At 40.5% G+C, this 144,179-nt stretch overlaps 6 protein-coding genes and 1 pseudogene across 15 annotated transcripts in view; 3 read left to right on the top strand and 4 right to left on the bottom strand.

Moving 5' to 3' along the window:
• The window catches only part of LOC116335876 (alpha-N-acetylgalactosaminide alpha-2,6-sialyltransferase 1-like), a 10,401-nt gene extending 5,868 nt beyond the window's left edge, over positions 1–4,533 (bottom strand). Inside the window, exons 1-4 of the mRNA XM_039616782.1 lie at positions 4,520–4,533; positions 4,370–4,472; positions 3,911–4,073; positions 2,237–2,399 (exon numbers count right to left, since the gene is read on the bottom strand). Coding sequence (XP_039472716.1) covers positions 2,237–2,399; positions 3,911–4,073; positions 4,370–4,472; positions 4,520–4,533 — 443 coding nt within the window. The remainder of the gene's footprint in view (positions 1–2,236; positions 2,400–3,910; positions 4,074–4,369; positions 4,473–4,519) is intronic.
• A 26,907-nt stretch (positions 4,534–31,440) lies between these two features.
• Positions 31,441–59,099, bottom strand: LOC116335878 (alpha-N-acetylgalactosaminide alpha-2,6-sialyltransferase 1-like). 5 transcript variants are annotated; one of them, XM_039616294.1, is made up of 13 exons: positions 56,071–59,099; positions 54,821–55,040; positions 54,588–54,699; positions 53,697–53,752; positions 48,678–49,425; positions 48,317–48,536; positions 47,636–47,798; positions 39,276–39,438; positions 37,580–37,718; positions 37,387–37,490; positions 36,864–36,947; positions 35,611–35,710; positions 31,441–32,430 (listed from the first exon to the last, which is right to left on the bottom strand). In XM_039616294.1, exons 5-13 carry the CDS (start codon positions 48,770–48,772, stop codon positions 32,227–32,229), a joined length of 1,272 nt encoding a protein of 423 aa, XP_039472228.1. In that variant the 5' UTR covers positions 48,773–49,425; positions 53,697–53,752; positions 54,588–54,699; positions 54,821–55,040; positions 56,071–59,099; the 3' UTR covers positions 31,441–32,226. The 5 variants fall into 5 exon arrangements, with proteins under 5 accessions (XP_039472228.1, XP_039472227.1, XP_039472226.1 ...); XM_039616293.1 differs by having other exon boundaries at positions 54,588–54,696; XM_039616292.1 differs by lacking the exon at positions 53,697–53,752.
• Positions 42,854–45,675, bottom strand: LOC120441415. Its single transcript, XM_039616297.1, has 3 exons — positions 45,325–45,675; positions 45,192–45,250; positions 42,854–44,880 (listed from the first exon to the last, which is right to left on the bottom strand). Exon 3 carries the CDS (start codon positions 44,200–44,202, stop codon positions 43,177–43,179), a length of 1,026 nt encoding a protein of 341 aa, XP_039472231.1. The 5' UTR covers positions 44,203–44,880; positions 45,192–45,250; positions 45,325–45,675; the 3' UTR covers positions 42,854–43,176.
• Positions 59,100–59,229: 130 nt separating the features above from the next.
• Positions 59,230–62,430, bottom strand: srsf2a (serine and arginine rich splicing factor 2a). 3 transcript variants are annotated; one of them, XM_039616298.1, is made up of 3 exons: positions 61,887–62,430; positions 61,203–61,563; positions 59,230–60,839 (listed from the first exon to the last, which is right to left on the bottom strand). In XM_039616298.1, the coding sequence occupies exons 1-2, from the start codon at positions 62,237–62,239 to the stop codon at positions 61,227–61,229; spliced, it is 690 nt and encodes a 229-aa protein (XP_039472232.1). In that variant the 5' UTR covers positions 62,240–62,430; the 3' UTR covers positions 59,230–60,839; positions 61,203–61,226. The 3 variants fall into 3 exon arrangements, with proteins under 3 accessions (XP_039472232.1, XP_031615526.1, XP_031615525.1); XM_031759666.2 differs by having other exon boundaries at positions 59,230–60,265; positions 61,887–62,429; XM_031759665.2 differs by having other exon boundaries at positions 59,230–61,563; positions 61,887–62,429.
• Positions 62,431–62,566: 136 nt separating this feature from the next.
• Positions 62,567–86,733, top strand: rnf157 (ring finger protein 157). 4 transcript variants are annotated; one of them, XM_031759664.2, is made up of 20 exons: positions 62,567–63,488; positions 65,958–66,076; positions 71,531–71,619; positions 72,079–72,228; positions 73,582–73,699; positions 73,812–73,878; positions 73,968–74,011; positions 74,168–74,215; positions 74,382–74,453; positions 74,589–74,748; positions 75,360–75,472; positions 75,562–75,794; positions 76,190–76,289; positions 76,431–76,539; positions 78,270–78,484; positions 78,588–78,650; positions 78,756–78,804; positions 81,597–81,707; positions 83,126–83,160; positions 84,791–84,918. In XM_031759664.2, exons 1-19 carry the CDS (start codon positions 63,401–63,403, stop codon positions 83,158–83,160), a joined length of 1,983 nt encoding a protein of 660 aa, XP_031615524.1. In that variant the 5' UTR covers positions 62,567–63,400; the 3' UTR covers positions 84,791–84,918. The 4 variants fall into 4 exon arrangements, with proteins under 4 accessions (XP_031615524.1, XP_031615522.1, XP_031615523.1 ...); XM_031759662.2 differs by lacking the exon at positions 83,126–83,160 and having other exon boundaries at positions 62,570–63,488; positions 78,369–78,484; positions 84,791–86,733; XM_031759661.2 differs by lacking the exon at positions 83,126–83,160 and having other exon boundaries at positions 62,572–63,488; positions 84,791–86,733.
• A 17,472-nt stretch (positions 86,734–104,205) lies between these two features.
• LOC116335880 (5-hydroxytryptamine receptor 3A-like) lies at positions 104,206–110,375 on the top strand. Its single transcript, XM_039616850.1, has 10 exons — positions 104,206–104,314; positions 104,941–105,101; positions 105,190–105,234; positions 105,610–105,719; positions 106,702–106,871; positions 106,971–107,131; positions 107,539–107,749; positions 107,866–108,012; positions 108,338–108,423; positions 109,852–110,375. Exons 1-10 carry the CDS (start codon positions 104,275–104,277, stop codon positions 110,068–110,070), a joined length of 1,350 nt encoding a protein of 449 aa, XP_039472784.1. The 5' UTR covers positions 104,206–104,274; the 3' UTR covers positions 110,071–110,375.
• A 4,291-nt stretch (positions 110,376–114,666) lies between these two features.
• LOC116335881 lies at positions 114,667–124,412 on the top strand (annotated as a pseudogene).
• Positions 124,413–144,179: the final 19,767 nt, after the last annotated feature.

Below are 144,179 nucleotides of genomic sequence, written 5' to 3'. Positions count from 1 at the left end.
TGTTCCCAGGACTGCGCTCTTCTGGACAGAGATCTCCGATGTTGTTCCCGGGATCTGCTGGAGCCACTCGCCTAGCTTGGGAGTCACCGCACCTAGTGCTCCGATTACCACGGGGACCACCGTTGCCTTCACCCTCCACATCTTCTCGAGCTCTTCTCTGAGCCCTTGGTATTTCTCCAGCTTCTCGTGTTCCTTCTTCCTGATATTGCTGTCATTCGGAACCGCTACATCAATCACTACGGCCGTCTTCTTCTGTTTGTCTACCACCACTATGTCCGGTTGGTTAGCCACCACCATTTTGTCCGTCTGTATCTGGAAGTCCCACAGGATCTTAGCTCGGTCATTCTCCACCACCTTTGGGGGCATCTCCCATTTTGACCTTGGGACTTCCAGGTTATACTCGGCACAGATGTTCCTGTACACTATGCCGGCCACTTGGTTATGGCGTTCCATGTATGCCTTGCCTGCTAGCATCTTGCACCCTGCTGTTATGTGCTGGATTGTCTCTGGGGCATCTTTACACAGCCTGCACCTGGGGTCTTTCCTGGTGTGATAGACCCCAGCCTCTATGGATCTTGTAGTCAGAGCTTGTTCTTGTGCTGCCATGATTAGTGCCTCTGTGCTGTCTTTCAGTCCAGCTTTGTCCAGCCACTGGTAGGATTTCTGGATATCAGCCACCTCCTCTATCTGCCGGTGGTACATACCGTGCAGGGGCCTGTCCTTCCATGATGGTTCCTCGTCTCCCTCCTCTTTCTTGGGTCCAGTGGCTGGACAAAGCTGGACTGAAAGACAGCACAGAGGCACTAATCATGGCAGCACAGCATTCTGTGCTATAACAAGGAGATTATAATTGGTCTTTGTGGCGGGGGCGTGGTCTTTGGCCTGAGGGGTGACGCAGTGAGCTCACAGGTGCGGCACGGAGGAGGGGAGGAACAGGTGCACAGAACTGTTTTGATGAGAGAGACCTTTCTTATGTCTTGCAGTGAAAAGAAGCGGATGACAACGAGAGTGACAGAGTGGCTGCGTCTAGGGCAGGAGCCAGAAACCTCAGGGAAAAATCACATCTTTAAATACAGCACTATTGAACTGGCAAATGCAGAAGGGTCTGTGTGTGGGTCGTGTGTCACAGTCTTACATTATACATGCTTCCCTTGGGGAGTATTATGAGAATACATAGTATACATTTTCACTGCTATGCAGATGATACCAAATTTTATCTATCCATGAAGCCAGATAACAGACACAGGTTAGTTAAGCTACAGGAATATCTTAAACATATAAAGATCTGGATGACCTCTAATTTTCTGCTTCTAAATTCAGATCAAACTGAGGTCATTGTACTCGGCCATAAAAATCTTAGAAATATGGTATCTAACCAGATGCTTACTCTGGATGGGATTACCTTGGCTTCCAGTAACACTGTGAGGAATTGAGGACTTGTATTATTAAAATGGCATCCAGAAACTCTTAAAGGAGCATGACCAGCCAAAAGTTTGTGCCCTGAAACTCAAGCACTTGGGTTATGCAGCAAGTCCACCCATGAATAACTAAAAAAACAGGTTTGTTGAGTTGCCTAGACAGAATCTGGACTGCTTTGACATGACCTTAAACAACCTTTAAGGGTGAAAACTCTCCAGTGTGATTGAATTAAAACAATTCTGCAAAGGAGAGTGGGGCAAAATTCCTGTTGCCACAAACATGTGATTGCAATTCTTGCTGTCAAGAGTTACTTGAGGGGGCAGTTACTTTTTCACATTGAGTCAGGTTTAGATATTGTATATTTTTCCAGTGTGAATTTCAAATAATAAATCCTAAAAGTATTTGTCAGATCACTATAGATCTGTTAAAACTGGATGAGCTCAACCCTGCCACCAATTATTCCAGCATACACACGCCTTGACATCTCGACAGATGTTGTGTTTTTAGGTTTAATTAGTTATAACCACACAGGAAACAAAGTCCCTGGAGAGTGTATGTTATGCTGATCCAAAGTAGAAAAACACACTCTGTGTGATACTTTCAACAACTTTATTTAACTTGATCCTAAAGGTGTATTATTTATTTATGTGGTATTTTTAAATGTTAGATATCCCTAGAGATTACATCAAACCTAAGTGATTGCTGTGCTCTGCATCAAATGGCAATGAGATAAGAATATTTGATATTTAAAATACCCTTCAGTTCAGAGAACATTAACAACCATTAACAACAGGTAAGTTTTGTAGCTCTTACGTACCGAAAAACGTAATCATGAGCATCGATCTCTGCACCCACTTTTGAGCCATTCAGAATTCCTGCAGTACCCACCACAGCACAGTGAACACAGCCATCACCACCTGGTTTTAGGAGGAGCAGTGGCTCTTTTGGCTTTGGAATCAGCTTCACTGAAGCCATCACATCTGCAAATGAATAGAAACACATGAGTACATATACTTGAGCTGGTGAATCTGGATTTATTTACAGTTAGGAGTCTAACTGAGCCGATGAAACTGATAAATCCTGAACAACTGTTAGTTTGAGAAGACAAATGGGACTGTTCACCATTTGGCAGTGTTTTTACAATGTTGTCCAGTCTTTTCTGGTTTCGTTGAGTCTGTGTGAATTATAGCCTCAGGTTCCTGAGGCTATAATGCACTTTTGCATACTTTGATTGTAACAAGGTATCCAGATTATTTGAGCTACTTTTCTCTCCTATCAGCTCAAAGCAGTCTGACCCTTTTCCTCTGACCTCTGACATCAACAAGGCATTTTCAGCCAGAGAACTGCCACTTCCTGGATATTTTGTCTTTTTTGGATGATTCTTTTTAAGCTTGTTTCTACCTTCTACAATTTATTTATTTATTGTCGTAAATTGTCTTAAAATTTTGATTTTAAGATTACACACACACACACACACACACACACACACACACACCTAAATGTCGAAATGTCCCCGGAGCCCAGGTACTGTGTCAGGTCAACTGTCCATCCATACCACATAGACGCACACACACACACACACACACACACACACACACACACACATGAAGTTATTCCATTTCAATTTTCACATAAGAACATAATCTTTGACTTATTGATGACAAAAAATATCTTTTCATTTATGGAAAAACTTGATTATTTTCACCATGTGCATATGTCTAAATGCATTGAGTTGCTGCCTGTGATTGGATGACTACATGTTTGCATTAAACAGCAGTCTAATAAGTGTCCCTAATGAAGTGACCAGTGAGTGTATCTTAATTTAGTGTTGTATGAATAATTTCATGTCTCTCAATACAAGTTCAAACTTTACTTTCCTTAACTTAGCGGTTCCCAAACTTTTTGTATCCCTTATCCCCTGTAAAGGGGGATAAGGGATACATACGTTGGCACCGCCGTAGTGCAGGTGAAGTCAAAGGCAAGCTATGCTTCATCATGTTTTCTAGTCTTTGGCTTGGAAGGAAGTTGGTTTGGAAGCATATTTGGCATTGCTTCATCCTCTGCTTTGTATTTGTTTGGAGCTCCATCAAAAACCTGTCCATTATGCTAGCGTTGTCCAAGAATTCTTTTTCTTTTTTTATTCATACCGCACCCCTCTGCAATGGCTCTGCACCCCCCACTTTGGGAACCACTGCTTTAACTCATTATTTAATTAATCCTTGGTGAGCATTGACCTGTTTCAACAGGACCTTTGTCACTGTGATGTTTGGATTAGTGTATTTTTACTATAGAAAACTGTGTATGATGCAAAAAACACTTCTTAAAGGTGCCATAATATTTTTCACCACTAAGGTCTTTCATTGTTGTGTGTCTTTGGCTTTTTATCATGATACTGGGAGTCAGGAATTGGAAGGAAAAAAAATTACTTCTTTCTGATCAGCCTCACGCATATACTGATATTTAATCTGGCATCAGTTTCACAAACACATACCATCATACTTGAACTCCATAAACCCAAAAGGATTGTTAAAATGTGAAAGGCGATTCCACTCGCTCATGTTAATGTTGTCCTTGTGCAGAAACAAACGTATGTTGGGAAGAAAAGCCGTCTTGAAGTTCTCATCCTGAGAGTTTCGCAGTGATTGGGCACATGTCTGATAATCACAGAAATATTAAATCATGAAATCGGTTAAAATGATTTTGTGAAAGCTTTATACACCCGAGGAAACAACAAACTCAACAGTTACAGAAATTTGAGAAATGATTAAGAAATATGTATTTTAATTAAAGTAGTTAAGAAAGCCAGTTAAACAGAAAATACAGGACAGTTACAGCAGAGGCAACAGACTGACTGCATGGCTGAGCACACTTCAGTGTTACCAGCCCACGCCCATCAAGTTAATTACTACATTTGTACTGTTTCTGTCATATTGTGTCTTAGCATGCTTACTGTTGGTCTAGGTGGGGCATCCTGGTTATAGACATCATCAAAATCCCACTGAGGAAGCTTTGTGAAATTTCCTCTGTAGAGGAGAGGCATTGGAGTCTTGGTCCTTAGGGACCATGGTCCTTAGGGACCATAAAAGCGCTATATAAATACAGCCCATTTACCATTTTATTACACAACCAACTTCAGAAACAAATGTAACTCAGGGTTTATATCACTTATATTTGCAATATATTTCAAAACTAAAATAAAAAGCATTTCTTTAATTTCTTTTAGGATTCATTCATATATTAACCTGCTCAGTGTGAGAATTGATCCACTCTAGTTTGGTTTTCCCTTCATGTGGATGACAGGTGGTCAGAACAACAAAAACAAAGCAGTAAAACACAATAAATCAGAAAATTGGGAGAGCACTGTCCAGCCACGTTGAATACTGCAAAAAAGTTCATTTGGTGTAATGGAGAAGTTTTTTAGTAGTTTTTAAGAATAAAAAGTCGTAGTGAGCATCTATGACACAACAGGGGTCTCAGAGTCGGAGCTGCTCCTCTATGTCTCCCTCTGACGCCTCCCCAAAAGTCTCCTTGTTCTCTTTCTGTAGCTGGAAGATTGCAGCCAGTTGCTCATGTTGCACCCTGGGAAGAAAAGAACAAAAGAAATACTGAGAGGTGAAAGACACAAACAATCCTGGACCCGTTGGATTACTTTCAAAGACTTTATTTACACAATTTAGTTGAATAATATACTCAAATAATCAAAACACACAACACTCAAAACAGGAATGGTTTTACAGGTGGAGGCCACTGACGATTGACTCTATGAGAGCTGGACAGGGCTGTAGAAAGTTATTAACCCATCAGTAGGACCGGTATGTGCTCCGTTTCGTAAGCAGGAAACGTATAAGCACTCTCAGAGCCCTACAAAATGAATGCCAGCAAGCCACTGGTGTGACTGTCTTTGACCAAACAATCAGAAACATGCTTCATAAGGGTGGCTAAAGGGGCCAACATCCTCTAGTGGTCCCAATCCCCACTACCTGGCACTGTGGAGTCCAACTGGCATTTGCTATAGAATACCCGAATCCACCACTGCTGCCCTTTGCTTTTCACAAATGAAAGGAGGTTCACATTGTGACAGACGTCAAAGGGTCTGGAGAAGCTTAAGAGAACAACATACTGCCTGTAACATCATTCACCATGAGTGGTTTGGGGATGGGTCAGTGATGGTCTGGGGAGGCATATCCATGGAGGGAGGCATGGACCTTTGTAGGAATGGTACCCTGACTGCCATTAGGTATTGCCATTATGTATCCTTGGACACATTTGGCAATAGTATGCAGGTAGTTCATAGAAATGAATTAGCCCCTTTTCCATTATTACCTACTCGGTTCGACTCGCCAGGGTTTTTAATTACATCATAGCACCTGGTACCAGGTACTAAAAAAGTACCTGCTTGGCCGGAGTTCCAAGTGATCTGAGAAGGTACCAAGATGTGAAGTCATCAGACTGCATGCCACCGATCAGCTAGTCAGTGGCGTCACTCGATGAGTCATGAGAGCAAAAATCAAAACCGGCATTTCTGAACGGGAACAAGGGAAATGGCTACTAAAAAATGACACCGTGTTCCCCAAGTCTGATGAAAAGCCACAGACCAAGCAGCATGTATATCTTTGCCTCAACGTCCACCTTTGTTGTAGCGTTTGTGCCGCTAATGTGCATGGGGGTCATCATAGCGAACACCATGCACATTATGTGGTACTCGACTGTAATGGAAAACCAATCAATTTGAGTCGAGTCGTGGCAGGTTGTATTAGCTGTGCTGCGATGATCTAAATAGATACTAATGAAAAAAAGGGCTATTGATACCACTCACTGCCCCTCTGCTTTGCTGACCTAAATCCAATAGAACACCTCTTTGTGTTTCTATCCATTTGACTCGCCAGGTTGTACCTCCTACAGTTCAGGAGCTCGGTGATGCCCAGATCTGGCAGGCGATACACCAGGAAACCATCTGTTGTCTCATAACGAGCATAAAAACATATGGACTACTGAGTATCACTTTGAAACTGATTTCGACATTGTCTAAAGCTTGTCTTAAAAAGTCCACTTTACTTAGACAATGGGGTAACTGCTCTGTTAAGCAACATGTTTTTACACTCTATAAGATTGTTTTCCCTCTTCTTCCAGTGTGTATCCCAGTCTAATTTAGACTTCATGGTTCATTTGAAAGGACAGATTTAAGAATAGTTTTGACCTTCTTATGCAGCACTGGATAAGTAAGCATATAAACATGTTTTATTAGTGAGGCTTGAGCATACTGTAGGCATTAGAGGTGTTGCCCTTGATTGGTTTAAATCATACCTCTCCAACAGGTCCTTCTCGGTCAACCTGGGCACCTGCTCCTCCTCCGCTGCACCTGTCTGCTGTGGCGTGCCTCTAAGATCTCTGCTGGGCCCTATTCTGTTATCACTGTATATGCTCCCTCTAGGTGCAATCTTTGAGAAATACAATATCGCTTTTCACTGTTATGCTGACGATATACAGATCTACTTTGAACTAGCTGAGGATCTTGTTCTGTCTCTGCACTGCTTTCAAGGGTGCATGTGTGAGGTCAAAGAATGGCTCGTAGGAAACTCTCTTATCTTAAATGATAAGAAAACTGAAATTGTGGTATTTGATAGTAATATTCCTCGTGGACAACTTGGTGATGCCTTTGGTTCCCTTGCCAGCTCCCTCTCTGACACTGTTAGCAATTTGGGCGTGTTGCTGGATAGCTCTTTTAAATTTGATAAACAAGTGTCCGCTGTAGTTAGATCTAGTTTCTACCAACTGCATCTCATTTCTAAGGCTAGGCATTATGTTCCACATAAGGGCCTGGAAAAGCTTGTTCATGCCTTTGTGATCTCTAGGCTGGACTACTGCAACTCCCTTTATTTAGGTCTTCATTCTGCCCTTCTTCATAGACTGCAAACTGTTCAAAATGTGGTGGCACGCCTCCTGACCGGAACTGGGAGGTTTGCCTCTATTACCCCTGTTTTAGCTGACCTGCACTGGCTACCCATTAAATACGCATCCAATTTAAAATACTGCTGTTAACTTTTAAAATGATCAACAACACAGCCCCGAGCTACCTTATCGAACTCCTTAGATCGTACATTCCCGCTAGAGCACTAAGGTCATCTACTCAGTTACTCCTGGTGCAGGCAAGATCTCGGCTGAAGTCTAGAGGTGACCGTGCGTTTGCCTTGGCTGCACCAGATTTACGGAATAACCTTCTTGTTGCTATCCGCGCGTCTAATTCTATCCAATCATTTAAATCACGGTTAAAAACCTATTTATTTAACCTTGCCTTTCCTGCTCATTAATCCCTGTATCTGATCCCTAGACTTACTCTATTTTACCTTTTATATACATTTTTTATGGTTTTGTGCTTTTTTACTTGATTCGCATTTTATGCTATTCCTGTGTATTAGTGACACTGACCTGTTAGCATACTTGGTACTTTGTTATGGTTCTATAATACTTATAATATTTACGACTACGACTACGACTACTACTACTACTACAACTAAGAGAAAGGAGGGAACAGCAGGGCAAATTGTGAACTTTTAATAGGTAAAAGTTATAAACACAAAGACACTGAATGTTACATCTTGTAGAAAATAGTTTCAATGAAAACTATATTACCAGCATCAATCTGACTTTGTATCAGTTCAGACAGCCTAATATTTAATTACTTATAACTGATTCCTGAATACTTTATGAGATTACTGGGGTTGCTTGTTTTGCCTGCACAGGTCCTTGTGTTACACTGACTCCATAATGTAGCAGAGTAGAAAAAACTCATGAAATGCTTTATCACTGAGCTATATCCCAAATTGAAAGTCAGAAGTGAGATTTAGCATGTGAGGAAACCTTAAGAGCAGTTTTAGTGGCTCAGCCTGGGAGAAAGACTTCCAACTCACAACAGTTTCTATTGTGAGCTCTGGTAGATTTATAGGCTTTGTGTACAGAGACTCAATGTCTCGTAACAGTGAGCCAGACACCCCACACTTCCCCAGCACCCCCCACAGGTTCTTCTGTGGGATGTGGTCAAAGTTCAGGAAACACAGGGTCTAATGAAAAACCTCCCTGTTGAAGTTCTGTTCGAGGTGGGAGTTGAAGATCTATAAGTTTAGGTCCGTCAGGTCTGAAAAATAATCAGATCGTTTACGTTTTTTGTGTTTTGCTCTTAAGCACTGACTGTAACATCAAGAGAGGCATTCAAACTGAATCAGTCATGAAGCTCTCATTTGACAGCTGAATGACGGATTTATATTATCATAATAAAGATATACCTGGATTACATCCCACTAACTTGACACTATATAACCTCACACTGATTGTGTGTATAATTAGACCGCATGTATTCAAGTAACTTAAGTAGGTGAGCAAAAACATTTAAGTGCTTTACATTAATATTTTTTTTCAAGGCTGTAATTAAACAATGACTTGGGTTGAACATCAGACAATGTATTGTTGCATCTGTCTTTCCATATTGTTGATGTGTTTTTTCATTAAGCGGTATACTTAATTAAAAATATACTTTTTACACTTAGTAAAGCTAAAAACAATTGAACAATTTAGTTATTTTAATTTTTAATGCATCTATTGGGTATTGTACTGAACTCATTTATGTTCTTTATGTGGCTGCAGTTAATATTTCATGTCTTCTTAAACATGTTAAGAAGACATGACTAACAAACCTTGTGGGGCTTGTGACTGAAAAACTCCCAATACTGTATAATTCCGGGTGTACTTTATAATTACTCATAAATGGAGTACTTTTAGTTCTTTAAAAAGATTTACATTTCCTCCAGCTAAAAGAAATCAGTTTGTCAAGGTGTGTGTGTGTATTTATGCCAAGCAGCCATGTTTAAGGTTTTTTTTTTTTTTCATGTTTAGGATGCGCCATGTTTTCTTTCTAGTTTTCCCAGTTTAGTTTATTCTTTAGCTTTGCCTCTGCCTTTTGTTTTGTAATATTTTACCAGCCTTAATAAACGGCTCATTTTCTGTTAAGTTTGAGTTTTGTTTGAGAGTGTCTGTGCTTGGGTTCAGCTCCTCTCTCCACACACTCAGCTTCACAGCCTGACTGTGACAGAAACCCCATAAACTCAAAAAAGAATTATGCCTAGTTAATTTCCTGCTATTAAAGTTGATATCACTGAAAATAGGCACATATGAAAACCAAATAAGATTTTGAAATCCATAATGTATTTCAACTGATTGACTGAAAGTCCCAACCATCACTTTAGTGATTCTCAACAGAGCCGAGCAGAAGCTCAGAAGATTCACTCTCCCAGAATGGAGTTAACTTTAAGAGCAAACTTGTTCAGGAAAGACAAACAATTATTAGATGATGGAAGAGTGTGAACTGCTGCCTGTTTCTATGTTGGCCCTGGGATGCACCAGTAACCTGTCCAGGTATGGAACCAGCTTTTCTGCAACCTTATTACATTATTACCAACATAGGTCCATTTTAAACCACAAATAGTCGGTATAGTATGCTCATAGGAGTCTGACCTGTTCCTCACGTATCGGAGGAAGTCCTGGTGGAGAACGTAGAATCGGCTCTCATTGTACTGCCCTGAATAGTAGGTCCCTGGCCTGGTGAGGTGAAAACACAAGAGAGAGGAGGGATAATTGATATTATTAATTTTAGTTTTTTTAATACAAGGCAATACAATTGTCCATTAAAGCCTAAAAGAAAAAGTAGATAGCAACTCAAGTTGTTTTAGCTGTTCCCAGAGTGCATTTGTAGAGTACTAACAACGAGGCACCTGTGAACACCTCACTTGTGGGTGCACTCAGCAGTGACATCTGGAAACAACAAGGAAGGCCCTGGATTTTTACCAGTTAGACAAAACACAGCTGGTAAATTGTCTCTAGTTCTTCTCCACTCACACCTCTTAGCTGAGAAGGCTGCTCTTAAAAGATTGTCTAATGACACTATAAACTAATTATAAAAATTAGTTATTTTTTTCTCCTGCTTTGACAAATCTCATTACATAACTACTTATTTTGATGCAGTTGATAATCACCATTTCTTGTGGTGTGAGCCACTAGAGCCCTCATGTCCTTTGAAAAGACCCTCGAGCCATCGGAAATCTCTCATTGCCTCAGGAATGAGCACATATTTTATTCCCTGCCAAGAGAAAATTATGGAGTTTGTGGACAGTATAAACAATATCACACCATTGTCTTGTAAATTTTACTACCTCATCATGAGGGGCAGATTTGTATCCATACGTCCCAAAAAATAAGGTGATGCGGTGATGGAGTGCTCTGTGTGAACATACACTGATGTTCTATTTCCTACATCTTCCTCAAAACCTTTGTTTGGCAGGATGAACGGTGCCGTTACCAAACACAATTCAGAAAGTTGACCTTTGCTTCAGTTTACATTGATTTAATTGTAATGTTCAAAATCAGTCACTAGTTAAAGCAACAGCATTCAAGTTGAAGGCAGAGTGATATACCTTTCATCTTATTATGCTTTTCCTTAGTGTCTGTCATATAGCAGCCTTTGTGCAAGGACTTGCTAAATGCATTCCTATAAGGTCCAAGAGATTTCTTTTATGGAAGTTTATTTACATCACTGAAAAACATGTGAATTTAACAACTAAAAAAACAAAATTTGTATAACTCAAAAGTATAAGTAACTATACGTCAAAAATATTGGTTGTTATGTCAAGATTTAAACTTAATAGCTACAAATTTCAACGTATGAGTAGGGATGCAAACTAATAAATATTTAGTGATTCAGATTCTATAATTGATATCACTTATTGATTTTATCCCTTATCAATTCTTTTATCGATTGTCATTGGGTTCTCATTGGCTCCTCTTTGAGATCGGCCACCATCACTAAGCATAAGAATATTGCTGTTGTTTGTGCATGTTAGAGATATTTCCCATTTTTGTTGCATTTTGGTGTCATTATTCAAAAAAGTTAGAATTGCATATATTACACAGAAAAAAAGCACTTTTATGTTTTTTTAAATTATGTTTATTATGTCTTTTTTAAAGTTTTTTTTGTATGTTCTGTCCGGCATTGCAATCAGAATTATTGTCTGTAGGCCTAGAAAAATCCCCAACACTTAATTGTTAATTGTTGTTAATTGTTTATTATTATTTATTTTATTTTATTATTTATTTATTATTATTCTTTTTTTTTTTTTTTCATTTTGAGTTATTACAATCAGAATGGACAGGACCGGGGGACAGGAAAGAGGAAGAAAGAGAGGTTGGGAAGGACAGAGGAGAAGAGGGATAGACAGAGAAAAGACACTGAAAATCTGCTTATCTAACCTTAATTTCATGTTAGTAAATCAAAATTTACCTACTTAACTGAAAATTTTAAGATAATAATACATTTGGCATAGATGCCATGTTTTTTTTCTTTTTCTCAGTTATGGAAACAAGCTTCCATCATTGTTAAACTGTTGGCTCAGTTTTTTTGAGTTGTGCTTCTAGACTTGTTATTTGTTGCTTTGAAAGAAAAAGATAATTTATGCTTTAGCACCTGAATATGTTGCTTTCTAGTGTGCTGGAGTTTGAAATTTATAGTCCTTGATTTTGTTTATGCTTGCTCCCCTTTGTGTCCAGTTTGTCTCTGTCTCATGGTTAGTCAGTTTATGAAAGTCCTTCTTTATTACTGTTTTTGCTTTTATTTTTCTCCACTGTTTTACAAGCATTAAAGAAGCTGTGGTTTTAAGTTTATGTCTGTCTGTCAAGTCCTGCATTCTGGGTTCACTTCCTGTCTGCCACAAGCCCTGCTTTTGGTGACAGATGTTACTAGGAGCTCATATCTCCAGAGTGTAAAAACAAACGCTTTAGCGAGCTGCTGTTCAAACCTGTTCAAATGCCAGGGGTGATTTTTTTTTACAGGTCTAACCCTGTTTCTTGGTCTTCAACAGACTCCTTTTCAAAGAGAGGAAACTTGTGACAGAAACTCATTTTTTGATGTCATTACAATATCATTAGCTAAAGTCTCTTCTTCAGTGTGTTTAGTCATTTTGAAATCAGCACCATATATAAAATGAATATTTAGGAAGATAACTAAACATTAGCATGAATATGAGAGCATAAGAAGTTGAAACAGTAAGCGAAGAAAACAGTTGTAACATCTCTTTCTGAGATCAATCTGTGAGCTCCTGTAATAGTAAATCATTGATATGTTGGTAAAAACCAACACGGTCATATACTCGTGCCATGTTGAAAAAAAAAAAAATGGACAACAAGCTAAAAATCACACTGAGACCACTGATCATAAGAATGAGGAGAGACCCGAGGCGGCCGCCGGTCCGAGTGTCAGGTGAACCGAACTTCAGGTAAGAAGTTATGAACTGCAGTCTATTTTATTCATAAGGTTAGTTAGTAGAGTTGCCAACTGTCCCGTAAAAAACGGAATCGTCCCATATTTAGGGAAACTATTACGTGTTTCGCATTGAGCTGAAAAGGAACGGAATTTGTCCCGGACTTCAGCTAGAATGGAAAAAGACACAAAGCTGGAGTTATTCTGTGTCTATACGCTGCACAGCTGCTTCTTCTTCTCTTATTCTCTCCCCTCCCTCTCCTGTTGCTCCTTCAATCATGAAACTGATCAACGATCAGCTGATCGACTTTTCTGATGCAAGTCCCGTCTCTCTTGTTTGTTTATCGCCCACTTTGCGCCAGAAAGAGGAAACCAGCGGAAGTCGCGCTAAACAACAGCAGCACGTTTAAGCTTGATCAGCTGTTGTTAGAATTTATTTAAAATTAATTTCTAGTATCAGCTGATGTTTGCTGGAGCCAAAGCTGTAAAAGCTGCTGGTCATGATATCGGTTTGGATATCCTGGTGAGAGGGAAACATGAAGATAAAATCAGGAGATGTCCTTACTGAATCATCAGAGCTTAACAGGTGATGGAGAAACAGGTTTACATGAATGAGTTGAAGGGAAGTTATAAACTGTTTGTGAGAGGCAAATAACACCAGGATCCTTTTTTAAGTAAATGACAACTGGTAACTGTGCAGGGACGGGTCTAGCAAAGTTTTGCCAGGGGGGCAGGTAGGGCATCAACAGGGAAAGGGGGGCACAAAGAATACTTTTCTTTCTTATTCTCATTTAAAATGTCTCACTTTTAATAAATAATTTCCTGAATCTTACAACCAAAGTTGTAAAATGCATAGAATTCATACATATACCGACAAGACAGTATACATCACTGTCACAACAGTGTTTGTTTTCGTTCAAAGGCTTTATTGCTTTTCCTATAATACCTGGTGGGCCAGTCTCTAGTCAAAATGTCCGGGCACATTTTATGTTCCAGTCCAGCCCTGCCTAAAAATATTTCCTTATTTGGTGTTTTCATTATGTGTTCCAAATCTTCCTTCAGATGCTGTTCAGATGAATTGAGATTAGGCAGTAGCATTTGATTAGTATCACAATATAATAAGCATCAAGTCATTCAGTGACTACTCACTCTCTATGGATAGACACTTTGGCATCTGGAGTGGACCATTCCTATCAGGATGTAATTTCTCTTCTCTTCTGTTGACTTCAAGCAACGAGTCAGAAGTCAGAACAACCAGGATGTGTGAACCTCTACCTTGTGCAAATCATCTTTGTCAGACATTCATCCAATGACTTGTATAATCTGCAAACTTAACAGTCATGCTCATGTTACGGAAAAACTGATAATTGTGTGTACAGAGCATACAGAAGAGGGTGTTAACTCTACGATGGAGGATGTTTGCTTGCCCAGACTGATAGCTTGAGGGCGGTTGGTGAGTAACGTGTGTCAGTCAGTGCATGAAGTTTGTCCATCAGTTTATTTGAAAGGATGACGTTACGTGGAGCTCAAGTTCACACAGAGCATCTGGACCTGTTGTGTTTGTCTATGGGAGTAAGGGCTGTATCAAGAACCACTAAGTTAATCTGTATGCTATCAGAATCAGAATCTTTTACCAAAATTATATAATTTCTCATTCAGTACAAAGAAAACAATCTAACAATTCATAAAAATACAATAAAAAAACACACATTTCTAAAAAATAAATAAAATCATTTATTATTGCAACAGCCCCCAAAAAAGGTTTTTATAAAACAGTTCAGATAAAATATAAAAGAACCCACCCACCATTTTAATCTCACTCTAGATCTTGTACTGACATATGGCATAAAAACTTAACATTTAGCAGTATTCCCTGAACACTCTCTTTTGTCTAATCATTTCCTAATAACATTTAAATTTACAGTAATGGATTACACAGGTGGGGCTAATGCATCTGTCACAGTAGATGTCTCTCTGAAAGTGCTGTAACTAAGTTTAAGGATATAATTCCTCCACTGTTATCTCCCTCAATTCATTGTGCCCCCACAGAGCAGAGCAGCCAGCTGAATTCTACTCTCACAGATGATTATCTTATTAATAGTGTTACATCTTTACATCTTTAAGACTCTGGATACTGAGGCTCCTCTGAAAAAAGCCTAGATTTCAGAAGTGCTCATAGGCTGGAGAGGAAATGGCATCTCACTAAATTAGAACATCTTCATTTAACCTGGAAAAATAGTTTACTGCTTTAAAAAATAAATAAATAAAAGAAAGCGCCCCGTGAAGCAAGAACCGTACTATTAATCTCTGATTGAAGAAAATATTATAGAATACACACTCCGTATATTATTTTCAACAACTTTAACTTTAACTTGATATATATTAGGTATATAATATATTTCTGCGGGATTTTTGAATCTAGAGATTACATCAAATCTAAGTGATTGCTGTGCTCTGCATCAAACTGCAATGACATAGAATTATTTGACCCTTTCAATTCCCTTCAGTTTAAAGAACATTAACAACAGGTTTGTTTTGTACCTCTTACGTACCGAAAAACATAATCATGAGCATCGATCTCTGCACCCACTTTTGAGCCGTTCAGAATTCCTGCAGTACCCACCACAGCACAGTGAACACAGCCATCACCACCTGGTTTTGGGAGGAGCAGTGGCTCTTTTGGCTTTGGAATCAGCTTCACTGAAGCCATCACATCTGCAAACGAAAAGAAACACATGAGTGCAGACACTTACATGTGTATTTGTGAGCTAGTGAATCTCCATTTATTTAAAATTAGGAATCTAACTGAGCTGAGGAAACTGATAAATCCTGAACAACTGTAAGTTTTAGCAAAGAAAGTCCAAGGAGCTTGGAAAGAAGGCAACTGGGACTGTCCACCATTAGACAATGTTTTTCTAATGTTGTCCAGTTTTGTTGAGTCTGTGTGATTTATAGCCTCAGTGTCTGTTTTTTAGCTGACAGGAGAGTGTCATGAAATCAATATCCTTAGTATCCTTATTTTCCTATTATATTGTTTTATGTACTTTAATAATGAAGGCTTGTAGAGCAAGGCCACCTTTGACTCACAAGTGCTCAGCCACACTGAAAAACAGGAAGTTTTAGTGCACAGGTCTATTGATAGATAAGACACAGAAAAGAGGAACTTTCCATATAAGCAATGTTTGAAACTGTGTGACGTGTAAAGTACCAAAATAACACCTATATGAGACACAGCTTATGATTCTAATGTTAGAGCTCTTGCAACTGGCGTTTGAGCTGTGCAGGGGTCTCTCTCTTCCGGAAGATGATTGAATAAAAAGAAATATAACTGTTTTAACACACTATGAGTCGGTTTTCTCTGTTCTGTCATGGGGGAAAAAGGATTGGGGTTTAATAAGAGGCACAGTATGGTGTCCTGGTGCTTAAAGTTTAAAAGTATAATTCATTTGAAGATGCACTTCCACATACTTTGATTATAACAAGGTATGCAGATTATCTGAGCTACCTTTTTCTTCCTATCAGCTCAAAGCAGTCTGATGGCATTTTCAACCACAGAACAGCCACTTTTTTGGACCATTCTTTTTAAACTATGTAAGCTTGTTTTCACCACGGTATTTTTTATTTTTTATTTTACTATTTATTTATTTTTTTCATCTGTAACACAAAATGTTGGGTAATTGTCTTAAAATTTTGATTTAGAGGGTTGAAATTAGTGATGGAGTCGGGGTAAGGCTTATGTTGTTCTGAGACTTACGAAATCACACACACACAAAAACACAAATTTGAATCTATTCAGTTTCAATTTTCACATAAAAACTTGATTGTTTATATCATGTGCACAAGTATAAATGCATTGAGTTGCTACCTGTGACTGAATGACTAGATATTTGCATTAAAGAGCAGTTGAAGAGGTGTACCTAATGAAGTGACCAGTGAGTGTATCTTAATTTAGTGCTGTATGAATAATTTCATGTCTCTCAGTATAAGTTAAAACTTCACTTTTTTTAAACTCATCATTTAATTAATCCTTGGTGAGCTTTGACATGCTTCAACAGGACCTTTGTCTCTGGTGCTTGAATGAGTGCATTTTTAAAACGGAAAACTGTAGATGACGCAAAAAAAAAAAAAAAAAAAAACACCGGTGACATAATATTTTTTTTTAACACTTGGGGTATCTGTCTTTTGTGGGTTTGTATCTTTGTCTTTTTATTATAATATCAGGAGTCAGAAACTGGAAGAAGAAATGAAATAACGAAAAAAAATCTATTACTTATCTGATCAGCCTCACACATATACTGATATTTAATCTGGATTCAGTTTCACAAACAATTACCATCATATTTGAACTGCATGAACCCAAAAGGATTGTTAAAATGTGAAAGGCGATTCCACTCGCTCATGTTAATGTTGTCCTTGTGCAGAAACAAACGTATGTTGGGAAGAAAAGCCTTCTTGAAGTTCTCATCCTGAGAGTTTCGCAGTGATTGGGCACATGTCTGATAATCACAGAAATATTAAATCATGAAATCGGTTAAAATGATTTTGTGAAAGCTTTATACCCCGAGGAAACAACAAACTCAACTGTTACAGAAATTTGAGGAATGATTAAGAAATATGTATTTTAATTAAAGTAGTGAAACCATTAAGAAAGCCGGTGAAAGTGAAAATACAGGACAGTTACAGCAGAGGCAACAGACTGACTGCATGGCTGAGCACACTTCAGTGTTACCAGCCCACAGCCATCAGCTTAATTGCTACATTTGTACTGTCTCTGTCATATTGTGTCTTAGCATGCTTACTGTTGGTCTAGGTGGGGCATCCTGGTTATAGACATCATCAAAATCCCACTGAGGAAGCTTTGTGAAATTTCCTCTGTAGAGGAGAGGTATTGGAGTCTCAACCACGGCTCCATGTGTAGAGTATTTTGGCTCTGTCACTGGGTTTGTTTGTGTTAAATCAAGTTTTGCCTGGCTGGCTGTGGTAGACACAGAAGGTGGCACAGCTGGTTTTTCTTTCTGTCCCCAGAGGTTAATATCAAACGGAAAGTTTTCCAGAGATAATTGTCCAACTCCAACTGCAACAATGGCAATGGGACAAAAGGGAGCAAAAAGAAAAGTTCATAATTAGCAAATCAATACATAGATTCTTTTTTAAATGTCTGCTGTTATCAATAATAAAAATTAACTTTTTGGTAAATATTCCTGTGATAGAATCAAAACCACAAAACTAACTGTCATTACAAGGAGCAATAAAAATATCCTGGAGGATTGGGATGCCATCGCTGTTGAGTGAAGGCTTGTTGTTCAATTTAACACACATGTATGTATGCATTTCCTTCTAAATTTGACACGTTCTCACTGATGTGAGTGGGCTGGGCTACACCACAGTTTGCAGACAGATAAAGCCACACAGGTATTAGCAGCAATGTGTTTTATTACACAACCAACTTCAGAAACAAACATAACTCAGGGTTTATATCACTTATATCTGCAATATATTTAAAAACCAAAATAAACAGCATTTCTTTAATTTCTTTTACTCGTGTGACTGTCTTTGACCAAACAGTCAGAAACATGCTTCATAAGGGTGGCTTATGGGGCCAACGTCCTCTAGTGGGCCCAGTCCCCACTACCTGGCACCGTGGAGTACAACAGGAATTTGCCATAGAATACCCGAATCCACCACTGCTGCCCTTTGCTTTTCACAAATGAAAGGAGGTTCACGCTGTGACAGATGTGATAGGATCTGGAGAAGCTTAAGAGAACAACATACTGCCTGTAACATCATTCACCACGAGTGGTTTGGGGATGGGTCAGTGATGGTCTGGGGAGACATATCCATGGAGGGAGGCATGGACCTTTGTAGACTATATAACGGTACCCTGACTGGAATGAACTCCTTGGACACATTATCAGATCCCTACACTGATGCAGTGGGTCTGGGGTTCCTGCTCGACCACAACAATGCTAGGCCTCATGTGGCAATGGTATGCAGGTAGTTCATGGAAATGAATTAGCCCCTTTTTCATTATTACCCACTCAGTCCGACTTGCCACAATTTTAAGGGTTTTCATTACATCATAGCACCTGGCACAAGCTACTAAAATAGTACCTGCTCGGCCGGGGTTGCAAGTGATCTGACCAGGTACCAAAATGTGAAGTCATCAGACTGCATGCCACCGATTGGCTGGTCAGTGGTGTCACTTCATGAGCCATGAGAGTGAAAATCAAAACCAGCATTTTTGAAACCCGGGAACAAAGGAAATGGCTACTAAAAAATGACGTATGTGCAGAATACACAAATAGTCAGTGCAGGCTAGCAATAGTTGTCAAATGAATGTAAATTCTCCATTTTATCCACTAGGCCAGAACATGGCACTTTCTTCCTGTTTTCTTTTGTTGTTGCTCCCACCCTAGACATATGTAGGCAGAATGAACATCCTCACATGGTTTGCAGTCATGAATTTTGGCTCTGCAGAAATAGGCATCAACATTTTTACTGGAAATCTTATACTGCTACTACAACTAAGAGAAAGGAGGGAACAGCAGGAATAATTGTGAACTTCTAATAGGTAAAAGTTATAAAAACAAAGACATTGGAATGTCAATCTCGTAGAAAATTGTTTCAATAAAAACTACATTACCAGCATCAATGTGACTTTGTATCAGTTCAGACTGTCTAATATTTAATGACTTATAATAGATTCCTGAATAGTTTATGAGATGACTGGGGTTGCTTGTCTGCACAGGTCCTTGTGTTACATTACACTGACTCCACCGTGTGGCAGAGTAGAGGAAATTCCTGAAAGGATCAAACACTGGAGATACAGTCGACACCTGTTGTGACACCTGAGGATCACACGTCTAATGTGGAATACAGGGGCGGAAGGAGGAATGAGAGTGTGATCAGGTAAGCAGTGCTCCATGTTTACATCAGTTACTTAATGGCCACTGAAGCTTAAAGAGCTGATTAGTCAGAAAACACTGCTGAGGTCAAGACTGTGAATGCAATTGAAACTTAAACACAACTTTGAAGTAGTTTTCATGCAATGGCCAGAAAGTGACTCTTCTGGGACCAGCAGGTGAGAATGACTCATGAGAGTCATACTTTACCCAGTTTGATCCTTTTTCAGGATTATAGACATTTAAAGTTTGTGGTGAAGTGTATCCTGCAATGATAAGAGGGCATGCAGTTAGAAAAAAAATATCATTTTTCACCCAGCAGTACCAGAAATTTTTTTTTTTAAGTTTCATGTCATTCATCCATTAGCTAAAGCTTGACAGAGACTTTGGCCATTTATCAATGCCCCAAACGCTGTGATGCGTACTCGCGTTCTCGGTGAGCACGTGCTCGCCGAGAACGCGCGGGAGCATACGTACCCCGCCGAGAACGCGAGCACGGACTCGTGGGCCGTTTCTCAATTCTCAAGCACGCGAGCACGGACTCGTGATTTGTACAGTCGGAACACCAGCGTGCGTGATGATGTCACAGGTCTGGAGTTTTACTGCCGTCCCTCTTAATTTAACTGTGAGTAACATGTTATGAAGCTTAACTGTAATCACAGCCAAACCGGTTTACTCAGGAACAAATAAAACACTGAAATAAACCAAACATTAACATTTAGAAGTGATCTAAGTGACTTATATATCATTTTTAACCTCAGTAGTGAAACGTCTTTTAATAAAAATAGTGTACATGTACATACGTGTACATACCTTAATAAAAAACAAGCAGGTGAGATGTTAGAACGCTTTTATTTCTATTCTAGTGGACACTCAATACTATAGACAGCTGCTGGGGTTTCTTTAACCTGAGTAGTGAGAAGACCCATGCGGGGGTGACGATGTGCCGGGAGTCCGCTGTTGAGTTTTGGACGAAATGCATTCTGGGATATATAGCTGTCCCAAGTCTACACCGATGCATGCTCGATAAAGCGGGCGGATCGAGAACACATCCGGGACTTTTTCGCGTTCTCGGCTTGATGCGTACTTCGAATTGGAACAGTACTTGGTCTCCGACTGATGACGTATCACGAGTACACGAGATCGCAAGTACGTGTAACCGGTGGGATTCTGCGTTGTGTCTGATAAAAACGGTAAAAGAAAGAAAGAAAGACCTCCAAATAAATAGCTTGCCCACTCCAGCTCCTCTCCCACAGGGAATTGTAGAAAAGGGCTGGCATTTATTATTACATTAAACATAAAATATGCATTTACACGTAACATATTTGATAAAACAAAACAACAACATGAAATCCGACATACCTGATAAAAACGGTAAAAGAAAGAAAGAAAGAAAGACCTCCAAATAAATAGCTTGCCCACTCCAGCTCCTATGACCAAACACAAACAGTGGGGAAGAGGGTTAGCTTAACCCACCACAACTTCCAAGCTAGCAAGAATTATCTATTCATGCTAGTGTTCACGTTCCCTAGAACACACATATGGCACACACATACTACACATTTGTAACATCTAACAAAAAACAGGCTTAATAATGATAATAATTGAACTAAAATCACAATCAGAAACATCCAGGTGGCTAAATATGCATTATATGAGTGTTTTACAGTGTTGGGAAAGAAATTACACCAACCTCTCCCACAGGGGAATTGTAGAAAAGGGGAGAGGCAAAAGGGGTACACTGTATTTATATGGTTGCACCAAAGAAGAAGAAGAAAAGAATGAGGAGGGGCTCTAACCGATAATGAACATAACTACAGGCTTGGAGGTCCTAAAAGTCAGGTATAAAGGGAAGAGTTTGGGGGTTTAGAACACATTTTGTGTAATTATAACAATGTGATTTATGACCCTGTTACATTCACCCCCCAAGAATTACACAAAATCCTAAAGAGTACACCAAAAAAAAAAAAAAAAAAAAAAAAAAAATGTATAAACCCACAATAACAGATACAGTGGCCTCAAACAAATTCACATCACATATACAATGAATTAGATCAGCAACATAGCTTCCTGACAAAGAGGATAAGAGACCTGAGACCCGCTCGGCGCCTAGCAAGATCCCAGGACACACTATAGACAAAATGAGGTGCCATTTACACCACACAAAACAGGCCATAATATCTATGGGCATCACCATCAGACTGCACAGACTGAAAAAAAAAATACAGTCAATTCTGTGCTTGTATTATACTTTTCCAAAAACAATAGCAATGGACAACATACAGCAATAAACAAATTCACACATCGATAACTGCTGCTTGAACAGGTTCAACACCAAGGAGTGTTTCGAGTTGAGCCATTGATTCAATCAAGCGACAAACTGGTTTAATGATTCTACCAAAACGTGTAGTCAGTCCCTGATCCACGTCCACATTTTGGGGCTCAAGAGAATGAAAACTGTGGGACGGGAAAGCAGCAGGGGAGTCTGGGGAGGCTCCATCACCAGCCAGCCCACCAAGATCAGGAACATCCATTATGGGAGGGGTCTCAAGAACGCCATCTTCGACTGGGTCAGCGGCGGATTGCTGATGGATCCATGATAGTGTGCGGTCATCACGCTCGCCAATGCTGGAGACAGAAGCCACAGTACGTGTAGCAGGGGGTACAGCTCCTGTGTCCCCAAAAGATGTCACAGACCCATCCAGGTCAGACTCAGGGGGGCCACTGACAACGCTCACAGCAGGATGTGCAGCATCGTCATTCGATGTTGTGTCCAAGGGCAAAAAGTTAACTTGAAGGAGCAGGTTGCGATGCACCACACGCTCGTGTCCTTCTCTGTCTCTGATACAACAGATGTGAAGAGCAGGATCCAAGTCGACTACCGTGTACACAACAGGTTCCCATTTGTCAGAGAGCTTCCTTTTCCCTCTGACTCCCTTGTTTGCCAACAACACCTGGTCTCCCAGTGAAAGAGGCAGACCCTTCACCTTTCTGTTGTACTGGTCAGACTGGTGTCTCTGCTCCATCGTGCTGTGTTCCTGGGCCTGGAGCATGGCAGAGCGCAGGTCATTCATCAGTGACTTGACATAGGTATCATAGTCACAAATGGTGTCATCATGAAGGACATCCCGAAACATTAGGTCAACTGGCAACCTTGGGACCCTCCCAAACATCAGGTAGAATGGCGCAAAGCCGGTGGTCTCGTGTGCCGTACAGTTATACACAAACGTCATGGACTGTATCATCTGCGGCCATTTCTGCTTAGATCTTGGGGGGAGGGACCGTAACATGTTTCCAAGGGTGCGATTAAATCTCTCTGTGGTACCATTACCCATGGGGTGGTAAGGTGAAGTGTGGGATTTGGCAACGCCACCCAAAACCAGAAGCTCCGCAAGCAGTTCACTCTCAAAACTAGCTCCCTGGTCAGAGTGAATGCGCTGAGGGAAGCCATACACGCAGAAGAATCCATCCCAGAGCTTTTTAGCAACTCTCTTAGCTGTCTGATCCTGGCATTGGAATGCATGTGCTAATTTTGTGAAGTGGTCAGTAATCACAAGAACATCCACAGACTTGTTGTTGCTGTCCTCAGCTGACCAGAAGTCAATGCACACAAGTTCCAGTGGAGCACAGGTCTTAATGCTTTCCAATGGGGCCCTAGCTGCTGGCTCTGGGGTCTTACTGAGAACACACCTGCGGCAACTTCTCACATGATTGCGCACATCCTTCTCCATATCATACCAGAAGAAACGCTGACGAGCCAAGGAGAGTGTGCGAGGTTGACCTTGATGACCAGCATTGTCGTGTATGCCAGACAGCACCATTTGCTTTAGAGAGTCAGGTACCACAAACTGGAATCTCTTGTGTTTTGTCAGTGGGTCCCTCACAACTCTGTAGAGGACACCATTGAGGAATGTGAGCTTGTCCCATTGTTTCAGGAGCCGCAATGTATGATGGTTCTCATGATAGCGCTCACGTGCCTGGAGGGTCTGCGCCACGCTCAACATAGCGGGCTACTCTGGAGATCACAGGATCTCCTGTTTGGTGAGACAGGAGATCAGCGTGGGACAGCACATGAGAGACATCACAGTCAGGTGGACTAATGGAGGTCAGGTGACCAGCGAGGGATGTTGCATGCTGGCGAGAAGCAGACTCCCACTCACAGAGGGAAGACATGAGAGAAGACACGTCATCAGTTGACAGAGACACATCAAGCACAGCAGAGGGTGGAGCACTGTGTATCGACTGAGGTTGACAGGTCAAACGGAAGGCATCTTGGACACTGGCATCTCTCACATCACTGACTTGCTCTAGCAGCTCAAAGTAGGGGCTCCGACAGGAGGCGCTGGGCCAAAAGGCCTCACAAACAGTTCCCTGCTCAGGGTGTCTGCCACGATGTTCAGCTTTCCGGGAACATATTTGATCTCAAAGCAGTATGGTGCAAGCTTAGAGACCCAACGCTGTTCACAGGCATCCAGCTTTGGCTTAGTCAGAATGTACGTGAGAGGGTTGTTATCAGTCCAGACAGTGAACTGGTGACCCTTGAGCCAGTGGCTGAACTTATCGCACACAGCCCACTTCAGAGCCAAAACTCAAGCCGGTGTGCTGGGTATTTGGCCTGACTGCGGCTGAGAGACTTACTAGCAAAGGCTATAGGTCTTGCTCTCTCCTCACCAGCTGGCACCTGGGATAAGACAACACCCAGCCCATCCATGGAAGCATCAGTTGAAAGGATGAATGGCCTCTCAAAATCAGGATGTGCCAGCACCGCACAGCTGAGGAGTGCACCTTTGAGTTCCTCAAATGCCTTCTCGCAAGCAGGAGTCCAGTCTTGAGGGTGAGCTTACGAAAGGTTCCAGGTTTCCGACTCCCATGGCAGCCTTTAGTCCTCTTCTGACCGGCAGTTAGAGCAAAGAGTGGCTTTGCAACACGAGAGCACCCTGGAATGAAATGCTGGTAAAACATCACCATGCCAAGGAAGGATCTCACTTTCCTCTGAGAAGGAGTGCAACCGTCACCATCCATGAGGTCAGTCTTCTGAAAACTGGTGATAACCCTCACTTTATCCTGATCAACCGAGACACCACCAGCATCCACTACATGACCCAAAAACCTCACAGAGCGTCTGAGAAAGTGACATTTTTCTGCGCCAGCTTGAGGTTGCTGGTCCTCAGGCGAGAGAAAACAATCTCAATACGTTTTAGGGCCTCCTCTTCTGAAGGTGCAAAGATCAGCAGGTCATCAAGATAACACAGGAGGCTGGAAAAGTTCAAGTCACCAAAGATACTGAGCATCATCCGCATAAAAGATGCTGGGCTGTTGCATAGACCCTGGGGAAGTCTGTTGTACTCATACAGGCCAAGAGGTGTAGTGAAAGCCGTGTACCGTCTGTCAGACTCATGGAGGGGAACGTTGTAGAACCCGGATGTGAGGTTCATGGTGCTGAAGAAAGCATTTCCACCAAGGGCAGCAAGGCAGTCAGCCTGATGGGGCAGTGGGTGAGCATCCTTAACGGTTTTGGCATTGAGCCAGCGGAAGTCAGTGCATATCCTCAAGTCACCTGACTTTTTCCAAACCATCACCAGTGGTGAGGCGTATTCGCTGGTGGACTTACTGATGATGCCTTTCATCTCCATTTCTGACAGCACCTCACGCAACTTATGATAGTGAGCCGGGGGCACTCTGCGATAGGGAAGCCTGAAAGGGTGGTCATCAGTGAGGTGGATACGATGGACAAAGTCTTTCACCTCACCACAGTCCAGTTTGTCTCTAGAGAACACATCTTGGTAAGTCAACACAAGCTCCACCAATTTCCTCTTCCACCCATCTGACACTTCACAGCCCTCAATGTCAATATCAGCCAACCCAGCGTCTTTGAGTAGCTGCACAGAGTCAGGCACAGGGTCTGATGAGGGGGGAAGACTGGTATGCTGGTCAGTCAGAGTCTCGCAGAGACCTTGAGTGATGGGCAGGTCTTCTACAGCAATACAAGGAAAGACATCAGCAATCTTAGCATTGCGACGAAGTGTCACAGGGCTCTGTGTTGGGTTAAGGACTTTCATAGGGACCCAACGATCTCCCCACATGGGTGTTATAATGCGCCCCACCATTATGTTCTTTGGAGTGGAACGGGCTGACGTGGGTTCCACAATGACAGTACTCCCTGGAGACACAAGGGCAGAAGGTGGCAGCTTTCCCCAAACTACATATTCTTTTTGTGGCAAGAGAGTGACACTCTTCCGCAACCTGACTGTACCAACTTTATCTGGCATCACAGGAGCAGACCACCGTGAGATACAGCTCAGCAACTGCAGGAAGTCTTCACAATCAGTGCCAGTGTAATTGGAGTTAATAAGCTCCCAGTACTTTGTATCAGCCTTCATCTTCTGAATGATGGGCCGGATCACATTGCTCCCCACAATGAGTTCATCTTTTTGCCCAGGGACCACAAATGTTGGCACAAGAAACCTGGTCCCATATACTTCAATGTCCAAATCATAGATGCATTTGGGTTGTGTGATAAGGCCACCACAACCAACCAGCACCACATTTTCAGGGACATGCTGTGGATTCAGAGCAACACCAGCAGCTCTTAGCTTGCAATCGGCCTCTTCACTCAGTGTGCATGACATACTCCCCGAATCAAGCATGCCTGTTAGGGAGCACCGGCCACTGATTGACACTGGGGTGTAAAACAGCTCACTAGCCCTGTCAACTCTTTGTGAACCCATAATAACAGTCTTCTCATCAGAGAGGCTATTACAGCAGTTAACATATACGGTTTTTGGATCGGTTGCATTCGTGAGGGTTTCATCAACACCGCCCATGCTACCCCTCTCGTCACATGGGCTGGCTAGTTTAAAGCAGCACTGGTGGGAGGAGGGACTGACATGTTTGGTTTCTGGCGCAACTGTGGGCATTCACGCCTCATGTGTCCAGGGTCAAAGCAGCTGTGGCATAGTTTGTACAGCCTACAATGCACATGGGTCGTGTGTTCATGTGAGCCACAAACTCTGCACGAAGCACGATGAGCACTGCGGTGCCCATGGGAATGACCCGCGGGTTGTGGGCACCTAGGACCAGTGGCTAGTGATGCAGTGCACATGGACAGAACCTTGTCAAACAGCGCTACAATCTGTTGAACACCTGGCTCAGTTGGAGGAGGGCTGGAAACTGGCAAAGATGGGGGCGTGACATGAGAAGTCAAGGGAGGACAAGCAGAGGGCTGCTGCACACTTACCATGTCCGCAGGAAAGAGAGGCTGACATGTGGCTGCAGAGGGAACAGAGGGCATAGGATAAGATGGCTCATGTGTTACTGGGACTGCTTGAGTACCGCTGGAGTGGGGCTGGCTGTTAACAGTAACAGGGCTCTGATGTGGGATGGACAGACATGCCGTATTATGAGACAAAACACTAGACTGTCTCATTTTCCTCACATAGTTGTCCAGACGGCTCTGAACCTCAGCCGCAGTCCACTCCTCAGGAGCCTTCAGTTGAAAAGACAAGGCAAGATTGTGATCAGGACAGTGATTAATGAACATCGAAACAACCTCACCACTGGGGTCCTCTACCAGTTTGCCACGCCTGCGGAGACACTCATCAGCAGCGTCAATAGACTTGTTCAACCGGATCCAGTAATCCATGGCATTCTCACCTGGTCGTGGCACAGTACTATAGAAATCTTTCATGGGCAGGCTGGAATATGTCAAGTCGCTGAAGTTAGACCTCAGTATGTCAAACACAGAAGTAATAAGATCATTCCCATTCAACTCAGGGCGGCAACGAAGTGACACCTTGACCACATCTCTGGCTTTGCCAGTCAGTCTAGACATTAATATGGCGAACATTTCTTCATCTGTGTCACAGCTGATTCTGTGCAGATAACATCTCATCATGTCCTCCCATTCACTGATGGGGAAATGATCTGTGTTGTCACCCTTGAAGTATGGTGGAGCTTTGGTTTCTGACTGAACAACAACCTTCAGCTGGGACTGGTCATTGCAGCTCGAGGGCACATTCTGGGGAGACTGTGACTGGGTGGGGGCTGGCTGGTGCATAGAGTTAAGAGAGGATGTGATATTTTCCCCAATTTGCTTTGCTAAGTCAGTAATCAAGCTGCTCAACATGTCACTAGTGACAGCCTGGGTGTGTGTTTGGTGTTCGAGAGCAGCTGGTGTGGAGCTAGCTGCTGGCATTAATGGTGAGTGCATCACTGACTGGTCTACAGTGTGGGCACCAATACCGGGGGCAACTGGCCTACCCCTCCCATAACACTTTGGAGCAATCTGATGACCCCTCCCCAAACCAAAGGTCACATTACTCCCTGCAGAGAACAGATCAGGCATAGCACTATCCGCAGTTTCCTCACCTAACATGTTGATCCAAGTGAGATATCACTGTTTAACAGCAAAAAAAAAACCAAGAGCCTAACCCCCACACACAATTACGCAAAACTTCACAAAACAATGAAATGTGGGGGGGAAAAAATCAAAGAATCAAAACACCATAGAAAATAAAATAAAATCAATTAAAACAGGCTGTAAAAGCAAATATCAATAGAAAAAAAAAACTACAATCTGTACCTGTATAATTTGAGGCAACAATATGAAACAGTGACAGAAATGATCACCTACGTATTTGCCCTTTAAGTTCACAGTGACAGAGATGCCTGCAAGCCAAATTGCAGGGCATCGATCACAAATGCACGATATAAAAACCTGTGAGTCAAAGCGTAGGGCACAGAACCCTGGCACACAGCGCACAGCTGCAGAGAGGAGGCGGGAAAACAGCGGCAGCAGAAGGAGGAGGAGATCGCGGACTGGCGATGTGACGGGTCAGCGGCACCAAGTGTAACCGGTGGGATTCTGCGTTGTGTCTGATAAAAACGGTAAAAGAAAGAAAGAAAGAAAGACCTCCAAATAAATAGCTTGCCCACTCCAGCTCCTCTCCCACAGGGGAATTGTAGAAAAGGGCTGGCATTTATTATTACATTAAACATAAAATATGCATTTACACGTAACATATTTGATAAAACAAAAACAACAACATGAAATCCGACATACCTGATAAAAACGGTAAAAGAAAGAAAGAAAGAAAGAAAGACCTCCAAATAAATAGCTTGCCCACTCCAGCTCCTATGACCAAACACAAACAGTGGGGAAGAGGGTTAGCTTAACCCACCACAACTTCCAAGCTAGCAAGAATTATCTATTCATGCTAGTGTTCACGTTCCCTAGAACACACATATGGCACACACATACTACACATTTGTAACATCTAACAAAAAACAGGCTTAATAATGATAATAATTGAACTAAAATCACAATCAGAAACATCCAGGTGGCTAAATATGCATTATATGAGTGTTTTACAGTGTTGGGAAAGAAATTACACCAACCTCTCCCACAGAAGAATTGTAGAAAAGGGGAGAGGCAAAAGGGGTACACTCAGTGTTGCCAACTTAGCGACTTTGTCGCTATATTTAGCGAGTTTTCAGACCCCCTAGCGACTTTTTTTCTTAAAAAAGTCGCTAAAAAAAAAGACGTGAAAGCGCGTATGGCTTTTACTCTCAACAAGCAGCGGGTGCTGTAACACAGTCAGTTCTTCTTTTACTCTTTTACTCTTATGCTGTTTTGTGGATCACAAGGTTTAAAACTACTTAGAAACACACACACACAAAGTAACTCCACCAGAGTGCCTATTTCGGATCACTTTTGCCGGTCCAAGCCGGGTAAAGGAGCAGGGTTGAATTGTGACATTAAAAAACCAATAATTGCTAAAAGAAATTTAATTTGTAGTTCTAAATAAATTCTAAATGCATTTAGGACGTTTTTTACTCACTTTATGTCTCTTCCACGATGTTATTTCTCTCTCCAACAACATAGGTTACAATTATATTAGCATGACCAATTATGCAAATTAGGCGATGACGTCATTTAGCGACTTCTAGCGACTTCTAGAACAGCCAATAGCGATTTTCCTTACTGAGAAGTTGGCAACACTGGGTACACTGTATTTATATGGTTGCACCAAAGAAGAAGAAGAAAAGAATGAGGAGGGGCTCTAACCGATAATGAACATAACTACAGGCTTGGAGGTCCTAAAAGTCAGGTATAAAGGGAAGAGTTTGGGGGTTTAGAACACATTTTGTGTAATTATAACAATGTGATTTATGACCCTGTTACATACGCACAAGTACGCATATTGATAAACGCCCTAAATCTTGCCCTGATCAGTCTGTCCTGAGCAGCTGTGCAGTAACAGAGTGTCAGTCTAAAGACGCACAACCACACATGAGGCAGCGCAGGTAAGGTTAGAGGGAGGAGGATTATCAAAAGGCTAAACATACAAGTGGAAATGAGTAGTTACAAAATGTTAAACTAAGGAGTGATGACATCCAGTTCTGAGAAAAGTACAGATATTCTTTACTTGGGTAGAATTACAGAGAGTCGTGTTAAAACTTGTCAAAGTAAAACTTGAAATCTTGAATCAACCTTTTTACTCAATTAAAAGGGAAAAAGTAAAGGCTCTGAAATGTACTGAAAATAAAAAAATAGCTCCTGAAGGTCAGCAACGATATACTTTTATGCAAAGGTAATGAAACCTTTTGCTAATGATATAATTTATTAGTAGTCCATGAGAATACAAATGTTATTGAAAACTAAATTTTAATTCTAATGAATGTGCTCAACTTGAATCTGTTAAGTAGGAGACAAGGAATAAAAAACAGTATTTAAAAAAACTATTTTCTGTTGAATCAGAATCAGAATACTTTATTAATCCCAGAGGAAATTATGTAAGAAAAGAGTGAGCTCCCAGATTGAAACCAGGAACCCTTTCATCTGCAGTCAAATGCTTTATCACTGAGCTATATCCCAAGTTGAAAGTCAGATGTGAGGTTTAGCATGTGAGGAAACCCTAAGAGCAGTTTTAGTGGCTGAGCCTGGGAGAAAGACTTCCAACTCACAACAGTTTCTATTGTGAGCTCTGGTAGACTTATAGGCTTTGTGTACAGAGACTCAATGTCTCGTAACAGTGAGCCAGACACCCCACACTTCCCCAGCACCCCCCACAGGTTCTTCTGTGGGATGTGGTCAAAGTTCAGGAAACACAGGGTCTAATGAAAAACCTCCCTGTTGAAGTTCTGTTCGAGGTGGGAGTTGAAGATCTATAAGTTTAGGTCCGTGAGGTCTGAAAAATAATCAGATCGTTTACGTTTTTTGTGTTTTGCTCTTAAGCACTGACTGTAACATCAAGAGAGGCATTCAAACTGAATCAGTCATGAAGCTCTCATTTGACAGCTGAATGATGGATTTATATTATCATAATAAAGATATACCTGGATTACATCCCACTAACTTGACACTATATAACCTCACAATGATTGTGTGTATAATCAAACCTCATGTATTCAAGTAACTTAAGTAGGTGAGCAAAAACATTTAAGTGCTTTACATTAATATGTTTTTCTAAGGTTGTAATTAAACAATGATCTGGGTTGAACATCAAACAATGTATTGTTGCATCTGTCTTTCCATATTGTTGATATGTTTTTTCATTAAGAGGCATATTTAATTAAAAATAAACACATTACATTGAGTTAATAAAGCAAAAAACATTTGAACAATTTTGTTATTTTAATTTTAAATGCAACTATTAGCTATTGTACCAAAGTCATTTATGTTCTTTATGTGGCTGCAGTTAATATTTCATGTCTTCTTAAACATGTTAAGACATGACTAACAAACCTTGTGGGGCTTCTGACTGAAAAACTCCTAATACTGTAAAATTCCAGGTATACTTTATAAGAGCAGGGCCCAAAAGCAGGACTCGGAAAACAGGACTTAAAACTGAAAAACAGCTTTATTGTTGAAAGCTCATAAAAATAAGAAAATATGAGCCAAGTGCAAATTATCTAAATGAGAAGTATCATACAGCAAACCCACAAAGTGGAACACACAGGTTAAAGGTGAACACAATAAAGAAGAAAGGACAATGCATACAGACCAGGTAATTAGGGAGATGAGAAACACCAGGGAACACAGCTGAATAGAATTTGAGTAACTAGACAAGAAGAAGCAAAACCGAACATAACACACATAAAACTAGAGACTAACAAAACAAAACAGGAGGTGACTAACACTGAGACTAAAATAGATTAACTTGACAGAATTGGGACACAGACAAGACAATGACAGACACGACAGATGTGGGGGCAAAAATGAGGACACAGAAAGGTTAAAAAAAACACAGAGACAAGACACACAAGTAAGCAGTCACAGGGCAAGAGGCGTAGCAGACCTTGGATAGCTCACCAGTTTATTGCAGAGAGAGACACGAAACCATTGACACTCACATTCACACCTATGGCCAATATACCATCACCAATTAACCTAACCCCACTAAGTGCATGTCTTAATGGACAATCAATGGAAGCTAAATTACCCGGAGAGAACCCACACAGACACAGAGAGAACATGCAAACTCCACAAAGAAAGCCTCCAGTTATGTGGTGGATGTGAACAAAGGACCTTCTTGCTGTGCTTGCTGACATGGCTCTTGAATATCATCAGTGGTGTAGGTTTTATCCTTGCGGGTGGACTCAGTGTTACTTTGGCTTTTCAGTCCCTGATTCTGGCTCCGTTCTTTGATACAGCTTTATTATTTTTCTGTTGTGAAGGTCTTTCCATGTATTCTTCTCCAAAATGTAGTCATGGTTGGAATAGAAAATTACTTTAGTTTTAATGTATTTCTGAACATAGTAGTTGGAGTATTTCATGTACTCATCAGTCATGAATCCATATGCATCCACCTGAGGATACAGAAAGAGAAAAAAAATCCTTACTTCCAAGATATAGTTTGCAGAATACCTTAATACAGTTCCCATCAAGAAAAACAACAGCAAAAATAGCAATAATAATAGGTCATAATAATAATAAATAAAATAATAAATAAAATAATTATTAATTAAAAGTGCCTGACAGCACAATTCCAGGAGACTGATGGTTGCTTCTTCTCTATAAAAAGGGCATAGCAGCACATTTTAATTTACAAATTGCTTGTGAATGACCCAGAGAGACTTCAGAAACACTGTTCAGGTGTTTGTGTTGTGTTGTGTGTTGTAACAGTTTTTCAAAAAAAGGCTACTAGGAGGGCTGCTTTTGGAAGGAGTTGGTTTGGAGACAGGTGAGGAGTGTTGAGCTCCAAGAGCTGGTTCTGATCAGCCTTCCCTCGCTAGCGAGTAAAAGACCGGTTGAAGATGTTCTGTCTTGTTTTTGTCCTTCACGAGAATAAGTTTCTAAACTAGCAGGGCCTCTGGAAGCACAGACTCAACAAAAAAAAAAAAAAAAAAAACAGAGCACATTATTTTTTAAACACCTCATACCAACAAGCAGGACATCAGCTTTGAGGACTGATGTGTTAAGCTTGATTTTTCAGCCACAGTGCCTGGGCACAATCATTTAGTTGAGCACAAAAAAATGCTATAAAAAAATTCCTGCACTTTTTAAGTTTATAACCGGTATTTTCTGTGCAACAAATGTACAAGAGAATGGCTGAAAAATCAATGGCCCAGTCAACGTAAAGAAATGCTTGCAAACTTTAATGAACTGAAGCAACACTGCAAAGATGAGCGGGACAAAATTCCTGAACAACAATGTGAGAAACTTTGGTTATTGCTGCTAAAGACGATTCTACACGATGATTCGGTACCTGTTACGGTCGCTGACCTCTGGTGGCTCTCCCTCGGGGAGAGAGAGTTTTTTTTTCCTTTTCTTGTGTTGCAGGTGTGCCTCATGAGCCACAGCTGAGGGGTGTTTCAGCTCGTCAGCCACGGCATATAGTCTGCCATCCTAAACTGCCACCCCCCTGCCATTTTCCCCCATTTTGCCAGAGCTGTGAGCCATAGTGTTTTGGGCAGCAGGCCTTTGTGCGTGCGTGCGTGCGTGCGTGTGTATGAGAGAACTTAAAACTCTGTGAACTTTGTTTTTCTTTCTTTTATTGTGAGAATAGGTGTGCCCTGTGTTAATTAGTTCATCGTTGTGGAAGCAGGTAGGGGTTCTCTGCCATTTTTGTTTTAACTGTTTTCTCCTGTTTTGGTTAGACAGGGAGCTCAGTCATTAGTGGTGTGCAATACTGCATATTTTGGTATCGATCCGATACCAAGTAAATTCGGGCCAGTATCGCCGATACCAATACCGATACGATACTTTTCAATAAATAAGGTGGATGCCTCATTGAATTGCTAAATCGCAATTAATTTTCATGACCTTAAGTGTGTTTTGTGATGTTTCCTTTGGTATTATTAATTAGTTAAAATCCAGGACATAATTAGGAGAAATAATTTATTTATAATTAAATAAAAAATGTTTTATTATTGTGGCGGCTCTGGTCTGCGATGCCGCTGCAGGCGAGGTGGACTCACCTTCACTGCATCTACAATGATGATTCGCCGGCTTAAAACCTGTGCGCTGCTTGTGCTGTTGTTGGTTTTGGTGTTGATGTGTACAGCTGGCAGCAGGAGGGCTGCAGCCGTTGAATGTAGGCTACTGTTACAGCAACCGTGTGGACAGCGCGCGGCTCGGGGTGAGCCGGAGGCTGGCGCGCCAAGCTGGACACGGAGGTCGAGGTGCGTGGTGGTCCTGCCACGCCTGAAGGCGGCATGCTGTCCAGGGTGCCGGCCGTCTGCCCAGCTGCCTGTGAGCCCCAGCTCACTTCCACGCCCGCTGCGCTGCCGCTGCTTGCTATATGAGTGGCCATCAGGCTAGTTCCGGGGCTTCCGCTGGAGGCGCGGCCAACCGCGCCGATGGTCCGGGCCGATTCCCTCGCCTGCTCGCGGGATGAGGTGAAGCGGGCGAGGGGGGTATGTGGCAAGGTGTGTTCTGCGATGCCGCTGCAGGTTTGGTGGTGGTGGTGATGTGTACGGCTGCCAGCGGGAGAGCTGAAGCCGTTGAATGTACTGTTACAGCAACCGTGTAATTATTGTAAGAATAAATGATGCTGCGGAGCATGAAAATGCCATCGGGTCTGCCGTGGTGGCGATCTTTTTTCTTTTTTTAATCTTAAGTGCACGCAAACCAGTAAACAAATTAAAACAAATACTGTTGATAAACTATAATAAAAAAAAATCACAATTAAAATCCTCAACAACAGAAACACAAAATATATATAATTAATATATAAACAACTTAACAACCCCCAAAGTGTCTAAGTCACGTGACGTGTCAGTGCAACACCGAAACATAAAAGTGGGGGAGAGGGAGCAAAGTGCTCTCCGCTGACACAGGAGCGGTGAGTCCAGCGACCTGGTTGTTTCATTTTTGCCGAAAGCACAGCATAGCAAACAAGCAGAACTCAAAGTAAAGAATCGATCTCATCAGGCTAGTATTGATCCGATACCGATGCCGACTTGGGATCGATACTATCGATATTTGGATCGATCCGCCCACCACTATCAGTCATTGTATTTTGTTTTGGTTAGAGAATTCTTGGTTTGATTTTTAGCTAAAGGGGGTGTTTTGCTTGTTGTTTTGGCCTTGGAGACCCCGACGAGGAGAGCTTCCCTGTGTTTTTTTTTTTTTTTTTTACTGTAGTAGTTTTGGGGCAATAAATCGTGTTTAATGACTTTAATTTTCCAGTAGTTCATGTTTTCTTTTTCTCTTTGTGTTACCCCCCCACCCCGGTCAACACTTGGTTTTTAAGTGGGGGCGTAACAGTACCGTCACGGGTGATAAATGATTACTTGGTCTAATATGTCATGTGGTGGTGTTGTCCATCTGGGTTTATATTTACGTAATTTCAAGACTGCTTTTTTTTTCAAGATTCGTTTGGTTTGTGGTTTGACTGTGACATATAGATAGATCTACTTTGCAGAAAACGTGTTAAATAGCTTTTTTTCATTAAACTGCTTTGAGGCTTTCAGTCTCTGTATTGTGTATATAGGTGTGGAAACCAATACCTCTCACACTGAAATGTAAAGGTAATATTAACTTACTGTGTCACAAGTATGCAAAGCCAGGAAGAGAGCGAATGCTCCATTGGTTGGCCTGACTATTGCCCAGAATCTTTTATTCAGATTAGGTGACTTTAGGAACCTGTGGATTAAAAAAAGCGCTTAAATGGAACATTAACAGAAAACAAAACAAAACAGATTAAAAAGAATATATATATATATATATATATATATATATATATATATATATATATATATATATATATATAAAACCTGAACATTGACTATTTAGCTAGAACAGCTTCATAAAAGGCTGTAAATTATCCAAATATCTAGGGGGCCACAAAAATATTGGGGTGGTACAAAAAACAGAACTTCCAGTTTTAGTATGCGGTCGTCAAATATAGGTTACTTGAAAATCGTGGCAAAAATCAGAGAGACGTGTCACAGTCTGGGGTGGCAGACTGTGTGGATTTTGATTTGTGCGGACCCAAATGTTGACAACGAGAAGCGAGACTGAACTTAACAGAAGGCGTGCCTTTATTGTGGCTTGTGACAAACAAATCAAACGAGGAAAGTAACAAGACGAAAGCTAACATGAAACCATATACATGATATCAATACATGAGACCTCGAAAAGTAGGAAAAATACTGGAAGGGTTAAGAGACGATTTGACATTGAAAGAAGGAAAAATATGGAACAATTAAGAAAGATGAGAAATGGAGGGGAGAGAGAGACAAGATGGGCTGGGGAAAACGTATACGAAAGCACATGACAGAGAAGAGATGATATAAAACACAAGTAGGGAAACGTAAACAGAAAAGGGAGACGAGACACATCGACAAGAAAAAATGGAAACAGAAATAAAACTAAACATGTAAGCAAAACCAGGGCTAAACTAAATACTAAATAATAGAAACCTAAAGCATTACAACACAAAGAACAACCATAAACTCAAAATGCTGGGTCAAAAGACCCAGAAACATTTAAAAAAAAAAACATAAAAAAAATTATGCCTAGTTAATTTCCTGCTCAACAGAGCCGAGCAGAAGCTCAGAAGATTCACTCTCCCAGAATGGAGTTAACTTTAAGAGCAAACTTGTTCAGGAAAGACAAACAATTATTAGATGACGGAAGAGTGTGAACTGTTGCCTGTTTCTATGTTGGCCCTGGGATGCACCAGTAACCTGTCCAGGTATGGAACCAGCTTTTCTGCAAACTTATTAAATTATTACCAACATAGGTCCATTTTAAACCACAAATAGTCGGTATAGTATGCTCATAGGAGTCTGACCTGTTCCTCACATATCGGAGGAAGTCCTGGTGGAGAACGTAGAATCGGCTCTCATTGTACTGCCCTGAATAGTAGGTCCCTGGCCTGGTGAGGTGAAAACACAAGAGAGAGGAGGGATAATTGATATTATTAATTTTAGTTTTTTTAATACAAGGCAATACAATTGTCCATTAAAGCCTAAAAGAAAAAGTAGATAGCAACTCAAGTTGTTTTAGCTGTTCCCAGAGTGCATTTGTAGAGTACATCTGCTAACAATGAGGCACCTGTGAACACCTCACTTGTGGGTGTAATCAGCAGTGACATGTAGGAGCCACAAGGAAGGCCCTGGATTTTTACCAGTTAGACAAAACACAGCTGGTAAATTGTCTCTAGTTCTTCTCCACTCACACCTCTTAGCTGAGAAGGCTGCTCTTAAAAGATTGTCTTATGACACTATAAACTAATTATAAAAATTGAGATCTGTCAGAGCAGGAGAAAAAATAACTATTACATAACTACTTAATTTGATGCAGTTGATAATCACCATTTCTTGTGGTGTGGGCCACTAAAGCCCTCGTGTCCTTTGAAAAGACCCTCGAGCCATCGGAAATCTCTCATTGCCTCAGGAATCAGCACATATTTTATTCCCTGCCAAGAGAAAAATTATGGCGTGAAATAATCTTTAGTTTGTGGACAGTATAAGCAATATCACAGTGTAGTCTTGTAAGTTTTACTACCTCATCATGAGGGGCAGATTTGTATCCATACTTCCCAAAAAAATAAGGTGATGCAGTGATGGAGTGCTCTGTATGAACATACACTGATGTTCTATTTCCTACATCTTCCTCATAACCTTTGGTAACGGCACCGTTCATCCTGCCAAACAGACACAATTCTGGAAGTTGATCTTTGGTTCAGTTTACGTTGGTTTAATTGAATGGCAATGGTGAGCATAAAGTAGTGATTCCATTGTTAAGCTGGTTCAGGAACACCACACTGTGTCCGAGGGATGGACCGTCAATCGTCCAAAGATATTTCCTTATTTGGTTTTTTCATTATGTGTTCTAAATCTCCATTAATTCATCTTCTCTTCTTTTCTCTTGAGTACAAAGTTAAATTTATAATTTTAACACATGAAATTCAAATTTGCAAGTCGGAACAACCTGGTTTGTGTTGAGGACTATGTTATTATTTGCAAATGTTAAGCATATACCTCTTCCTTGTACGAATCATCTTTATCAGTCATGCATCCAATGACTTGTATGATCTGCAAACTTAACAGTCATGCTCATGTTATGGAAAAATTGTGTACAGAGCATACAAAAGTGGATGTTGACTCTACGATGGAGGATGTTTGCTTGCCCAGCCTGACAGCTTGAGAGCGGTCGGTGAGTAATGTATGTCAGTCAGTGCATGAAGTTTGTCCACCAATTTATTTGAAATGATGGCGTTACGTGGAGCTGAAGTTCATATGTATATATATATATATATATATATATATATATATATTGCAGAAATTAGTGAAAAGTGTTCATTTATTATTGCAACAGCCCTGGGGTATTAATTGTTCTTCAGAGCAGAAAATTAAAAAAAAAAAAACTGTTTTATTTATTGTTGTACTGTATTTCACCTGGTCCTTACTCAGAGTTTCTGATTTTCTCAGACATTTATCTGCTTTAGTGCTCGGCTGAGATCAAATATAAAAGAACCCACCCACCACTGTAATCATACTCTATATCTTGTTCTGACAAACTGAACATTTAGCAGTATTCACTGAAAATCTCTTTCATCTGATCAATTCCTAATAACGTTTAAATTTGCAATAATACATTAGACAGCTGGGGCTAATGCATCTGTCACAGTAGATGTCTCTCTGAAAGTGCTGTAACTAAGTTTAAGGATATAATTCCTCCACTGTTATCTTCCTCAATTCATTGTGCCACCACAGAGCAGAGCAGCCAGCTGAATTCTACTCTCACAGATGATTATCTTATTAATAGTGTTACATCTTTACTGCGTAAGACTCTGGATACTGAGGCTCCTCTGAAAAAAGCCTCAAATCAGAAGTACTCATAGGCTGGAGAGGAAATGGCATCTCACTAAATTAGAACATCTTCATTTAACCTGGAAAAATAGTTTGCTGCTTTTTGAAAAAAAAAAAAAAAGCCCTCCATCAAGCTAGAACCTTATTATTCATCACTGGTTGAAGAAAATATTATAGAATACACATATTATAGAAATACACACTTGATATATACTAGGTATATATTTCTGCAGCATTTTTGAATGTTGTGTGTCCCTAGAGATTACATCAAATCTAAGTGATTGCTGTGCTCTGCATCAAACTGCAATGACATAGAAACATTTGACCATTACAGTTACCTTCAGTTTAAAGAACATTAACAACAGGTTTGTTTTGTACCTGTTACGTACCGAAAAACGTAATCATGAGCATCGATCTCTGCACCCACTTTTGAGCCGTTCAGAATTCCTGCCGTACCCACCACAGCACAGTGAACACAGCCATCACCACCTGGTTTTGGGAGGAGCAGTGGCTCTTTTGGCTTTGGAATCAGCTTCACTGAAGCCATCACTTCTGCAAATGAAAAGAAACACATGAGTACAGACATATATTTAACACTATGCATAAGTGGTGGCGCTCTCTTCTGTAATAAGTGTAACGGTTTTATATTAGTCGCATATGTATTCCCCCGTACTTCGACACAATAACTCAGATAGGGTAAAAATAATGAAAAATATAATATTCGCATTGCCTTGTAATCTAATATATATAGCATTACCCAGGATATAAATACTTTTGGCCATCTTTTTTTTTAACATGTTCAATATGAGATTTCCATGTTAACTTGTCATCCACTATTACACCCAGAAAACGTAATTCTGTAACTCTTTCAATCAATACTCCATCTATAGATGATACTACCTCTTCCTCCTTTACACGATTTCCAAATATCATAAACTTTGTTTTTGCCAAATTCAGCGATAACTTATTTACATCAAACCATTTTTTTAGTTTTTTCATGTCAATAACCATAATTTTAGCCAATTCTTTCAAGTTTTCTCTGGAACAATAAAAATTAGTGTCGCCTGCAAACAAAACAAAAGTTAACATTTTTGACACATTACAAATGTAGTTTAGATATAAATTAAAACGTTTTGTTCCTAAAACAGAACCTTGAGGGACCCCACATTCTATTTTCATTCTTTCAGATGAGTTACCTAAATACTGCACATATTGAAAGCTATTATCTAAGTAACTTCTTAACCAGTTCAATACAATTCCTCTCACACCAGAAGTACTTAACTTGGAAATCAAGATGGAGTGTTGCAGAGTGTCAAAAGCTTTTTTTAAATTCAATGAATACCCCTATAGTATATTTATTATTATGTGTTGCTGATGAAATGTCTTCAATAGTATTCATTAATGCTATGGCTGTTGATCTGTTTTATCAAAATCCATACTGACTTTCACTTAAAAATTGATGTTTTTCAATGAAACTATCAAATCTTTGCGCAAAGAGTTTTTCAAGCACTTTAGAAAACTGTGACAGCAATGACACTGATCTATAATTTCTGTCTCCTGATTTATAAAGTGGTATAACTTTTGCCACTTTCATTCAGTCAGGAAATACACCCGTATAAAACGAAAGACTAAAAATATAACAGAGAGGTTTGATTACAGAATCCAAAGTCTTTTTTTACTATGACCATGTCTAACCCATCACAATCAGTGGATGTCTTATTTTTAGACTTTGCTACAATAACTATAATTTCTTTTTCAATGCTATCCCCTAAAAATAACTTTACCACTATTCTATCTCCTTTCCATTCTGAATCATCCTGTTTTCTAATTAAGTTTGTCTGGTTAGGTCTGATATTTACAAAAAAAGAATTAAATTCATTTACCACTTCATTCATATCACTAAATTTAAGGATACTTATTTATTACCCAATACTTAAAAAATATTCCAAGTAACCTTAATATTTTACTGAATTTTATTTTATTTTTTCTGTTTTTCATTTATTTTTGCATGTGTGTTGTTGCCACCTGTGTTTAATTGAGTAATTTCTGTAACTGTGAGACACTTGCTGCTGCCTATCTTGGCCAGGTCTCCCTTGAAAAAGAGGTTTTTAATCTCAATGGGATCTTCCTGGTTAAATAAAGGTTAAATTAAAAAAATAAAAAAATATATTATTTTTATTTTCTTAAAATAATTTATTATAATATTCTTTCTTAACCTTTCTCATAATTGATACTAACTTATTTTTATAAACTTTATATTTCATTTCAGCAGAATTTGTTCTAAGTTTTATATAATCTTTGTACAGTTTATTTTTCTTTTTACATGCATTTTCTAGCCCCTTTGTTATCCATGGTTTACCAATAATTTTCTTTTTCTTTTGCTTATATAATACCAGTGGACAGTGTTTTTCATACAAAACCAAATAAGTATTTAAGAACGCCTCCTATGCAGCATTGACCTCATTTACACAGACCTCATTCAATCTTCTCTTAAAAGATCATGCCTGAACTTATTTATTGCATCATCATTTCTAATCCTTATATATCTGTCCCACACACTTCCTCCTTTTGTTGTTTTATAATCTAAAGTGAAAAAAACAGGTAAATGATCACTTATGTCATTTATGACAAGACCACTTGTAATGTTGTTCTCCAAGCTGTTAATGAAAATATGATCAATTAAAGTAGCTGAAGTTTCGGTTATTATACTAGGATTTCAGTAATCCTCTTCCAAATAATATCTCAAAAAAATCTGATGATGCCTTATAATTGGACACTTTAAAAGAAATCAATATTATAATCCTTGCAAATACAAAATGTTTTATTTCCCTTTACCTTACTCAATAAATCTTCTACTACATCTGCAAATGTTTCTATCAGTGTCCCAGGCCTCCTATACATACAAATAACAATTATATTACTCCTTCTTTCCATTTATATTTCTGCTGTCACACACTCCATTAAACCACCAATAGTCACAGACATATATTCAATTTGTTTACATTTCAAATCACTATCAACAAAAAGTGCCACACCTCCTGCCTTCTTATTAGATCTGTTTATATGATATAATTCACACCCATCAATGTTGAAAGTCACAACCCCTTTTCTCGTCTATTCATGTTTCCGATAGTGCTATTACTTTAAACTTGCCTTTCAGGGTATTCAACAAATCATTGATCAAAACAAAACTTTTATAGAGGCTTCTACAATTGATATGAATTAATGAAAATGTGTTGCCTATTTCAACATTATCCCTAAATTGCTCCTCAGTAATAACCACGTCCTCCAGTCACACATGCTGTTCTAAGTCGTCCACTTTCCTTTCTAGAGCTGGATTGTCTTATCTTTTTCCTTAATCAAGCTTTTTAATTCTTTGATTTGGTCCATCAAAGTCGTTAACATTCCTTGTTACTACCTTCTCGACGTCCGTCCACTACGAGTTGAGCGACAGTTTAATCTCCTCCATATCTTCTTCAATTTTCCTCATCTTTGCCATTTTCTCCTTTTTGTTTGTCTTTTGTTCAAAGCAAAATCCATTTCATATCTTTATAACAAGGTATGCAGATTATTTACATATAAAACGGATTAAAATTAATTAATTAATTAATTTAAAAAATAATTATAAACAGTCACTGCTCCCCGAACCTCGAGTACATGTCAGTAAGATGCCGGCCTTTTTTTCTACCAGAACAGAGCTAACAGTAGTGATCATCACGGCTGTGTACATTCCACCCGATGCCAACGGAAACACGGCGCTCTCCATCCTGCTGAACACCATTAACGAACAGCAGCGGGCCCATCCGGACGGTGTTCACATAATTGGAGGTGACTTTAATAAGGCCAACATAAAGACTGTACTCCCAAAGTTCTATCAGCATGTCAAATGTCCCATCAGAGGAGAAAACACTCTAGACCATGTTTACTCCAACATCAAGCATGCATATAGCGTCATACCCCTCCCCCACCTCGGTCAGTCCAACCACCTCTCCCTCCTGCTCTCCCGAGCCTACACCCCCCTCAGATGCAGTGCCAGGCCCACCACAAAGACGGTTACAACCTGGCCTGAAAATGCTCTCTCCAAACTACAGAACTGCTTCACACAGACAGACTGGGACATATTTGAACACCCAGGACCTAGAAACTTTCACAGGATCAGTACTGGACTACATCAAGTTCTGTACTGCAAATGTGACTGTGGACAAAAGCATTCGGGTTTTCCCAAACCAAAAACCCTGGATGACCAGCGAGGTCCGCTCACTCCTCAAAGCCCGCGATGCTGCCTTCAGGTCAGGTGGCAGAGCTCTGTACAGGGCTGCTCGAGCTGACCACCTGCAGACGTTGCAAATAGGCCAAAGGCTTTTCTCCACTGTCCTGGAAGGTGTCCATGAACTTGGCATATAACTCTTCCCCATCTTGCACAGTGCCATAGGCTGAGTCAAGTTGTTTCATATAGACTTCTGGTGGTGTGTCAAGGCTGAGATGTTTTACTATATTACAGGCAGGAGGCAGTAGACTGTCGCGAATCAGTCTGGTGCGCTGCAGATCAGATATAGATGGATCTTTCAGGGCTAATTCAACACCTGACCGCCATGTATCATAATCTGTCTCTTGAATTGGCCTGGGCACTTTACCAGAAAACGCTCTCAGTCGATGGAATGCATGCAGCAAGCTGTCCCCGCCCCGAACAACGTGTTCCACAACATAACGTTGCACTTCAGGAGGGTTGAGATCAGCCGCTGGAATGGAGGCAGCATGCCTCTCTCCGCCTTGTGCTTCAGCACCACTGGTAGCAGAAGGGGACTTAGATGGAAGAGAGGCTGGTAGTGAAGGAGGAAAGACTGAATCGGGAGGTTTTGAATCTTCTGGTTCTGGTTTCGCAACCACTGGAGTCTCTGGGTTGAGCTCTGCAAGGGACCGGCGTATCTGGGTCATCCCCTCACTGAGGACTTCTGCATAATCCCTCCCAGATAATTTGGCTATTCTTTTTAAGTCTGCCAAGTAAGTATTTGTCTTGGAACCACTAACTTTTGATGCATAAATTTCAGATAGGCTTTCAATATGGAGTTTGTCACCTGAATCTGAAATAGATGTGTGCGGTAACAACTGAGACAAACGCGTTAAAGATAAACCTGAAGCGTACTCAGCGACAAGCATGTTATTAAATTCAGATTCTGGTGAATCTATAGTAACCTTGCGGCCTATGTCACCATACTGTTCAAGGAAATGTATAACTTCATCAACCGAGTGCTCAGTTACTCCGTCAATTAAAACCGCGTTTGGGATCTTAATGGCAAGCGTCTCAAAAACTTCCATTATGGGGAAAATGAATTGGTGAGTTTGAATATATATTAATTACTAACCAAATCAGCTCCTGGCTGGCTCGCCAAGAAATGTAACACTGATGAAGCGCTAATGAATTAATACAGGCTAGGTACTGAGTGAAATATTAGGTTAATCAGAAGATTTAGGAATGCTACTGGAGCTGATGGGCAGTAATTAATAAATACACACAACACAAAATGCTTTTGCAGGTACTATGTATTAAACCAAAACCCAAAGAAAAATAACAAAAACAGAAAAGGAAAACTTAAATAATCACTCCTGCTGCAGCTATTCAATTAATCAAAACCCAGTGGGGGTGCACAAAGACAACTAAGCAAATTCTTCTGGCTTATGGCTTATACCAAGCAATATAGATTCTCAAAAAACAGTTCCCCATAAATAACACATGTTAACATCAAAACCACTGATCCACACTGAAGTCCATGAGTTTTATCTGAATGTCCATGAGAAATGTCCAAGCGCTATTGTCCATAAACGGGGGGAATGGTGTGTATGATTGTGGAAATCAGTGTATTTGGAAAATGGGGACAGAGCGTCGTCTTTGATAGCTTCCTACCCAACCAGTGGAAGCTCCAATGCAGAATGAGTCCTGCTCCTAGCCGTTCATTGGCTCGCCATCCTTTTCATACCCAAAAAGGTTCACCTGGCCTGCATTAAATAAACAAGGCCAATAAGAAATCACAAGAATACAAAAAAAGTGTCAGCCAGTTAAGCTAAATACATTAAGTTATTCTTGTTCTTGTGTACACAATTTATAAATAAACAAACAGTATATTTAACCAGCAAGGATTTAAGTAAAACATTTCAACTGCTATATACATATTACATAGCTTCACAACATTTGTTATTCAACAACTATCGGTCAAATCAAGAATCAAAATCAAATTGTTTGGACCGGCAGCAGCCAATTAGCGTCAGCTGGTAGCAATACAAACAGTCAATTAAAAGTTCAAACTCACCAATTCCGTTCTGTTCAGTGCACAACAACACTATGGCTCTGGCTCACAGTAATCAGCGTCTAAGTTGCATAAGGTAGTTGCGGTTAAAAAAAATGCATTAAAACGGGAAAAGCAAATGTTTGCCAATACAAACCTGCAACAGCTCTGTCACCTGGCTTGCCTCCACGCATCTGACGGGAGGAAGCCGGGACAGGCTTACTATGACCTACATGCCATCCGATTGGCTGAGCAAAGTCATGTGGTTGGAGTCATGTATTGGTGATGTGTTCAATGGCAGGAAATAAGTGCAGGAAATTGCTAAATGCTAGTAAAACAGATTTTACTCTGGGTTACAAGGGGGATTACACAAAAGGAACATTGAGTCCCACCTGTCCAGCAACAACACACGGGAGATGTGGCAGGGAATGCAAGACATCATCAACCACAGAGGCAGCACTGTGAAAACAGAAAACCTGAGTGTGCAGCTGTCAGAGGAAATAAACAGCTTCTTCGCCCGCTTTGAAACACCACAACAGCAGCACTCATCTGCCTCAGCCCTGCTCCCATCCTCATCCTCACCCTCACCTGGTTCCTGCACCGCTCCACTCACTGTAACGGAGCACGATGTCAGACGTGTGCTCCTAGCAGTGGACCCCAGGAAGGCGGCCGGTCCAGACGGAGTACCTGGCAAGGTACTAAGAGCATGTGCACACCAGCTCACCCTCATCTTCACCAGACTCTTCAACCTCTCACTGGATCAGGCAGCCATCCCATCCTGTCTAAAATCAGCCACAACCATCCCAGGGCCGAAGAAGTCTCCCATCACCAGCCTGAATGATTACCGCCCTGTGGCCCTCACGCTGGTAATCATGAAATGCTTTGAGAGACTAGGCCTTCAGCACATCAAGGATTACCTTCCCCCAGAATTCGACCCCCACCAGTTTGCATACCGCGCAAACAGATCCACAGAAGACGCCATCGCCACAGCCCTCCACGCTGTGCTGAGTCACCTAGAGCAGCGGCAGAGCTACATCCGAAAGCTCTTCGTGGACTACAGCTCAGCCTTTAATACAATCATCCCAGACATCCTCATCACCAAACTGGTCACTCTTGGCCTCCCTCCTCTCACATGTGCCTGGATAAAGGACTTTCTCACAAACCAGCCCCAGACTGTAAAACTCGGCCCTCATCTCTCCTCCACTCGCACACTAAGCACCGGCTCCCCACAGGGCTGTGTGCTGAGCCCCCTTCTGTATTCTCTCTACACCCACGCCTGCAGTTCGACCCACAACAACAATCTCATCATCATCAAGTTTGCTGATGATACCACGGTAGTCAGACTCATGTCAAAGGGAGAAGAGGCAGACTACAGAGAGGAAGTCCTGAAGCTGGCAGCCTGGTGTTCAGAAAACAACCTGACACTGAACACTAAGAAAACCAAAGAGCTCATTGTTGACTTCAGGAGACACAGCACTGACTTCGCCCCCCTTTACATCAATGGGAAGTGTGTGGAGAGGGTCCACACCTTCTGGTTCCTTGGTGTCCTCATCTCTGCTGACATCTCCTGGACAGACAACATCTCAGCGGTCGTCAAGAAGGCCCAACAGCGGCTGCACTTCCTGAGAGTCCTCAGGAAGTACAAGCTGAACTCCAACCTACTACTGACCTTCTACCGCTCGTCCATTAAGAGCCTGCTAACCTACTGCATCACGGTATGGTACGGCAGCTGCACTACTGTGTAATTGTCTTAAAATTTTGATTTAAAAGGTTGAAATTAGTGATAGAGTCGGGGTAAGTCTTAAGGCTGGTCTGAGACTTCCCAAATCACACACACACAAACATACAAATTTGAATCTATTCAGTTTCAATTTTCACATAACAACACAATTTTTGACTTATTGATGGCAAAAATTTCTTTTCATTTACAAAAAAACTTGATTGTTTCTATCATGTGCACAAGTCTAAATGCACTGAGTTACTACTGCGACTGAATGACTATTTTGCATTAAAGAGCAGTTGAAGAGGTCTACCTAATTAAGTGACTAGTGAGTGTATCTTAATTTAGTGTTGTATGAATAATTTCATGTCTCTTAATACAAGTTCAAACTTTACTTTCTTTAACTCATCATTTAATTAATCCTTGGTGAGCTTTGACCTGATTCACCAGGAACTTTTTACTACGGAAAACTGTAGATGACACAAAAACACTGCTTAAAGGTGCTTATAATATATATATATATATATATATATATATATATATATATATATATATATATATATATATATATTTAACACCAACAGCATCTGTCTTTTGTTGTTTTGTATCTTTGGCTTTTTGTTATAATATCAGGAGTCAGAAACTGGAAGAAGAAATGAAATAACGAAAAAAATCTATTACTTTGTTGCTGATCAGCCTCACACTCAATACTGATATTTAATCTGGATTCAGTTTCACAAACACCTACCATCATATTTGTAGTCCATAAACCCAAAAGGATTGTTAAAATGTGAAAGGCGATTCCACTCGCTCATGTTAATGTTGTCCTTGTGCAGAAACAAACGTATGTTGGGAAGAAAAGCCTTCTTGAAGTTCTCATCCTGAGAGTTTCGCAGTGATTGGGCACATGTCTGATAATCACAGAAATATTAAATCATGAAATCGGTTAAAATGATTTTGTGAAAGCTTTATACACCGAGGAAACAACAAACTCAACAGTTACAGAAATTTGAAGAATAATTTAATTAAAGGAATGAAACCATTAAGAAAGCCAATGAAAGTGAAAATACAGGACAGTTACAGCAGAGGCAACAGACTGACCACATATGGAAAAGAAATAGTAAAAACTTAAATGATTTACTCATGAAAGTGGCCACTTTCTCATTACTTTCATATATTGTTTTAGTAAGTATCCAAAACATACAAGTTTCATTATATAATTTTTCAAGGGATCTTATATCTGTTTTCACTCTTGTATGCTTTTCATACAAGTTTCACACAAGACAGATATAAACTTTGTAGGATTTATATATATCTTTTCCATATGGGACTGCATGGCTGAGCACACTTCAGTGTTACCAGCCCACACCCATCAAGTTAATTGGTACATTTGTACTGTTTCTGTCATATTGTGTCTTAGCATGCTTACTGTTGGTCTAGGTGGGGCATCCTGGTTATAGACATCATCAAAATCCCACTGAGGAAGCTTTGTGAAATTTCCTCTGTAGAGGAGAGGCATTGGAGTCTCAGCCACAGCTGTGGTAGACACAGAAGGTGGCACAGCTGTTTTTTCTTCCTGTCCCCAGAGGTTAATATCAAAGAAAACGTTTTCCCATCTGAGTTCATGCTTTCCAGAGAAAACTGTCCAACTGACACAACGGTAATGGGACAAAAGGGAGCAAAAAGAAAAGTTCAGAATTAGCAAATCGATACATAGATTTTTTTTTAAATGTCTGCTGTTATCAATCCAAAAATATTATTATATTTTATATTATTATCAAAAAAATTACCTTTTTAATAAAGATTCCTGGGATAGAATGAAAACCACCAAACTAACTGTTATTACAAGGAGCAATAAAAATATCCTGGAGATTTGGGATGCCATTGCTGTCGAGTGAAGGCTTGCTGTTCAATTAAACACATGTATGTTTGCACTTCCTTCTAAATTTGACACGTTCTCACTGATGTGAATGGGCTGGGCTACACCACAGTTTGCAGACAGATAAGCAAACAAATGTATTCAGACACACAAAGCCACACACACAGGTATTAACAGCAATGTGTTTTATTACACAACCAACTTCAGAAACAAACATAACTCAGGGTTTATATCACTTATATCTGAAATATATTTTAAAAGTAAAATAAACAGAATTCCTTTAATTTTTTTTAAGATTCATTCATATATTAACCTGCTCAGTGTGAGAATTGATCCAGTCTAGTTTGGTTTTCCCTTCATGTGGATGACAGGTGGTCAGAACAACAAAAACAAAGCAGTAAAACACAATAAATCAGAAAATTGGGAGAGCACTGTCCAGCCACGTTGAATACTGCAAAAAAGTTCCTTTGGTGTAATGGAGAAGTTTTTTAGTAGTTTTTAAGAATAAACGGTCATAGTGAGCATCTATGACACAACAGGGGTCTCAGATGGAGTAGAGTTGGAGCTGCTCCTCTATGTCTCCCTCTGACACCTCCCCAAAAGTCTCCTTGTTTTCTTTAAGTAGCTGGAAGATTGCAGCCAGTTGCTCATGTTGCACCCTGGGGAAAAAAGAACAAAAGAAATACTGAGAGGTGAAAAACATAAACAATCCTGGACATGTTGGATTACTTTCAAAGACTTTATTTACACTGTTTAGTTCAATAATATACTCAAATAACCAAAACACACAACACTCAAAACAGGAATGGTTTTTACAGGTGGAGGCCACTGACGATTGACTCTTTGAAAGCTGGACAGGGCTGTAGAAAGTTATTAACCCATCAGCAGGACCTGTATCTGCTCCGTTGTGGATGCAGGAACAGTATAAGCACTCTCAGAGCCCAAAATGCCACCGTTAGGTATTGGGATGAACTTCTTGGACACATTGTAGGATCCTACACATATACAGTAGGTCTGGGGTTCCAGCTGGTCCACAACAATGTTAGGCCTCATGTGGCAATAGTATTCAAGATTCAATAAGTTTATTGCCATGTGTACTGCAAAACACAAATGGTCATGCAGAGCAATAAAACTCATACATTCATACATTGCAGGTTCCCTTCACACATCTAAAAGAAAGTCATAAATAAGTAAAACAGTGCTTTGTAGCACTTGTAGCTTATGGGATGAGTGTAATAAGAATTTAAAGTACAAGTAGTTGGAACACAATCACAGTGACAATATATACAGAGTATGCAATATTAAGGTGTATATGTAAAGATATGTACAAAAACTGCAAATTTACAGGTTAATATAAATGTAAAAAATGGCAAATTTAGATTTATGGATAATTAAAGTTTGACAGTAAGTCAGTGATTCAGTAGCCTGATGGCCTGTGGATAGAAACTGTTGTTTAGTCTGGTTGTCCTTGCTTTCACACTCCTGTAGCATCTGCCAGATGGCAGGAGTGTGAACAGTGTGTGCTCTGGTTGGGTGCGGTCCTTGACGTTGTGTGCCCTTTTCCTGAAATGAGTGTTGTAAATGTCCTGTAGTGGTGGGTGAGGTACTCCACAGATGAGTTGTGCTGTTTTAATGACACGCTGGAGAGCCTTTCTGTCCTGAGTGGTGCTGTTCCCGTACCACACTATGATGGAGTTTGTCAGGATACTCTCCACTGTGCACCTGTAAAAGTTGCTGAGAAGTTTGGAGTTTAATTCTAATTTTCTCAGCTTCCTTAATAAGAAGAGTTGTTGCTGAGGTGATCTGCCGTGTGTTATGGGTCCAGGTGATATCCTCACTGATGTGGGTGAGTAAGAATTTGAAGGTCTTCACCCTCTCCAGCGGAGTCTTGTTGATGTGTAGTGCAGCGTGCTGGTCTCTCCTCAGCCTCGGGTCAAAAATCATCTCCTAAGTCTTCTCAGCATTTAAGGAGAGATCATTTTCCAGGCACCAGGACACCAGCTAGGCCACCTCTTCCCTGTAAGCAGTCTCCTCTTCACCAGTGATCAGCCCGACGATGGTTGTGTCATCAGCAAACTTAATGATGGAGGTGTTGCTCTTGGAGAGGATGCAGTCATAGGTGAAGAGGGTGTACAGGAGTGGACTGCCTGGACGGCCGGCTGCTTTTCAGGGGTTAGTCCTCCTCAGAACCTTGTATAACTCAGTCGATGTCACAGTGAGTGAAGAGATCTGTGCTGCCTCCGCTGGTAAAATCCCTCTGTGATATAGTTGATGTTGAGGGTGTCAAAGCGAGCGTAGAACTCAGAGCGCGTTGCAAACACATCTGCCACAAGGGGCGCCATGTAGTATGGAGGGAATTCATGGAAACGAAGCAATTAGCCCCTGGTTTTCAGGAATTTTCATTACATCATAGCACATGGCACTAGGTACTAAAAGAGTACTTGCTCGGCCGGGGTTGCAAGCGATCTGAGCAAGTAGTAAAATGTGAAGTCATCAGATTGCATGCTGCCGATTGACTGGTCAGTGGTGTCACTTGATGAGTCATGAGAGCGAAAATCAGAATTGGCATTTTTGAAACCCGGGAATAAGGCACCATATTTTTCAGACTATAAGGCGCACTTAAAATCCTTTTTATTTTCTCAAAAATTGACAGTGCGCCTTATAATCCGGTGCACCTTATGTATGAATTCTGGTTGCGTTTACTCACTGAACCAATTTTATGTGGTACACGGCGCTCAAAATGGATCGGAGCATTGCGGCTACCATAGTTAGGAGCCACATGGAGTAATACATACTGTTCAGCATAATATTATCGTATTTTGTGTGTATAAGGACCCCAAAATGGCACCTTTGAAGAGACATGCTTACGAAGCGGATTTCAAACTGAAGGCTATCAGTCACACAGTAGAACATGGGAATAGAGCAGCTGCAAGAGAATTCAACATTAATGAATCAATGGTACGTGAGTGGTAGAAGTAAGAAAAATGAGATGAGTAATATTTGACTTATCTGACTCTTTTGTTTCACTTAATGCACCTTATAATCCGGTGTGCCTTATGGTCCCCCCCCCAAAAAAGGGTAAATACTAAAAAAACAACGCTGTGTTCCCAGAGTCTGACAAAAAGCTACAGACCAAGCAGCAGATATATCATTGCCTCAACATCCACCTTTGTCATAGTGACCGCCATGCACATTATGTGGTACTCAATTGTAATGGAAAACCAATTGATCCGAGTCGAGTCGTGGCAAGTTGTGGTGAGCTGATCCCCAAAAATAGGAGCTACTGATATTGATACCACTGACTGCCCCTCTGCTTTGCTGACCTAAATCCAATGGAGAATGCTTGACTTCAAAGTATAAGTTACATCTACAATCAACATGTTTTAAAAAGTGCTTTTTCTTTCATTTCAGGTGTTGCATTTTTTTGAGTGTAAGTAGTCGGCAAGTGTTTGCAGACAAGTCGGCATCTTTCACACAAACTATGAGTGCCCAAAGCAATCTGCTTGCTGAACCATAAACATTTTCTATGAGCAATTTCATAAACCAAGAGCAAGCTACCTCCAGTCACCACTTCACAATCGGTCAGGGCACTTTTCCTGTAGCGACCATTTGTTGCCAGACAGTTGTTGATCGGTCTGTGGGATTGGGTCCTTAAATATTTACCAGATGGAAGGACTAAAAAGTCATTAAAAAAACCAAATTATCAATAGTGTGCAGGGTTGTTTAATCTTATTTATGATTCTGCAGAAAGTTTGTAGCAATTCTAATATAGTGAAGAGTGCAAGAGCTTTTTAGGGTGTTCTCAACTGCAGTTTTAGTCAGTTTAATTTTTTGATTAGTTTTAGCAATCTGACTAGAGTGAAGAATAAAACAACTGCACCAAGACCCTCTGGAAATAGGGGTCTCTGTTCAGCTCCAAACAACCTTCAGAGCAGTTTGTTTATGGTGAAAACATGATCCAACCTCAATCCAATCCAGTTACCATATAATTTGCAAATCTGAGATTTTTTGCCTTCGCCTAGTCATCCCATATGCTTTGCATTCTGGGATACAGCAGTGGTACCATGTGCAGAATGCACAAATAGTCAGTGCAGGCTAGCAGTAGTTGTCAAATGAATGTAAATTCTCCATTTTCACTAGGCCAGAACATGGCCCCTTCCTGTTTTCTTTTCTTGTTGCTCCCACCCTAGACATATGTACGCAGAATGAACATCCTCACATGGTTTGCAGTCATGAATTTTGGCTCTGCAGAAATTTGCTTAGAGTGAAAAGAAACCACAACAAAAACCTACAAGGCTACAAACTCATCAACTGATTTGGACCAGCATATGTGAGCTATAGGCATCAACATTTTTACTGCACATCTTATACTGCTACTACAACTAAGAGAAAGGAGGGAACAGCAGGAATAATTGTGAACTTCTAAGAGGCAAAAGTTATAAAAACAAAGACATTGAATGTCATATCTTTTAGAAAATTGTTTCAATAAAAACTACATTACCAGCATCAATGTGACTTTGTATCAGTTCAGACTGTCTAATATTTAATGACTTATAATAGATTCCTGAATAGTTTATGAGATGACTGGGGTTGCTTGTCTGCACAGGTCCTTGTGTTACATTACACTGACTCCACCGTGTGGCAGAGTAGAGGAAATTCCTGAAAGGATCAAACACTGGAGATACAATCAACACCTGTTGTGACACCTGAGGATCACACATCTAATGTGGAATACAGGGGCGGCAGGAGAAGTAAGAGTGTGATCAGGTAAGCAACGCTCCACAGTTACATCAGTCGCTTAATGGCCACTGAAGCTTAAAGAGCTGATTAGTCAGAAAACACTGCTGAGGTCAAGTTTGAAGTAGTTTTCATGCAATGGCCAGAAAGTGACTCTTCTGGGACAAGCAGGTGACAATGAGTCATACTTTACCCAGTTTGCTCCTTTTTCAGGATTACAGACAGTTAAAGTTTGTGGTGAAGTGTATCCTGCAATGATAAGAGCAGGGCATGCAGAAAAAAAAAAACTATTATTTTTCACCCAGCAGTGCTAAAAAAAAAACAACAAAAAAAAACTTGTTTTTTTTTAAGTTGCGTGCCATTCATCCATCAGCTAATGCCTGGCAAAGACTCAATCTCGCCTTACTCAGTCTAGCCTAAAGCTGTGCAGTGATACAGGAGCTAAAGATGGAAGGCTCAGAGTGTCAGTCTAAAGACGCACAACCACACGTGAGGCTGCGTAGATAAGGTTAGAGGGAGGAGGGCGCTGAAAAAGCAAAATAGATGAAAAACACATTTAGTTAAGATTGTCTTTAGAGTTACAAAATGTTAAACTAAGGAGTGATGACATCCAATTCTGAGATTTTAATTTGCAATGTTATGAATAGATGTTTTTTATAAGTTTATTGATGCTTTAAGGATAAAGTGCAAGCCACTAAATGTGAACTATGCACCTTTTTAATCCCTTAAACGCTCTAACAGCCTGAATTATGTTTAAAAGACATAGATTCCACATACGGGCAAAACACAAAAAAATGGATTTGGCTTTGGATTGTGATTCCTGACAACACCTTCAAGCATGCTGGGGTGGTCAGCTTCAAACCAGTGCTAGCTATGCCATGTTAAAGACTGCAGTTAAATCAATTTAGTCTAAGTTCTGCAGGGAACCTTCAATAAAAATGATTTCTGGTCACCAGGTTGTGTACAGGTAAGTGTCATGATGGACAGTTTTGGAGAATAATAATGCTTGTTGCTGATTAATAAATTGCCTTTTTCTATAGGCTGTGCCTTGAAACTGGTTTTCATATTTGTAGTTTTCACTGACCTCTGCTCCTCCTCCAGCTCCTCTTTGGTCATCATCTTTTCCAAGTGGTGGGATCGTGCCTTTCCTGGGACGTACTTCAAGGAATTATTTGCATTTGATTCCACCTTTTCTGCTGAAACAGACCAAATTTTGATAAAAACAAACAAACAAACAAACAAACAAAGACCAAAAACAAAAAACAAAAAAAGGAAATCTAAAACATTTTATCTTCCCAAGTGAGTAAACGTGCATACCATTCATCCCCGCTCTCTCTGATGCTCCTTCAGTTTGGGGGTAAGAAAAAGCACACTTTAGGAGCTCCGTATCAGAAAGCCCAATGAGCGACCTTCGGCCTGTCCCTGATGAAGCATCGGATGATGACGCTACCTCTAAGATTGTATTCCGAGATCCAGGCCTGGACCCATCAGCCGGGGTTTCCAGTTCTTCGGATTGAGGGTGGGAGTGTGCTTCCTCCTGTTAGATAATTATGGGGTAAATGAGGAGCATTATACCATTACTTTTCAATGTTTTCCTCACAGACAGTGATGTCACTGATGAATTTACACACTCAGTAAGCATATCCTGGATTTCGCGCCACAACAACAGTCGCCTCAAGGCACTTTATACTATAAGGTAAAGACATAAGGAAAACATTTGTTCAACCTGAAGACTTTCTACCCTGTCGTTCTTGTAGAACTCAAAATATCTTGCTGCTCTTCTAAAAATCCTAAAAACAGCCCAGGAAAGTCATAACCTGAGCGGTGGGAGGGGCTGTATCATGGATCGCTTTCTATTAGGCGTTTCAAAATAAGAGCAAAGCATGCACAACAGATAATTAAAGGACTTTAGGGTGATAGACTTTTTTTTGTTGTTTTTTGCTGTTAACATTCCCAGCACCTATTATTTTATGCACACCTGTTACCTACACACCTATTATTTTTGTTATTAAGTTAAAAAACAACTACCACTAGGTACAGTTTATACTTCTCATTTTCTTGACTGATCAAATCATATCTCATTTATAAATTATTGCCAAAAACTATCAGGAATGATACACCTATGACAAGAATTAGAAAAACTTTCAGTATTCACATTTGAGATTCAACTTTGGCTCAAAGTAAGCATTTTATCAAAATTTATACTGAATACAATCCAATCAGCTGACATACGCAGCTGTCTACAAAGAAGGTGAAACATCTTTGTGAGGAAAAGCTACAACCTTAAAATTCTGATTTCATGTTAGTGTATCAGTACTGATATTGTATTCATATGTAACGTTGTAAACACTAATACATCGGACTTGGTGCATTTTTTACACAATCTTTAAGTTTAAGGTCATTTTAAATCGACAATCATAGAAATAAGGATCTAAAGGTTTTTCTGAGCGTCTATACTTGGATTTGAGTCTCTCAATGGGAGGGATAGTTGTGAAACAGATTATGGGAGATCTACGCAGACCTCTGTTTACACTAAATGACAGGCGGATTACAGACAGGCTACTTACAGAAAGCACAGATTTCACTACATCCCAGTGATCGTGTGAGCTCCCGCTGATTTCACACCAGTCGTCCGCCTCCTCCTTCTTCTTCTTCTTCTTATCGGGTACATGGCCATTCTGCTTCGGCCCGGATTGATCTAATCCTCCGGCCACACCATCTCTGTGTCCGAAATAACTCCGCGCATTTGCAAAGTCTGCTGCAGGCGAAGAGCCGTTAAAAAGCGACGTTGCGACCACAATGGCGAGAAGCGTAGAAATAATAGCAAATAATACAAAGGTTATATCCATTGTAGGCGTGCTTTGGCCCCGTGTCGTGACTCTTAAATGCTGCTGCTCCGCTTTCCGTTCACCTTAGCCCACTGTATGCGCTCATTCGGCCATCCCGCTGCTTGCAGTAATCCCCACCAAACATCAACGTTAACGAGCAGCGTTTACGGGATATGGTACAATCTCCTCTCCGAGCTGGACGTCACATCCTCTGGTTCCGCCCCTCGCCCCATGTGAGCCGAATATCCCTGCGGTTATATCCCCAGGCTGTCGTGCTTGTCAGGTGGGCATGCACGGCCCTCTGCAACGTGCTGGGTCTCGGCTCGCCGCCCGTCTGTGCCGTTAATCGCATCAGCGGCGGTCCTAGCGCACAAAGCGAGAGACTAAAATGGTTTGTGACAGAGCCCGTGTCCCTAAGGTGCAGGCTGATGAAGTCAAGCCGGGTTTACCGACAGTTTATACATTAGGTGTTCTCACCTGAGTGTGCACCTTCCAAGTAGTCTGCATCACGGATTAAAGTGGAAGGTGAACCAAGAGCGAACTACATGAGATGGATGGATAGACTGTAGAGGTGGCCAGAGTATCCTGTACTTAAGTAGAAGTACAAGTACTAGTGTTAAAAAAATACTCCGGTAAACGCTGAAGTACTGATTTAGCTTCTTTTCTCAAGTAAAAGTTAGAAAAAAAGAAAAGGTCTGAAATGTACTCAAAGTACATTTTTTACCAGGTGTTTTTATGCAAAGCTAACTGAACTGTGCCATATTAATGTAATAATACAATAATATTAGTAAATGGGAGTACAAACTTTATTTTAGTCTAAATTTTAATTCTAATAAATGTTCTGAATTTGAAAATATATACATCTCTTTTTCCTGTTGCCTGGCTGATTTCCATTCTCTGCACTGACAGTGTATTGTTTATAGAGGTGAGAAGTAATGAAGTATTTGTACTTCGTTACTGTACTCAAGTAGCAGGTATCTGTACTTTACTTGAATAGTTTTGAGCTTGATATGACCAGAATCAACTTTTCTTCCATGATTTCGTTTATTGTGTGACTGAACTTAGCATAACTGTAAGCTTCATTTCCACTGGTCACTCAAATCTACGTTACACTGCACAGCGGCTAAAGTTCAACTAAACTTTCACTATTTAGAAAACACATTTACTCTTTCTCTTTCCTCATGTCCCTTTTTCTTTTTCTATTGCTCTGTCAGGGGTCGGCTTGGGAAAGCAAATGTGTTTGGGACAACGAAGCATTCAGACCATGATTCTACATGCTAAAACTACTGGACAGGACAGTTTTTTTTAAAGGGCAAAAAAACCCAACAACAACAAAAAAAACCCAAAACAAACAAGTATACATCACCAACACTTTTTTATGTCAATAACCCTATGTTATCAGAACAGAGTCCTCTCTTCTTTGTTAATGTTTCTGGTGAAGTGTGTTTGAATCTGCACCATAGACCCCAAAAAGGGTCCAAACCCACCAATAAAATGAGATCATAAACTCATTAAGACAGTGTTTCTAAGGTTATAGACAAAGGGAGCCAAATACATTCTATATAAATAATTATATACAACCTCCTTTTGATACTGTTCAAGTTGCCCCCCCCCCCCGGCCATTACTGGGAATGCAAATTTAAGCCATTTGAGCACTTTTACTTTTCAGACCTGGAAGAAAAAACCATCTATCATCAATCCCTCCTATGACAAACAAGCTACAGTGTGCATCTGCAACTCTTAAGTTTGGCTTTTTTAAAATAAATGATATACAGACTAAGGATCAACTTACAAACATAGCTGTTGCTAATTTAAATGATGGTAAATAATAGTTTTATACTACCCTGAGCCCCAGTGTACAGTCTCCCGTTTGATAAACTTTTTTGCTAGAAATGACAAATTCTCCACCAAAACTGTAGTTGCAAATTAAAATCTTGACATTAAATTTACCAGTTTCTCCACTTTAACTTTTCATGCCCATCTTGGCTTACATGAAGCATTATAATCGGTACGGTTTTACAATTATAAGCGCCCCATTAACAACTACTGGGATCAATTATGGAGCCTACGTTTTACACACACAAATCCACCTCAGAGTGCATAATTAAACACATTAACATTGATATAAACAGATATTTAATGTTTTCTGTTTTGATATAAATTCAAAATTATGTACATCAAAGGAAGTTTAAATCATTTATTTGCTACAAGACCACCAACTCCTGCTTCTCTGGGAGTGCTTATAGTGGCTTAGTTATTTGTCAGCTGCTTATAGGCAAATCCACAGAACATGTTTTTGGGCCCAATTGTTTATCTGTAACATGCAGCCAGCTTTGAAGGTCATCGACTGCTGTATTTATCCTCTGAGGAAGTGTCAGTATGCAGCCCCAGCCTTCCCAACAATTCATTTTAGCATATTTCCACAGGTTCAGCAATGCTTTCAAGACAGTGAAAGCATTGCTATTGTAGATAGATATTAGCTAACAATTAAAAAGTACTACACAGTGATGATTGTCATACACAAAAAAAAAAAAAACAGATTGTTATGAAGTATCTTAAATCAAAACTGTTTGTTGATATAAATACTTTGAGTTGTCAGATTGATAGATCAGTGTCTTTGATTTGTGACAGATTATATGATGGATGCAACACTTCCATCTAGCTGAGGCTGGGGGTGTCGCACCTCCCGAGGAACTTTTGCATGTGAGGCAGATGTGTTAACCACTGACAATCTTTACTGATAATGACTGCTGTTCCCAATAAATGGCAGAGTCAGTGGAAGCACAAAAAAGAAAGAAGTAACACACTGTAGCTTTTAACTGGAGTTCTATATTGCTCAGCAGCAATACTGTCAGCACCAGACTCTAAACAAGCACAAAGTGTGAGAAATGAATGTCATTTTATTTTAAACAAAAATGTTTATTAGCATTCACCTTAAGCACTTACAAGACATTTGAGAGGTTCACAGAGGAATGCAATACATATCATAAAGCAGGCAGAACTGCCCTTGAAACCCTTCAACTAGGAGTCCCACTGGAACCACTTTCAAAGCGAGCAAGGCCAGTTATCAACAGTTGATAAACCATAGAGAGGAGCAAGGGGGGAAAGGAGGAGGGAGAATAAAAAGAAAAGAAAGAAGAGGATCTGTACAGCACATGGAGGGAAGGTGAAGTCACAAGACAGGAGAGGATGGATGATCTGCCACACCTGTGAGCTTACAAACCGGCAAACAGCAGCGGAGGGTCGAGCCCCGGAACAGCGCCGGGCACTCAGCACCGCAACACGCCACACCATGTCACCACCGCACTGCACCGCATCTTAACAGCTAACCAGCATTATTCAACTGCTACACAACTGCGCCTAGTGCACAAAAGATACACAAGAAAGAGGGTTAGAGTCATAGGAAAGCAACTTTAACCAGACAGAAAAAAAAAATTGACAGAAAAGAAAAATGTATGCTGCTGGATTAGCAGGTCACAAATTAAGTGGGTTACTTGTCACTGAGCAACAAGCAATTTTCCAAATAAGAGTGGTAAAACATAGCTGTAAATACACTGAATAACACCCCCCCTTAAACAACTTCAAACTTTCCATAGCCAACTGGGAAGGGTGTGTAAACAAGGGTTTTCACTGGAGGAAAATCTTTAGTTCAGAATAATTAAGTGTAAAAATCAAAGTGAAAAAAGAAAATTTAAATGACGGAAGAAGAAAAAAAACCTCACAAATACCTTTGAATAAGCTCAGCTTTACAAACAATGATGAATCATGCTAAATTTACAGAATTTGTTTAGGTAGATCAAGTCAAATTAGACATTTAAAACATGTTAGACCAAGTTCCAATAACCTTTCAGTCTGCATTCAGTGGCAATAGTTGAGTCCACTTCAATCTGAGACTCTTCCTGATGTCCTCAGCATAGCATCAATCATTTGAGATCTGGAAGGAAAGACAGAACAGAGTCAGCAAGAGCCAAACCCAGAGGTTACATCAACTCCTGCAGCTGACCTGGATTATAACATGTAGTTTTGTACTGATCTTTCTCCTGACACATCAAACTGGCTGTTTAGACATTAATTTCTCTTAATAAGCCTAACATTTCTATTTATTGACACATTAGTTAACAAACAAAATAAAAACAAAAAAACAACACCTTTCTTGGCCCTCACTCTCCCCAAAACTAGCTCTAACAAGTCTCTTACACTCGGGCATATTTGGAAAAACAAACCTCGGGGTCCGTTCCCTTTGTGAGAGGCGGAGGACACCACAGTGCATCTGCCTGTGGTCCCCGTGAACGTACCTCACCACACCACCTCATACACCAACTGACAGCCCGAACCACCGCCATGACGACCTGCTCCATAGCAACCATCGTTGCCTTGTTGACCTGCTCCTTAGTACCTGCCATCGCTCTCAGCAACAGGCAGGTCACATGGGCGGGTCACACACTAACTGCTCTCACACTGCAACACCCCCATCTCCTCCTCCTCCCTTTGCAAACAGGACTCCGCAGCTTGGAGGAAAGAATTCCACATTTAGGTGAACGTTTTGAGTGAAGTACCCCCCCACGTCCCAACCACCCACTCCCTCCCATACATACTCATCAAATATCCCAATCTCCCATTGCCTGTGCATGCTTTAGATTGGCTGAACATGCAAGCAAAGTAAAGCACACACAGAACTAGGACTGTTGGCTACAACAGTCCAACTCTTATTTAAATAACACAAATATCGGGGATTCTGCAGACTTTTGTATGTAAATGGCCATAATGTCAAAGACTGCAGAACACAAACCCAACTGGTGGCTGATTACCACCCTAGTTAATATAATTGAAACTAGTAACATGAGCCACCCTTTCCCCTTCCCCTTTTATACCGTCATGTTGCATCCGCATTTGGGTTAAGACTCTGCTCCGGCGTCCCCTGGGGATTTAGGTCTACTCTTGGATTTGGACCTGGACCTGGACCTGGACTTCGACTTCGACTTCGACTTGGACCCTCTGTTGGAAGCTGGGGTTCGACTCCTTGACTTGGACCTGGAACGGGACCGAGATCTGGAGGGCGACTTTGACTTGCTCCGCCGGGGGGTTCTGGATTTGGACTTAGACTTGGACCTGGATCTGGAGTAGGAACGGGACCTGGAGCGGCTGTAATGGTGGCGGCTCCTGGATCTCGAGCGGCTTCTGCTCCTGGACCGGCTGCGGCTACGTCTTCGACGGCGAGGACTGGCTGAACGGCTACAGATAAAGAGAGAAACACAATTTAGTCAGCAACTGTCCCAACAGCTTCTTTAAATAGGAAAATGTACAAGTAAATTGTTTTCTGTTTTCATTCACAACTAAACAATATATTTAAGTTTTCAACAACTATTTATATCAAATAATGCATTTGTAAACTACCTTGAACTTTAGCCACCATGTCAGTGACGATTACCAGGTAATATGTAACTGGTAAACATAAACAGTGGAAGAATGTTAACTATTTTCGTTTAGATCGCCATGTGCTTTGCAAACAGCTTTGTGTAAACAGCCCCTTGCGCTAACCTAAAGACCTAAATTACCTCCTGCTTCTGCGTCCGTATCCGTATCTCCTTGGCGGAGGGCCTCTCCGGCTGTACATGGAGTCTGGCGGCCTTCCGTATCGAGCCATCTGAACCCGAAGCTCCCGCCCGTCGAGCAGCGCGCCGTCCATGGCGTCCATTGCGTCTTCGGCGTCGCGCTTGTCGAGGAACCGCACGAAAGCGAAGCCTCGGCTCTCCTTGGTGTACCTGTCCCGCGGGATATACACATCTCCCACACGGCCGTACTTCTCAAAAACTCGGCGCAGAGTCTCCGGCGAAGTTCGGTAAGTCAGGTTGTCCACCTTTAGGGAGGTCATCCCCTCAACGTCTGGCGGCGGCCTTCCGTAGCTCATTTTCTTCTTTTCCAGACAACTAAGCAGGCCAGTTAGGACAAAAACCTTTAGACCCTAGCGTGCTATTAATCCGCTACAGTGCGTGTTAAAGCTGTAACCGATGAGCTGAATTCAAAATCTCGATGTTTTTCTGATAGTATCGCTCTACTTGTTTCTTTCACCGCGCTGTTTTTCACGTGAAATGGCGGCAACGACGCTTCCTTTTCACCTTTCTTTGCGCCCGTGTTGGCTTCCTCTGATTGGCTGTCCCTAGAGTCCGCGTCTTTCACTTTAACGCTACACTGCCCCCTGTGGACAGGAGGTTACTTGTAACGGCGACTGCAGACCGTTATTTCTGCCTTTGTTCCACGAGTGTGGTTAAAACGCTCCTGTTCGCCGTTTGTGAAAAGTTAACGACCGTTTTTCTTATTAGCATGTAGACTTCACAAACTGTTGCTTTTACCACAGCTTGATTTATGTGAGCTCTCTGAGCTTTTTGTCGTACATTATTCAGCTTTCACTCGTTTTCCCGCACAAGTCTAACAAGTAACACTGTTTTCGGCTCGGCGTGTATCCCACAGCGCCGTCCTCTCTGCACTGCAGTCAGCGCTGCTTGCACATTTGGCGTAGGAAGGTCACGTTATAAAGCGGCTCGTCACTAGCGGCTGCTGGAGAGGAGAGAGAGGGGGACTGCGCAAAAAACCACGGTCCGGATTTGTGCTTGGCTGACGTCATGGGGAGCCACAGAGCTCTCTGACAGGATCCAGCACCGACGAGCACCCGGTAGGGGGGAATACACGATCAACATCCAGGAGGGCCGGGAGACGAGCACATCGCCGTTTTGTGCCACAAACGAGCCCGTAAAGTGAAGCCAGGAGCGGGGATCTCGCTTCGGTAACGACCGCGGCGCACCACGAAAGCGCTTCCCCGCAGTTAAAGGGACTACCACAGCTGTTTTCTGCCTCAAAACACAAGCTTGCACTGTTGGCCAGGGAGGGATAAGCAGCCAGAGAACAACTACTAATCCCCGGAACGGTCACATTCACGGCGGGGCTCGGACCCGACAGAAATGGACAGGGCAGCACGAACTGGATTAAATGATAGGGAGTAAAGAGACGCAGCGTACAAAGCGGACCTGAAGTGTTATGCCCGTTAAGCCGTGCGGTCTTTATTTGACTGGAAATGGGAGCTCTAACAAGCAGACAAAACATAGGCGTGGAAGAAGTGGACATCCCGTCCAATTCGGTGTACCGCTATCCACCGAAATCTGGTAAGTCACCAAACAACAGATCGGACTGGGTTGGGTGAGTGTTATCTAAAACTCGCTGCAGATGATTTATTCTGGAGGGAAAGCATCACCTTCGTATCCCGTGAGCTTACAGGCCTGCAGGGGCATTTCAGCCTTTAACCTGGAGCGGCTACCTGTGGAGACCGGTGTTTTTCACGAGCCACCTTTCCACCCACTTAAAAGTGCGCTTTCCTTTTACTCCATATTTGTGCGCTGGATGATTTATTCTAATTTATTCTTCATCTTGCAGCATTGTAGTGACATCCACAGAGGGACAGCAACACGCACCAGCACCCCTATGTTTCTATAACTAACTGTCCTTTGCATGTATTTATGCAAATTCACCTTAAAAATTTTCATGAATTGGAGAAACTGGCAGGCAGAACTGGGTTTGGCTTCTCCTTTGGTGCATCTGGTTGGCATTAGGACTAAATCAGGCTGTGGAAATGAATAAATCATGATGGATGGCATTTAAAAGACTAGTATGTATGTCATCAGAGAGAAGTTTCATCAATGGGCTGACTGTTTATTATAAAATGTCACAATAAGAAAAAAAAAACTAAGTAAGATATATTCACTTTGAGATATAAAACTCACAAATTAGAATATATTTTAAAGTTTAAAGCTTGAATTTTAGCTGCAATGATCTATGCAGTTTAAAACTGTTAATTTACTAACTATAAATCTCAGTTTATTTGTGAATATCCACCCAGTAGTGCCTGTCAGTTATGTTTGCATTATTTTATGTTCATGTGGTTTCAACAGTAAAATACAGTTCAAAATGTCTAAAATCTAAATAAGTCTAGTTTACAGTTTTCAATCAAATGAATGACTCATACAAAAAAATAATTTGTAATCATAATAAAAGCTGAAGCTGGAAACTTTTACTAAAAGAATAATCAAAATAGTTGCAACATAATTATCAATCAATAATAATTTAATTCTTTCAGCTCTGTGGAGTCTTTTAGTTTTGATCATTTATTTCCCTTTTTTCCTAAGATAATGTATTTCCTGACTAAATATAAATTTAGTCAGACTAAATATAAATGCCATAATATGGCATATATCTGGAAGACCTTTTCTTTACATTGAAAAAATAAATGAATAAACATTAGTCCGCACAGGTCACTTACGCTCAGTTGACCCAGCTCATAAAGTGGCCTTTTCCCTCAGACTGACCTGTGTGTTTTCAGTCTGTCGTGTTTCATATTTTCTGATTGCTGCATTGTGTCCAGCCCCCTCCCCGGATTAACAATAATACCAAACAGGCATTGTGTTAGAAAATGTAATCGTATTGCTTTTCAAATCTGTCAAATGCGACTACATAAATTAAAATAAAATCTCCCACGAAATTAGATCTGCAACACAATCCGGGAATATGAGTTTTCTCACACTCAGAGACATCAGACTAATATTTCAGATTCATCCTGACATCGTGTGCTGAATGTGATGAGGATGGAAGGGAAGAAAAGTGGCTGCCATTACCCCTGCTGTCGCCACAGCAGCTGAGTTAGTCGTAGACGATATAAATTTGTGATATAACAGCCCCGGTTGTAGCCTGAAGCAGAAGTGGTGGTGATGCTGGCAGGGTGGATAGAGGTGGCCATTGCTGCCAGCGAAACCGATCTGTCAGCCCTAGTTCCTGTCTGTGGGATCTGGTGACAGAGCCTGAGCCCAGGTCGCCTCTCCCACCTGCTGTAAATAAAGTGATGAAGAGAGAGGGAGACGGGCTCATCGCTTGGGCTGTTTTTTCCCCTCTATTGTGTTAATGGCTTTAAGGCCAAACTATCAAACCCCCATCCTCCTGTATGGTCTTAATAAGTGTGAAAAACCAAGCAGCCAGATTCAGACCAGCAATGCCAGACCAGATGTCCTCCCTGCAGAAACATGACTCGACTGCCCAGCATGTTATTTAGAGACCGCAAACCTCCATTACAGTCTTATGATATTAGCCTAACCTGTTATTAAAAAGCAGAATGTCCATTTAGTCTAGCTGCCATCCACCTTGAGTCTAGGTAAACAGGTACAGAAGCTACAGCACAATAACAGCCCACCTTTAGTCATTTAGACATCAGCTTTTTATTTCACTGTTTTCGGTCATAGTAAAATAAGAAAAGGACCATTTTGTCTAACCTGCCAGTTTAGGGATCGGATGAGGTAATTTTGTCATGCAGTTTGGGATTACTTGGCTTTTACAGCGAGTTATCTGTGAATACCGAGAATGTAGGCTCAGAGATTTATAGGAAGTATAAATGTTTTATGCCGGTAAAGTGCCAGATGGGTAGGACTCACAAAGTGTCAGTTTGTAGCTGCTTAATTTTGCATGGCTGCTTCAGTTTTCGCTGAAAATTATTTCATCAGTTTGCATTTTTTTAGATGTAGTTTTCATGTACATTGAAACGTAATAAACAATCATAAATATGTTCTTATTTCTTCTTTCTCGTTGTGCAGGGAGCTACTTTGCCAGCCATTTCATCATGGGGGGAGAGAAGTTTGACTCCACTCACCCGGAGGGTTACCTGTTTGGGGAGAATACAGACCTTAACTTCCTGGGGACCAGACCAGTAGCGGTAGGTATTTTTACACAATAACAGCAAAAGATAATGTCAAAAGCAAAACTTTGGGGTGTTTCACCAAGACAGTCTGTGACTACTACTTAAGTTTAACTAATAAATCTTGCAGATAGTTGTTTTATGTATGACTGAATTGCTGTTACAACTAAAGCTTTTAGTCATTTCACACCATCTTCCTAGTGGAGTATTTTTTAAGAAAGATATATATCCAAGGACAGAACATTGTTAATGTTATAATCACAGGAAATTCCTTATCACATTATCATGCTTTTTCTTTTATACTTCTTTGTTAGTTACACTTTGCTAGTACTGATTTACACCCCCCTTTTGCCTTCAGAATTTCCTTAATTCTTTGTAACATAGATGATTTACTGTTATTTATGCTAAATTCCGACCCTGAAATACTCAGACCAGCTAGTCTAAACTAAACCAACTAAAATGCCACTCTCAAAGTCACATAAATCACCTTTCTTTCCTATTCTGATGCTCAGTTTGAACTTTAACGGGCTGCCTTGAATAATGTACAATAATTATATGCCTCAGATCACTGCATACTAGCATGTGATTGGCTGTTAGATGTTTGTGTACCCAAAAAAGGGGCTGTTGATACTGTTACAATGGTTGACGTTCATGTTAAACATGGACAAAAGACCAAACATTAACAAAGGCTCCTTTTATTTTCTATTGATAGATCATCCATTTGGTTTTTCAGCAAGTTTTTACACGATAAAATGTAAAAAAAAGAGAAAAAAAACAAAGAAATGAAAATGAAGGATATTCATTGTTTCCAAGAAGACAATGTTTAAATGTGTCCAATCTTTAAAATTTGCACATCTGAGAAGCAGAAACATTTTTCTGCATTTGATTGATGGAAAAATTGATTCTTTAACACTTCAGCATCGATGGTATTGCCGTCTTCTTCTTATTAAACAGGAGTTGATACGTTTCAGCAGGCTTGACTCCTGCAGTGGCAATTACTGGTCTTTCACACTGTCATTGATTGAAATTTATTTTAACGTCTCATCCTGTCAAACTAATTAAAAATGAAATGAGAGTCTGCTGACTCCGTCTACAGAGACGTTGATAAGTGATGGTCCCTCCGGCGGGTGCGTGCAAACCTAATCATGAACCTGAAGTTCAAACTAATGAGAGCTTCAGATTGCAAAGAGCTCAAACCCACAGAGGAAAAAGAGAATTTAACACAGTCCAGAAGGCTTGAAGGGGGTAAAATGTTGGAATAAATTGAAGCTGATATGGAACAGAAAGACTGGGCTTCATCTCGCTCTGTGTGCTAATCGCAGTTGCAGTGCTGTTTCTGTCTAGACTGGGCTAAAATTAGGAGTGCAGTTTTTCTCCCGATTATATGGGTGTTTATAATCCTCCCGTGGGCTCAGAATTCAGCTGGTGATGGGTTTTTTTTTTTGTTCTTGTATGTGTGTCTGAAGCTTTACCAGCATTATATAATGGTTGGTGGTTTCGAAGCAGATGGTGCTGTGGAATCATAAATCCAACCGCAGTTGTTGTGTTCTCAGTCTCCCGCACCACTCGACAAACAGGATAATGGACGTGGCTATATTTAGGGATTTTTTTAGAGTGCCCTGGCTGGAGAACACAAATGCAAAATGGATTTTAGCCACAACACGGGTTGGCAACGATGGTTAGGTGGCCTACTTTGAATCCAATACCTTTGGGTTGTTGTCAGATTCTTCAGAGGTAGATTCTTCCTGATTCACAGAGGATGAATCCCGAGGACTTTGGTGATTGCTGACTTCCACTCATCAGCTTGATAATTTTCGGATTTTGATACTTTTTCCATTTTCATTATTATTCCAGAACATTTAGGCTAAGGCTAGGCTAAGGACATATAATCCCTAAACCTAACCAAGGAAGTAAAAAGAAATAAAAATTGGTAGAATAATTTGTGATAAAAGGCCGAAAGACCGTGTGAAGTTGAGACACACAACTGATGATGGGTCCCGCTGGTAAAGCTTCTGGGCTGCCTTTCTTTATAGTAGCCACCCCTCAAGACTTTCTCCATTTGAAGCAATGTATTATCAGGGATTATAACATCTAGTCCTTTTATTGAATCAGGACTTTAGTATCTGCAGATTCTGTGTCAGGATTGGAATGGTATCATATACAAATATCAGATTGGAACAGACCCAGGCAACTTTTTTTTAAAGTTGCCTGGGTCTGTTTCTATGTGTTAGCCCTGAAACAAACTGAGAACCTGTCCAGGGTGCGGCCTGACTCTTGCCCTATAACAGACAGGATAGGCTCCAGCCGCTCCTTCTTGGCACACTCTCAGTGTAGTAAAAGCATACCTGGAAAAACAACACAGTTAAACATTATCAACATGAACTGGCCTCCCCAGAGGCTGCACCTAAAGGTTACTGAAGTAGTGTGAGATCATCGGCCAACATCTAAAGACGACCTTTGCATGTCCTCCAAGAAGCCTAAAGAACTATTCCTGAAGACTACTTAAAGAAATTACAAGAAAGCTTTCATGATTTTTGAACAGTACTGTATTTGTCTGTATTGTTATAGCCTTTTCCTTTCTCCTCCTCCAAACTTGCGGTTTAAATTCTGTTGTTCTTGATTGCCAGTGATCACAGCACATTTTTTAACTTTGGGACTATTTTTCAGCCAAAGCTAGAATGTGTAGAATGGACAGCCAGCAGCACATTCTCTCTAAGAAGTGTTTTACAAATAGATACATTTTGAGCCACATTTACAGCATTTATTTATTTTTTTAGATATGCAATAATATGATCAATATGTTCTGCCTTGTAAGACACACCGGTCTACTGTTGGATTGGGAAACACCATCAGTCTGGCAGTCTCCCTCATAACCACAATACTGTTTCAACTATGCTTGCTGGGTTTAATTTATGACCACAAGTATTTAATTGGCATGTTCCAAATCCACATGTTCACGGTGACTATAAGCAAATTTTAAGGGCAAGTGTGTTTACTCTGGGAAACAAAGAATAGTCAACCACAACAGCATGGATTCTCCGCGAATTTTAATTAAAAGATAAAATAAAATAAAACCTCTCTTGGCATGTCTAGATGACATTAAAGCAATCTTAAACTTAAACGTTTTAAATTTTAATGAAACAAAATCTGAGGTGTTCGTGTTTGGACCCAGTCGTCCCTGTGAGTCTTCCTCTGTTGATTTGGGACCCCTGGAAGTTTATTTTAAACCTGCCATTACCGACCTTGGTTTTAAGTTGGACAGTGATTTTAAATTAGAGCAGTGGTGAAGTCCAGTTTTTATCACTTAAGGCGATTGGCAAGAGTGAAATGTTTTCTTTCTATGCAGCACTTTGAAACAGTGATCCATGCTTTTATTTCATCCCGTCTGGACTACTGTAACTCACTTTATGTGGGAGTCAGTCAGTCGTTGCTCTCACCTCTGCAGCGGGTTCAAAATGCCGCTGCGCGACTGCTAACAGGAACTCGTAAAGGAAAGCATATAACCCCTGTCCTGGCCTCACTGCACTGGCTGCCTGTGTCTTTTAGAGTTCATTTTAAAATTCTTATGACTGTTCTTAAACGCTTTCACAATCTTGCCCTGCCTCAGCGCTCTGAGCTTCTTCATCCGTACACACCCTGTACATCTCTCAGGTCAGCTGACCAGCTGCTCCTGAAAGTACTGAGGTCTAGGAGGACACTCACAGGGGACAGGGCCTTTTCTACCATTGAATTAAATAGAAATTGAAAGCCTTTATTGTCATTATACACATTATAATATAATATATAATATAAATACACAGCACCGGGTGACACAGACAGACAGCCAGAGAATGATGACACGAACAATTTGAGCACTGACAATTTTAAGCACAGACATAAGTCCAAGGAGCATCAGAATGAGCACGAACAGTCGGGGTAACTTATGTCAAGTGGTGCAGTGGTCAGTGCAGATATTTCAGTGCAAATTACTTTTGTGCAAGTTTGAGTTGCTCCTTAATTATGGAATAACCTGCCCGTTAGACAGGTGCACTTTAGAGAGGCACCTTCGTGGTGCACTTTTAAAATACGTCTTAAAACCCATTTTTATTCTTTGGCCTTCGGCCCCAGCAAAACTGAGTTTTTTCTTGTTTTAGGTTTCTTTTTATTTGCCTTTTTTATATTTATGGTTTTATTTATATCTTATGTATTTTTATGATTTAGTTTAGTTCCATTTTACAGCGCTTTGTGTCAGCTATAGTGCTTTATAAATAAAGATGGATGGAAAAAATCCAGGTTGATAGAGGTTGAGCATCTCTGGAAAAGAATATGGAAAATGTTAAATTAAATTGATCAAAGAGAAGAGTTTAAGTTTCAGCTGTTCGAGGCTTCGTGTAGGTGTTATTTCCTGAGTGGTTAAATGTGTTATATATGTGGTGCCAGCTATAGAGTTAGTATTAGGAGTCTAGCTTTAGGACAAGCTTTTGCAAAGTGTAACTACCAAATATTAGCATGCTACATGCTAAACTAACATGGTGAACATAGTAAACACTGTAATGGCTCAGTGTCACTCTGAGCTTTTTTTCTACAATTTCTCAATACCAAAACTGACCTGTGGGTTTAAGAACAACACTCGCCTTTATTTGAACAGGAGAAACGATCTGTGGGTTTTGATTTTACTCTGGGAGTGTGCAAGGAAGTACAGAGTGTTGCTCTGATAGTTATGATTTTTAATAAGACCTACAGTATTGCCCGTGAGTTCCCGATGAATGGCTCTTTTCACCATCTGTTACTCGATGTGTGTTTGTTTGTGTGGTTTACAGGCGTGACTCCTGCTGAGCCCAGATGTGTAATAGTGCTGAATACGGTGCCATTCACAGCCACGCAAACACAGTTAAACACAGAGGCGTACAGATTTGGGGGTTGTAGTGTCGAGGTATCTGACCACATCCTCCAGAGATCCTTAAACCACCTCGGCTCTCCGCTTACGCTAATTCAGCAACTTTTAGCTTCAGACACGCAACAAAGAGTGCTGAGCAGTGATCTGCAGATAGGGTCAAGTTTAACGCTCATGTGTTAATTTACACCAAGGTTTCACCCATCACAGAAAGTCTTTATATTGTTGTCAATTAACCATTTGGTCTTGTAAGTAGATTCAGTTTTACCCTGGGCTGTTTTACACACAAGTTCAGGAACCTACCAAACACTGTCTGAAGTGTCAGGCCCATCCCTGGAAAGACACGGCCAGGGCAGATTTTTTACTCTTGCTCAGCACTTGTCAGCATCGACGAGATCTGTGCTGACAAACCAAAAACATCTTTGTGTTAAGGTTAAACTGGGAGCAGCCAGGGTCATCATGCAGCCCTAAATTTGCTGTGGTGAAGAGAGGAATGTTGTGCGGTCGAGACGAAAATGAATGGTAGTACTCTTCGGTATCATAACATGTATTTAGCATCTATAATTTGTTTTTTGTTTTCTGTTCCTTTCTGTTTTCAGTTCCCGTATGCAGCCCCTCCACCTCAGGAACCTGTAAAGACGCTACGAAGCCTTATAAACATTCGAAAGGACACACTGCGACTCGTACGGTACGCACCTCTGTCCACTGATTACACAGCCTTGGTCTAATTTTATGTCAGCAGATCTGCTTCTAGGGAGCAAGTCATACCGGCTACTTTAAGAGAGAGTGTCAAATCATGCATGTTTATTTTATTTTAGTTTTTTTTAGTTTTTTTGCAAGATGAAATCTTTTATTTGTTATTTGTAGACATACAAGAGGCCTGGATACACAGGAAAGCTTGTGCTGAGTTTAGAGCCAAAGGCAAATAAATACATATATACAAGTTATTTAACCGTGATCCCAGCATTGCACTTACATGACTGCGGAATGAAAAAACTGAGATTTTTGGTATTGAGATATTTATCGCACTCTATAAAATAGATTTTTTTTGCTTTTTGCAAACACACACAAAAAAACCTCATAATCATAGACTATCAAACAAAACTGAAACAATAATTTACATTGTTATTCTCCCTTTTTCATGCAGGTGCAGTGAGGACCTGAAACTGCCCGGTGACGAAGCAGCGGGGAAGACCAGAGCCTGCTACAATGTCGAGTTCACCTTTGATGCTGACACACAGGTGGCCATCACCATCTACTACCAGGCCATAGAGGAGTTTCACAACGGAGTGCCAGTGTGAGTGAGAGTAATTTTCCTGATGAAGTAACTATATAAGAACCAGTCCATTTATCATTTATTGAACTATAACTGCATATCTGGTGTTAGTCTGCAGAATTTGTTCTAGTTATGTAGAACCAGATGTCTCGTAATCACTGCTGTGTTTCTATTTGTGCTTATTTTTGGCGAAACCGTCTAGAATGGAGAGTCCGTAAGCTCTTGAGTTAAACACAAATTACTGTGGCTTGTGCATTCGTAAAACACTGATCCACATTAAACGCAGATTTTTCCTCCGAGTGGCAACAGGCTGCTTTTGCCCCACAAAACTACTGCTGCAAAGACAGGACCGATTTCCATGTGTGTGTTTTTTTTCTTCTTTCTGTTTTCTAAACATCCACTTGTGGCCCAAACAGAGCCTGCGGTTGTGTGATTCAGGCCCCACTGGTGGGGGCATAGAGCAACTGCGGTTGTGGTGTGGATGACCAGGGGAAAAATAGGAAGTGCTACTGAACTGAATCCGTTTGCTTTGTGTAGGGAAAAAAGAGTGCTGATACCGTTTTGCTGATTTTATTTTCGCTAAATCTTCAGCTTGGATCATAAAAATGTGGGAGGCGTGCAGCTCTCACCACCCAGCAAGTGCCCTTGTTTTAATTTCGGATTTTATCACTTTCGCTTTGTGCTTCTTTTTTTTTTTGCCACTGCCAACAATATCTACTAGCCTACAAGGGAAAACAGAAACACTATTTTCTGCCTTGTTTGTTTAATATTAATTATGAAGACCAGCTGTGGACTCGTGTTTTTACATGAAAGTGAGTCCAGTGACTTCTCTGCAATGCCATGCAGACTTGAAATTAGCGTATATGGAACAGATGTTTGGAGTTTGAGATGAGTTGTGGCTGACAACCAAAGCTAAATATATGTGAATATATTGTGTGTATATGCCTATTCTGATTCTGAATAAATATTTGAAGAGAAAAAAGTGACATTGCTGCATCCTTAAAGAAAACAAGATAACTGTGTAAATTAAAACAGGCTAGTGTGGCAGAGAAAAGTATATCCATAAATATTCATCCAGACAATTGTTATTCCAGCATGGTCTCGCATATCTTAAATGCAGCTCAGTGTTTGCATATCTTGCATAAGAAGCTGTGATTCTATTTCTGTCCAAACAGGATGGAGGACCTATGCACATTTTGCTTTTTCACCACTTCACTCAGAATAAATTACATTTAAATGAGACTCCCCCTCTCCAGCTGCTACATTTAAAAACCAATTACCTATTTTGCTTATAGTCAGCTACAGCAGATAGAAACAGCCATTTCCTGTTACCTTCCTCTTATAACCTGACCCGTATCTGTCTGCTTCCTGCAGTTACCTGCCCCAGGACAGCTCACTGCAGTCTGAGACGGTACACTTCAAAAGGGGAGTTTGCCAGCAGTTCTGTCTGCCATCACACACCGTCAACCTCAGCGAGTGGGCCGACGACGAGGTAGGCGGCTTGTACCTGCAGCACGATCACTGAAACGCGTGTTTTCATGAGGTTGTGCTGGAGCATGAAGCCAGTTTGTACAGATGGATATCTGTGGTGTTTCTCTCCTCAGCTGCTGTTTGATATGGACAAGGAAATCTTCCCCATGGTTGTGCAGGCTGTTGTAGACGAGGGAGAAGGTGAGCTAATGTGCTTTGTCACACTGGTGTGATATGAATATGCATAAAGATGTACCAACTTGTTTTTTTGTTTTTTTTTATCCTTGCAGAACATTTGGGCCACTCTCACATACTGCTAGCTACATTTGAAAAGGTAAGAGCCAAAATCATATTTCCAGTAATTCGGATAATTTATTCTTGATTTATCACGATTCATTATTATGATGTCTTGTCAATATTAAACTCCAAAGACAGGCTAATATTTTACAGATGTATTAATAATACATACAACTGTTGCTTTCTTTGCCAGCACATGGATGGAAGCTACTGTGTGAAGCCTCTGAAGCAGAAACAAGTGGTGAATACACCTGCCTTTCTTCTTTCCATCTGTCTTACATCCTTTTGTGTAGCAACTTAATTCTTTTGAAAGACAAAGACACATCAAAGCTTTATTTTCTCCTTGAAACTCACGTCTGGCCCGTGAGAGCGGCCGCCTTTATTCATCGCCGTGTTCCTTTTCCCAGGTGGATGGTGTGAGTTACCTACTGCAGGAGATCTATGGGATCGAGAACAAATACAACAGCCAGGAATCAAAGGTAAAAATTGGAAAACATATGAAGCGTTTCAGAGCACTTTAGAAGTGACGTCAAAGTCTACCAAAACAAATCAGTATCACTGTCTGCTTTCGCAAATCGACTTCTTCCGAGTGTTTTGATAATTTTTGTCTCCAGGTTGCTGACGACGAAATCAGCGACAACAGCGCGGAGTGCGTTGTGTGTTTGTCTGATGTACGAGACACGCTCATCCTGCCATGCAGACACCTGTGTCTCTGCAATGCCTGTGCAGACACCCTGCGCTACCAGGCCAACTGCTGCCCTATCTGCAGACTGCGTAAGTTCAGATATCGAAACACTGATCTTTTGGCAGATTTGTTTTACAATCAAATGAAAACAGTGCAGAACGAGTTCATATTTTAGCTGAACAAGATGTATTCTGCACACTGAGGGGGCTAAATATTCTATAGTCCCTCACTCAGTTAGTTTTTCATTTATTTAAAGACTACAGTAATAGAGGAGAAGTGGTACAGGTAATAAAAAAGAAATAAAATCCTTGTTTGATTTCATGTAGAATTAAATATGGGAGGAAGGAAACACATTTTAAACAATAGTTGCTTCTATTCTAGAGACTACAGGAAACTGCGTCAGAAATGTAAAAGAAATGCTAAAACATTTCTTTTGTAGCTCGCACCAGAATAATTAAAAATATAGTAAATTTTGATACGCTTTGACAGGCTTAGTGTTTCCCAAACTGATAAAAGCCAAACAAAAATGAAGACACTTGTTCGCAGATAATCTGTAATCTAAAGGTGTCAAATTGGCAATTAAATAGTAATTAACTCAGTTCATCCAAACCCTCTTCATCTTGTTTGTAGCCTTTAAATTTACATTTTTCCTCTAAATTTTGTTTGGATTGTTTGAATTTCTGTCTTCTTTGTCTTTAAGCATTCAGAGCTTTGCTGCAGATTCGAGCAATTAGGAAGAAACTCAGTCCTCTGTCACCTAGCAGCTTTAACCCCGTCATCACTTCCCAGACCTCCGACTCAGAGGAACACTCGGTGAGACAGAACTCACGCAAGAGAGACACTGTTGTGATAACTTCCAGTCATCCTGAACTCAAATTCTCACCGCCCTCTTCTCCTCACAGGCATCAGAGCACATCCCTCCAGGTTATGAGGCGGTGTCTCTCTTGGAGGCCTTGAACGGCCCCCTCAACACCACCTCAGTAGCTCCTCCTCCGCTCCACTCTGGTCCCAGCCACGTCTCTGGAGCCCTTCCTCCGTATAGCAGCGAGCCTCACCCTGCCCCGGCTCGCTCCCTCTCTCCTCTGGACCACTCCAACTCCAGCCAGGCTCTTAAACTCAAAAAGAGTGGTTCAAAGTGAGTTTCCCTGTGAGGCCAAAGAGAGTACTGGTCAAAGTTAATGTTTGTTTTTTCTGCTTGGATCAGCGGGATGGGTGGAGCTGGCTGCTTAGGACAGCATGCTTTGATCATAGGAGCATATTTAAAAAAAAAATAAACTTATGGTCGCCCCGCTCTTTCTTATGAGAAATTCTTTTTTTCAGTTCAAGTCTGCTAACTGTAGCTTAATTTGTTGGACCTTGAAGTAGATTTCACAGAGAAAAAGATTCTTCCACACACATTTTTACAAAATTATAACAATAATAATAATTATTATTATCCTTCTCTATTTAATTTCAGTTTCTGCTCCATAACATTTTCAGCCTCCTGGTGTTATTTTCTCTGATGTAAATTCACTTTGTTGCTTATCTTAGGTCACTTTCCCAGAATTCCTCTGTGCTTCCCGAGGAGGACGAGAAGTCTTGCAGTGAATCCGAGGCCTGTCGCCACAAACTCGCTGTGGACCAGCAGGAGGTATGTGTGTGTTAAACATACACAGAGAGAATATGCATTTTCACAGTGTCACATGTCTCCTACGGCTGAGGGAGTTTACACGTTAGTTTACACATCATGTTGTGAACGTCTCTCTCACGGCTTGCTGTTGTTGGTTTACAGTGCGGAGTAACTCCAGACAGCGAGAACCTGACTTTCTCCTCCTCTGGAGCCATCGACCAGTCATCCTGCACCGGCACCCCCCTATCCTCCACCATTACCTCCCCGGAAGGTATACACAGACACACATGCACACACACACTAAACCTCAAAATACTCTTTTTCCTACCTTTTTATAACACCTGAAGCCTGTTTTTTGTGTGACTCACACTTGCATAAGCATGATAACATGCATAATGCCTGTGACTTATGTAAATTTTGAGTTGCTCTAAAAATTGCAGCAACTGATGTGAATCACTTCCATTTGCTAAAGGCAAAATGTGTTTTTAAAGGTTTTGTTTTGTGCCTCACATTTTATATAGTTAATGCCACTGTAAGTCTCTTCATCATGCATGAAATGTGACTCTGGACTTAATTTTTATTGTGGGCCATAATGTTCCAGCGATAGTAAGTACGCCTACTGTGATCTATGCCACTGTGAAACGCTGGTATGTGCTCCTATAGAAACCACACAATCACAACCACAACTGGACCGTACCAGTAAATAGGCTGTACTGTACTACACACATACAACGCAAACTACAAAGTATATTGTAAAGTGTTATTATGCAACACTACAATAATGAAAAGGATTACATTTGAGAAGATTGAAAATCATTTGCTATTAAATCTGGGATTTGCAGCGTGAGTAGTTCCTTCACTGTTAAATGTAATTATGTAAACAGTGTGGTACCTTTGCATCCTTTTTGTTTTCATTTCCCTTCTTTTTTCAATCCAAATCAAGTCTTTTTATGGCTGCGATTCACCTTGTAGTTCATTGTTTCGGTGCAGACTATCAAATGAATATCAAAATTCAATTCTCAAACCAGAGCTATCAAAAGAGTTGGGAGTCAATCTTGGACTCTGTGGGAAAATGATGATGATGGTGGCCATCACTGTGGCTACACCCATTATGATCATTCTATAGTTTCCCCTTTAAAACTCTGTAATAAATTTAGTACACCCTCATACTTCAGATGATTAAAAAGATGCATCAACTCTAATGCCATTTTATTTGTGCGACACCCAGCATGTGAGGAAATAGGAAACAAACTAGAGTCCAGCTTAATTTCTTGCACTATTCCTGAATTACATAATACAACATAAGTTGTCCACTTAATAAGAGATTTCCTTAAGCAGAAGCACACACACGATGGTCACTAATCAAGATGTCAATTACAAAGTAAGTTTGCCATCACAGAAAAAGACTGTGATGAACTCTTAAACTCACTCTTGTCCTTTCACACCCGAATAAAGGTGTAAAAGTCACAAGAATTGTAGTGTTCTCATTTTTAAGGTAGCTTGTCTATAGTGTGGTGTTATTGCTATACTCTTTTTTTTTCTGTAGTAACATTTATGCAGGGTTAATTAAGTCCATCTTGTTCTAAAAGTTGGTTTCAGCTGCTCTACCCAGCCAGGAAACCCATTTTCCTCAAAGTGGTGTTCAGTGTCTCAGAAACGTTGCATGAAAGCTAAATACAAGGAGTTCAAGGCAGCTTCAATGAAGGCTTTTAACATAAATAAATCAGAGGTTTACCACCTCAGCGTTTTGTGTTGGTGCCACTAGATGAAATTTTCTGGGAAATCTACAGAGTGGCCTTTGAGCAAAACCCCGAAAGCAAGGTCTATTATTCCAGCTGGAACGATTTTTGCAAGTCACTATTTACATTTTCTGCCGCTGATAATATTTGCGGACGCATGGCCTAGTTTTTTTCCCAACCTGGCAGCCGAAAAACGAAAACAAATAAACATCCGAAACCCCCCAAAGCCGGACCGTGATGTGTGTCTCCGTCTGTCTGCCAGACCCAGTGAGCAGCAGCCTGGCCCAGTCAGTGATGTCCATGGCCTCGTCCCACTCGCAGCACTCCCACATCAGCACTGACACCATGTCCTCCATGTCAGGGTCCTACCTGGCCGGGGCCGAAGGTGAACCCGGGGGGGACGAGGGGGGAGATGTGGACTGCGAGGAGAACCAGGAAGCCTCCATGGAGAACCGAAGACCATCACAGCAAGACAGGGTGAGCATGGAGGATAAACAAGCTGCACATTCATGTAGTTTTAAAAAAATTTGTCGTCTCATCAGGACTCAATGCTTCCCTTTGGTTGTTTTCTTTTTTGTAGGAATTTTCCAAAGAGCCAAAGGAACAAAACTATTCAGTGGCTGTAGAGGAACAGGACTCAGAGGTGACTAACACAGTGATGAGCAGGCTGCGATTCTTGCTTATTTTATGAATTAAGTTGCCTATTACAACGTTTCATAACGCTTCCCCCCCCCCCTATTTTCATCAGGGAAATGATGTCACTGAAGAGGACTGCTCATCTCCATCTAATGGGAAAGGTAACTATAGTAACCATCTTTCACCTTTCACCCATGGCAACTCATCACCGTTTGCATTTGTTGTTCTCAAGCTATGAGAAAAAAAAAAGGAAATACACCCTTTCATACAAACTACATATTATAGCAAATCTGTTCGTGTCATGGCTGAGTGATGCCAACCCTTTCAAAGTAATGGAGTTGTGTGTTAACAGCCGTCCTCTAGATGGGGCAGTCTCTTTCAAAATGCTTGCAATTTTGGCTGCATCTGTATGAGAGTGAATGGCTTCTCATGCAGCGTGTCTGCAAAAGGAATCTGATCTTCTGCACAGTGATGGCTGAGCTCACGAGACCACAAGAGCCAAAATAAATTACAGATGCTTTGATCAAGCCTTCAAAGTTTTACAGTTACTAATTAAATCACTTTTATAACAGTATGTGATATTTAAGTCTCATGCTGACATGATGATCTAAAATTTGTTAATCCAAGTGTTAGTTAAGAAAAGGACTCTGAAGGTGTCTCAGTAAGCTTGTAGGATGCAGGCATACTTTCTAGGTAGGGAAGGAGGTTCCACAGTGAGATTAGTCAAGTAAAGCCAAAAACGTTATGAAAATCATAACCATTAATTACACAGTCTAAGGAGCTTAGAAAGAAAGCAACTAGGAATGCATTCTTTTGAATGTGTACCATAACCCTATAAATAAAATGGCATTTTATCAGTAATCACTGTACCTCGGTGATGATACTTACACTTTCCGTCAACGGGCTTCAGAGTATTGGTAGCAGCATGTGGGTAAATTACATCTGTATAGTCAAAGACAGTTCAGTTTCAAAATATGAGTTTTAAAAGTTAATGCTGGAAAGGTGTGAGGATAGGAGTAAGAGTATTAGCCAACTCCACCTCAGTCCTGAGCACCAAACCAGCCCTTTTCTTGTCAGCAGCCACCCAGAGTTGTTACAGAGCTGAATAAAACAGCACAAACTCAGTTTTGATTTGGTCTTATTTATTTATTCTGTTCTCCAAAGTGTCCTCATTCTGAATTAAAGGTCATTTGCAATAAGTATTCTGATCGATCAGAGCATCCTTTCACTAACAGGAAACAAGCCTCTAGAGTCATCCTTTGTTGATCAGATTCAGGTTTTGCTCCACTCGGGGCTGCTGACTTGCATCTGCATGGTTTGAATTTCTCTATGAATGTTTGTGTACTCGCTGTTGGCATTAGTGTAAAATCTATGTATTTTTACTCTTTAAGCCTTGCTGCCTGCACCTGCTTTTATAGCTTCTGTATCATGAAACATGCTCCACCTGCACTGCTCCTGGATGCCGTTTATGTGCCTGCAAGTGTGTGAAGTGTGTGTATGTGTGTATGTGTGTATGAGAGAGAGAAGGCAAGCGCGATGGAGTGCTAAAGAAAGTGTTGTGGTGTGCACTGCGTGGGCGTCCATTACCAGTAAGGCTTGAAGCAAAAATAACAAGGTCACCTTTAATTAGACAACGGTTTGAAACGTATATATGTAAATTACTTGTGTGTGTGCGTGGGTGTGTGTGTTGTGATACATCGGGCCAGACTGAAACAATCTCTGCGAGTTACTGAATGACCTTTCAGTTTTTTAGGAGACGAGCGGACCTGTGCTGCCTGACAGACTGTGAATGAGCACACGCGCTGTAGGATGTATGTTTGCACGCACACTTGTGTGCATCTGCACCAGCGCTGCCAGACGGCTTCTGAATGTGCCCTGTCTGTGTCTCTGTGCTGAGCTGCCAATCATTCACTCATCACTTCCTTATTAGCACACACACTCTGCACACGAGCAGGCTTGCTGCAGGCATGAAGCACTCACACATATGATACATCTCAGTATTTATTATCTGGCCATGCTGGAAAAGGAAGAAAATCATATTCCATACAGGTCCCGTTTACTTCTTTTTAATTTATTTTTCATCTCATTTATCTGTGCTTCATGAATAAGGTAAAACACCAAAACCTCAAGTTCATTTGCGTCATATTAACTTACAAGATATATATATATACAAAGACATTTGTTTGAGAAAGACCTAAATTCCACAGAAGAACAAAATGTTGGGCAGGCAAAGCTAAAGAAAAAAAAGCAGCAAAATGTGATTTTAACTATGAAGATTTTCTCCTGATACTGCTGCCATCATCACCACAGCAGCACAGTCTACTGTGAGTACATGTGGAAATCAAATACAATGCAGTCTATGAATGAGCACAAGAGATAGAACTGAAGATATCATCAAATTAAATGCACTACCATTTGATATAAACCATGACTGATCAAAAGAGCATAAAAAAATCAAACAGGTTTTCCTCTTGGTTCCTGTTAGAATAGTGAATTTGACAGCCACGATGATCCATGACAGGACAGAATGGCAGCGTTTTGACAGTCCTGACACTGCAGTCCTGCAAACTAAGCTTTGCAAGTGTCCAAACTTCGTTTTATCATAGTTCCTTCACTTGTCACATTTTTTTCAGCTGGACATGCTCACCTGTTTTTTTTTAGAGTCACTCGATTATGATTTGACATATGCATTAAGCAGAAGGCCAAATAAAGAAAAAAAGTGAACTGCTTCACAAGCTTTCTTGAAACTTGATCTTAGAGACTCACATTGATCAAATGTGCAAATATTTGATCAATTATTGTTCTGTTATTGCCATTCTAGCATGGCCACCTCTGACACCCTCCCCCCCTCTTCCTTTTTCTCTCACCCTCCTGCCTGTCCCACCTTCTCCTCCTCCTCCTCCCCCCATGCTGTGCCTGGCTGCTCTTGTTTGACCTTTGCCCTCGCTTGCAGGTGGGCGGAGCAGGTGTCCAGAGTTGGCCAATAACAATCAGGGCGTCGCCCTCTGTGACACGCCCTCTTTGGGGTTGGATAATGAGCAGGCTCCCGACAGCCGTTTTGCGGGTGAGTGGCAACCTCCCGAACATGGACCAATGAGAGCTGAGGACTGAGAGTGTAGGGAGGGAGTTTGAGGAGAGATACAGGAGGAAAGAAAATGTGAGGAGAGTTATCTGCAGAGGAATAAAGGATTTCTGATGCATTAGCTTGCTATGCTAACGTGCTAATGTGAACGGAAGCTAGGGAGAGCAGCAGTTAGGTTTTTAAAGCTGTTTTTAGATGAGGTTTTATAGCATTTTTGCCCAGCATGAAGACTAGGAGCCTTCCTTCTTCTCTTCATCCTTACCCTTTGATGTTGTGGTGCTTCATTGCTTTTTTTTTTTTTTTTTTTCTCCAGTAGCGGTTAGCTGTCCACTCTCTCCCTCCTCCTCCCCTTTAGCTGAAGCCCCGGTGTGTGTGAGCGTGTGTGTTTGCGTAGCCGCGTTTGAGTGAATCTTACCGTGTGAGTGATGGGTGATTTCTGCATGCTGTTTGCTTTCATGAGAGTGTGTGAGAGAGAAACAGTCTGGCCCTTCCCAAAAGTTGAAGTTCATGTTCAGTGTCTGCCAGCTCCGAGCCGCTTTGCCAAACATCTGCGACTCATTTTCACACCCTCCATCTTCCCTCCTGTCCTTCCCCGGCCCTCCTGTCTGCTTCGCCACACGGGGTGAGTTACTGTGATGAGAGCTAAAGGTGTCGATTTTGTTCTTGACGACCAGCGTTTGCAAATCCCCTCAGTTATTTTCTAGACTACTGGTTGAATTTGATTCTATTTCTCCTTTGTTTCATACCTTATCTTTACACTGTTTCAGCAGAAATTTGCCTATAAAACTTCCCTTCCTTTGTCATTTCAACAATTTTAAAGCTGCCAATGTAAAACAGACCTCTTTAAAAAGCCATCACAACCTTTGGTGTGGTATGAAAAATATTATTAAATGGCTGAAATGTAAGGATATTGTTTCATTATTTATACAAATACAAATGTGTCATATAAAAGAAACTCCATATAAAATGTTTAAGGAATTCTCTCAGTTTATTTCCACTAAATATTCAAATAAAAGAGTTCACCATTCAGTAAATAGACGAAACTCCAGAGAGTTAGTTTACCTCGTCAGCATACATGTCGCATCATTTTGTGTTCAAACTTTCTTCACAGCCTTTAGCTCTCCATCATTCTCGTAGCTTTTGACCTCGTCCCCTGTCCAAACCCCGAGATTCCCTTCCCATGAACCCACTTGACCCTGTTTGCGTTTTACGGTGAATGTCGTGACATGTTTTCTATTCCTGTGTTGTAAAGGTGTTCTGTTATCTCTCTGTTTCTCTCCTTTTTACTTCCCATCATTCTTCACATCCTCTGCTGTCTTTTCCTGGAAATATTTCCTTCCTGCCCCTTTCTTCTTCTCTTCTGTCTTTTTTCCTTCTTTCGCTTTCTTTCGGATGGACAGATGAGGAGTCGTGCCCAGTGCACATTGAGGACTAGGTATGGAGATGTGGTTAGATGGTCAATCAGACTTTAAAATCTCAATTTGGGGGATTTTTTCCAATTTATACTTTGTTCAGGCTTTCAAACAGTACAACTGTTTAGGATATGTGGATTCACCGAATTGTGTTTCTGTCAACACTGGTGACATGAAAAGTATGAATTATTTTCTTTCTTTGTGTCTGTGGCTTTATTTTTAAATAGGGAATAGCACAACATGCATCACTGAGATCTACTGAGCATTGATTTATTATTGTTTATCTAAAGATAGAATACAATTTTCAATATTTGAACGTTCTGGATAAATTTGATTTGAAAAGAAGAAACAGTATCATGTCTTTGTATGGTTACACCTCAGCTATCTCTGTTCTTTTTTATAATGGGTAATCAAGTTAATGGTTATCGCTTGTTATTACAATAAACTGTAAACTGGACGTTTATCAGCCTAATATTTTTCTATAAAATTGTGTGTGTGTGTGTGGGGGGGGGGGTTAAAAAGAAAGGTTTAAATCCGTAAATACTGAAAAATGGTTATTGTGACATTTTTGTGACAAATGCTGAGTTTTCAAAGTAGGAATTTGAAAAATGCTCTCACTTTATCTTTAATCTTGAAATACTTACAAATTAAGAATTCATCCCTGGTGTGGTAGGGTTAGGTTAAGCAAGTCTGCTTTAATATTAAAGTTTTTAGAGTATTGGAGGAAGCATACCCTCCTCATCTTTAGTCACAATACAGAACAAGAAGTTCTAATCTACTTACAATGTAACCACAGAAACTGTTTTATTACAAAAAGTCACCAGCATTGTGCCGAAGTCTTCAGCTACCCCCCATTTCTTTGTCTTTAAAAAGACTTCAGCAATAGTTCTCCAGGCTTTCTCAAAGTCTTTCAATTTTTATTTGGACATCAGCTGTTTTCTTCACTCACTTTCAGTCTAGTCCTTGTACCTGTCATGGTTTAGGGCTGCATTTCAGCCAGTAGTGTTGGGGAACTTGTTAAAATTGATGGAATTGTGAATGCAGAAAAGTACCACCTACTATGCAGTACCACCTGAAAGGCATCAGATTCGCACAATCTTCATTTTTAAGCACGGCAAAGATAACACAAATAACCTGCCAATGCAGTAAAAGCATACCTGAATAGAAAAACACACAATGATAGACTATCAGCCATGATTTGTTCTCTCCAGAGGTTGGATCAACATGGTTGCACCAAAGCAAAAGACAGCCAACATCCAAAGAAGGGCTTTGACTTGCTTTTAGGAACCATGGAGAACTGTTCTTGAAGACATACAAGAAAGCTGACTAAGAGAATTTAGTTCTGTTTTGAATAATAAAGGTGATCATATGAATATTTAAATTTTCAAGCTCATTAGAACTGCACATACTCTGTTTTTGCCTTAAATACTCCATTTCTACATATATTTGCACGTTTCAATGAATTGCTGTACCCATTTACCATTTTTCTAGCAAAACATAAAAAAATGCGGGACAGTCCAAGACTTTTGCACGGTACATTGGGTTTATTGATTTCTGCAAATAAAGTTTAACTGAAAAATTACGGTTTGTCTGTGAGTTATCTGGAAAAACTGATTCAAATCATCTCCTCATTCTCTGTCTTCTCTTATTCAGACCTGTTGTACCTCGGGGGCTACAGGCCTGTTTTGGAGCCTCTCCCCCACCACAACTCCACCAGCAACATGAACCTGGCGGAGCAGGGGGCAGAGAGCAGAGACGGCCAGAGTCCTAAACATCCCCGCCGCGGACCACTCATTGTGTAACACACACGAACACACACCAATCTAAACTTACCCATCCAGTCAGCTCTTCTTAATCCTGCCACAGTGCTGCAACGCTGGATACTGTCCTCACTGAACAGGGAATCACATCCCCATCTTTCTCAAAATTTCCTGGATGATTCTGGAGTGGAATAAGGACGAAAGAGGAATCACACCTCTCCATTGTCTGTGCGGTTCTTTTCCTCACAGGAGTTTCCTTGTTTTCTTGTCTGTGATCTAACTTGTTGTGGGAATGATTAGCCTACTGCTACGTTATTATTTATTACCTGTAGGTTTAATGAGAGCTGTGTATTGTGACACTATCTTTAGAAAAAAATATATGCTGCTCCTCTTCTTTTTTCCCTTTCTTCCTATTACCAGCTAAACAGTCAGGGGTTACTGTGATCGGCAATCGGATTTATTACTAGCGTATTTCTCCTTCTCTGTTGTAAACTGTATGCCTGACGAGTGGTCGGACGCTTTGACGCTAAAAGTCAGCTGACACCGGACTACCTTACCTTACTGAGCTAGAAAGTGCTGACCCCTCTCCTCTCATCAGGGCGCTCCTGTCTACACTTCGCATGCAACTTTTCCGAGTTTTCCTCTCATTTCCGCCATGCTTTTGACACACAACAACCTGTGCTGAATGTCAATTCAAAAGTGCAGAAGTGATCGGACTCGTATGGCGGTCGATGAGCCAAGTTATGGTGGCCAAAATGAACAGAGATGAACTGGAGGAAGGAAAAAAAAAAAATGCCACACAGAATGTAGGACGATAATCTCTTAGAAGGGGAATGTACGGGACATCTGAAATGCCCCCTAACTGGAAACAAACACAAACTTTGATACACAGTCAAACACATCACTGGCACCGTCTCCATCTACAGCTCCATCTTAGCATGTCAGTATTATTGTAGTGCAACTTGAAATCAACAAATACCACCGAGCAATAAAGACACTGCATTTCGTCCTTTTTTTCCTGCACTAGGATGCTTGTTCGCAGTTCAAACAGCGACAAAACTGTTTGCACTGCCCAGTCATATTCAGACGTTTCATTGTGTTTGTTATTGCTTTTTTTTTTATTTCAGCGTTGCCATTGTAAATGGATTTCTTGTGAGACAAGCATCAATACAGAGAAAGACTTGACCCACACTGCTGTCTTGCATCTTGCTCATCTTCATGCTTCCCAGTTTGTACCATCCCCTCGAGCCTGTTTCTTCCTGTTTGTGACGCTTTTAGTTCGTGAGATACACTTTAATGTATGTCACCTGTTGTTGACCTCTGTTTCTGTGTTTTAATTTGTTGCAGAACACTGTGTTGTTTATTAGAATGTGGATGAAAATATGTGAAAAATTTGTAAAGGTTTACACACCAATAACTGAAAAGGGACAATATCAACATTTAATGCACTATTAGCTGATTCCTAGACGACACACTTTGCGGTGCATGAGGCGACAGTAGAGTAAGCATGTTAGTCTAGGTCAGCCTGCACCCTACTGTAGACTTGATGATGGATCACTGCACACGCATAAAGCAGTAACGTATCCTTCTGTAGTGTTAAATATCAGTTTCTGGCACCCTATTCTTTTGGCCGGTAAGGTCAAGACTACTGCACTACTATAACCAAGCTGCAAACAGTCACATGATCACAGTCCGAATGTGTTAATGAAGCTGTATTACGGCACCAGTCACAGTATGATAACAAAGGGATGGGTCCCAAATCTGCAAGACCCCACTTTTCTAGAGTGAAAATGTTAATGAAGACTTTGAACAGACAATAAAGTTTTTGCAACTAAACAGACATTTGAGGGATTTTCTGTTGAGTTAAAATGGAAGGATTCATTAATCAGTGCTAGGTTGTGTTTTGGTTTATGTCTCAGAGCATGAACTGCTTCTTTGAGGAGTTTCCTAACATGGTCACTGTCACTGAAAATCGCTCGACGCACTTATTTTACAGTCATTTTTCAAACTTTGGTATGCTTTATTTTCCCAGAAGAAAGTTCAAACTCACCAGTAGAAAATTCTTACAGCTAAATTGGAACCATTCCCACACAACAAAATTGACTTTTCCATCCATCTATTGTCTTCCTTTTATCCTTATCTGTGTTGCCCAAAATGGACTTTCCTGCTTACAAATATATACATGTGAGTGGATTTTTGTACTTTCCAACAGATGTCACCAATCAGCATAACAGCAGCCAAATGTGGCATCCCTATCAGTCCCTGTCCTAAAAAAAAAAAAGAAAATGAAGGAATAATCCAAAAACAGAAAAAAGAAGAAGAATATGGTTTCATCTTTTTACTTATAACTACACAACTCAACAGATTTTTCTGTATCTTTCAGCTAACTTGTTTCCATCACTCCAAACTAAAACAAATCTTGCATTGCTAATGATCCGCCTGGTAATTTGTCCTCATTCTGTTATATGGTTTTGGTATGGTTTTGGTCGTCACACAAGGCTATATAGGGAATTCCAGGAGCTGCTAAAAATTCTTGACAAACCCTCCTTTTCACTACGGTATGGCATGTAGTTTGAGCTGGAGAAAATTTAGACAGTTCTACCACAGTGTCCTGTTATAATCCAGACACATTACAGTACAGTGTTTTTCTGTGACTACCAGGTCTATAGCAACACAACTGAAAAATGCCAACATAGCTTTAAACATGACTCTGGTCCTCTCATGGGAATAGTCTCAGTATCTGAAACTACAGCTATTTGAATAGGTTCCAGATTTATGAACAATACTCACACACAACAATAAATTGATACACTTGAGAAGTGAAAAGTAGTCAGTCACCTGTCAGATATATCTTTATCTTTCAGAAGTTCAGGAGGAACTAGCTAGGACGACTCGTTACTCGAATGACCTGCCATATCATGAAGTGCAAAGTGACCTAGCGAACGCAGTTCGTGAGAAGTACCCAACCCCTAACACTGGAGCCATACCAAAGATAATTTGGGATCCACAACACACACCCAGAGAGTTTTTAGCAAAAGCAAAAGAACAATGGCTGTCAGAAACAGGCATACACCCAGGCCAGGAGGGAGAGCACAGGGCGTGGTTCCGTTCAGCGGTGCTGGCAGGGCTGCCTAAACAAGTGAAAACTGATTTAGAGAAGAATCCAGACTTTGCCGTTGCAGATTCCACACAATGGGAGAGACACGTGGTGCATAGACTCCAGCTGGAGCAGGACGAGGCGAACAAAAAGAAGAAAGAGCAAGAGGAAGCACAGGCGTTGCTGCTTAAGTTACAGCTGGCAGAGGCACAAAATAAAGTCTGCGAGAAAAAGAAAGAAGTCAAGGAAGCCACAAAGAAAATTATGGTGGCGAGGCCCCAACCTGATCCCGTGCCTGAGTGGCCAGATCTGGACCCGAACCTCTACCCTGATGACCGCTGGCCCGTCAATGCACCAAGGCAGCGACAACCCGAAGGGAATTGGGGGGCTGCTAGAACGCAGAGAGGGCGTGGTGGATACGCAAGGGGAGGACAAAGGGCTCGTGGTGCGGGGAATCCCAGTAACACGTCCTGGAATACTTGTTTGAGATGTGGAGCAGAAGGGCATTGGGCTCGAGACTGCCCTGAACAGCCCCAAAACTATCGAGAGCGAGACTACCAAACCCAGGTACGCGGAGCTCCCAGGGGAAGAGGTGCCTACAGGGGAGCACACCAAGCTCCAAACCCAGGTGCAGCGCCAGTCGCCCAATATCCAGTGGCGGACTGGGGCTGGGAGGAGGAGCAGTACTGATGGAACCCACAGAGACCGGACAACGTGGGAATGGCAGATCCCATGTTGTCAATGACAGTGGAAGGTGCAGAATTGACCTTTCTTGTGGACACTGGAGCAACTTACTCAACACTGAGAGCCACACCACACAGTGCAACACTCTCAAACCACATGATGAGTGTGGTGGGTTTCTCTGGGGTTCCAATGACTCTGCCACTGACTGATCCAGCACTGACCAAGCTGGGAAAACAGACTTTGAAGCACCGATTCGTGGTATCCCCACAAGTGCCTGTAAATCTGATGGGCAGGGACCTGCTCGTCAAACTGGGAGCCACTATCATGTGCTCTGCAGATGGACTGACTGTCACTCTTCCAGGAGGAAAACAGTTTCCGTGCCTGGGGACACATTCAAAGAACCAATACTTGGTGCAAGACTGTGAACAAGCTACAGCTGATATTTACTGGGGACGGCTAGTAGAAGAAGGCATTCTGAGACAATACCAGCTGTGGAGACCTTGGATCATGAGCCTGGCCGTCTACGCCCTGCCGCTCGATCCTTATCACGTCACTCTCTTTTATGATAGAGACGATGATGACACCTACCGAAAACACTTCCAGTCTGACCTTGAGGGTCAGACTTGGAATGTGCGTTCCCACAATATCTATGTGGGACCAGAAGGAGTGGCCGCTGCTGTGAAATTGATGGATGAACAACTGGCTTGGTACAACATGGGATCAGATTCAGCTCCCCATGTTACCTTGGCGGTCCATGTGGGTCATCAGGCGAGAGAAATGGGACCGATGGTCAAGCGGGCGCTGGATAACGCTTGGTGGCAAGGCACTCAAATTCCAAATGTGTGGTACGCGCCAAAGTGTAAAACGTATCGAATCACCTGTCTGTCTAACGACGCAGTGGTTTTAGAACATCAGGAAATATCAAGAACTCATGGGAGAGAGAGAACTGACCATTCTGAGGCAGTGGCTGAACTATCCAAGCTGCCTGACACGCTGTGGTCGACAGGACCAACAGACGTTGGCCTAGCAACCTGTTCGCCCGTGCTGTTCCAGCTCAAGTCGGAAACACCAATTTGGAGACCACAGTATAGACAGCCAGAAGCAGAAGAAGGCATTGCTGAAACAATCGAGGGGCTACTGAAAGTAGGTGTGCTTGAGCCTTCACAATCATTTTGGAACACACCAATTTTGCCGGTGGAAAAACATAGGACTGGGAAGTACCGCATGGCGCATGACCTTAGAGTCATTAACGCTATGTTACGTACTGACACTGTGCCTGTACCTAACCCATACACAGCGCTAACAGCTATCACGTGGGACCAAAAGTGGTTCACATGCACTGACCTTGCTAACGCATTCTTTTGTCTCCCTTTACATGAGTCACTCAGGGACATTTTCTCATTCACATACAGAGGCCAGCAGTACAGATACACACGGCTGCCACAAGGCTTTGCACTGTCCCCAGGTATTTTCAATCAGGTGCTGAAAGATGCTCTGTCACCATGTCACCTGGCTGAGGGATGTACGCTGATACAGTATGTTGACGACCTACTCATTGCAGCCCCGTCAGCATCAGCATGCACGGCAGCGTTGCTCATGGTGCTGAACAGATTGGCAGAATGTGGCTTCAAGGTAAGTAAAGAAAAACTGCAGTTGGTCCGACCAGAAGTAACATTTCTGGGCCGTGTAATCTCACACAGATCAGTGGGTTTATTGAACACACACAGAGACCAAATTCTGACACACACTAAACCAGGAACTGTGAAGGAACTCCTTTCTTTTCTTGGGCTGACAGGTTACAGCAGACAGTTCATTTCCAACTATGTGGGCAAAACGGCCCCGTTAAGGGACCTGATAAAGAAGGTGGGCGTTCGAAATCTTAAGGCTGAATTGCCTTGGACGCCCGCGACAGAAATAGCGTTCATTTCACTGAAACAAGATTTGTCAAGAGCCACAGACCTGGCCACACCCAATTATGACGAACCATTCTATCTAGATGTTTCTGAAACACACGGAATCGTAACCGGTGTGTTGTTTCAGAAAAAGGGGGGAGGCAGAGATGTGCTTATGTATGTCAGCATAAGACTAAATCCAACAGAAGCAAGGCATCCCACATGCACACAACACACAGCTGGTGTCACGGCGAGTGGGATGAGCCGTGTGGAAAATAATAAAGGAGGATCCAATCGCAGGCAAGAATGAAGGTGAGAGGGTGGTTTATTAAACACAAAATGAAATGGACAAAACAGCAAAACGGGACCGAAACTATCTAAACTGAGAACAACTAAACTTCTGACACAAACCAGGACCTGAACATGAAGGAGGATGAGCGGAGGTAGCAGGCGACGGGCAGCAGGGAGACACACAGATGAAGCAGGGTGGATACGCAGACGGACCAGCAACTACAATGACTAAAGACGTGACTTAAATACACAGAGAAACACAGGGAGATTGCACACAGGTGGTGGACACAGCTGGGAGTAATTAATGAGACAAGAGGTAAAACTGAACACACTCACATGAGACGCAGACTTTCACAATAAAACAGGAAAGAAGAACACTACACCAAGACGCAGACCTGACACTGAGAGACAGACAGAGAATGACACATGGAACCTGAACTCACACAAAACATGAGAACACAAATCCTAAATACAAATAAACAGAAACATGGAACTCTAATAACAATAATCATCAGCACCATCACCAAAACACCAAGATAACTGAAACACAGTACCAGAGAAACATAAAGAATAATCCATGATGCAAAAAGTAAACCAAAACATAATAAACTCAAAATACTGGGTCCAACGGACCCAGAACCGTAACAGCTGGGGTAGCAAAAATAATCCAGAAAACAGCACACGTAGTGAGAGAACACCCATTAAAGTACTCACCACACACAGTGTAGTGGCGTACGTGAACTCACAAGCATTCACGATGACACCACTGACACAACAAAGATTGAGCAAAGTGCTAGATGCTCCAAATCTGACATTTACACATGAAGGAATCAATATGGCAGATTTGATGGGGTCAGGGGAACCACACGACTGCGCCAAGAAAGCTGAAGCTGAAGAAAAAGTCAGAGAAGACCTAAAAGCAGAACCTATTCCTGGAGCTGAGGACTGGTTCACAGACGGCTGCTGCCATCGTGATGAAGAAGGACTGAAAGCAGGCTACGCTGTGGCTTGCAGAAAAGGAAAGCAATATGAGGTTAAAGAGGCTGGAAGAATTGAGGGGCAACAGTCAGCCCAGAGAGCTGAAGTAATAGCCCTGACTCGAGCCCGAAGACTGGCCAAGTATATGAGAGTGAACATTCACACTGATTCAGCTTATGCTTTTGGGGCAGCCCACGTGGAACTTGCTCAATGGAAGAGAGCAGGCTTCAGAACGGCAACAAATGCCCCAATTTGCCATAAGAAGGAAATGGAAGAACTGGAGAAGGCCCTGGATGACCCAGATGAGGTAAGTATCATAAAATGCAAAGGACACTCTCAAGAAACCACAATGGTGGCAAAGGGAAATCAGTAAGCGGACGAAGCCGCAAAAAAAGCAGCAGGTTACAAAGGACGAAGGCAAATGGTGCAGGTAACGGCTGAAGAGGAATCAAACACCAATGTGTTGGAGGAAGCCAGACAGGCTCAAGAGGAAGCAGGCCCAGAGGAAAAGGAAGTGTGGCAGAACCGAGGAGCCCGGAAAGAAGGAGGTCTGTGGAAAGAAGGAGGACCCCACGGGCGACCGGTTCTGACAGCTAAACTGGCGGGAAAGAAGATAAATGAGGCGCACGGGCTTGGCCATGTGGGAGTGACACAGATGGAGAGAAATTTCTGTCACTGGTGGCACCCTCATTTGAGAGACATGATAAGGGAGAAAGCCAGAACGTGCCTAATTTGCGGGGCACACAACCCAAAGCCAGTGGTGAAGCCAGAAGCAGGTAAGTTCCGCATGCCAGAGAGGCCAGGAGAAGAAATTGTGATTGATTTCACAGACATGATTGATGCAGGGCCTGGAGGAGTCAGGTATTTGTTGGTGTGTGTGGATGCTCTGACCCGCTGGCCAGAAGCATCGGCTACCAAAAGGGAGGATGCTAAAAGTGTGATTAAGTGTTTAATCAACCACTACATCCCCAGGCATGGGTTTCCCAAAAGAATTAGATCAGACAATGGGACCCATTTTAAGAATCAAGACCTGACAGAGGTGGAAAAGATGTTGGGGGTCCAACATAAGTTTGGGACGGTGTATCATCCTCAATCCCAAGGGAAGGTGGAGAGAATGAACCTAAATTTGAAAAACAAATTGGCTAAAATCTGTGCACAGACGGGGCTAAATTGGGTTGCAGCCCTGCCAATTGCTTTGATGACCATAAGATGTTCTGTTAACCAATCCACAGGTTTCACGTCCTATGAGCTGCTGACAGGAAGGCAGTTTCCGGCGCCCTGGACAGTGGTCCTGGTGGAACAGACCACCAAAAGTAACAGGTCTCACGCAGAATATTGGAATGAACTAAAAGCGCTTGTGTCCAGTTTCACAAAACAGGTTACCTCTGGGAGACCGACGGGGGAAAGAGAGGTCCCAGATGTAAAAGCGGTGTGGCTGAAGGTCATTAAACACAAGTGGAAAGAGCCTCGCTGGACCGGTCCATACGAGGTGACTGCCCGGACGGCGACAGCAGTCCGACTGAAGGGAAAAGGCGACACCTGGTTCCACTGGACGCAGTGTGCCGCAGCAGACGAGAGCTTGATGGAGGAAAACCCGGCTCCAGTCAACACAGGTGGTAACGAAAACCAGAGGCAGAATAAATCCTCTCACCTGTGCAACGGGCTGACCAGTAGTCTACCTGGAAGGCCGAAGCAAGAAGGGGAGCATCGCAGAAAGTTGCCACGCCAGCGGAAAGGAGTGGCAACAAGTTGAGGAGAAAGAGAGGAGTGAAATTTTATGCTAAAAGTACAAAATTCACACAACACAATGAACACACACGAATCAGAGACACGTAATGAAAGGAAATTTATGAAAATATTAATGATAAACATGTGTTTGACGTATGGAACGATTTTGACCTTGGCCACATGCTTTCTTGTCTATATTTTGCAGAACACCCCCTGTGACTTGTCTGAACACGGAGGCCAGTCCAGCCCAGCACCTGTTGAGAGACCGAACACAGAAATGTGGCCGTTGAAAAGACCAAAGCGCGAGGTGTCAGGTAAAAGGGATGGGTGTCTCAGCGCACATAATGGCATCGAACTGGACTACATTAAAGGGTCCACGAGCTCATACACGTTTGACTTGTGGGAGGTGATTAATTGTAAAGGGGCAAACAGCAGTTGGAGGGGATATGATGTGTGGGTTTGCAGCCACCGTGATATATGTACGAGGGGAGGGATCCCTCACTCCAGTCGGGGGATCCGCCCTGTACTGGGGTTGTATACCGCAGGGCAGTGGTGCACCCCTGGCTGGGGGAACGTGGTAAGTTGGACAGGAGTAGGGTGGCAGCCATCTGTGCCTGAAGGATTAAAGGGAATAGCAATTCAGAGGGATTTTTCTACTACACAAAACCCTATTACACTTTCTCTAGGTCCATGGAACACTCTGCCCAGGTCAGATAGTCCGGGAGGCGTGTTCTACCTGGTAATTGGGGTAGATGTGTCGGGAACAGATCCAATAGGGGTAATTAGAGTGAACTTAGTCAATCCAAAGCCCAAGCCGGTAGTAGAAAAGACTGTAACACACATGATTAACAACACAACAAACTCTGTCACAAACATTACAGGACAAGGGGGAAACGGGTCGTCAACTGTCGCACCAGAAGAGCAAGAACCAAAAGGGAGACGAGTCCTGACGGTGGATTACACTAGGTTGAAGCCTCAGAACCTAATTGAACGTGCCACCGGTTTCAGTGACAGTAACCTCTGGCTGGACTGGGTGGCTCAAAACGCTAAAGAACAACAGGTATCAGATTGTGTTGCTTGTGCTTCAGCTAGACCGTGTTTGTTCACGGAGCCCGCACCACTGTATCCAGAGGACAAGTGGGGCTATGACTGCATGCTGCGACTAACTAGGGAGGCGGTGAGTACTGGCAACTGCTCAATTTTAGCCAGTCTATTTCCACCGATTGACAAGCAGACACAAGTAGGACCATTCATGACGAAGAAAGACAACTACACGTGCTTTAAGTTCTCTACAGATAAGGTAAGATACAAGCTGGGAGAGATTGACCCCAGCTGGTGTTCTGTAACACTCACGGGGAGGACCACTAACAATAGAAATGATTCAAACACCGTGATTGGAACATGGGCAAGAAGTGGACTGTATTATTACTGTGGGCAGAAAACCATTTTGGTTCGTGTTCCTATTGGAAGTGTAGGGACGTGCGCAATGGTGCGACTAGGTGCTCCACTGATGCTAATTCGGAACAAAGTAAAAGTCATACCACAAAGAAACACACGCACATTGGCAGCCAGACGTAAGAGACACATTTTGACAAAGAGAGGGACCCAGGGGACACATGCATATGACCCCAGGATGAATTCACCCACATGGATTGACTCCATAGGAGTGCCCAGGGGAGTTCCAAATGAGTATAAATTAGTGGATCAAATAGCAGCTGGCTTTGAAAATTTACCAATAATTTCTGCTCTTTTCCCAGTGACCCCAAACAAGAATGTAGACAGGATAAACTATGTTCATTATAATGTGCTGAGACTCTCTAACCTAACCAGAGATGCCATGGAGGGGTTAGTAGAACAGTTGGGTCCGACCTCGTTGATGGGAGTGCAAAATAGAATGGCCCTGGACATGTTGTTGGCAGAGAAGGGGGGCGTGTGTGCCATGTTTGGTGACCTGTGCTGCACCTTCATCCCGAACAACACTGCCCCAGACGGCTCAGTCACTCGAGCCCTGGAAGGACTGAAAACTCTGTCAAAAACCATGCATGTACATTCAGGGATCGAGAATCCACTGGAGGGCTGGATGACATCCGTGTTCGGCCAATGGAAGGGTTTTGTGATGTCTGCAATGCTTTCTATTGCTGCTTTTCTAGGTATTTTGGTCACCTGCGGTTGTTGTCTCATTCCTTGCGCCAGAGGATTGTTGGAAAAGGTAATCACGAGGGCAGTGGACCCCGGAGCGGTGACCCCGGTGTCCATGATGCCATTGATGGAGCTAGAAGTGACTGAGTGGGCCGAGGAGTGACACAACGCGAGGTGTGGTGACGTCTCCGAAGGAGACATCAAGAGAGGGAATTGTGGAATTAAAGAAATGATTTTACTGCTGTGATATAATCTACAGCATTAACATTGGATTAACAATATAACTCTTACAGCATTAAGATGGCATTAAGATGTTTAAACATACTGGCATCAGATTAACCTTTTATTACAGGTGCAGTTATAACCATTGTATACACACATTGCATTTTGTGCTCGTTAAAAAGTTGAAGCTCAGTCAATTACTTAAAGGTCGTAAGCTTCGTTCGGCGCTATGTCCGGACGATCTATTGTGCAAGTGACTTGGAGCTATAGAAGGATTGCATACACGCTTACAAAACACATATAGCACATAGAATCTAGAAACAGGCCTGAGCAAAGGCCTGAATCTATTCAGCAACCTGTTGCCTTTGAGTTTGCTTGGTAACAGGTGACAGAAGAAGAGGACAAGTCCATGGGGATCTTCAGGGCCTGAAACCATCGCCTTATTTGGAAGAAGATGCTAGAGAGGGGAACTTCTGTGTCTGCATTTAGCTCTTAAAATTGACCATTGTCTGTAAAAGATGCAAATAATGTTCTTAAGATGCAAATTATGTTCTTCTTACGCAAGAAGGGGCGTCAAACCCTGAAGTTATAAAAACAATTGCTCCCCGCGCGTGTGTTCAATAAAATCATTGTTTGACCAAACCCTTCTGGACCATTGTTGTTTTGTACTCAACTTCAATATTTGAAATTCGGGACACTGACTATATACTGCACTGTATAAGATAGATATGTGACGTAACCTGCTGATTTGTGGGCTAATGTTCTGAAGCCTAGGGTCTGACATTTTGCCCTTTGCTCTCTTGGTGTTTTGAAAACAGATGTGACCACATTTAAAAGAGAGGATCGAGCTAAACAGTTAATACTAGTCCTAGATAGCTATCTAGTAGCACACAGTAGTTATTCATGGTTTTATTAGTTTGGCAAGTAAAAAACAAGCTTAAAATCAGAAGTGTTAACTTAAGAAAGGTTATTTGATCATTTCATACTTTACTGATGGTTCGTACATCATTATTGTACACACGCTATTGTAACCTGTCAGGAAGAGAAAGATATTATTTGCTGCTATTTTTATAATCATCATTACCATTTCATGTTAATAGTGATGTTGTATTTAGATGCATTCAGATGTTCAAATATATTGGTATCATATTAGTCTTTATTACAGGTTCAGTATAACCACTTCAAACTGTTGAGTTGAATTTATAATTTTAAAGGCTTTTGAATGTTTTTATATTCTTACACATAGTCTTCAGTGGGTGAAGCACTCAAAGAGCAGGGACAGGAAACACGTCTGCAAGGCATGCTCTTGCAGAAGTGAAACTGAAAGCAGACTCTGAATGCAAGTACTGTGAGTAGGATATGAAACTTTTAGTAGAGGCTTTTGATTAAAACATTTATTCAGTAGATTACATATATAGTTCCAGTTAGGTTATTATATGTAAGGATGAGCCTCTGTTCCGGTGAAAGGTCAGAAGTGTAACGGGTGAGATGTGAGAGCATTTAAGGGCGAGACACACATACAGACACATATAGTAAGAGAGGTCACGACACGTACGCAGTACACAGCATGCACGCGCCCCCGCACGTGTACGCACACACAGATAGACTCATTTAGTAGGTAAGGGTTTATGACTGCAAAGTTGTGCATGAGTGACATTTTGTGCAGAACGTGGACCAGATGTCCCAGAAGATAAGCGACAGCGAAGACAGCTGAGAGGAAGCACCTGGCGTCGAATTCAAGAAGATGTTCTGTTTTAGACTATGTTAAGAGTCATTGTGGTTTTGGAGTGACGTATGCTTTGTTTAACTCTGCCTGGTAACAGGAAGACTGCCAACCCTATAAAGTCTTTGTGCTGACGATTGTAGTTAGTCCAATACTGAATCTGAACAGTATTGGCTCCGCATATGTGTATTCATTAAAATGCCGTCTAAATTGCACACGCCTGGATCTGTGCTTATTTATGGATTCCTCTCTCAACATTGAACCCTGACATTTGGGGGCTCGTTCCGGTGAGAGAGAGGGAATGTTGGGGTAGACGGAGAGATCCGGATTCCGTGGTAATTGGACGGGCAGACGGTAATCAGTGGTGAAAGTGAGCAGGCATTCCCCGGGGCATTTAAAGGTAAGACACTGCCTGTTGAAATATATTTCCAAAAGGTGTCACATTGGGCATGTCAAATTAAAAGCCTGGTCACTGTAATTACTGGTGAATGTCTGTTTTTTAATTTTGGTGAAGTTTTCATGAAGTTTACCGGTTGAAGTAATGATAATGAAGTATAAGTGACAGTACTGAGTAATGAGAATAAAGGAATGAAAAGAGAAAGCAGTTGGAGCTGCTAATTTAGTGTGGTAGGGAATTGGGTCATTTTGTGGGTTGGAGCCCCATTGGTTATGCAACCCTTAAGAACTTTCTCGGAGGTGACGCTCCCTGCTGGATAGAGAAATCTATCCTTCACCTAGCGACGACTAGGGATAGTTTCGGGCAACATTCGAGGAGGACTTGGGAATCTCCAAAACTGTTGAGGGTTGTCCTTAATCTTAATCCTGGTTCGGATGTAGATTGTTGTTTCAAAGTATTCTAAATTCTTCTAGAACGACAGTGGCGTCTGTTAAGAAGCGCACTTTTCTCCTTGGTAACGCTTGCGCCTGGGCAGGAGGCTGACCCTTGACCTACCCTGAAGAGTAGGGATAGTACCGTCGACAGCGGGGGAGAACTTGGGAACCTCCGAAATTGCTAGGAGTTAGAGTCTCCTATTTTGCGCTTTTTTGGCTACGATAAATTTGGTTAGGGCATTAGCAATCGGGCCACCGTCAGGGACGGAATACTGGCTAAAATTGGTCGCAAAAAAGTCTGGGACTTGATCGGTTGGACCGTTATTATTAAATTTGTCGAAATTATATAGGTTTAAGAGGCCTAGAAAAATCTGTGCAGTTGTAATTAATAAGACGTCTCTGTGTAATATAAAATATGAGATCTATGAGTAAGATCAGTCTCTGTGTCAGCAATGCACAGCCGGATGTGCACTGATGGTGTGTGTAAATGCAAATGAGCAGCGGTGACGCGCAGAGAGGGTGGTTTCAGTTTCGAGAGTATTGAGCTTTATAACTATTGTTTGCCAATATTGCTAAATGCCTATATTTAAGAGGCTGGTTTTGCTTATTACGAGAGTATAAATACAGTTTGAATATATTAGTGTGGATGTATAGTAATTGACTGAATTTTGATAGATGTATATATCTTGAGCCATAAAGGCTGGTGTGTTTTATTTTTCAGTTATGTGTGTGTGGTGAGAAGCTGTGAGAATGATGAGAGGTTTCAGTTTCTTTTTCTGTTGACTTGCTCTTTCTGATTATGGAAGGCATGTCCAAAATACGCATAGGAAAGTGTATTTTGAGTGATTTTAACTGTGTGACTGCTGTCAGTATTTGATTTGAGTGACTCTGCGTGATTTGTCTGAGTGAGAGAAAAGGCAGGGTGTGTGAGACGATTTATGGCGTCTGAAAGAGGTTAGAACATTTAAAAGTGTGTATGAAATATATTTCTTTTGTGATGTAAAGTAGGATGTTTGAAAGTTTGAAAGTGCTTTTAATTCAAGAAATGCATGAGTGATGGTATGAGAGGTTGAGTTTATTTTTATGTTTGAAAGAGCTCTATTTAAAAGTGCGTGAGTGAAATGAAGGTGTATTGTTCTTAAATCAAGATTTAGTAGAATTACTGATCGTTTGTAGACTGTGAAATTTAAAGGGAGACAGAGTCTGCCTGTTGCCTGAAGAAACAGGAAGTATGTGTGTGTGTGTGTCTGGGACAGGAACTTTGCATGCCCATAAAAGGAACTGAGTGTGTAAAGAAAGAACACAGAGAGACAGATGAGTTACCTCTAGGCACATGAAGCAAATGAAGCCTTTAAGAAAAAATGAATATAATACTAATTGTATGCTTTAGTGTGCCAATACAGGTGGACTTCTCTCAACATTGATCCTTGAGTACAGCGGCTAAATGATTAACAGAATTGGGAGAAAATAAGCCAGTCTTTGGCTCGAAATTGTGCAGCTTGATCTCTCACTTTGTCCCTGAAACTGAGAAGAAACTCAAAGGACAGTCAAGGACAGTCAATTTCCTGATGAAGACCGACAGAACATGGTGGACTTGAAGAATTAATTGAAGCTAAAAGCAGTGCAAGCGAAAGCAGTAACACTGACGACCACTGATGAGTCCAGGAGTATGAAAGATGCAAGATGCATGCTGGTGAAGAACAGTGTGATGTGTCTGCTTGAAGGCACTGACTCTCATATTTGCCATGAATGGAGAAGAAAACAGAGCAAATGAAAATAAGACTGAAGGCACTGAATGTGATATTTTGCCATGCTGGGACTTAACCTAAAAGAAAGACTGTAAAGAAACAGAGAAGAAACAGACTGTGTTTGCTGGAACTTTGAAGCCCGAACAGGACACTGTGAAGAAAAGGGACCAGTGTCAGGTGAAGCTGGACGACTTAGACTGCGAGAATATAGGATATGATCGGACTGAAATTGAAGCCGGAACTCATGATTGTTTAGGGATGTCCACCACATCACAACAAAGAGGTAAACAATACAAAAGGTAAAAATAATAAGAAAATAACTGACAAGTATATTAATGAATTGAAAATACACATACACAAATTGTTACATGTGAAAGTATTTTTGAAATGAATCAGAAGTGAGATAGTTTGAATCTAGAGCTCAGTGAAAACATGCATAAAGTGTTAAATATGAATACATGAAAATGCAATGAAGAGCACATTTAAGATGCAATGAAGAAAGCGGCTTACATTCAATTAATGTAGATTGCAAGGAAAAACACGCTTACATGCATGGCATAATTGGTATTTCTGACCAGAGATAGAGAAATGGGTCATTTAACCACTTGTGATAATAATGAAAATGTCTTAGTTTTGTTGTTTTCAGGAGTAAAGCAGACATGGACCAACTCTCCAGATCCAGCAGTCGGAAGAAATTAGAGGTTAACATCAATGGATAAGTTAAGGCAAGTTTCTGGTTGAATTGTTCACAGAATGATGTGTCCATGAACCTGAAAAGCAAGCCCTAGCTCCTGGCTGAAGACTAGGAGTGCTTTATTTAAGGTGGGAAATTAAAGTTTGGGTTAGTAATTCGGGAAAAAAAAAGAAAACTGACTGCTTAACTGGAGAATTGGGAAGTGTCTGGGAGACTGTGAAGCCATAGATGCAAAAATAACACATACACATACACATACAAACAGAAAATGCATTAACCTTACAGAGACAAGCTCATGAAGATTAATGAACAGTTATTGAATAAACCTGGCTAAGAACACAAGCATACGCAATGAAGATCAGCTTGCTGCTTGTATGAGTGATAGAATGGTGTGAATGTTTAATAAAATAGACTTACAGCTTGAAGTTGAAGTTGACTCAGAGGAGTTATATGACAGGGGAGTGAGTTATGGAAATTAACAGAAGAAAAGTGATTAAAGCAGTTTTAAAAGAGTGACTTAGGAGTGCTCTCGTACTGAGTGATTAAAACCAGTGTTTAAACATGTATTTCTCTTGTCAAGTTGGCTGTGGAGCTGCGAGTCACTATGTAAATTAGCTCGAGTGAGTGACGACAGAGGAGCTTCCTGTGTGTGTGATTGAGGCCTAGGGCCTGAAATTCATTTAGCTTTTAACTGAATTTGAGCTGGCCCTGTAACAAGTGACAGACAAGAGGAACTGAATAGGAGTTTGGTTGTAACTAAACTGTGTGACATGTAAAATATTGAGATAACACATGCAGCTCTAAATTAGTCTTATTACATAAAAAGCAGTTATAGAATAACAAATGCTTGTTGAAGTGACCAAGTTTTTGTTTAAAAACAGAAGCAAAGGGAAAAAGCTTATATATTTTGGTTAAGTCTGATAAAGTATAAATTAGAATGTATCATTATATTAAGAGCAGCAAAAAGGAAATAAAATGGTGTACCAAAACAGGTTATAACACAGGAAATGTGAGTTTTAAAATGAAGTTAGTGTCAACACACAGAAGTTGATCTTAGGGAGCTTTTAGCTATGATGAAATTTATTTAGGAGCAATTAACTAGGTGCTTACACTTAGTGATTAAAGTGGTTGTTTTTTCTTTGATCCTTTAGTAGAATAAGCAGTTTTCTTGTGATAGGTGAGTTTAGAGGAGAGGCACGTGCAGCAGCAGCGACAGTTTGTGTACAGGATGTTGATAATCAGATAAGGAGCAACAGGAAGCACATGCAGAGACGTGCTTCCTTTGATCCTCTTAAAGGCAGTGCTTTTAAGAGTTTTACAAATGCTGAGTACGGTTGATTAAGATATAAAAAATAAAAGTCAAAAACCAAATACGAAATTAGGTTCATGTTTTGAGTAATATTAGGTTGAATCAGGTTTGAATAAAGAGAACAAGAGAGGGACCAAGGAAGAACCTGAATTGACCCATGGAGTGTTCTTAGGGGGAGCTGGCATTTCTAGAGAGGGTCAGAGTAATGTTATAAGTGTTATAATGTTATAACCCCAAAAAGGCCTGTTCAGTTTTGATTTGAAACAGGTTGCAGTAGTCACACAGAGGCAAGTGTTGAGTGTTAGTTTATTCCAAAAAAGAAAACGGGGACACTGCATGCTCATATGGTTCTAGCTTGTGACTTCTTGGTCACAAGCTAGAACCATCCTGAAGAACACTTTGCGTGCCCTGTATCCACTCTGAATGAACAAAATAAACATTACTGTATTAAACAGGATTTTAAACAAGAGAGCGAGACTCTCAGCTCATTAGGAAAGTGTTAACTGAGCTCATAGATCAAACGAGAACCAGCCTAATTTTCACATTGACTTCTTTTGAGGTTTTGCAGACAATTGTCCACCAACCACATGTTAACTTGTCCACCATTTTGGATGTGTGACAATGTAGGATCGAGTGAAAAAGGCCTCAACCACACAGATCTAGAGATTGTTTCTCGGCCATCTGATAACTGCTGGTTGTGAAACAAAAAAATTAACCTTCAGCAACCAGTTGCAAGTAGTTGCTGGAGGTTAAAGGGAGTTGCTATATAAATGATTGCTAAAAGTCAGTTAAATATGTTGGCTGAGCTGTGGCACAGTTTTTAGTGAGGCGAACCTTTGCAATTGGCAGTTTTCGTTGGACTTCTTTAAGTTATACTACCACTTGGCTCATGGTTAGTGATTATTTGCAGACATATTTGAAAAGGCTCCAGGCAGCTGTCACAATGCTAGCAGCCAAAGCAATCAGAGCTTTTCTGGTACAGCACCTTCTTTGCATCTGATTTCACCCAGTGAAAACCAGCAACCTCCAGGAACTGCTGCCAACCAGTCGGGAAATACACATTTCCAACCAGTGGTTGTATCACATCTAACTCAACAACTCTTAAGTAATGTGCACATGATGTCATGTGAGAAACCTTAATACCGCTAGAAGACTTTTTCACAGGCAGAGGAGGGGCCCCTGGTTGCCCATCATAGAGAACTCAGGTTTAATTTGCATTGGCATACTTTATAACAACCCCACAGACACTGGTTAAGAGGTTAAAAGTTAAGAGCTGTTATACTTGTATTATTAATGAAGCAAAAATGAAGCTCAAACACTCAACTGTTCATTTAGATAAGTAATCTAACGAATAATCAGTAGCAAAGATAAACTCCAGTTTGATAACAGCCAGCCTGTTAAATCTATTAAAGTATAAAAGGCTGAATCTGAACTGTATGAGTGAAGTCACTTAACTGTACAGAAAGTCTTTTTGCCTAAATAATACATGATATTTGATGTTCAGCTGGGCACTGAGACTGGAAGACAATGGGACTAAGTGGTTTTAAATGGGGACAGTGTTCATAATGTCATTACCACATTGTTTTGGTGATCAAGTTGCACTCTAATTGAATTCTACCTTCTCTTTTGAGGTTTGCAGCTTTGGGTCTATTACAGGAAATATCTCTTATGTAACTCAAAGACTGTGTCACCAGCAAGCTGCAAATTTCCGTTATCTCTGTCCCAAAGCATATAATACTTCCCTCCACCTGCCTTTACCTCAGGTTTATTTGTTATTCTTCTTGTAAAGCTATAATCTTTATCTGCCTCAAGAAGTAAAGCAAAGTGTCATATATACTGTATGTCCCTTTCCTCTGTAAGCCAATTACAGAATCAGAGTGCAGGGGAGGGTTTTTCTCATTTAAGGCAGCAAGCGAGGTCATTTATTGTGCCCAGCCCTCCCCTTCTCAGATTAAATGTAAGGACAGCAGCTCTAACAGCAGGGACACATGCTCCTCTGGAAGTAGCTTAACCACACAGAAACACCCTCACACCTGCATATATGATGCATTCAGCATTTCTCATCCTGATCATCTTAACAGGTAAGACTTTGTGTTGTTTGGAGTGTTATTTCCGTTTCATTAATGGACTTTTTATAAAGCAGAGTACTTCCCATCCTGCATGTATCTGATTCTTTAACTTTTAACATTGTTTGTAACAGTAACTTTTCTTGTACATATCTCATAAAGGCATAATACAGATTAAGACAAATCGGGGACCGTAAAATGTTCAAATGAGAGTTATTATTTCCAATAAGATGAAACTTGAGATTTAAGCAAGGGAAGAAAAAATGGAAACACAAGTAATTTAATGGGCTAGAAGTGTACATAGGGATCTTTAATGACAATAGACAGTTTCAATTCTTAAAATTGATTCTTTAAAAATTGAAAATCCACATTATTCTAAATCTAGATTTAAAAATGTTATGAAACTTGAGTTTCCTGAAAACAGTATCCTGACACTACAAGGAAAATTAAATGATAAAAGCATCGCAGACAAAAAAAAAAAAAAAACAGATTAAGAAACAAGAAGCAAACTAAGCAGCTGTGTACAATCTCTCAATTTCTCTTTTTTTTCCCAGCAAAAGTTAAAAATGAATGGTAAAAATATATTGTTTAAAATCTAAATTCTAAGAGAAATCATTTATCTGACAACTATTTTGCTGCAGATGTGACTTCCTGTCAGAAAGTGTGCAGTTACCAGGATGTTCTGGACTATCTGAACCTGACTAGAGATAACAGTGTGTTTAAACTGACCCGGCCTGTGCTGGACTACACACACCCCACCAAAGTAGAGCTGGACATCATCCTGTATGCCATCCTGGCTGTGGTAGGTGTAACATTACTACATTTATGTGTAATTAATGAGCTAAATGCTACAATGAAGGTGGCCATTACTGACATCACTTTCTTTTCAGATTGAGAAAACACAAACTTTTATTCCCTTCGTCTGGGCAACCCTGGTGAGTTTATTTTCTTCAGATCCCCATTAGGTTAACACAAGGCACAGCTAATCTTTCTGGGGTCTATATTAAAAATATATGTCAGCACGTTTCAAAACAACATTAAACTAAAATAAATAAATATAGAAAGCACACTACAAAAACAATAATTTGACATTCATGATAAAGTTAAGCTCCACAAATGTTGTTTTAGGACTTGTTAAATTAAGTATTGCACATTGATCTGTTTGATGCAGTCTTTCATTGGTCTACCTGCTCTATTCTGCACAAAGTGAAATGAAAAACAGTCCAATGAGGATGCAAATCATGGTCTGCCTGAGATACACCTTGTGCATCTCCGTCTTTGACTTTTCTGATAATCTAACCTTACTGCAGATATGGAATAATGAACGCATCTCATGGGACCCTGATCAGTTTTGTGGAATTACTCATATCACAATTCCTCGAGAAATCCTCTGGAAACCAGATGTCTTCGTTTATGAGATGTGAGTCTGCAACATACACGGACATGAAGTGTAGTTTATTACAAAATCAAACACAAACAGGTTCAAAAGGAGACACTTTTATTCATTTTGTTCAAATCAAAGTGTGTCAAACAAGTGTTTCCTGGCCTGGAGCAGCAATAGCTGAGAGATCAATATTTTGAATAAAATTGGATTCACATTGCAAAATAAATACTTTTGGCATGTTAAATCTTTGAAAATCACAGTGAAACGAAGGTCATAACTCTTTTTCTCATAGCTGAATTTGAAATACTTTTTACTTACAGTGAAATGTGAACAGGACTGCTGAGGGCAGCTGCTAAAACAAATCATATATAACAACCAATAAACTATGACCGCTCACCTGTCATAAGTGTAAAACAGTATTACTATTTGCTAGGTCATCACCAATTTATTTTTCATGGACAATGCTGCTTTGTGATGCTATCTATTTATTAAGCCAGTTTATTGATATAACAGACACTTTCCTGTTTGCAGTTTACGTTGTTTTTGGCTAAACATATTTGTTAGGTACACCTGTGCAACTGCTTGTTAACAGGAATATCTAATCAGCCAATTATATGGCAGCAACTCAATGCATTTAGGTATATAGACACTATGAGAACAACCTGCTGAAATCCAAACTGACCATCATAATGGATATCACTAGGGAGGAATGTTTGCAGGAGCTTGTTTTTTGCAAAAATTAATTTTATAGTTGTTCAGCATCAAATGCAACAGCTTGATATCTGCTGCCGTCCTGTGTTTGTTTAGAAGGTCAGGAGCTTCATTGTGTGCACACTTTATTAAAGTACACACAGCAGCTTTTATACTACTTTAAAACAAACACATTATCCTGCTGCTGTGACAGCAGGAGCTTCAGAATAATTCAGTCAGTTTATAATTAGTATCATCAAATTATGCTGTTTAGGTGCTCTGCAAACATACTGCAAGAGAGAATAATGTGTGTTCGTTGTGGTCTTAGGATACAGACGGACGACTCCCCTCAGAGTTATTACATCTCTGTAGCCCACGATGGGACAATCACTTCTGAAGACGACATTAAGATTGTCAGCACCTGTAAGATGGATGTCCACAAGTTCCCCTTCGACACACAGAAATGTAACATCACCATTGGTTCTGCAAGTCACTGTGGTGAGGGAGGATGAGTGTTTTGGTGTGTTTTCTCCTGCTTTCATAGTTGTTTGAACTCTGAAACGTTTCTCTCATTCTTTCTGTCATTTCTCAAAACAGTAGATGAGATGCGACTTTCTCCTTTCTCCAACTCCTCTCGAGCCACGCAGTTTTCCCGTGAAGTGATGAAAACGCAGGGAGAGTGGGAATTCCTCCAACTATCCATCTCCAAAGTCAATATGACCTTTGAAAATAAACTGTGGGAAAACCTCATATACACTGTGCGTAATACACAGAAAGAAAAACATAGGTGGCAAATTACATTAAAAAACAACAACAAAAAAACAAGATAAGAGACGTCATTAACATTTACATCTCTACAAGCCCAATTCCAAAAAAGTCAGGACGTTGTGTAAAATGAACAGAGAAAACAATGAAATGTTTAAACTGAGACATTTTTCCATTTCATGAAAATTATTTCTTGAAATAAAAGCTTCTCGTATTCATAAAACAGGAATGTTGCAGAATTGACTACAATGGTCTTGTGATAATAACTTTATATGACCAAAACAAGCAATTTATAATAAATAACCAATTTTAAAAGTTACTTCTGCAATACTGCACCCACACAATATGATAACTTTGACACAAGGTTAATCTAACCTAACCACTGAACCCGTTTTCCCAGTTCAGCATGAAGAGGAGGCCACTCTTGCACGTCATTAACTTCCTGTTGCCCATCTTATTCTTCCTAACCCTGGATCTCGCCTCCTTCTTCATCGCTGACCATCGAGGAGAGAAGCTGGGCTTCAAAGTCACCGTCCTGCTGGCAATCTCCGTTCTGCTGCTCATCCTGAACGACATCCTGCCCTCCATGTCCAACAAGACCCCACTCATAGGTAAAGACTCCTTCCTTAAGGGATGATGTTTAAGTGTGGTGAAGTATTTCATGTATGTAGAAGAACCAGATACCAAAAGAAAAAAAAAATAACAGTTGCTTGTGTCGTCCTTTCAGCAACATACTGCATTGTGATTTTTGCCCTTATGCTGCTCAGTCTGCTGGAGACGATTTTGGTTACACATCTGATAGAAAAAGACTCCCAAGTCAAGCTCAAGGTGAAGAACGAACATAAAAAAGCCAAAACTAATAACAGCGATGCAGGTGAGATACGTAACAACAACCTGAAGCTTCTCAGATACTGATCACAGATTTAGTCTATAGTATCAGTCTGCTAAAACAAGAATCCAGATCTCAGGTAACCCCTGAGAGAACCTGCAAACGAAAAATGCTTTCAAACATTAAATGCAGTAAACATGAAAAGTGTCTGGAAACACAAGCAAACATATTGAAAATAAGAACAAAAAGAAGGCGATGATTTGCATGCTGTACATTTAATTTCGAAAGCTTCATCTTATCTTTAGTTAGCAGATGTTTCATGTTGTAGATGTGTGCAAATTCTTGTGACAAACCTACTGTTTGCTTTCAGAAGACAAAAGACAGACCTGCTGTTCCTGCATCTGCATAGTGTCCAGTGATGAGCAACAGCATGAGCTACTGCCTGTTGCTGAAGTGGTACAGTTTGAGCACATGCCTGCAGATATTGCATTAATATGACATGACAGGAGAGCAAAATTGTTGTAACATCTTTACAAGATCTTAATTAATCAGTGACAACAAAACAAATGTGTAAATTCATCTTGAGTGGGATGAATAAGATCTTCAGAGCCCACTGCCTCCAGATGCATTTTGACTGAACTGACCAACATCAAATCAGGGCTCAGATTCCTGTTTGCAGACTAAAAAGAAAAGATACGTGTTTGTGAAGAATACAACACAGCCTTACAGAAATGAAGAAAATAACATTGATTATGTTACAGTATTATTCGGGGAACCTCTGGGGTCCTGATATATTCCCCTGGACATTACTGTCACATGAAAGTAATGCTTTGGATAAAGCTGTTGTTGGTCAGTGATAAATTATGTGCTCTGTAGCTCTGGAGGAAATGTTTTAAATAAAATATCATTGCTCTGATGATGAGATAAACTTGCTATAAATAACTGATACTAAGATTATTTATAAATGGGATTAAGTTCCCTTAAACACACAAGAAAAGCCCCCCAAAACACAGTTTTGGAGGAAAATTACTTAGAATTGTTCTTTATTCAGGGCTAAAAATTATCGTTGATACAATAACAGAAAGTTATTAAATTATTAAAAGTACATGTCTATGCAGTTTTAATAAAAATAAAGACCAAACTGTTGTTGCGGCATTAATACACCAGGGGTCACTGCAGATTGATGAGGTTACAGAGTGTTACATGATGGTTAAGTGCAAGATTCAGTATTTTTACACATGAACTCTCATATTTATTAAGAATAAGTAAGTGGTGGCACTAAATAAAAAGTAAAACGCTAGTATTCACAGATGTTAGATTGCTGTAAAATATTTATTTTCATCATCTTTAAAATTGTGAGTTTCTCGTGTGTCAAAACCTACTTCCTGTTTAATCAAACTATTTGAACAAATATTGGGAAAAAACCTTGTGTTAATAAGCGTTAAAGTATAATAGAGGTCCTATACTGACTACAAAATGTTGCTGGTACATACCTGCTAATAATGCAATAAATATGTTTTGTTTTTTTTAAATGTGGGAGCTGCACCCCCCCCCCCCAAAAAAAAATAAAAATAAAAATAAAAAAAATTGCTGGCATCTTTGTGATAATGCAGAGGCCTGATATATTTTTTCCCATCAGGCCTAATTTCAGCCTGAAATAGTCATACAAGATTTGATTTAGCTGGAAACTAGAGCAGAGGTAACGTCACAAATCAAAAATAGGCCAGTTATTATGCTGATTGTGCTCATAATATCAATTTATGTCCATTTAATGTTTTTAGACATCAGATTAGTGTTTTTGCCACTATTGCTCATGATGCAATATCACTCTCATCACCATAAACTCACTCTGACATCCCTCTTTGACTGCTTGACTTTGTGCAGGTTAACAACAGTAATCATACAGGAGAATATCATGTGCTGGTGCTGATCCTGGAGGAGCTGAAGGAGCTGAAGAAAGCACTAAATCTGCACCTCAGTGGCAGCGAAGAGGGAGGGAAGTACGTCCAGTGGGCAGCCAGAATCAACAGGGTTTTCTTCATTTTCTATGCTGTCACCGTGTTGCTCTTTCTCTCTCTCATGTACACTGAGTGGAACACTTAGAAGTAATTCCTATTAATACTACAGTTTCTGTACTGTAGAGTATTTGTGTCAAATATGGCTTGTATTGTCTTTTTGGATTTAGGACATCATGTTAATGTTGTAAAACCTTATTATTTTGTGCTTTATATACACTTTATATAGTTTTGCTTTCAACTTTTACATAGTTAAAGTTAGACGATCCTGCAGACATGTATTGGAATGCGAATGATCAAAGTTTAACCCTAAACTCTTGATTAATCAGCCATCACTTCATAGGCCAAGCTGTTGTATTATGCTTAATGAGTGTTGAATGAAGTGTCCAATAAACCAAGAAACAAAAAAGACCCAAACTACTTAAACAATGATTCAGTTTGTGGGCTATAATAAACAAATATTATCATCTCAGAATATTAATAAGTTATTAATAAATAAAGCCTTAAGCCATCACATGTCTCTTTATATTTTGTTTCCAATGAGTCAGACTTTCATTTAATTTTTAAAAGTGGTCTTCAGCAACAGTTCCCCAGGCTTTCTGAAGGTCTTGAAAAGTTTCAGAAGAATGTTTTTTATTCATTTATTTGTTTGTTAAGTCACTTAACACTAACATATGAATCATTTAAGCATAAAAAGCCACCTAACTCAAAGAATGAACCGGTGTTGTGTCTGTACATGCCAGACAACAACAACAAAAACACTGTCTTGAAAATGCACCTTTAGACACTGTGTTGTTAAAAAGCCTATTACATTAACATATGAGGAGGTAATTCCCATTTCTTTAGCTAAATTTACAAAAAATGCCAAAGAAGAAGAACATGTTTCTCAAAGCGCTATATATCCGGTGTGCAGTGCGCACTTTGACTGGATATGTGAAAGGCATAAGAAGACGTGGCAGGCCTAAAAAACTAGCAGATGAACGTTATCTGAAAGGCTATCCACAGCCTGATCACAACCAAAAACATCAATATTATTCATATAGTATATAGCATCCCAAAAATCTGTACATTTTGTTGTAGACTCAAAGAGAAAAAATACTTCAAAAAATGATTTAACAGGAACAAGATGAAAGAAACCTCAGACGAGCAAAAGGAGAGGGTTCCCTCTACTGGTGCAGGCAGACATGTCATAGATGTTTGCTACAGGAGAGCAGCCTGGCAGATTAGTGTAAAGGACATTTGAGATTAAATCCTGCCTGCATCTAATCTAATGTAAACTGGACAGGGCAGTAAATCAGTTATTATCAAAGGGGAACATCTATCTTGGACACACAAAAACACGCACTCACTGATTTCATATTTCTGACGTTCAATCTCTCCCGCCTGTCCTGCTTCAGTCCTCCTTCACCTCACAGCTCATTTGTTAAAACCAATCATGTTCATTCTCAGCCACCTGATATCGTGTTGTAAACATATTATGAGAAAAGAGGCCAGCTAATAATTTCATTCAGCACAGGGTGGATCTGGGGTTAGTGGACTGTTCCTTTTTTATTGTCTACGCCATTGAATCAGCCATGCTGGTGTGCACAACTTTACCATTTGGACTTTAAACTGTACATTAAAAACAAAAGCAAACACATGTTAAGGTGTTCTTTGATAGTAATGATAAATTCTGCAAACCTTTAGTGTTGTCATTATGACTATTACCAAACTTAACTCAGGATGAGTTCATTTTAGCATGCCTTGAATAATTTTGTCACTGAATATTTAGCCACTGATTATATTCTGAGGCCCTTAAGACTCTTTAGCCATTTTTGGAAACCACTAGTTATTGTCTTATAAATAAAAATATTGCAGATATTCTGACCAAGACTTCCTGTTTTATGTGCCAGTCATTCTTTACAGTAGAACAATGAATGATGGAAAAAGAAAAACATGGTGAAAAACTAAACTGCTAAACTTAAAGCTAAACTATCCAACAGTAGAAGATAGTTTTTTCTCCTCTGGAAAGATTGTTTTACCTGCATGAGCCCAAAGCCTGTTGTGAGATATTAAATGTGACTAGCTAATAAAACTCTGACTACAAATGGAAAGGCTACAACTCACAGACCCAGATACAGATATGGTACTAAATATCATAACAATAAAAATTAGACTTTCACTCATGAAAACTGAGGTACGGGCTTTTACCTGCGTCAACATGCAAGTCAATCAAAACAGCTATACTGTTGAGTATTTTATGAACACACCCACTTTCACCTTTGACCCACTTCAATATAAAATAAGCAATGGTATGATCAAAATTTGCTCAATAATAATTTTCTTGTGAAAATAAGTATTGCATTTTATTTGTGGGCATATATGGTGATTTGAGCACAAGTGATTAGCATATTAAGGTTTGAGTAGCCACCTAATCTGAATATTATGTATGTATGCTGTGTTATCATGGAAGGTTTCTTCCACGCCTAAAAGGTTTTCTCTGAGCATAAGACGGATGGCACCTAGGCCTGATGACTGAGGGGTGAATAACTAAATGAATGACATCATTTAGTTATTTGCAGGCTTATGTGTGGATGGTAGATGGCACTAATGCATGAGTCTGCAGGTCATAGTGTATTAAACAAGGTTAAGACTGGTTTATCCTGGCAGGTGTTCCACTATTTTCCAAAGACTAGAAATTTACAGAATGGGTGGCTTCGTGGACCCCTCACAGGAAATAAACGAGGCTTTGTGTGTGTCTGTCTTCAAGTGCATTTGAGTTTGTTGGTTTTACAGCTGGTTTTACGGGGTCTTTTTGTCTTTTTGGAGGGGTCTACTTTGTCTTTGCTAGTTTACGGTTTATTTACTTAAACAATTTTTCTGCAAATCAAAGTTGCATCTCCAGGGGTGTTTTTGTGTATTATAGGATTAAAGTAGAAACAGCAACCTTTTTCACTCACTATGTGTTTATACACCACTCTGCATTTAATTATTAGTTGTTATTAATCTCTGATTGTCTTCCGCAGCATGTCCTTGTTCTGTTTTCATCCCCAACCAGTTGTGGTAGATGGCCACCCCTCCTTGAGCCTGGTTCTGCTGGAGGTGTTGTCACGATCCTGGGTCTTTTGACCCAGCATTTTGAGTTTTCGTTTATTTTGATGTTTATGTTTAAGTTCATTAGGTTATCTAAGTTCATTTGTTTATTAGATTCCCCTTGTGTTTTCAAGCCCTGTGTTAAGTCTCCCTTGTCCTTTATGTGTTTCATGTCTGCATGTCTTTTGTTGTCAAGTTCATGTAGTCATGTCTGCGTTTCATTATGTTTCCTGTTTTATTTTGAAGAGGTCCTGTGTTCCTAGGTTAAATGTGTTTAGTTTTACTCTTTCCCTGTGAGTTCATTATGTTCATGTAGGTTGTGCTGTTTTGATCTTTATAGTTATTATTACGCTAGGTTTGTTTATGGTTATTGTGGTTATAATTCTTAGGTTTTGCTATATGGCTTCCTGTGTTCCATGTTGTGCTTACGTGGTATCTTTCTGTCCCATGTTTCAGGTCCCTATGTTCTGTCTCCCCAGTCTGTTAAGTTTACATATCTTGAGTTCAGTCAGTGTGTTTCCTGTTTTACTTTGAAGGTCTGTGTCTCATGTCAGTGTTTCTAGTTTTGCTTCCCTTGTCTCATCCAGCTTAATTACTCCCAGCTGTGCTCTCCTTCTGTGTCTCATTTCCCTCGTTATCCCTCAGTGTATTTAAGCCCTGTGTTTCTCTTCGTCAGGGTTGTAGTCTCCCTCATAACTCTGTGATTAGCCCTGTCTTTTCATGTATGATTTTATTATTAGTTTTCCCAGTGTAGTTTTGTTCTTTGTTTCCCCTTCCACCCCTGCAATAAAGCAGTGTTTTTGAGTTCACGTTTGTCTTGGTGAGTTTTGCATTTGGGTCCTTCTCTTGCCTGCACACAGCCGTTTTGTGACAGGTTTCTTCCTGTTAAAAGGGAGTTTTTCCTTCCCACTGCCGCCAAAGTGCTTCCTCATATGATGTCATAAGATTGTTGAGGTTTTCTCTGCTTTCTTTGCATTATTGTAGGATCTTTACCTTATAGCATTTTGAGGAAACAGTTTTTCTGATTTGGTTTTTCTGATTTTTCTGAATTTAATTTAATTGAAAGTTTAGAGAGTAATTTTGGTTTCTATCTCCATTTTGTATTGTACTGTTTTGTACTTGTATTTGCACCGCTGTCTGTTTCATGTACTGGGTCTGTGCTGCTATAAATAAATAGGATAGTGGCTTCTGAGGCATTAGTAATGTTTTTTTTTCTGTAATCTATATAATCTGGAAACCACTTTGCAGTAATAGAATTAAATTTCAACCCACTTTTATTTCCCCTCCTTCAAAGTTGGTGACCTGTAGATGGTGTAGACCAGGGGTCCCCAATCCCAGTCCACAAGGGCCGGTGTCCCTGCAGGTTTTAGATGTGTCCTTGATCTATCACAGCTGATTTGAATGGATAAATCACCTTCTCAACATGTCTTGAAATTCTCCAGAGGCCAGGTAATGAACTAATCATGTGATTCAGGTGTGTTGATCCAGTGTGAGATCTAAAACCTGCAGGGACACCGGCCCTCGTGGACTGGGATTGGGGACCCCTGGTGTAGATTAATAAGGTTACAATTAAACCTCCCCAAAAAAAAACACGCACACATGAGAATCAATAATTCAGGCTGCCCAGCCCACTTACAGGAGCTGTCAGCGGTTTTATTATTGTAAGGGGCTTGGTGACATTTCAGATAGCACTGACAGGACAAAGGATACACATCCACTCCAGACTTTGGCGCCTCATAAAGTAAATGATCCATGATGCTCGGTGGCTTTCTCTTTCTGCTCTTCGTCTTAGGTAAGTTTAGCAGAATGCTAAAGCAAGAATCTGAGAAATCTCTTGCAGGTTGGGTAAAAGCAAAATCTTTTATTTGCTTTTACTCGTTCAGTGATGTTTTTCACATTTTTGGTTCCCTGATTTTTTTTCATCGAAGGAATGAACCTGTCTTAGGTTTGTCAAGGCTTTTACAAATCTTTTATATATTTTAAATTCAAGGGGTTTCAGGTTTGGGAAATATTTTTAAAAAAGCATATTGGTTTGAAATTTTCAGTTTTGTGTGAGACTGACATGTGTCAAAAAAAGTTATTGCAGCAAAAAAGGACATTGGTATGTCTTTGAATAACTCCAAAGGGTGGAACGTTTTGGTTCCCATTTAAATACATTTGGACTGTATACCACAGATAAATGTCATAGAGAGATAAAAATGTACAATAAATAGGAAAAGTGCTTGTAATTAAAAATCATTAAAGGACTAATGGAATAAAACCAATAGTCCTGGCAACGCCCACCTCATAATAGCCTTTTAGTGACCACAGTCACTGGATATTAATGCACATTTGTGAGTGAACTGATGTTTTTAATGGTCTGATTATAAATTCAAGAGCATTGTACACCAGTGCACAGAGACTAATGGAAGTTTTTTAACTAATTAGGATCGCATTTAATACCCGATGTCCTGATAAATGCAGATGATGCTTATTTTAGATTTCACATAAATATAATCATATTTTAAGCTTGGACTCTAGTAGCTGTACATGATTCATGGTAAAAATAATCCTTATTTATCTTATACTGGGCCTTAGTGCAGCCCCTCAGTTTATTTGATGTCTGCAACAAGCTGTTTTAGCTCCTCTGTTTTCAAGCCAACTTTCTTCTGACTGTTTTCAACTCACAAACAGAAGGTTTGAACAGCAGATGGATGTGGCTTCTACTCACAATCTCGACTAACAGGGTAAAAAAGGGAGATGAGAAAAATTAGAAATTACTGCAGTATGAAGTAATAATTATTCAACTTAGTATCAGGGCAAAATATGTAAAGTTCACCTTTGAAACTTTGGCTATTTGCCGCTGTAATAACAGCATAGTAGAATTTGAAATGAAAAGAATTATAGGTCAAATTTGACAGCACTTTACATTAAGAATGATTTTTATCATAAGTGAATTGCTTGTTTGTGTTTTTTGTTTTGCTGTAGATAGAGTATATTCTGAACATGTCCGCAGCTATCAGGATGTTTTGAATTACCTAAACCTAACCAAAAACAATGAGCTCTTTACGATGACCCGGCCAGTGAAAAATTACATAAACCCAACACGGGTTTCGCTTGAAGTTCTGCTGTATGCCATCTTAGATGTGGTAAGTGCTCCAAGATTTATTTGTAAAGTCTTCAAATGTCAAAATTTGTTACATTGCTTTTGATGAAATAATATCATTATCATGAAGTAATATCGATATTATTTTGTTCTTTATAATCTCATTTCCTCCTAAAGGCTTCATTGAAATGAATCAACATTTTGCAAAATACAATAATTCCCTTTTACTTTAATGTTTGTGTGAAGAGATAAGCGGGGGAAGGTGATAATTTAATTTTATTTCTATTTCAGCTTTATTTGTCAGGTACAAACAAAAGAAAACATTGATCTCAATCAATTGTACCAAATTTAGCTACCAGGTAATTTCCATCTACAGGCCCCGGGCAGGTCAAAGAGACAGAATGACATAAAACATGAAAACACATCTTTAGCATGCAAGTTATACTAATACAAATGTAACTGATAAATCTATACAATTTTTAAAAAATCACTTCAGTAAACAACTTTAATACAAATACAATTAACTATCCCTATTGCCAGTCTTGGCAGCCGGGGATCGGTCCGCCAGGGCCTCCGCTCCTGGCCGCCGCCCGACACACAATGCACCCGACCCCTATGGCGCCTCCTGCGGGTGGTGGGCCTGCGGGAGGATGGGCCCATGTCTCCTCTTCGGGCTGTGCCCGGCCGGGCCCCATGGACTAAGGCCCGGCCACCAGACGCTCGCCCTCGGGCACCCTCCCCGGGCCTGGCTCCAGGGCGGGGCCCCGGTAACCCTATCCCGGGCAGGGTAAACCCTCGGGGTGTCCTGTGGGAGGTGTTGCGGGAGTATGGGGTGTCTGGCCCATTGCTACGGGCCATTCGATCCCTATACAACCGTTGTAAGAGTTTGGTTCGCATTGCCGGCAATAAGTCGGACTCGTTTCTGGTGGGTGATGGGCTCTGCCAGGGCTGCCCTTTATCACCGATTCTGTTCATAATTTTTATGGACAGGATTTCTAGGCGCAGCCAAGTGGCGGAGGGCTTTCACTTCGGTGGCCTCAGAATCTCATCTCTGCTTTTTGCGGATGATGTGGTTCTGTTGGCTTCATCGGGTGAGGGCCTCCAGCTCGCACTGGAACGGTTCGCAGCCGAGTGTGAAGCAGCGGGAATGAGGATCAGCACCTCCAAATCTGAGGCCATGGTTCTCAGCCGGAAAAGGGTGGAGTGCCCACTCCGGGTCGGGGATGAGATCCTGCCCCAAGTGGAGGAGTTTAAGTATCTTGGGGTCTTGTTCGCGAGTGATGGGAGAAAGGAGCCGGAGATCGACAGACGGATTGGTGCTGCGGCTGCAGTGATGCGGACGCTGCACCGGTCCGTCGTGGTGAAGAGGGAGCTGAGTGCAAAAGCGAAGCTCTCAGTTTACCGGTCGATCTACGTCCCGACCCTCACCTATGGCCACGAGCTGTGGGTAGTGACCGAAAGAACGAGATCGCGGATACAAGCGGCAGAAATGAGCTTCCTCCGAAGGGTGGCTGGCCTCTCCCTTAGAGATAGGGTGAGAAGTTCGGCCATCCGGGAGGGGCTCAGAGTAGAGCCGCTGCTCCTCCACATCGAAAGGAGCCAGCTGAGGTGGTTCGGGCATCTGACAAGGATGCCCCCTGGGCGCCTCCTGGATGAGGTGTTCCGGGCATGTCCCACCGGGAGGAGGCCCCGGGGCAGACCCAGGACGCGCTGGAGAGATTATATCTCTCGGCTGGCCTGGGAACGCCTTGGTGTTCCCCCGGATGAGCTGGAGGAGGTGGCTGGGGAGAGGGAGGTCTGGGCTTCTCTGCTTAGGCTGCTGCCCCTGCGACCCGACCTCGGATAAAGCGGATGAGGATGGATGGATGGACAATTAACTATTAAATATAATGAGAGAAATACTCAACTAAAAATTTGTATCAAAACACGCAGACAGTATCACAAATTTTTTGATTCCTACCACATAAATATCAAATATAATTAAATAATGTTTCAAAGCTTTACATAAAAAACAAAGAAGCAAACCAAACCAAAGTGAAGCATCAAGAATAGTTATTGTTGACAACGCTGGTTTTTCACCATCCACGTGACACTCTCAAAATTATACAGTTGACAAACCTGCTCAACAATATTCCAGCTGTTTGGCCCACACACAAACATTAATGCAATTTAAGATTTTAGAGGGGGTTACATTACAGGAGGTTTCGGTTTCCAAAGCTCAGGAGCAGTTACAGCACGTACACCCACCATGTACTTTATTAGAAAGACCACAGCTCTCCCTTTGAGCCCAAAGCAGCCTGAGCTGTTATGTCACATAGATGAGAGGTTTGAACAACATCTTGGCCATGCAATAAGATGTAAAGGCATTTATTACATTATTGAGTGGCATTAAGAGTTCAAATACCAAACAAAGAGTGATTTTGTCACATATCTGTTTTTTTACAGGTTGAGAAAGACCAAAAGTTCATTCCTTATGTTTGGACTGTGATGGTGAGTTCTGCCAATAGATGATGCATAAAACTGAACAACAAACAGTCTTTTTTCTTTCTTTCCTTATTTTTTTTACCTTCCCTTCATTTTATTTCATTGGCAGAGGTGGCACAATGAATATATTTCCTGGGATCCAGATCAGTTTTGTGGGATTAATAATGTTTCTCTACCTATTGAGGTTTTGTGGAAGCCAGATCTCACTATTGAAGAGATCTAAGTATAAATATAGTCACTTACAGAGACATACTTGTCTCTGATAGAATACATGTCTTTCCAGAAAGTCAAGCCCAAACCTTTAACTGGGACCAGTTGCAATCATTTGGAGGTGTTTGTGTGATACAATTCAATTCAGTTGAATTCAGTTATATTTATATAGCACTAAATCTTAACAGTAGCTCATCAAGGTGACAATAAGGCAATGAAATGGACTTGATGTAAATGATAAATTGAACAATGATAGCATGCTTTTTTTATGGTCTATAAACAAACACCAGTGCACAGTGTCATAGGGTTGCCTCTTGCTCATTTGTTGCTAGGAAAGGTTACAGTGCCACTGTGATTTTGTGAGATAAGCAGTTAGGATGAGTATATGTACTTATGTTTGGATGAATGGATGGATCAATCTCTAACTTGCATCAGGTTTTGTACCAATGCAGCTACAGAGAGGTATACAGAAGAAATAACGATGACTTGATATTTGTGCTTTTCTACAGTAGTTTATGAAGAACTTGCGTCTTTCTTTGTTTCCACACAGGACAGAAAAGGACAAAGCTCCTCCAAGTACTTATTTCACCATCAACGACAAAGGCAATGTTGAAGTCCAGAATGACCAGGTGCTGGTGAGCACCTGCAGGATGCAGATTTACAAATTCCCATTCGACATTCAAAGCTGCAACTTGTCCTTCAAATCTGTCGTTTACACCGGTGAGAAAACATTTAGCAAACAAGCTTGGTTAGCAAGCTGCAGTCATGGACTATATTGACACATTGCATACAGCTGACACAGATTTTTTTTTTTTTTTTAAATGTGGCGTTTAAATTAAAACACAGTTTAAACAACACTTACATTTGGGGCTATCCTCCAGTGGCCACTGAAGGAACTACAATTTTGTGTTGTCTTCTTTTTGCTTCTGCTTGATGTTGCTTAGGTGTACAGTTTATAACTTACTGGTGACTTGTGAACTGTGTCTCTCGCAGGGAGGGAGCAGAGTTAACATTTGGTGAATGGGGTTATACAGAATGAGCGACCTATGCTGTGATGTGATGCTTTGGTGTCCTTTCATTTCCACTTTAGCCCAGGAAATTCGGCTGCAGCCAAGTGACAACTCTACAGAAGCGACAGAGTGGTCTCCTGATTTGATGCGGACACAATATGAGTGGCTGTTCATAAACATGACAGTCACTGCCAACAATGCCAGTGATTTAGTTGGCCAAGACATCATCATGTACACTGTATGTATTTCTACACAAAAACAGAAAGTAACTTGGCATTATGATTTTCAGTACAGTGACCAGCTTTTCGTGCTTCACTCTATCCTGACTTTTTGTATTTTTTCTTACTTTATCTTATTGCCTCTATTCTTCATTTCTTCATGGTTTTCCTTAATATTGCTTAATTATATTTTACTGCTTTGTAAATATGCCGCATTTACCTAATGCATCTTTTAGGTTTACTGCTCACTTTATTCAGTTGTGTTTCAGCTTGTCAGCGATTTGAACTAAATCCAGATTTTTACAGATCACCATGAAGAGGCGATCGCTCCTCTATGTTGTCAACTTCTTGGTGCCTGTCCTCTTCTTTTTGTCTTTGGACTTGGCCTCCTTCCTGATCTCAGACAGCGGGGGTGAGAAGCTCAGCTTCAAGGTCACTGTTCTGCTTGCCGTCACAGTGTTACAGCTCATCCTTAATGAAATTCTACCTGCATCATCAAATAGGATCCCACTTATAGGTAAAGAAGCACAAAAAGTGCTGGATACTGAAGTATCCAGTGAAGTATCCTTCACTGGATACTTCATACTGTCTTAATGAAGAGTAAATTGTCCACAATACTGATCATCCTGCTGCCTTCAGCGGTCTACCTCATTGGGATCTTTGCTCTGATGATGCTAAGCCTTCTGGAGACCATTCTTGTAATGTATCCGATGGAGAAAGACTACATCCCAAGAAACTGAGTCCAAGAGAGACCAAAGCCTGACAGAGGATTGTACGAAACAGGGTAAAGCCAGCCTTCGCAGCTGTCACAGAGGTAAGAGCTGGAGTCGTTTATAGCACAAGTTCAGCACTACTCTCGTTACAGTCCACTGTATTGTTAACTCTCCACTGATTATTGGCTTTACGTAATGAATAAACATTAGGTGTCCAAATCTTAGGTCCTTTCATGAATCTGTAGCTTAATCATCGACATCAAACACTCTGCTCACATTTTGGATGCCATTTTGTTTGATTTAAACATATTCTGTTACTTTAAATCTGGTGAAAATTGTCTTTTCAGAATTGCACAAATGGACCCAGGGTGTGTGTATCTATGACGTGTCAGCCAGTGAAACTCCATCTGAACTGCTGCCTGAAGCCGAAGAGGTTAGAGCTGGGTGTAACTCCTGTCCAAATGAAGCTAAATATAAACACATAACAGCTGAAATTATGACACTATATAAACTAGTCCACTTTTTCAGGCCAGCACCAGTAAAGACCACCACCATGCTTTGGAAAGGCTTTCGGATGAGTTGAGGGAGATAGAGAAAACGCTGACTCGGCTACTCAATAACAAGAGAGAAGAGGACAAGCCTGGCTACTGGACCATAGTAGCAAAAAGAGTCAACAAAGTTTTTTTCGTTTTCTATATTACAGTAGTCACTCTCTTTTTATCTTTGATTTTCTTAAACTGGAAAACTGAGTAGAAATTACATTTCTATATAATTAAAACATTTAGAGTACCTTTAGTACAACTACTGGCCATAGGAAAGGTACGAATAAAGCTGACATAAGGTAGAGTTTAATGCGAATGAATGTCACCCCTCCACTCTCTGTATGGGTGACCGATTCTATGTGGACTGGGCTCCTACACAGAGGTCCATGTTTACATACATTAATTTCCTCAAGACTTACCATAACTTGCCTTACTCTTTAAACTGAGAGCTGGAAAGAGAAGCTCAATATCGTTCTCATCTCCACACCACTGGAGCTTTGTGTAAATGTGAGCATGCTTACTTTGGGAAGTTAAATATTTCATTTTTTTTTTAAATTTCAAGACGTTACTTGAGTTCTTATAACATATAATGTTTAGGTCATGTTAAACAGCTAAAAACTCAAACTGCTGTTACAATTTTTCATACTATTAGATCAATTAGAACAGCTATCCTGAATACGGTTAAATCAGACTCCCCACCCTGGTGTTGAGGTGCTTTGTTTCTGAAATTTTGGGGCGTGACCTTAGAGGGTAAGGAGGGCCAGGAGTGACGAAATGAATCAATTAAATATGCCATTAAATAATTCATTAAATGTTTCATTAATTAATTAAAAGTGGAATTCGTTAATTGAATCAGTATTTCAATAATTACTTAAAAGCACATTTATTTTGTTTAAAATGTTTAATACATTATTTTTGTATTTATTTTTTCTAATTTTATTTTAATTAATTACACATGACTTAATTATTGACATAGTTAATTAATCATTTATGTTTTAATCAACCAATGAAACATTTAATTATTTTATGGCGTATAATTAATTAATTTAGTCACTCCTGGCCCTCCAAAAGGGAGAGGAGCTGCAGACAATATGAAACAAAGATTAATTTGAACTATGAAGCAAATATGATGGAGAGAGAGAGAGAGAGAGAGAGAAAGAGAGAGAATGAGGAAAACAAAGGACAGATATATGAATTTCAGAGCTGTTTATCGCAATATCAGTTACACCAGATCACACACATTTGCAGTACTATCACTAAATGGCCATAATGAAATGATAGTGGCAAGACTGGAGGGTTTTAGACAATACCTTTGGGTCTGATATCAGTGAGAGGAGATAAGCGGTAAAATATCATGGCAGAATTGTACACATTTGCAAATGAACTTGTGAGGTACAACAAATATCAGCACTAAAAGGTAGTGGGAGATTGTAGATGGTACTTAGATAACTGAGGTGAAGATTAATTGTCTGGGAAAATTGAAAATATCACAAGTAGAGAAGACAAAGGCATTTTGGAAAACACTTACCGGGTAACAAAGGCTGTCAGGACAGCACGAGTGGAACCTGGCGAATCCGAACAAAGTCCAGAACAAAAACCTAGGAACAACATGGAAAATGACTTAAGAAGTCAGGAGAACATACACGGGACTTACAAAAGATCTGAACAGATGGACAGACAGTAGACAACAACAGAAAGAAATCACTAATAACTTTCTCACCTTTTCCAAACAGGGCCTCACTCCCTCTACTGATGGAGCACTTGTTGTGGTCTCTCCCACACCACGTATTACATCTCAATATGCTGAAAATAAAGATGCAAACATGTAAAAGCATTTACCCACATCCTGATTTTACCCGAGCCAGTGAGGAAATGATTTCCCAGATACATTATGAACATTTATATACTGCAATTACTGCTGTTTTCAATTCGCTTTACATAAATATCTCAAACACACAGCATGAAGATCAGCCTTAAGTGGTTGTTGTGAATTCAAATACTTTTACATTGTAATGTATCATAAATGCTCTTCAACTCTTGTTTGGATGATCACAGGAAGTTCTGTTATCCTCTTAGAAAAATGCAAGACGTTAATGTCTGTTTGTTTGAGCTTACTTTTGAAATTCTACTACTACTACTACTGCTACTACTAATACTAATATTAATAATAATTCAGATTTAAGTAGCCACTGCATCACAAAACTTCCATCATCCCCTGCAGTAATGCACACAGCTTAAATGAAAAAGAAAATAAAAAATCAAAAACAAAAAAGAATCAAAAATATACAAATGAAGACAAAGTTTTAGCACAGTTTTTCCAAACATCCTAGTTTTTTTTTTTTTTATATTTTTTTAGATGGTTACATTATTTTACTACACAGAGTTACACAGTTTTTCACAAAAACCAAAAACCATGGTCAAAATTAAGAACCCCCCACCCCCCACCTAATTTGTTGTAGTTTTCTACAAGTCTCACACATGTCTGTTCAACAATCCCAGCCCATTTTTCTTTGGCAAATCTCCCAAGCTCCCCAGACTTGATGGTCTTCTGGCTCTGATCTTGGTCTTAATTTACCCCACAGATTGTCAGTGGGATTTAAGTCAGGGTTTTGTGCAGGCCAGTCAGTAACATTCACTTTGGACTTCTAGATTTAAATGTACCTCCATATAAAATGTGAAAGTGTGATTAGGTGGAGGGGAAATGTCCTTCCCAGTTACTGTATTAAAATATATCGGAGGAACATAGCAATCTACACAAATTGTAGAATCGTTCCTAAATATTTTTAATACATTAGTTTTAAGTTTATCAGAATGCATCGGTTTGTTGGAATTTGTAACTTCACAGTATTTTATGTATATTTATGAATACAGAATCCTTTTCTATTAAAGTAAAATAAAAAAATTACTGACTGCACCTTTAAATTATAATTTATTTCAAGTGTAGCACTTCTAAGAACATATTAAGTTACCAGCTTATTTGTTGGAATATAAAGAAAATATAGTTCCTGTTGTAAATCCTGCATTTACAGCTGCATCTTAGACACGTCATGTTTTAGCATGATGAAATCAAACTCCTGTCATCTGGTTCTAAAAACATATACAATAACATAACACTGTTGAAATAAAAGCTTCTTTTCTTCTCATTTCTTGGTATGTCTTTGTGTATTTATTGCACAACCAACAGATCTGAGTGCCTCATTAGACACACAGAAGATACTCCCATGTTAAAAATGTCCAACTTAACTTGTTTAAAGACAAGTACAAAAGTTTTGATCAGTAAAACACCTTTAGGGCAAATATAAAGATCCAAAGTTTAAATTTGGTGCTGTGCTGCTTTGCTTGACAACTGTGCAAAATCAACTAGCTCTCGTTGGTGGCTTCACGTGCACTGAGCTGTATCTGTATCTATTTTCCAGTCTTTTGATCCCTTTTTGAGGTTTAATTTAATGATGTCAAAATAAATAAATATGCGATAAACTTGCATCTGAAAAATGATAATAAGGCAGATTACACTTGCTTGTGAAGCATACTGATTTTTTACTCAGTACAAGTCACTCTTTGGGAACACATCAGCTAGATTAGTTCCATATAGTACTGTGCAAAATGCTTAAGTGATCTGTCATTACTTTATATTTTCTTATATTCCCTCCAGGGGTTTAGGCTGTCTTGTGATTTTCCAAACACTCTTGAGCAATATCTCCAGGCTTTCTGAAGGACTGAAAAAATATCTCCATCCACATGTAAACGCAAAGACAGGATTTTTTTTTTTTTTTTTAATTTCTGTTTTCAGTGATCCAAAACGGTGTTTACGTGTGGACGAAGGCCCAAACGCATAGAAAAAGCTGGGTTTTGAAAAATACCCGTGTGTGTGGACGTAGCCTTAGTGATAATGTCCACAAAAAAAGGAGCAAAGTATATTGTTTTTTTTGTTTTGTTTTTGTCCTTATAAGAGAATTGAACCCTAAGCTGCATAAAGCTGACTCTGACACTAAAGTGCATGTATTTATGTCCTGGTGTCAATACAGGTGAACATGAAAATTACCAGTAGAAGACAACTGAGTTTTATCAGTAAATCTCTGATTAGGATGACAAAAAACATTTATGTCAATAATATGAACTTTTTCAGTTTTATAGCTGAAGAAGCCTCTTAGATAAAGTGTGAAACATCTTCAGGAAATTTCTTTCCAAACTTTTTGGACTACCATGACTGGGATGACCGAAAACCTACACTGTCAGTAACTTTCTCAGCTTTTCCAATCACTCCCTCTACTGATGGAGCACTTGTTGTGGTCTCTCTCACACCACTTCTAAAATCTTAATATGCTGAAAATAAAGACGGAAACATGTAAAAGCATTTACCCACATCCTGATTTTATCCAAGCCAGTGAGTAAATGATTTCCCAGATACATATTGTGTTGTTTTCGAGTTGTTTTACATCAACATCTAAACCAAAGAATGCACATGAGCCTTGAATTTGTGGATGGTCAAATGCTTCAGCATCTTAATGTATCATATGTTTGGATTCTTCCAAGAAACCTGTTTTTTATATCAAGTTACTTCTTATAAAGTGCAAGAAGCCTGTGTCTGTTTGTTGCCCAAGCTTGTTATCTGTCATATCACTTTTGAAACAATAATATTAATAATAAAAATAAATTCACATTTTATGCATTTTATTGCATCACTAAACTTCCACCGTCCCCTGTAGTAGTTTAGTAAGTATTCTCAAAGAGCTCTAGTTTCATCTTATTTGCCCAAAGCACATGCTTCCAGTATGCATAATATAAAGGCTGTCCTTAGCTGGGTTTAGTTATGGTCTTCGATGAAACTACAGTTCCCAAGATGGTTAAATCACTTGGCAGTTGTTCTGGGTTTTTTAGATATTTCTAACTAGTTTTCTTTCCAGTCTTTAAAATATTTTGACTTCCTACCTTTGCCAGGCTTGTTCTGTACTGTGTGCCTCTCTTTGAATTCCTTGATGATTCTTCTCACTCCAGTTCTTGACACTTGGAAATGCTGTGTAACTTTATATATCCATCTCCTGCTTTGTGAGCATCAATAGTTATTTCTAAACGGATTTCTTTTGTCGTCAGCTTGATGCATTCTCATAACTTTTTTTTGCTGTTTTATACTAATTGTAAACTGGAAGATAATCCTCAGTTTTAACTTGATTTTACAAGCTTTGAGCATTACAAAGTTAAAGCACATAATTGTACAGCAGTGGTTTGCCACTTTTTCAGGGGGCTAGTAATACTGACCCTTTAAATAGGGACTAACAATTTTGGTCTCATCTGTATATAAATTGTGACAAACCAAATTTTATGATTTAACTTTTGTTTTTATACAAAATTGTCTTCATATTATATTTTCAAACCTGTGATTTGTCAGACTTTTGGCCCCACTGTGACACTTATGTATGTGTGATACATGATGCAATGCTGGTCACAAGCTTTTTAACTGTAGCATTTAAAAATTTCACTCAGTTTAATTGCTCTGTCTATTGCCTAAGACACTGGTCTTAGGATCGATATTAGGATAAAACCACGATTGGTCTTTATATTTGCCCTGCCCTCTTCTAGGGCGTTACATTAATAGAGCAGGAATCATCTCCTGCCCACAGAGAGGGCGATGATCCTCACTGATCTTTCAAAGGCACAATGATTACAGGTTTCTTCTTCCTGCTCTTCTTCATGGGTAAGTGCATTTAACTTTTGAATTTTTAAAAATTCATACAGGTTATAATTTCTGCTGCTTTACCATTTAAGGCTTTTTTTCTGGTTAAGAAGAAAGGATAATTGCAACATGTATATTATGTGCTGCCTTCACTCAGGGTACATCTCTTGTGGGTACAAGGGATTATAAATTGAATTATAAAATCTTGCTCTGCTTCCAACACAATACAAATATGTGTATTTTAGAAATGTAATGTAATGTTCATTTTTATAATTAAATTGTAAAAATGAAAGAGAAGGAGAAACCAGAAAGCGGAGCATTACAAATTTTGGATACAATAAAAGAAATGTTCTTGCACAAGAAAAGTTTATTTAGATTGGTCATCAATGTACCTGCAAATTTTTGTAGTGTATGTGTGTGTGTTTTGTATCCAAGATTTAATTTCTAACAGCCATTTACCTGATTTTGATATTTTAAAGATTTAGTATTATACACTTTGTATATAAAAAGCAATATCTGTTTCCTGCCTACAAAATTGTGGTTTCTACAGCCCTCTAAATCTGCTGTGGATGATTGGACATCCAAATACTAATTCCTAATGACAACTACAGACAGATTAAATTATGCTTAATTCCTATTAAGAAGTGTTCAGGAGAAAAAAAAAGTGTTCAGGAAATTGTGCAGTGGTCAGAGGGGAATGATCTTTCTTTCTTGCATTTTTTAAAGTTAAGAATGGATGACCCTCCTAACTCCATTTCTTTATATTGATCATAAATGATGTTCAGACAATTCAAGTGCATTTACATGGAATTACTTTTTATTTCATAACTGTTACGGCCCTAGCAGGGCCTCCTCCTGAAATTGACCTTGTGTGGGTGTGTCCTGTCATATCTCCTGCCTTAGGAGCCAGCTTTTTTTGTACAGCTGACTCTCATCAGCAATTAAGAATACTTAAGGCCAGAGAAAGGTGAGCTGTAGTGCCAGAAAGCCTTGTTGGGTTGCAGCTAGTGAGCGGTGTGTATGGTGGTGAGAGGAATAGAAATATTTTACTGCTATTATTTGCTGCTATTTTTATAATCATCATTAACATTTCATGTTAATAGTGATGTTGCATTCAGATGTTCAAATATATTGGTATTATATTAGTCTTTATTACAGGTCCAAAGAAGAACCATTTTAAAGGGTTGAGTTGAATCTATAATTTAAAAGTTATTAATGCTTGTATGATCTCTGTGTAGAGGGCAGAGACAGGAAAATACTCTCTGTGCCAAAATGAGACAGGAAACGCGTCTGCAGAGCATGTTTTTGCAGAAGTGAAACTGTGCACCCGCAGATAGACGAGACACATACAGAGAGACAAATAGTGAGAGGTCATGACACGCACGCAGTACACAGCATGCAGCGCCCTTGCACGTGCACGCATAGACACATACACACCATGGTAGATCTATTTTGGTAGGGCAGAAATGCAGAAGTGTGCCGAAGTACTTAGAGGAAGTGCAACTGATGTTCCGGGGAGATAAGCGACAGCGAGAATGGAGACAGGAAGCATCAGCCGTCGACACGAAGATGATGTTCTATGTTAAAAGTCATTGTGGTTTTGGTGTGACGTAAATCTGCCTAGTAACAGAAAAGGGGGCTGTACAATTCTTAACCCCATAAAACAGTTGTCTGAATATGAGAAAGACAGTTCAACACTGATTGGGTTGTTGAACTCACACATGTATTCATTAAAATGCCGTCTAAATTGCACACGCCTGGATCTGTGGTTATTTATGGATTCTTCTCTCAACATTGAACCCTAACATTTGGGGGCTCGTTCCGGTGAGAGAGAGGGAATAATGTTGGGGTTTTGGAGAGATCCAGGGTCTGTGGTGATTGGATGGGCAGATAGGAGTCAGTGGTCTGAAGTGAGAGACAAGCCGGCTTAAAACAAAGGTAAGGCACATACCTGTTGAATTTTCCAAAATGTGCTAGATTGGACATGTCAAATTAAAGTCTACTCACTGAAAATTACTGGTGAATGTCTGTTTTTTAATTTTGGCGAAATTTTGATGAAGTTTACCGGTTGAAGTAATGATAATGAAGTATAAGTGACAGTACTGAGTAATGAGAATAAAGGAATGAAAAGAGAATTAAAGCAGTTGGACTGCTAAGTGAACTCTTAGAATGATAGGGAATTTGGTCATTGTGTGGGTTCAAGTCCCATTGGTTATGCAACCCTGAAGAACTTTCTCGGAGGTGACGCTCCCTGCTGGATAGAGAAATTTATCCTTCACCTAGCGATGACTAGGGATAGTTTCGGGCAACATCCGAAGAGGACTGGGGAATCTCTAAAACTGTTGAGGGTTGTCCTCAATCTTAATCCTGTGTTGGGTGTAGATTGTTGTTTCAAATTATTCTAAATTTTCTAGGACGACAGCGGCGTCTGTTAAGAAGCGCATTTTCTCCTTGGTAACGCTTGCACCTGGGCAGGACGCTGACCCTTGGCCTACCCTGAAGAGTAGGGATAGTACCGTCGACAGCGGGAGAGAACTTGGGAACCTCTGAAATTGCTAGGAGTTAGAGTCTCCTATTTGCGCTTTTTTGGCTACGATAAATTTGGTTAGGGCATTAGCAATCGGGCCACCGTCAGGGACGGAATACTGGCTAAAATTGGTCGCAAAAAGTCAGGGACTTTTATCGGTTGGACCGTTATGGATAAATTTGTCGAAATTTATAGGATTTAAGAGGCCTAAAATCTGTGCAGTTGTAATTAAAGACGTCTGTAATATAAAATATGAGATCTATGAGTAAGATCAGTCTCTGTGTCAGTAATGCACAGCCGGATGTGCACGGATGGTGTGTGTAAATGCAAATGAGCAGCAGTGACGCGCAGAGAGGGTGGTTTCAATTTTGAGAGGACTGAGAGCTTTTTGCTAAATGCCTGTATATAAGAGGTTGGTTTTGCTTATTATGAGAGTGTAAATACAGTTTGAATATATTAGTGTGGATGTATAGAAAATGATTAGATAATGACTGAATTTTGATAGATGTATATTTCGTGAGCCATAAATGTTGGTGTGTTTTATTTTTCAGTTATGTGTGTGGGGAGAAGCTGTGAGACGAGAGGTTTCAGTTTTCTTTTTCTTTTTTCTTTTGACTTGCTCTTTCTGATCATGGAAGGCATGTCCAAGATACTCGTATGAAAGCGTATTTCGAGTGATTTTAACTGTGTGAATGCTGTCAGTATTTGATTTGAGTGACTGGGTGATTTGTCTGAGTAAGTGAAAAGGGAAGTCTGAGAGAGAGAAAGGCAGTGCGTGTGAGACGATTTATGGCGCCTGAAAGAGGTTAGAGCATTTAAAAGGTGTGTATGGAATAAAGGAGTGTGAAATATATTTCTTGTGTGATGAAAAGTAGGATGTGCTAAAGTTTGAAAGTGTTTTTAATTCAAGAAAACAAAAAAACAAAGGAGTTAGATTAGTTTGAGGAACAGGAAATATTGCTCTATGTACCGGGGCTGCAGCGACAGGAAATAGTGAACAGGAACTGTGCATGCCCATATATGGGAACTGAGTGTACAGAGAAAGAACACAGAGAGAGAGATTTAACTCTAGGCACATGAAGCAAATGAAGCCTTTAAGAAAAAATGAATATATTACTAATTGTATGCTTTAGTGTGTCAATACAGGTGGACTCTCTCAACATTGGAACCTTGAGTTCAGCAGCAGAAAAGTAGATTAAAAGAATTGGGAGAATAAGCCAGTTTTTGGCTCGAAATTGTGCGGCTGGATCTCTCACTTGGTCCCTGAAGCGGAGAAGAAGTTCAAAGGACAGTCAATCGCCTGATGAAGATCGATAGAACATCGTGGACTTGAATACAGCAGGCAAACGGCAGTGCCACTGATCCATTAACACTGATGACGACTGACGACCAGCAGCAGCATGTAAGAGTAATGCAACATGTACTGTGAAAATACAGGCTGGGCAGTTGAACAGTGGGATAAAGAATTGTGGAAGAGCACTGGACATTGAGTGATATTTTGCCATGCTGGGACTTAATCTGAAAGAAAGACTGTAAAGAAACAGAGAAGAAGACAACAGCTGAGTTGAGACTGTGTTTGCTGGAGCTTTGAAGCCCGAACAGGACATTGTGCAGAGAGGACCAGTGAGAGATGAAGCTGGACGAGTTTGACTGCGAGAATATAGGATATAATTGGATTGAAAATTGAAGCCTGAACTCATGAATTGTTTAGGGATGTCCACCACAGCATAACAAAGAGGTAAACATTAGAAAAGGTAAGAATAATGAACGAAGATAATTGTCATTACCTTAATGAATAGAAAACACACATACAAATTGTTACATGTGAGATTATTTTTGAAATGAATCAGAAGTGAGATAGTTTGAATCTAAAGCTCAGTGGTGAAATGCATAAATTAAATATGAATATATAGGATGCAATGAAGAAACAGCTTACACGTAGTGTACATTAACATGAATACATCGCAAGGCAAACGAAGAACTCAATGAATTAATTTAATGAAGAAGCAGTTTACACCCAATTAACATAAAATGCAGGGAAGAACACGCTTACATGCCTGGCATAATTGGTGTTTCTGATCGGAGATAGAGAAATGGGTTATTTAACCACTGGTGATAATAATGAAAATGTCTTAGTTTTGTTATTTTCAGGAGTAAAGCAGACTTGGACTGGCTCTCCAGATCCAGCAGTCGGAAGAAAGTTAGAGGTTAACATCTATGGATAAGTTAAGGCAAGTTTCTGGTTGAATGGTTCACAGCATGATGTGTCCAGGAACCTGAAAAGCAAGCCCTAGCTCCTGGCTGAAGACCCGGAGGGCGGTAATTTAAGGTGGGAAATCAAAATGTGGGTTAGTAACTCGGGGAAAAAGAAAACTGACTGCTTAACTGGAGAGTTGGGAAGAAGTCTGGGAGACTGTGAAGTCATAGATGCAAAATAACATATACCCATACACACACAAACAGAAAATGCATTAACCTTATAAAGACAAGCTCCTGAAGCTTAATGAACAGATATTGATTAAAAACCTGGCTAAGAACATAAGCATATGCAATGAAGATCTGCTTGCTGCTTGTATGAGTGAGAGAATGGTGTGAATGTTTCATAAAAATAGATGGAAAAAACAAAAGAAAAGTGTCTATAAGAGTGACTCAGGAGTGCTCTTGCACTGATTGATCAAAGTAAGTGATTAGTATAGAAAGAATATGAAAATCGTTCAATAATGTGATAAGGTGTAAACATGTATTTTTCTTGTCAAGTTGGCAGTGGAGCTGTGAGTCTATGAGCAGAGACACTTCCTCTCTTCATTTTTTCTTAACACTTCCTGTGTGTGTGTGTGATTGAGGCCTTAAAGGAGGGGTAGATTGTTCAGAGGTGCAAATTTGATTAGGAGGTTTATAAATTAGTGTTGACACATTGTTGTAAGGTGTTAGGCTGAATCTGAGTATGGTAAAGTGCTTAACCGGGGTTATTGTTGTGTACGAAACGGTGTAGCTTTTGACGAGGTTTTCGGTGTGTTGAATGGGTGAAAATTTAAGATTGTTTTAGATTTTTGAGGCTGTTGTTTCTATTTCAAGAGAGGGAGTTTTGATAAACATGGACATGTCTAAAAGGGCCCAGAGTTTTTGTAACAGTGCACTTAGAGAAAAAACCTGTCAGGTGATTTTGTTTTGTACTTTGATGAGCTAATACTCAGCTCTCTTTTTTCATTTTTGTTTTAAGCAGGCCTGGAAGAGAGTGAACGGACGGCGCTGACAAAATTACCGAGTACGAAAATCAGGTGGGCTTTACAGATTATAATTGATTACAATCAGAGACTGATTGGCGGCAAGTCTCTGTCTAAAAAATGATTGCAGCGTGTCAATCCAGTCAAAAATATAGAGAACTATTTTCCTAAAAAGGAAAACGAAATAAAACAAATGATTGAGCTCATTTTGCTGATGTGGAGCATCTGATGACGTGCGCAGAAGGCTGCAGATCAGCAAAAAATATCATGTGTGAATGCATGGGAGTGAATGCGAGTGATGGGACCAAGGGGGAAATAAATGAAAGGACAAGTGGGAGACTTAAATCTGGGGATGCTGATTTTGGGATATTGATGTGTGCTTTGAGAAAATTATTTACTGGGGTTGGATTATGTTATTACACTATAGAATGCTAAATGCTAAAAGGGGAAACATTGTTTGATGAGATTCAAGTTACCATTAACTGAGGTAACTCAGGATTAATAACTGTTTTGTTTAAGGTTGTTTTTGTCATGACACAGACTAGATCATAAAGGGAGAGTTGAGTATGAAATGTAAGGCACAGGTTTTGTTTTCAGGAAATTCCAAGGATCCAGACTTTGCATGGAGCAACGAGTTGGAGGAGATTTAACATGATGATTAAATTGATTTTGTTCCTTAAACACAGGTTTTCAGGGCTGAAGCAAAACACCGGAGAGGAGAATTGCTGAGCTGTTCTGGGAAATGAAATGACTAACCTTTTTTCCTTTTAATTTCCTAAGCTTGGGTGAAGATGTTGAGTTTTTGCCACATGAGATGTGTCAAAAAGAGAGGGATTTAAGATTTAATTTGTTTAATTTGAAAGGGTTTTACTAGGATTTTATAACGATTGGGGTTGTTTGATAATTTAGATATGGTAAAACTGAGGCAGAGATTGTTAATTCTAAAGAAAGGAGTAAAATGAACTGAATTAGGTTTAGAAGATAAATTGCTGGTGTTAATAAGAAGTTGTACACCAAACTTAAAGGGGAAACTGTGGGAATAAAGGATATGCTTTGGGGAAAATAGTGAAGATTTTATGAGTAGAAAATGTGGGATTTCTTTTTGATTTTTAGGATAAGTTGTAACAGTGACATAATGCTAGAATGTTGTTATAATGTAGGCTTTAGAAACAGATAGTAAATAGATTTATTTTTAGGGTAGAGGAGAGCTTTTATGAGGATGTTAAAAGTCTCGCTGACTCAAATGAATAATATTGGAGATTATATATGTAGAAATGATTTTTCATACACATTGCATTTTGGTGCCTTTAACGGAGTTGTGGCTCAGAGAGTCGTCTCTTGAGGGTCATAAACTTTTGGTTAACGTTATGATTAGCCAATCTACTGTGAGAATGACCTGAGTTTTGAAGGATTGCACACGCTTACAGACATATAGAGTTCATCAACACACAGGACAGTATTGATTTGAGGCCTAGGGCCTGAAATTCCTTTAGCTTTTAACTGAATTTGAGTGGCCCAATAACAAATGACAGAAAGAGGAACTGAATAGGAGTTTTGCTTGTAACTAAACTGAGTGACATATAAAATATTGAGATAACACATGCAGCTCTAACTTAGTCCTCTTATATAAATAGCAGTTACAGAAATACAGAAAACAGAAGCAAAGGGAGAAAGCTTATATATGTTGGTTAAGTCTGATAAAGTTTAAGTTAGAGGAGTCATTACATTAAAAGCAGCAAAATGAAATAAAATGATATATTCAAACAGGTTATCACCCAGGAAATGGGAGTTCAAAATACAGTGAGAGTTCAGTTTTTAGCTATGATGAAGTTTATCTAGGAGCAATTAACTAGGTGCTTACACTTAGTGATTAAAGTGGTCGTTTTTCTTTGATCCTTTTAGTAGAATAAGCCCTTATAATGATTTTATGATGATTTTGCTTGTGAGAGGTGACTTAGATGAGAGGTAGGCCCTTGCAGCAGTGACAGTTTGGTGTACAGGATGTGGGTGATCAGATAAGGAACAATAGGAAACATATGACAGCAGTGCTGTAAGACTGTTAAAATGCTGTAGATTGAGATGAGTGATGTTTAGGATTATATAGGAACAAAAGTTAGAAAGTCAAAACATAATTAGGTTTATGCCTTTGAATGAAGAGAACAATTGAGGAAACAGAGTAAGTTAGAGCATAGTAGGGAGAAGGTTTTTATCCATTACAGTTAAGGTGGATCTAGTCTTAGACTAGGATCTACTCCGTGAATTATTAGTTTCGGTTATGCTTTTCGTTGTTTTGGTGACCTCTGGATGTCATCCAGAGGTCAAAAGGGGAAGTGAGAGGAATAGAAATATTTTACTGCTATTATTTGCTGCTATTTTTATAATCATCATTAACATTTCATGTTAATAGTGATGTTGCATTCAGATGTTCAAATATATTGGTATTATATTAGTCTTTATTACAGGTCCAAAGAAGAACCATTTTAAAGGGTTGAGTTGAATCTATAATTTAAAAGTTATTAATGCTTGTATGATCTCTGTGTAGAGGGCAGAGACAGGAAAATACTCTCTGTGCCAAAATGAGACAGGAAACGCGTCTGCAGAGCATGTTTTTGCAGAAGTGAAACTGTGCACCCGCAGATAGACGAGACACACATACAGAGAGACAAATAGTGAGAGGTCATGACACGTACGCAGTACACAGCATGCACGCGCCTTGCACGTGTAACGCATAGACACATACACACCATGGTAGATCTATTTTGGTAGGGCAGAAATGCAGAAGTGTGTCGAAGTACTTAGAGGAAGTGCAACTGATGTTCCGGGGAGATAAGCGACAGCGAGAATGGAGACAGGAAGCATCAGCCGTCGACACGAAGATGATGTTCTATGTTAAAAGTCATTGTGGTTTTGGTGTGACGTAAATCTGCCTAGTAACAGAAAAGGGGGCTGTACAATTCTTAACCCCATAAAACAGTTGTCTGAATATGAGAAAGACAGTTCAACACTGATTGGGTTGTTGAACTCACACATGTATTCATTAAAATGCCGTCTAAATTGCACACGCCTGGATCTGTGGTTATTTATGGATTCTTCTCTCAACATTGAACCCTAACAGTGGTTAATTGCGCCTTCTCTGCAGAGAGGAGTGTGTTTGGGTACCGACCCTTTTTCGCTTATTTTCGGTTTATTGACCAACACCTGAGTTTTGTTGTTTTCTTTCTTTTATTAATAGAAACATTGATAAAACCTGTTAATTTAACCATTTTGCCTCCCTGTCTCCTTTTTTCAACCTGGAAACCTTTTGTTACTTTCCCTCACCCCCTGGAGCTTTTTAGGGGAATATAACAATAACTTGCGAGCAAAAACATAACAGTATGTGCTGTAACATGTCCTTGCTGCAGATTGAGCAACTTTTTGTTGGCAGGTTTAAATTTTGCTGTTTAAATGTTTTATTTTTTAAATCACAAAAGCTATATAATACAGGGACAGCAGTGCAGAGGCTTCAGAACTTACCTTAGAATCCTCTGATTTAAACAGTTTCTTCAGCAGTAATGTAATCCAGTGACTGTTGTCAGTATTTCCACTGTTACACAGCAAACAGTAATTGTTAATGATTAATTCGGCAATCTTTTTTTTCCAAATTGTTAACAAATACGGTTTAAGACAACGCTGCTGCAGTGTAACTCAGTTTAATGATGTAGCCTGAAGTGTCTTTCAAAGTGACCAATAACATCAGTACCCCGTCCTCCTTTGGGCTCCGCCCCCAAACTATCAAAAGTTGATTCTCTCTGGATTATGTTTTTCCTCAGGCGTAGGTTATGATATCAAAATTATGCAATATGTTTGCACTAAACTACATTCTTCAAAAGCACTATCAAAACTGCATGTTAAATACTTGGTGCCCAACATGATCTTATTATGTTGTTTCATGCATCTAAAATAACAAGTCATGAAAAATATCTACATCACCAAGGCAGCAATTATAAATAGGAAAAAACTGAAATTAAATGTTTGGCACACTGAAATTAGTTTTCATCCTGTCCCATCATATTTTCATTTCTCGCTGGAGTGATCATTCGCTGAAAAAAAGAATGTTTCCTTCATAAAGAATCTTTTTTTATCCCAACCAAGCATCGGGCCCTTTATTACTGTCAATAATACTGATTACTGAGCATTGATACACCTATAAATTTTATCTCATCAAGATAAAATAAGACAGAAAAGCTACACATGTTAAATGTCATATTACACTTGAAAATAAAAAACACTTACACTGAGTGTTTTTGCTTGTAATAAGAAATGAAATCTGTGAGAGGAACAGCTAAAAATTGTTCGAGAATGTTTTAATTGTATGTGTGACCTCTGTGTAGTGTCTTCTCTGGTCTGCATTCACAACAAAAAGGCCATGGTTAGAATGCTCTCTTTTAATGTCGTGGGGAATCAGCACAAGATCTCGCAGGAATCCTCCATTATTCTGAGGATTACATTTCCACTTGCAGTGTGATCGTATAGTGGTAAATTTATACAACCAAAATAGAAAAACCTCAACACCATTAACATTGCATGTTAAATTTCCCAAATGAAAGGAATATAGAAATATATTTCAAAGCTGTACATGAAACAATGAATTGAATGAATGAATGAATTCTCTAAACAGTGTGGCACAGTCACATACCTGCATTCACAACAAAAAGGCAATGGTTAGAATGCTCTCTTTTAATGTCGTGGGCAATCAGCACAAGATCTAAATGGGAAAGCAACAACAGAGTTAGCTAACTATGCTCCCATTTTTTTCCTCTCTTCCCAATAAAGAAATCTCACATAAACGTGCACTCAATTCAACATAAAGACTGGAGAAATGACCCGCAACAAATGATGTATAAACAACAAAAAATAATCGGGTCAGATTGTATTACTTTAACAACCTGCAATATGATTTTTCTTCCCCACAACATTTCGTTAGCTTGATAGCATAATTGCCTAAGTCATTTTTTTGTGTTTTCGGAAAACAAGAAAAAACTAATTTTCTAAATATCACATGCATATTTTTAATTGATATTTTCACAGAACATTTAAGTATATGTGAGGAAAAGTATGGAAAAAGAACAAAACCCAACATCATTTCTTTTGTCTAATAAAAGTGACTTAGGCAGATTATGCCTATGACTTAGGCAGTTTTTCTTCAAACTATAAAATGAACATGACATACTATAATGTAACCATAACACACTGTAACTTTTCAATTTTAATCACAAAATGGCAGCTAGAGTAAGGAGACTTACTCACTTCACCTCACCCACCCATTAATTTGCAGAGGAGGCCTGTAGGCTCATAAAAGAGGTGTGCGTGTGTCTATGTGTGTTTGTATCTGTCTGTGTGTGTTTGTCTCTCACTTCTCTCTCTTTCTCTTCGTGTGCGGGTGTGTGTGTGCGTGTGTGTGTGTGTGTGTGTGCGTGCGTGTGTGTGTGTGTGTACTATTTGGTAGGCTATGTATACTACTGATGAGGAAGATCATCATAGTACTTGTGGGCCACTCTTGGTAGTACATTTTCATTGACTGTAAGTCACTGTATTTCCTCAGGGTGATGGGCAACTGAGCAGGGAAGAGTGGGATCCACTTGAATGGCTTGTTATCGGGTATGCTGATGCGCCGAGGCAGGTCTTCCCAGTCAGATTCAAAATCCAGCTTGTACCTGATCCGTCCATCAGTCAAGTACTGCAAAGCCCGGAGGTCATGGACTGTGGGGTCCCCAACTTTTTGCCGGGTCGAATATTGGTGACATAGGTGCCAGATAACTTCATGAAGTCATTGTGGTATAGTTGAGTCACCCTGTATGGGGATGGATTAATGCGTGCAGCCTCAAAGATGACAACGTAATCTCGTGGAGTGTAAACGTCTTGCACAATGCGCCGTTCAATTAGACTGTGCATGGAGTCACACTCCATCTGTGTGTGGCCTGCAACTAGAAATTTCTGCTCAATGCTGACACCATGCTTCATGGCCAGGTAAAGGTAGGCGTTGCTGATGGTAGCACACGGTTCTGATACCCGCAGCCATCACTCCAGACAATGACTTTCTCAATGTTTCTGTTGGCCTGTAGGACAGACTCAAAGTGGTTGGACTGCAGATGTGCAAAACCTCACTGCTGAGGGAGCCTTCATGTTCTTCCCAAGCATAACAGTACCCATCTCTGTTGTTCATGTTGAAGCAGGTAAAGTTGTGCATCTGTAATTTAGTTTTGTAGTACATTGTACTTGCTTTTGTCTGGGGCAAAGAAGAACGCGTTGAAGGTCCATTGTCCACACTGAAAGTGTGTCACTGGATTCATTTTTGTCTGCAGCCTTTTCAGCTTGAGCCTGACTCTTCAATCTCAAGTGTGTAGCAAGAGCATCCTCATCTGTATTTCCTACCTTGGCGCTTACACAGATGTCACATTGGTCTTTTTTGGAATGAACACAGAGTAATCCTGCTCTCCAAAAACCTTCCGAAAGTATGTCTCACTCACAGCACGCTTTCCATTCTCATTGGCAGCATTCTGGTATTCCTTGTGAAGCTCTCTCAAAACTGTTCCTGGCTCCAGGAACTTCTTGTTCTGATAAGAGGGAACCTGGCGGCAGTAATGGGATGGGACTGTAGGTATTCCAGAGAGCCACTCTTTCAGGAAGGCCTGGTCTCCATCTGATATTGGCATATGAGGACCAGTCTTGTTGATCTTGGGGTTGGGCTGGGTATGAGTGTTGGGTTTCATGCCTGCAGTTAACCATGATCCAATGGTTCTCAGGGCAATACCAAGTGTGGAACAGAAAAGATTTTTGCACACAGGTATTTTGCATCTATCTGAGAGTTGCAGGTGGTATAGCAGAGATGTTGTTCTCCTTGAATCAACACCACCTTTCTTCTGTTTTATGGGCACATTTTCAACAACAGTCTGGATATACACCTTGCGTGTCTCCCAGGAAGGCATGGACCAGAAATTGTTGAAGATTCCTCTTCTCTCAACTTCAGTCAGTAGCTCACAACTTCTTGTCGTTGACTTGAAGCAGTGCTGTGATGTGCATGGTGGGCCCATGGCCTTTGGTGGTCTCTCCTGTCCCATTGTATTCTTGTAATTCTCTCCTTCAGACGCTTTTCTTTGATGACATTTTTCTTCCACGTATGGGGCAGTGGACGCTTGTGACGAACAGCAGAAGTGCTGGGGGTTGGACTGGCTTCCTCTTCCTCTGCTTCCACCTCCCCTCCTTCCTCTTCCTCCTCTTCATCTTCGTCTCCTTCCCCTTTCTTTTCCTCTCCTTCATCTTCCTCTCCTTCTCCTTCCTTTTCCTCTCCTTCCCCTTCCTTTTCTTCTCCTTCATCTTCCTCTCCTTCCCTTTCTTTTCCTCTCCTTCATCTTCCTCTCCTTCCTCTGGCTGCTTATCAGTCTGTTGCCCCATATCAACATAATTTCCTCCTTCTCCCTCATCTATATCCACCAACTCCTCTAAGTTCACATCAACTTCCTTTCCTGATGATACAACAGAAAATAAAATGCTGTTGGAGTATCTTAAAATGGTAAATCAAGATGACATCTAAATCTACTTGTGTAGTCAAAATGTCTGCTATGTAAAAAAAAAAAAAAAATCAATTTGTACTATTAATATCAAATCAAATCAATTTATTTTTGTATAGCCCAAAATCACAACAACAGTCGCCTCAAAGGGCTACATGAATATTACTGGCAATAGAGTTCAACCAGTATCAGTCATTTGAACACAGTCAATATAAAGTCCAATTTAACAATTAACAATGAACCCAGGGCGCCCCCGTCCTTAGACTCCCTCCTAATAAAAAGCAAATGTTTGAAACATAATATAATTTGCAAACTTGCTGAAAATGCTCAAATTGCCTTTGAAATTGCCAAAGATTTACTCTGGTAGCATGCTGCTGTTAGCTAGCTGCTAGCTTGTACTACATTACTATGCTAATGCTACACTACTAACGCTAATGTTAGCTAGCCATCATACTTTGTTTGCAACAAAAAAGTAATCTTTTAACATGGTCATAACCTCTTTGATTGAATGAAAATACATTTAGTGACCAAAAAACTAAAAAAAATGAACTTTTACCAGATGTAAATGAATCAAAAGAAGAGCAAGGGCTTCACTTGCGGTCAACCTCTTCTTCTTATCAGCCATTTTGCATACATCAAAACTGCCTAAGTCAAATTGATTGTAGCAAAACTGCCTAAGTCCACGTAAAACTGCCTAAGTCAAATGAATGACTTAGGCAAGTATGTTTTTGACTCTTATGAGTGTTGTGATTGGCCAATGACATAGGCAGACGGACAGGATGATGCAGCAGTGGTAGGGGAGTAAAGTTAGGCAAAAATCTCAATTTGACCAGAAAATGACTTAGGCACTTATGCTATGAAGCTAACGATTTGCGCATTCCTTACCTCGCAGGAATCCTCCATTATCCCTTGCCATTTGTGAATGTTGCAGGGTGACTTACAACACAAGGTGGCGCCAATGTCCCATTTAGCGGGATTTAACTTCGACTCTATTTAACTATGTTACATATGCATTTGTCAAAACACAACTAGTTCCTTATGAAATCATTATATCATACTACAGCAAATCTTTATGAGATAATCCGACTAAACATTAAATGTATATGACAGGTTTTTTTTGTTTGTTTGTTTTTTTCTACACATAATGCTGAGGTAGACTGTCCCTAGGTTGATTCAGTGTCTCCGAAGTACTTCAGAGTTCCTGGTGATGTTTCATATAACTTATGAGTACATTAATTTAAAAAGACTGCTCATTTGACTCACAAAAACAACTCTGTACTTATAAAGTAGCTAGCTAATTTGCTATTATAGTCTACATTCAACCTGTGTATGGGCAAAGTACTGTAGCAGGTCCTTGTGCTGCTGCTAGGCTGATTGAAGGATATGTTCTTAAGTGCACATATAAAACAAATATTTGCAGAATTTGCAGAGTATCTCTAAATTTAGTGTGTCATGTGAAATCCCCAGCAGCATAGGCCCATTGCAGCAAAACGATGTGAAGGATTCAGGGTCACCTGATCTAGACAGGATGTCTATGAGTGTTTTCTTTCTTCACCTTCCCTTTTTTCATCACTATCTGTTTATATACTACTCTGTAGAAGAAATGCAGTTTGTCTTTTGTCTTATCTTCCTCCCCTCACCCCTAACCAGTTGTGACAGATGGCTCCCGCTTCCTGAGCCTGGTTCTGCCAGAGATTTCTTCCTGTAAAAAGAGAGTTTTTCCTTACCAATGTCGCCAAGTGTTTGCTCACAGGCGGTCACCTGATTGTTGGGGTTTTCTCTATATTATTGTAGGGTCATTATGTAAAGTGCATTGAGTTGACTGTTGTGCTGTGATTTGGTGCTATATAAATAAAATTGAATTGAATGTACTTTTTTCTGTCAGGGGGAAATGCCTCCAGCATAGAGCCGCAAGATGACCAACAAACACTCAATGAGACTATTACCAGAGGTAATGAAAAAACATTTCAAAACTTGTTGTAAAAAACAAAAAAATGCAGCACCTGGAACACATAAATTTGTACATAAATCAACAATCTTTTTGTGGTGTGCGTGCGTTCATGTTAACGTGTGAGAGAGAGAGATGGAGAGAGTGACAAGTGGGGAGTGTGTATGTGTGTGTGTGTGTCACAAAATGTACTTAAAAATAAGGGTGGAAGCCAAAATAATGCCTCCCAGGAGCTAGAGGCAGACAGAGATTGATCAAGGGGAACCGGATCATCTGCAGTCCACAAGAGTACCTCACCTTTAATGGCAAAAAACTCAGTGCTTTTCCTCGACATTTTGCCACGAAGTTTCAAAGAGCTGGAAAGTAAATAAGCGGCAGACAGAAATGAGGCAGGTCAAAACGTCTTGCGTTTCACGCATGCGCAGTACTGGAGCTTAAGCATTTTCGGACGTTTCAATGCGGACACACAACTCTGTGAAAGCGACTAAAAAAGATAGTGTGAACACGTTTTCAGACGAAAACACAGTTTTCAAATTTATCCGGGACGACTGTGGACGATTGCAGTGTAGAGACACAGTGTAGGGGAAAAAAAATCACAACTCAGAATAATTTGAAATGTGTATGTGGCTTCTCTGAGAGAAGGGAAACCCTTCTAAAACAGGAAGAGAAGTGGGGGAGCCAAGGCAGTAGAAAAATTAAGTGTCTAAAATATAATTTAAAAATATAAAACATAATAAAATATAATTTGTTACACAGCAAAACAACAATAAAATACTTTGGCCAGGGACAACAAGAATTTAAATATACAAAACAGCCCAATTAAAAGTTCAAGTGGCCTCAGCCGATGAATTAAAATCACTAAAAAGTCCATTTGTCAGGATCCTGGGTCTCCTGACCCAGCGTTTTTAGTTCTTTGTGATTTTTGTAGTTTGTACTTGTGTGATTTATTCTATGGTTTCTAGTTTTGATCCCTTGCCCTTCATGTTTCTCTGTGCCCCCTCTGTTCGGTGTAAGTCTGTGTCTTTGCATGTTTTGAGTTTCTTGTGTTTTCTGTCACTCTGTATTGTGAATTATATTCTCATGGTTGGTCTTTTGTTACTCCCTCGAGTCTAGTTTCTTGTGTTCCATGCTTACTATTTCCCTCTGTATATTTTGGTTCTTAGAGTCCTCTGCTAAAGCTGAGTTTTTTGAGTTCATCCCTCGAGTCTGAGTGCCTGCATCTTGGGTCCAACTCCTGATCCTCCGGATCAGCTCTGTCGTCGTCGCTGCTGTTGCCGTCCGCATGGTCGGCCCCCTGAACTATTTCCACGTTGTCGCCGTTGCCGTCCGCACAGTCGGCCCCCCAGAATTATTTGTGAACTGTTCTCTGTGCGCCAGTGTTTTTTTTTTTTTGTTTTTGTTTTTTGTGCACCTTTTGTTTTTGGACTCTTTGTGCTCCTGTTTTTTGGTTTTGTTCCGGGCCTTCCATCCCGGACCCCCTCCGCCCGCCCTGGTCAGGTTGTTTTGTGTTTTGGGGACGTTTTTGTTTTTTTCCTGTTGGGCTGTCTGGAGCCAGCCCTTAAGGGGGGGGGGTACTGTCAGGATCCTGGGTCTCCTGACCCAGCGTTTTTAGTTCTTTGTGATTTTTGTATTTTGTACTTGTGTGATTTTATTCTATGGTTTCTAGTTTTGATCCCTTGCCCTTCATGTTTCTCTGTGCCCCCTCTGTCACCGATTGTCCTCGGGGGAGAGACCCAACTGGTCCAGGATGGCTCGCCAAACATCTGGGAAGGAAGACTTCAACACCGCTGGGAGGCTTATAGCCTCCACCTGGGCCTCCCCTGACAGTAACCGGAGCAGCCAGAGAGCCCACTTTTTTGCCAGTCACCGGCATGCCTGTGCTCTTGCCTGGTGCTGGCAAGGAGCCAGACCGAGTGACGAGGTTTTCCAATATTTCTGTCTGTTGC

This window comes from Oreochromis aureus, linkage group 8 (genome assembly GCF_013358895.1).
Source record: "Oreochromis aureus strain Israel breed Guangdong linkage group 8, ZZ_aureus, whole genome shotgun sequence".
Taxonomy (NCBI): domain Eukaryota; kingdom Metazoa; phylum Chordata; class Actinopteri; order Cichliformes; family Cichlidae; genus Oreochromis; species Oreochromis aureus.
This window is presented reverse-complemented; position numbering and strand designations above follow the sequence as displayed.

Excerpts from the sequence above, each read along its gene's own strand:
- LOC120441415 (XM_039616297.1), bottom strand. The coding sequence starts at position 44,202 with ATGGAAGTTTTTGAGACGCTTGCCATTAAGATCCCAAACGCGGTTTTA.
- LOC116335878 (XM_039616294.1), bottom strand. The coding sequence starts at position 48,772 with ATGGCATCCCAAATCTCCAGGATATTTTTATTGCTCCTTGTAATAACA. Across the intron at positions 37,491-37,579 it reads AATCTGCCCCTCATGATGAG|GGAATAAAATATGTGCTGAT; the intron begins GTAGTAAAACTT and ends TTCTCTTGGCAG. Across the intron at positions 36,948-37,386 it reads GGCCCACACCACAAGAAATG|GCCAGGGACCTACTATTCAG; the intron begins GTGATTATCAAC and ends TCACCTCACCAG.
- srsf2a (XM_039616298.1), bottom strand. The coding sequence starts at position 62,239 with ATGAGCTACGGAAGGCCGCCGCCAGACGTTGAGGGGATGACCTCCCTA. Across the intron at positions 61,564-61,886 it reads TACGGACGCAGAAGCAGGAG|CCGTTCAGCCAGTCCTCGCC; the intron begins GTAATTTAGGTC and ends CTTTATCTGTAG.
- rnf157 (XM_031759661.2), top strand. The coding sequence starts at position 63,401 with ATGGGAGCTCTAACAAGCAGACAAAACATAGGCGTGGAAGAAGTGGAC. Across the intron at positions 63,489-65,957 it reads CCGCTATCCACCGAAATCTG|GGAGCTACTTTGCCAGCCAT; the intron begins GTAAGTCACCAA and ends CTCGTTGTGCAG. Across the intron at positions 66,077-71,530 it reads TGGGGACCAGACCAGTAGCG|TTCCCGTATGCAGCCCCTCC; the intron begins GTAGGTATTTTT and ends TTCTGTTTTCAG.
- LOC116335880 (XM_039616850.1), top strand. The coding sequence starts at position 104,275 with ATGATGCATTCAGCATTTCTCATCCTGATCATCTTAACAG. Across the intron at positions 105,720-106,701 it reads GATGTCTTCGTTTATGAGAT|GATACAGACGGACGACTCCC; the intron begins GTGAGTCTGCAA and ends TTGTGGTCTTAG. Across the intron at positions 108,424-109,851 it reads TACTGCCTGTTGCTGAAGTG|GTTAACAACAGTAATCATAC; the intron begins GTACAGTTTGAG and ends GACTTTGTGCAG.